This window comes from Sander lucioperca, chromosome 4 (genome assembly GCF_008315115.2).
Source record: "Sander lucioperca isolate FBNREF2018 chromosome 4, SLUC_FBN_1.2, whole genome shotgun sequence".
Lineage (NCBI taxonomy): Eukaryota > Metazoa > Chordata > Actinopteri > Perciformes > Percidae > Sander > Sander lucioperca.
The window spans coordinates 4,739,441-4,881,350 of NC_050176.1; the positions used below are offsets into that span (position 1 = coordinate 4,739,441).

General features: G+C 40.2%; 8 protein-coding genes across 25 annotated transcripts in view; 3 read left to right on the forward strand and 5 right to left on the reverse strand.

The window, feature by feature from the left end:
• Window positions 1-4,104: 4,104 nt before the first annotated feature.
• Window positions 4,105-28,890, reverse strand: ppp1r12c (protein phosphatase 1, regulatory subunit 12C). 2 transcript variants are annotated; one of them, XM_031284592.2, is made up of 20 exons: window positions 28,514-28,890; window positions 26,576-26,750; window positions 26,333-26,463; window positions 25,822-25,940; window positions 24,131-24,290; window positions 23,055-23,199; window positions 22,810-22,884; window positions 22,661-22,725; window positions 21,809-21,921; window positions 20,411-20,490; window positions 18,774-18,904; window positions 18,468-18,555; window positions 14,482-14,599; window positions 12,732-12,847; window positions 11,017-11,069; window positions 9,817-9,856; window positions 9,566-9,670; window positions 9,189-9,239; window positions 8,683-8,733; window positions 4,105-5,358 (listed from the first exon to the last, which is right to left on the reverse strand). In XM_031284592.2, exons 1-20 carry the CDS (start codon window positions 28,720-28,722, stop codon window positions 5,272-5,274), a joined length of 2,112 nt encoding a protein of 703 aa, XP_031140452.1. In that variant the 5' UTR covers window positions 28,723-28,890; the 3' UTR covers window positions 4,105-5,271. The 2 variants fall into 2 exon arrangements, with proteins under 2 accessions (XP_031140452.1, XP_031140454.1); XM_031284594.2 differs by having other exon boundaries at window positions 20,411-20,472; window positions 28,514-28,888.
• A 1,427-nt stretch (window positions 28,891-30,317) lies between these two features.
• LOC116039656 (nicotinate-nucleotide pyrophosphorylase [carboxylating]) lies at window positions 30,318-40,911 on the forward strand. Of its 4 annotated transcripts, none has more exons than XM_031284604.2 (5): window positions 30,318-30,436; window positions 33,436-33,746; window positions 34,594-34,904; window positions 39,844-39,975; window positions 40,052-40,911. In XM_031284604.2, the coding sequence occupies exons 1-5, from the start codon at window positions 30,333-30,335 to the stop codon at window positions 40,259-40,261; spliced, it is 1,068 nt and encodes a 355-aa protein (XP_031140464.1). In that variant the 5' UTR covers window positions 30,318-30,332; the 3' UTR covers window positions 40,262-40,911. The 4 variants fall into 4 exon arrangements, with proteins under 4 accessions (XP_031140464.1, XP_031140465.1, XP_031140466.1 ...); XM_031284605.2 differs by having other exon boundaries at window positions 33,451-33,746; XM_031284606.2 differs by having other exon boundaries at window positions 33,493-33,746.
• A 1,897-nt stretch (window positions 40,912-42,808) lies between these two features.
• On the forward strand, window positions 42,809-73,368 carry zmp:0000001082 (integrin alpha-D). 2 transcript variants are annotated; one of them, XM_031284407.2, is made up of 31 exons: window positions 42,809-43,007; window positions 45,457-45,574; window positions 46,853-46,944; window positions 48,033-48,100; window positions 48,210-48,324; window positions 48,465-48,595; window positions 48,675-48,817; window positions 49,026-49,176; window positions 49,440-49,578; window positions 49,695-49,768; window positions 52,302-52,419; window positions 53,031-53,173; window positions 54,906-55,052; window positions 55,157-55,354; window positions 55,811-55,941; window positions 56,196-56,353; window positions 56,449-56,615; window positions 57,597-57,713; window positions 62,318-62,388; window positions 62,468-62,609; window positions 64,523-64,618; window positions 64,797-64,876; window positions 65,005-65,085; window positions 65,248-65,323; window positions 67,864-67,971; window positions 68,075-68,116; window positions 68,208-68,333; window positions 68,425-68,535; window positions 68,651-68,683; window positions 68,791-68,901; window positions 71,889-73,368. In XM_031284407.2, exons 1-31 carry the CDS (start codon window positions 42,950-42,952, stop codon window positions 72,069-72,071), a joined length of 3,528 nt encoding a protein of 1,175 aa, XP_031140267.1. In that variant the 5' UTR covers window positions 42,809-42,949; the 3' UTR covers window positions 72,072-73,368. The 2 variants fall into 2 exon arrangements, with proteins under 2 accessions (XP_031140267.1, XP_035856564.1); XM_036000671.1 differs by having other exon boundaries at window positions 42,810-43,007; window positions 68,425-68,533; window positions 68,646-68,683.
• Window positions 73,369-79,535: 6,167 nt separating this feature from the next.
• Window positions 79,536-90,783, reverse strand: LOC116039547. Of its 5 annotated transcripts, none has more exons than XM_036000672.1 (10): window positions 90,333-90,782; window positions 90,152-90,230; window positions 88,989-89,348; window positions 87,574-87,687; window positions 87,274-87,386; window positions 87,036-87,147; window positions 86,783-86,940; window positions 82,979-84,780; window positions 82,787-82,891; window positions 79,536-80,085 (listed from the first exon to the last, which is right to left on the reverse strand). In XM_036000672.1, the coding sequence occupies exons 1-10, from the start codon at window positions 90,416-90,418 to the stop codon at window positions 79,979-79,981; spliced, it is 3,036 nt and encodes a 1,011-aa protein (XP_035856565.1). In that variant the 5' UTR covers window positions 90,419-90,782; the 3' UTR covers window positions 79,536-79,978. The 5 variants fall into 5 exon arrangements, with proteins under 5 accessions (XP_035856565.1, XP_031140269.1, XP_035856566.1 ...); XM_031284409.2 differs by having other exon boundaries at window positions 82,787-82,888; window positions 90,333-90,781; XM_036000673.1 differs by lacking the exon at window positions 79,536-80,085 and adding an exon at window positions 82,584-82,670 and having other exon boundaries at window positions 90,333-90,783.
• Window positions 90,784-92,673: 1,890 nt separating this feature from the next.
• Window positions 92,674-97,251, forward strand: LOC116039548 (group XIIB secretory phospholipase A2-like protein). The gene is made up of 4 exons (XM_031284412.2): window positions 92,674-93,033; window positions 94,225-94,313; window positions 95,350-95,515; window positions 96,700-97,251. The coding sequence occupies exons 1-4, from the start codon at window positions 92,766-92,768 to the stop codon at window positions 96,816-96,818; spliced, it is 642 nt and encodes a 213-aa protein (XP_031140272.1). The 5' UTR covers window positions 92,674-92,765; the 3' UTR covers window positions 96,819-97,251.
• A 5,788-nt stretch (window positions 97,252-103,039) lies between these two features.
• Window positions 103,040-111,979, reverse strand: LOC116039622 (zinc finger protein 318-like). Of its 3 annotated transcripts, none has more exons than XR_004897144.1 (7): window positions 111,735-111,979; window positions 110,778-111,318; window positions 109,685-109,828; window positions 106,634-108,151; window positions 105,464-105,539; window positions 104,003-104,192; window positions 103,040-103,058 (listed from the first exon to the last, which is right to left on the reverse strand). XR_004897144.1 is itself a non-coding variant. In XM_036000675.1 (5 exons), exons 1-4 carry the CDS (start codon window positions 111,270-111,272, stop codon window positions 105,465-105,467), a joined length of 2,232 nt encoding a protein of 743 aa, XP_035856568.1. In that variant the 5' UTR covers window positions 111,273-111,960; the 3' UTR covers window positions 103,985-104,192; window position 105,464. The 3 variants fall into 3 exon arrangements, 1 of the variants encoding a protein (XP_035856568.1); XR_004897143.1 differs by having other exon boundaries at window positions 111,458-111,960; XM_036000675.1 differs by lacking the exon at window positions 103,040-103,058 and having other exon boundaries at window positions 103,985-104,192; window positions 110,778-111,960.
• A 2,864-nt stretch (window positions 111,980-114,843) lies between these two features.
• On the reverse strand, window positions 114,844-121,994 carry LOC116039623 (cyclin-dependent kinase 12-like). 4 transcript variants are annotated; one of them, XM_036000676.1, is made up of 4 exons: window positions 121,887-121,994; window positions 120,190-120,859; window positions 119,987-120,088; window positions 114,844-116,541 (listed from the first exon to the last, which is right to left on the reverse strand). In XM_036000676.1, exons 2-4 carry the CDS (start codon window positions 120,820-120,822, stop codon window positions 115,315-115,317), a joined length of 1,962 nt encoding a protein of 653 aa, XP_035856569.1. In that variant the 5' UTR covers window positions 120,823-120,859; window positions 121,887-121,994; the 3' UTR covers window positions 114,844-115,314. The 4 variants fall into 4 exon arrangements, with proteins under 4 accessions (XP_035856569.1, XP_031140405.1, XP_031140406.1 ...); XM_031284545.2 differs by having other exon boundaries at window positions 121,756-121,988; XM_031284546.2 differs by lacking the exon at window positions 121,887-121,994 and adding an exon at window positions 121,643-121,718.
• A 3,607-nt stretch (window positions 121,995-125,601) lies between these two features.
• The window catches only part of scrn2 (secernin 2), a 16,541-nt gene continuing 232 nt past the window's right edge, over window positions 125,602-141,910 (reverse strand). The window contains exons 1-8 of one of the 4 annotated variants that reach the window (XM_031284549.2): window positions 140,681-140,842; window positions 135,211-135,392; window positions 133,356-133,555; window positions 131,690-131,905; window positions 130,818-130,983; window positions 129,625-129,805; window positions 127,358-127,514; window positions 125,602-126,004 (exon numbers count right to left, since the gene is read on the reverse strand). In XM_031284549.2, coding sequence (XP_031140409.1) covers window positions 127,362-127,514; window positions 129,625-129,805; window positions 130,818-130,983; window positions 131,690-131,905; window positions 133,356-133,555; window positions 135,211-135,392; window positions 140,681-140,842 — 1,260 coding nt within the window. In that variant the 3' untranslated portion in view covers window positions 125,602-126,004; window positions 127,358-127,361. Of the gene's footprint in view, window positions 126,005-127,357; window positions 127,515-129,595; window positions 129,806-130,817; window positions 130,984-131,689; window positions 131,906-133,355; window positions 133,556-135,210; window positions 135,393-140,680; window positions 140,847-141,910 lie in introns of those variants that run through there. The other 3 variants (XM_036000678.1, XM_036000679.1, XM_036000680.1) reach the window with 3 other exon arrangements.

The window sequence follows — 141,910 nt, forward strand, 5'->3', positions numbered from 1 at the left end:
TATCACTTTTTTCAACATACTATACTATGGCTTTTTATCACTTTTTTCAACATACTATACTATGGCTCTATCATTTTTTTCAACATACTATACTATTGCTTTTTGGCGACATACTATACTATGGTTTTTTCGACATACTATACTATGGCTTTTTATCACTTTTTTTGACATACTATACTATGGCTGTTTTCGACATACTATACTATTGCTTTTTAAAAAAAATTTTGAAATACTATACTATGGCTTTTTATCACTTTTTTCGACATACTATACTATCACTTTTTTGACATACTATACTATGGCTTTTTATAATTTTTTTTGACATACTACACTATGGCTTTTTTTTTATCATTTTTTTTCGACAAACTATACTATGGCTTTTTTCACGACATACTATACTGTGACTGTTTTTTGACATACTATACTATGACTATTTTATGACTTTTTATCAACATACTATATTATGACTACTTTAATCACTTTTTTCGACATACTATACTATGGCTTTTTTGGCGACATACTATACTATGACTTTTTATAATATTTTTCGACATACTATACTACAGCTTTTTTCGACATACTATACTATGGCTTTTTATAATTTTTTTGACATACTACACTATGGCTTTTTTATCATTTTTTTTCGACAAACTATACTATGGCTTTTTTCACGACATACTATACTGTGACTGTTTTTTGACATACTATACTATGGCTTTTTATCACTTTTTTCGACATACTATGACTTTTTATAATATTTTTTGACATACTATACTATGGCTTTTTTGGCAACATACTATACTATGGCTCTTTATCACTTTTTTCGACATAGTATACTATGGCTCTTTATCACTTTTTTCGACATACTATACTATGGCTTTTTTGGCGACATACTATACTATGGTTCTTTATCACTATGGTTTTTTTTTTTTTTTTTCGAAATACTATACTACGGCTTTTTATCACTTTTTTTGACATGCTATACTATGGCTTTTTTGGCGACATACTATACTATGGTTCTTTATCACTTTTTTCGACATACTATACTATGGCTTTTTGGAGACATACTATACTATTGCTTTTTATAATTTTTTTCGAAATACTATACTACGGCTTTTTATCCCTTTTTTCAACATACTATACTATCACTTTTTTGACATACTATACTTTGGCTTTTTTCGCGACATGCTATGCTATGGCTTTTTTCAACATACTATGCTATGGCTTTTTATAATATTTTTCGACATACTATACTATGGCTTTTTATCATTTTTTTTGACATACTATACTATGGCTTTTTTATCATTTTTTTTCAACATACTATACTATGGCTTTTTTCGCGACATACTATACTGTGACTGTTTTTTGACATACTATAATATGACTATTTTATGACTTTTTATCAACATACTTATACTATGACTACTTTAATCACTTCTTTCGACATTATACTATGGCTTTTTTAATCAATTTTTTTCAACATACTATACTATGGTTTTTTATATTTTTTTCGAAATACTATACTATGGCTTTTTATCACTTTTTTCAACATACTATACTATGGCTCTTTATCACTTTTTTCAACATACTATACTATGGTTTTTTATATTTTTTTCGAAATACTATACTATGGCTTTTTATCACTTTTTTCAACATACTATACTATGGCTCTTTATCACTTTTTTCGACATACTATACTATGGCTTTTTATAATATTTTTCAACATACTATACTACAGCTTTTTTCGACATATTATACTATGGCTTTTTATAATTGTTTTCGACATACTATACTATGGCTTTTTTATAATTTTTTTTGAACATACTATACTATGGCTTTTTTATAATTTTTTTTCAACATACTATACTATGGCTTTTTTCGCGACATACTATACTGTGACTGTTTTTTGACATACTATAGTATGACTATTTTATGACTTTTTATCAACATACTTATACTATGACTACTTTAATCACTTTTTTCGACATTATACTATGGCTTTTTCAACATACTATACTATGGCTTTTTTCGACATACTATACTATGGTTTTTTATATTTTTTTTTACATACTATACTATGGCTTTTTATCACTTTTTTTTTTACATACTATACTATGGCTTTTTATCACTTTTTTCAACATACTATACTATGGCTCTATCACTTTTTTCGACATACTATACTATGGCTTTTTTGGCGACATACTATACTATGACTTTTTATAATATTTTTCGACATACTATACTACAGCTTTTTTCGACATACTATACTATGGCTTTTTATAATATTTTTCGACATACTATACTACAGCTTTTTTCGACATATTATACTATGGCTTTTTATAATTTTTTTGACATACTACACTATGGCTTTTTTATCATTTGTTTTCGACAAACTATACTATGGCTTTTTTCACGACATACTATACTGTGACTGTTTTTTGACATACTATACTATGGCTTTTTATCACTTTTTTCGACATACTATACTATGACTTTTTATAATATTTTTTGACATACTATACTACAGCTTTTTTCGACATACTATACTATGGCTTTTTATAATTTTTTCGACATACTATACTATGGCTTTTTATAATTTTTTTGACATACTACACTATGGCTTTTTTATCTTTTGTTTTCGACAAACTATACTATGGCTTTTTTCACGACATACTATACTGTAACTTTTTTTTGACATACTATACTATGACTATTTTATGACTTTTTATCAACATACTTATACTATGACTACTTTAATCACTTTTTTCGACATACTATACTATGGCTTTTTTGGCGACATACTATACTATGGCTCTTCATCACTTTTTTCGACATACTATACTATGGCTTTTTATAATTTTTTTCAACATACTATACTATGGCTTTTTATAATTTTTTTCAACATACTATACTATGACTATTTTATCAACATACTTATACTATGACTACTTTAATCACTTTTTTCGACATTATACTTTTTAATCAATTTTTTTCAACACACTATACTACAGCTTTTTTCGACATACTATACTATGGCTTTTTATCACTTTTTTGTACGTTAATCTAAGGGCCAAAATGTATCTGAATGGAAGGCCAAGGGCCACAAATAAATGTTGATGTTGAAGAATACCATAATTCTTGTAATTCTTCGTAGATAAAACTTACGTATGTAATTTAATAGGGAAGCTCACATAGCCGTAAAACTCTATGTAAAAAAACTCGAAGTACTTTTTAGCTGCACAAAATGTACGTTTCGTAGTCATTATGGTTTTCAAATGCCATGGTGGGACAAAATAAAAGGGAGCACAGGCCAAATTTGGTATAGTATGTAGATAAAGTCAGAAAAAAGTCATAGTGTAGTAGAGCTAGGCGATATGGAAAAAATCATCAGTAACATGAATATAATGATTAAGTGGGTAAAGGCAAATAATCCAAATAATAGAACCACTAGAACAGCATGGTAAGTTCAGTGGGTAAAGAATTACATCACTTTACCCACTGCAGCCTGTAAAACCAGGAAAAGACTACATTTATGCCATATTACGATATCCAAAAATCTATATCTAATATTGTATCACAATATTGATTTAATATTGATAAATTGCCCAGCCATAGATGGGTGTCAACTAGAGGCTGACCAATACAGGAGTTTAATGCCAATATGTGTTTAACAGAAAGTTCTTGTAGCTAATATATATATATATATATATATATATATATATATATATATATATATATATATATATATATATATATATATATATATATATATATATATATATATATATAGATATGTGCAGAATGGGACACTTCCTTACTTGAAACAAACTTAGAGCTCTCTGGTGGACCAAACATGTAACGGCAACACTTTTTTTTAAATTACCATTTCAGTAATGCAATTTCTCATTACCTATCAACCTATATATCTGCAAGCAGATAATATCGGCAAATATATTGTCAGGGCTCTAGTGTCAACCCTTTAATATTTCTCATCTCCACACTCAAAGTTCTTTTCAAAGTTATACTGTTGCATCAACTTTTTTTTTTAAAGTCAAAGATATTGTACTTTGATTTGTAAAAACAAAAAACAGACACAACAGAGCCTTAATAATTTATGCCCATACTGTATTTTATACTTAACAGTGTACGTCTGCCAAAGCAAAATAGAAATATTACTTAGAAATGTATATCGAAAGGCACAGCATCAAAATACAATTTGACATGCAAGTTTTATCTTTAAAATTGGAGTAAACATTCAAACGTTGACCCATCTGGCCTGGTCTGTTGAATACTAACAGGCGTCTGTCACAGGGTGAATACTTAGCTTAGGGGTTGTTGCTTTCAGAAGCGTCCAGTCGAAATGGTTAAGTTAAATTACTACTGACTTACACTACTAAAGGACAGAGCATGCGTTCTCCTAAAGCTCTTGAAAGATCTGACGTTTGTAACAAACATTTTTCCGTAAAAATCTCTCTGAACGTGAGCTGCACCTGACTTCCATAATTAGCACCCGAAACTCACTACACCTTTACATCACTGTCAGGACAGATGGCCCCTGTACATAAATATACATATTAAATATACATTCAGAGGAGCAGGGAGAAATGAGCATGCAAATTTGGTCCACCTTTACAGCAGTCAGCCAAAACAGAAAGCATCGACCCAAGACTCATCCTGAGAAACAACACTGACCACTTGGGAGTTTTTCCCCAAAAGGACATGCAAAACTGGGGCTGGTTTTTGGCACGTTAACGGCAAGTCTTTTTTGTTTGTTTTTTGTCTTTTTCTAGTAACCACCCCTTAAACCTGACTGGTTTTTGTTTGTTTTTTTCTCTGCCCCTTCAGGAGGTCAAGAAAGCTATCTTAAACATTACCGTGAGTTCGCACTGTGCATGGCTTTAAGTCTCTTAATACAGATTTTTATAAAAAAGTATCAGAGGAGCAAAGCACATTAAAATAGTCCCGTTAAAAAAAACAAATACAACAATAAAGACTATATATAAAAGTGGATGTGAACAGGGATGTCCCGTCAGTCCACAGGAGGTGCAGTTCAGCTTGTTATACAGTAGATCTGCCAAAACATAAAAGGCCCAAACACAGGCGAAGAACCCTGAAATCTATACGTTGTTCCAGTTACTGTTGAATGTGCTGCACAGGCGTTTGATGCTGCCGTCTCCCTTCCCCGGTTTGTGTCTTCTGAGTTGGGCAAAAGAAGAATCTGTAATACTTTTTTATCTCCATGTAGGTTTTTTTTTTTTTGTTTTTTAAGGTTCATCTAGAGAGTTTGCTGATGACTCGAATGAGGGCGGCGTTCTCATCCTTGAGCCGCTGGTTGTCTGCTCTGAGGTCCACCAGAACCTACAGAAGAAAAACATCATGAAACATTGGTTTTAACACTACTTCAAATATAACAGTATCAGTGTGCTCTTGTGCTTCTGCTCTTTTACCATTAAATAAAACCTGCCCATCATCGTTTCATAAATGACTATTTTACATGTGGGGTTTTTTCCGACCCTTTTGACATTTTTTTCCAGTAAAAATGGACTTTGGGCAAATAGAATTTTTAACGTTGAGCGCTGTAAATTAATCTTTATGTTAGCAGTCTTTGTTTCAGGCAAGGTGGTCCACCTCTGCTTTAAAACACTGCAGGAAACCTTGGGTGATCTTACATTTAATCTACAGTGGGAAATGGTGTTGCAAAACATCAAAACATATTTTCTTGACTAAAAAATATAACTGACCACATGTCCTTGCTGCTGTACTGAACTGTACTGTGGTGGTTGCTATGACTGACCTCTTCAGTTTGCCAGATAATCAGTTGCTCAAAATGAACTGAGAAAAAGGCAACCGTCAAACGCAATTACACAATATTAAATTAGTTTCAAACATAATAAAGTTGCCTTTGCGGGATCATACATGGTAAAGATTTAAATATTTAGAAATCTGTCCCCGTACTGAATTGTGTGAACCCCTGTTAAAGCAGGTCTGCAGCAGGTTTAACTTCAACCTCTCATATGACGACATCTAGGGGCATTTTGGTGATTGCTATAGGACACGGGAAATGGGGTTTAGAATGAACCACAGGTGCATTTTAAACTGTAACTCCTGCGCACACAACATGGACTACGTTTACATGCACATAACATTACGTTTTTTGCCCTTATTCCGAAAAAGACGATATTCTGACTAAGCTGTTTACATGGCCAAGGAAAGTGAGTATTCCACTAATATTCCCGTTGACATGTAGCCGTGCAAAATAAGATTTTTACCAGCGGTGTGGACTTGTTGGACCGTGCGAACACAGCGTCCCTCTTTCATTCCTTCAACCAGCTTCTTGAAAAGGTCGGCGTAGCGATGTGTGCTCATATCCAAAAACCTGTTGGTATCCAAGTCTTTGATAATGTTTAAAAGTAGCTGTGTTTCTCCTTCTCATCGGGTCTCCAGCCTTGCAAACTGTTAGATGGTTGGTTTGTGTACAGCAACCATAGTAACGCACAGAGTGACCATAAGCCGTAAACAGGCAAGAGGCCGTAAACTGGGCGTGAACTGCAGTAAAAACCCATATAAGGCACATATTCTGAATGCGCTGTATACATGTCCAAAAAAATGCCTCTAAAACCAGAACAATACTGGATTATCCCACATTTCTTAATCCGAAAATAGCCCTTATTCGGAATATCCAACCGGAATATGCTGTTTACATGATCTGTATCAAATTCGGAATATTGTCATATTCAGAATAATAGTGGAATATTGGTGTGCATGTAAACGTACTCAATGAGGTTTGAGTACACGTGATTTTGCTCCAGACAACAGAGCTTTGAGTCCATCTTAAAACTGTAAACTGCAGCCAACTTTGGCCCCCAGTTTGTCTTATAATTTGCTTTAGAGCTAAATATTTATTTTCCACTTAATTTCCCAACTCGTCAAAAGATGGAGGACAGTGCTGCGAGTGAGTGACTGAGCACTTAGGACGTTTCATTGCTGAGCAAAAAATATGAACGCCCTGTAACAGACCTCCTGATGTTGTTCTTTTTGGAGGTTCCCTCTGAGGTTTCCATCTGAAAGGAGCATTGCTTGTGCAACTTTTATACTCACTATAATCATTTGGGAATAGAGCGTCAAATTATTACACTCACAGTGTTTCCTCTATGTTGATTTCATAGTGGCGGCCCACCATGACAAAATTTCTGCCACCACGGTATCAAAAATAGGGCTGTACAAATTTGTTTGCCGCGGTTGCCTTTTAGTAGAACTATTCAGAGGTTATTGGGCCTGTCCAGTTTAACTCCACATACTGTTGTGCTGATGTAGTTCATTGTCAAAACGTTCGCTTTCTTCTGAGTCGACTATTAAAAAAACAGCTCCACTAAAAACGTCACCGCGGTGGGTCCGTTCTAAGTGTAGACCTGTTGTAGATGTTATGTGCCCCTATAGTTCCTCAAAAAAATACAGTTCAATCACAACTGAAAATATGCCTCATTGTGTGTGAATTAGAGTTTAGATTTTCTGCCAGAGCCCGAACCAGACCCGACCCTCAGGCTGGGCCGGGCCGATATTTTCCGCCGCTATCCTCGGGCCAGGCCGGGCCGGGCCCTTGATCAAGCATTTGTGTTTTTTTAATCATTACTTTATTAGCCTTATTCGGTGGGGAGGAAGCTCTGCCTCTCCAGCTTCTCCCGTAGCTCTGGGTGTAGGTCCTGCACTGACTTGAGTGCGAGGTAAACTGTGCTACATCGTGTCTCCCCCCGTCTGCAGCACTGTTCACGGCCAGCGCGTCAGCATGCAGACCGTGGCGAAGGACAGTATTAATTAGGTGATCGAGACAAGAAAGTCTCCTATATGGTTCCAGGGCTTTGTTACCCACACTATTCGGCTGAGGGAGCTAGGGTCGAGTTTCTCATTCGGATCCATTCCATTCTGAATAAACAAACAGCGCAGAGTACATGCTTCGTCCTTGTTGCATTACCTGTATTTATTAAGATAATTCTAAACAGATTTCTGTTGTTCAAACAACTCGGAATTGTAGTTGAGAACGTCAGTTATAACGACCCACGTATTAAAAGATTGTCGGGTTTAAATCGGGCTCGGGCTCATAATTACAGTTGATGTGTCGGGCCGGGCCGGGCTCAGGTAGGGTCGGGCTTGATGTTTTGGGCCTGATCTAAGCTCTAGTGTGAAAAGAGGTGAATAAATATATTAGTTTGTGTTGCAGCAAAGTGGGGGGGGGGTTGTTGTTCGGACAGACCTGCCCCCACTGCTAAAAAAAAAAAATCATAAAGGAAACACTGCACTCAAGTTAATTCAGTAGAGTAAGACATAATCAACGATGGAGTAATGCAAGCCAAATGCTTGTAAGTGTTGATGTATCCACCTGTCCCGCTGTACTCAGGAATCTCATGTACAGATGTATGTGTAGACTAACTGAGTCATTCAACAGCATAATTGCAACACTAGTGAAACCTGCGATGAATGCGGGATTGTGGAACCATTGCCGTTTTAGTCTATATGCTAATATAATTTGAACGCTCTTTTTGTGTATTGTGGAACTCTTGACTGTTGTAGTCATTTCTTATTGTATGTGTTTTGTCTTTTGCTACGTTTCGTATTGTGCGATGGACCGTTGCTTTTGTGTCCTGAATAAAGAATATGATGAATCAGTGTTGAAGTGAACATCTGTACCTTCAGCTCATCCTCCAGTTCCACTGCTTTCCTCTGAAGGGCCAACTTCTCCTGTGAACAGTTTCAACATCACAAACTGACTGACAGGCCAACATTTCGCGTGGTTTGACTTGAGTGACTAAGTTCCTCTATTGTTTGACACGTCATGCTTCATGCTCTGCTGAACGTGTAGAGCTGTTTCAATGCATTCATTCTCTGGTCTTATAATTTATGTATTTTTGTATGTGTAGATGGTCTTGTTATGTTAATGCATTTACTGTATTCCTATTTCTATTCCTGCTTTGTTTTAATGTAAAGCACCTTGGGTTTATATGTAATGAAAGGTGCTATACAAATACAATGTTATGTTGCCATATACTGTATGTGCTATATATATATATATATATATATATATATATATATATATATATATATATATATATATTAGTATGTATTTAAACAGTATGGGAGGTATGTTACTAAAAGGATGGACGCGGTTAAAAAAAAATAATTAAATGCAGACTTACAAATCTTTCCAGTTCCAGCAGGGCCGGTCTGTCTGTGCTGCTGTCTTGATTCTGCCATGGAGAGAAGCAGTATTCATAAATTGGATTTTTTTAAAAAGAATATAACCTCATAAAAAAAGTTTCTGATTGATATAGCCAAACGAAGAGACTTTATACAGAGTGGATGGTTTATGCTTAGGGGTATGCTGGTTTAAAAACGAGAAACAATGAAACAAACAACTATTAAATTGTGATTTGTGCTGCTGTCCAAGTTCACACACTCTCCTTGTTATGGCTGACTCGGACAAACATACACATAGCATCCCTCTGTTCATAATGTCACACACACACACACACACGCTTTTAAAAGGTCAGACGTATCAGTAAACCTGCCGAACCTGTCGGAGTCTCTCCAGCTCCACTTTGTTTTGGCTGAGAAGCAGCTCCTTCTCCTGCAGCTTGTCCTTCAGAGCCAGGTTCTCCTGCAGTACCTTAAAGTACAACTAGAGGACACACACACACACACACACGAAAATAGCTGGGTTGATGCTACAGTACAGCGTTTGTCGACATCTCAGTCATAATTCACTTGCAGCCCTGTTTTTCAGGAATGTGCGAGCTTTTCTGTGAGAAGGAGTCAGACACGTACCGTTCTGTAGTCAGCCGACAAGTCTCCCAGTTGAGTCTCACTGCAGAGACACACAAAAGACTCTTAAAGCCCCATCAGACAGAGAATCCTCCACACAAATATAGGGCTATACATTTAGAAAACTAAGAATTTATCTTTGTGACCTGAAAATTATACATTTGTGTTACTACCTCACGGCAAACCAGCAGGTGTACATACAAATTCAGAGTACACCCAGTCAAACATTTTTTTTAACAGTCTTCCCCTGCGGCCCTCATATTAGACCTTCAACTCCACAACTTAAAAAAAAAGTAACACAAGTCATAACATGATCAAAATCCAGCTTTGTACTCCTTCCTTTTTTTTCAAGGGGAAAGAAATGTAGAACCAAAAGAAAAACGTTATACGTTAAAAAGTTACAGTTATCTTGGCTTGTCTTTCAATTGTGTGGAAAGGAAAGGAAAAAAAGTTAAAGGGATACTTTGCAGATTTGAATCCAGCTGTGTGTCATCTTTGTGTGGGCAGTGTGTTTAGATGAACGGTGTTTGGCTTTGCGGGGCCAGTGCACAGAGGAGCAGGGCAGCAGAGGTCCGAGATCCGCCCGGATGACATAAAACTTGACGTTTCAGATTTCTGCAGACCGCTGCTGATCTGCTCCGCGGGGAGCTCCCAGCACTCCCAGCAATCAGAATCAGAATTGACTTTATTGTCTTTGTAAGTCCATACAATGAAATTAAAAGTGCTATTCTATGGTGCAAACATAAAAACACACACATTAAACCAAGAACATAGAGCAGAGAATGTGAAGATAGTAAAAAGGATTAAAACTAGAGTAAATAGTAAAATAATTTACTTGTATTGCACATTATTACGTAAAGGGCAGGTGCGTAGCAGAGTAGATGAAAGTGCTTATTGTTTTTTTTCCTATTCAATGTGCAAATTGCTTATGGGAAAAAATCTGGAGGTGCGTGTTTTGGCCGACCTATAACGCATCCCAGAGGGCAACAGTTCAAAGAGATGATGGCCAGGGTGGGTGGAGTCTTTAATGATTTAACCAGCTGAGATAATGTGCAGTGGCAATATCCTCCAGAGAGGGCAGCGGGCAGCCAGCGATTTTCTCTGTAGTGTTTACTGCTCTCTGAAGCGCTTTTTTATCCGCCCGTAAAAGATCTTTTTAGGGGCTGTAACCAAATACACGAGAATCAAAACAGTAACACTCACCTGGAAGTACTGTTACTGTTTGTTTCGTCCAAATAAGAATCCTCGTCTTCATTCTGGAAGGAAAAAAAAGGTCCACATTGTCAGCTGCACAGCACTCCTGTTAGAACAGCACTTTACCTGCATGTCTCATCTGAAATAAGACATACAACAGGGCAGATCACTTCACATGACTCCCCTATGTGATATTTAAAGGCTGACATATGTGGTTTCTCAGGCACATTCTATTCATTGATCCATCCAACATTAGGTTTCCCCCATTTGTTTCCCAGCAACTTTAACATTGTTCAAATCATCTTATTCTACACTGTCAGACAGTATCATATATAATCTATATCAACTTCTTCTGGCATTTTAATAAAAGGTATATGATGTTCACACTGATGCTCAAATGTGGCTGCTCCATTCCATCAAACAGAAATAGTATACATGCCTTGAGCACCATTTCTAAAAAGAGTTCTAAAAAAGTCTGGCTGCACAGCTTGTAATGACTGATCTACTGAAAGGTCGGTTAGGGTTTAAGTATGGTGGCCGACGCCCTGCAACTTAATGAAATGCACGCAAATAGACAAAACACAAGCAAATTAAGAAAACATCTTCATTAATTTGAAGTCACACAACCCAAAAATAAGAAAGAAAAGCAAACAATCCCCGAAAACAAATGCAACAAAAAAAACACTGCATCCAGATTACGCAGCGGAAGTTCTCCAGACCTCTAGAGGGAGCGCTAAGGAGAACAGCTTGATTTTTGACCCCACTGAGAGAGAGAGAGAGCGAGAGAGAGAGAGAGAGAGAGAGAGCGAGAGAGCGAGAGAGAGAGAGTGCGAGAGAGCGAGAGCGAGAGAGAGAGCGCGAGCGAGCGAGAGAGAGCGAGCACGAGCGAGCGAGCCGGGGGACGTTCAATCTCAGAACGGTGTGCAACTGCTTTGAGATCATAGACTGTAAATATCTATGTTTGAGATATGTTTCCTCTCGTTTGGTGGGTGTGTCTCTAGTTTATTGGCTCAGGTCACAGGTGATACCCAATCAGCAGAGACGTGTCTGTAAACTCGTGGTAATAAAAAGGCAGAGCGCTCTCTCCCCGTAGGGTCGAAAATCAAGCTGTTCCACTTAGCGCTCCCCCTAGAGGCCTGGAGAACTTCCGTTGTGCAATATGCAGCATTTTTTTTTTTTTGTTGCATTTGTTTTCGGGGATTGTGTACTTTTCTTTTGCATCGTTTCTTTTTTTTTTTTTTTGGGTTGTGTGCTTTTCTTTTTGCGTCATTTCTGTATTTGCAGCGCATTGTGTTGTCTGTGCATGTGTTGTCAAATTTATGAAGATGTTTTCTTAATTTGCGTGTGTTTCATTAAGTTGCAGTGCATTTGCCCCTGTCGGCCACCATATTTAAGAGATCATATAGTATTACAATCTTGATGCATGTCAGTCAAAAACATTTCACTAAAAACACCCATCATTAAGTTCCCATTTTGTAAAAGACCCAGACGTGTGTCCATCAAATATTCAATTTCATCATGACAAAAGGGGAAGTTGTTTGGCTGTCCTTTCCCCGACTTTTAGTACTCACACATCACTGCAGAGATTAATAAATGTTTTGCTAAAACCCAATGCTAGCAGTACAGCAAACCTCTGCTTTGGCCTGTTTGACAAAAGTCTTGGACCTGGTTGGCGTTGAGCTCTCTGCCATGTTTGCAATGATGTAAGGTTGTTTCTCTCTTACCTCTCCGCCTGGCTGAACGATGCCAGTGGAGCGCCTTTCCCTCCTCCCTCTCCTCCTTTCCTTCACTCCCAGACGCTTCTCTCCCTCCGTCTCCCCCTGGCTCACCGGCTCTGTATCTGAAAACACATGGAGGTGGACAGAAAACACTCCTGAAAGGACTTTTCGGTTGAGTCAAAAATCTAAGAACCACATCTAGGGCTTCAAAATTCATCGGATGTCAAACCATTCTGAATTAAATATTGTGGTGCTGCAGAGACGTCCCAGCCTATAAATGGTATCCTACAGACTAAAGAAAAAAAATATTTGTTTGGTACAGATTCTCGCAAAAATCATAATAATAATTTATTTTATTTTAATATTTTTCAATAAAAGAAAAAGATGATTCAAAAATGATCATTCCCTCCAATATTGTGAATCATGTTGCAATTGCAATATTAGTCCAACTAACCGCAGTTAGGTATTTTTACTAATATCATGCAGCCCTAACCACATCCCATGCCACTGTAAGGACCTAAATAGATTATATTATTATTAATATTAGAATAAATAAATAAATAAATGATATATGACAAACACACCTAAAACACAAAAGGTGCTTAACAGACGTTGCTTTAGTGAAGCTAGAGCTCAGTTCAGGACGGATCTAAGCCAGTGGTTTGTAAACTTTTTCATGTCAAGGACCCCTAAATTGGCACAAATTAGACCATGGGCACCTACTGTATCTGGTAGGATTTTTAGACGTTTTTAGATGTTTTATTACAGATAGTGTATGAAAACCAATGTCCTAAATAATCATACATTCTGTCATTGTGTTACTTATGGATGGAATTATAGTGAAAATAAATAATGATTCCCCTTTCTGCCGGGGACGCCCTGGAACTTCCTAAAGCAGGGGTCTTCAACGTTTAAGCCAAGGACCCCTTAACTGAAAGAGAGATGGAGCAGGAAGCCCCTACTACATATATTGTATAAAATTAAACTGGGCCTACAATGAGGTGTGGGCGGCCTAAAGCCTTTATACATACCTTTGTAGTGCAAAAAATAATAAGCTATTAAAACAATAATTGTTGGCATGATTTTATAAATCATGTTTTAATGTTAAAAATACATGTGGAACAGTGAATCCTTAGGATGAACTGTATCTGTGGATGGCTACCTTAGTGACTACCTTACCTATAGGCCAGCAAGCCTATCATTAATGTTTTAATGTTTATATTTGCTAATAATATGTTGGGTTCATGTTGCTGTAAAACAGGAAGTTGTCTTATCTTTTACCTCAGTTTCTACTCCAGATCTCTGCGAGTCGAGGCTTGAGAGCAGCAAGCTCAGTTACAATGAAACTAAGTGCTGTGTTTGACTGCTGGGAGCTAATGTTCCAGCAGGTTAGCTTTCAGAACTGACCTCATGTGTTTATTGGCTAATTCATGTAAAGGTCAACATGGTGACAAGGTGTCAACAGACAAGATGAGGAAATGCTCACTTCCCCATCAAAAAAAAAAAAAAAAAAAAACATTGGTGGGAAGGGTGACAAAAACATGGTAAAGAGGAAGATGTACACAACTTTCGACAATCTGAGTATAAGGTAGCCACCCTGCCGCAGAAACCACAGCTAATGATCTACATCAGCAGCGGTAGCCCTTGAACCCCATGTGAGAAACCTCCTTTCCTTTCAAAAGTACCCAGAAGAGCACTCCACCCAAAAAATACATCATTTTTATATTTAGTAGTCATGCATTTCATCCTCACTCACCCCTTTCAGCAGGCGTGACAGTAACAATGGGGCTGACAGGCTGGATGTTGCGAGGCAGCGGATCCGCAGCTTTGACCACAGTCTTCTCTGCTTCTTTCAGGTCTGTCAGAGTCACACCCTGCCAGCACAGAGCAAAAACAAAGTTGTTGGACTCAGAACTCAACAGTCTCTGAAAATAAACTGTATATATGTATATATATTAATCTGTAACTCGGTGGGTGTGCAGCATGATGCTGCACTTAAGTCCTGCAATAATCAGGTTAACCACATCATTACTCAGTCAATGATTCACTCATTCCAAACTGTGTTCAGGCAGGTTAGCCGTTTCCTCAAATGTTTAAGTATCCACAGCATTTGCAGCTCCTACACACATTAGAGAGATTATTGCACCAAGTGAGCATCGGTCAATCAAAGTTTGGCTTGGTTTGGTTTTTAGCAGTCACTACTGTTGCTCCTGATACCCACAACAGCAGCTTGCAGCACTGAGAAAAGGCCGTGAAAGCTTAAAGTATGTGACTATACAGTGCAGAAAAACGATTTACAGCTACTAAATGATCTCAGGTCATTAAATAGAAAGACAGAAAATGGAGTAAAGTATGATTGAATGTAAAGATACACCGAGTTTAGACTCCAGAGCTGCCCCGACGCATAGGCAAACTAGCAGCTGCTGTGTCCCCGTGGCCACTAGAGGGCCCCCAAGAGTTCTTCGAATGTCCCACATGAGAGTTAATAACAGAGTGGGTCAGCACATACGCTCACTACGCAAGTTGAGTATGGCCCGGCAAATTAAGCAAGGGCCCGGCCTCCCTGTCGTGTGTCAATGTTTACAACTTCGATGAGGGAATTAGGCGGAACGGTCCGGTCTTGAAAAGAGATAAAACACACATAATGAAAACGGAATAAAGTATGTAAAATGCATGCCGTAAAATGCATAAACAGTTATTAGGTACACTTGTGTCCCCTCCTCTTCAAGTTTGATGTCAGCAAATAACAGTAATGTTAAGTTGATGTGCTAGCTTGCAGTGCATCTCTTTCTTTTTTTCAAAGATTTTTTTTTTGGGCATTTCTGCCTTTAATGAATAGGACAGCTAGACATGAAAGGGGAGAGAGAGGGGAAAAGACATGCAGGAAATTGTCACAGGTCGGACTCGAACCCTGGACCTTCTGCGTCGAGGCATACACCTCTACATGTGCGCCTGCTCTACCAGGCCTACCATCTGTGTGTGTGTGTGTGTGTGTGTGTGTGTGTGTGTGTGTGTGTGTGTGTGTGTGTGTGTGTCGCTTGCAGCTCCTTCCAGGGTTCTGTGACTCTGCCTGACTAAAGTGAAACATAACTAACGATATTTATTACGTTTGGAAAAGAGCAACTGTGTTTATAAACTGCAGCTCAGAAAAGACAACCGTGCTGCACGTGAACAGGTCATAGCGTACGCAGGAAATGAAACTCATGCTTTTCTCAAAGGCACACGTCATTTTAAAACAAGCCGATGATAATTCAGTCTCTCAGTCAAGGTTTAGTTACAACTCTCTAATGCAGGATGGAGAGCAACGGATTTACATTGACCATTTGCAGATGCACATCTCTCAGTAAATCATAACCATTAATTATTCAGCCAAGCCAGAGTATAAATAGGCTATTTTATTATAGCCTATTTCAGTCCTTCCAGAAAAATGCAGAGTTTTTTTGTTTTTTGTGAATCCTTGATTATGCGGCACGTTTTCTTAAAAAATGCGATGGAATATGCGGGATATTTATGCAATTTTATGCGATGAAATTGCGGGAACTTGCAAAAATTGCAGGAACTTGCAAAATTGAGTTTCATTTCCTGCGTGTCAACATAACCCATCCGGGACAACTAGTCATCATTGCATCTACCGCCCACCAGGTGCTCTGGGGGAGTTTTTGGAGGAGCTGGATGTCCAGTGTCTCAGTACGTGCTGAAAGATCAACTATACGGGCAGCGGAAAGGAGATGGCAGAAATCTAAACACCCAGATGATCTGCTTACCTATCAGTCTCTTCTTTCCTCCTTCGCTGCCTCTATTTCTGCAGCCAAAAGCTCTTTTTATCAAACAAAAATTGAATCCTCTTTCTCGAACCCCAAAAAACTTTTTTCCATCTTCTCTAATCTCCTAGATTCCCCCAGTCCACCTCCTCCCTCCTCCCTCCTACCAACCCACTTTGTCAACTATTTTGTAAAAAAGATAGATGAAATACGCTCTTCATTCTCCACCACACCTTCTGAAATCACCTTACCATCCATCACATCCAGTACTCTTTCCTCTTTCACCCCTTTATCTCCAAACCAAATTCTTACTTTGATTACCTCTGCCCGCCCAACCACCTGCCCCCTGGATCCTATCCCTTCTCACCTTCTCCAGTCCATTGCTCCTGACCTCCTTCCTTTCCTCACCCATCTCATTAACATCTCCTTGTCAACTGGCTGTTTCCCCGATGCCCTCAAAGAGGCAAGAGTGACCCCACTGCTCAAAAAACCAACACTCGACTCCTCTGATGTAAATAACTATAGACCCGTCTCCCTTCTTCCATTTCTATCCAAAACTCTTGAGCGTGCCATTTATAATCAACTCTCTACCTATCTCCACTAAGAATAACCTTCTTGATCCCCACCAGTCTGGCTTCAAGGCTGGTCACTCAACAGAAACTTCCCTCCTTGCTGTCACTGAGCAGCTTCACATCGCTAGAACAACCTCGCTCTCTTCCATCATCATCCTTCTGGATCTTTCTGCTGCCTTTAACACAGTGAACCACCAGATCCTCATTTCGAAACTCCGAAATCTGGGTGTCTCAGGCTCTGCGCTCTCATTGCTCACATCTTACCTTGCCAACCAAACCTACTGGGTAACTTGGAGAGGATCTAGCTCAGAACCTTGCCCACTCAAAACTGGTGTTCCTCAGGGATCAGTCCTGGGTCCCCTCCTCTTCCCTCTATACACCAACTCTCTCGGGTCTGTCATTTAGTCGCACGGCTTTTCTTATCACAGCTACGCAGATGACACCCAACTAATTCTCTCCTTTCCTGAGTCTGAAACTCAAGTAGCAGCAAGTATCTCGGCCTGTCTGACTGACATCTCTTCTTGGATGTCTACACACCATCTGAAACTCAACCTTGACAAGACTGAGCTCCTTTTCCTTCCAGGGAAGGGCTCTCCTACCCAAGACCTGACTATAACAATTGACAACTCTGTGGTAGTCCCCACCAAGACTGCTAGAAACCTGGGTGTAACACTTGACGACCAACTCTCCTTCACTGCTAACATTGCTGCAACCACCCGATCGTGTAGATACATGCTGCATAACATCAGAAGGATACGTCCCCTTCTAACGCAGAAGGCGGCTCAGGTTCTGGTTCAGGCTCTAGTCATCTCACGTCTAGACTACTGCAACTCCCTCCTGATTGGCCTGCCTGCATGTGCCATCCGACCCCTGCAGCTCATTCAGAACGCAGCAGCTCAGCTTGTCTTCAACCTCCCCAAGTTCTCTCACACTACACCGCTCCTCCGCTCTCTTCACTGGTTACCAATTGCGGCCCGTATCCGCTTCAAGACACTAGTACTTATGTACAGGGCCACAAACGGATCAGCACCCGCTTACAGCTCTGCATCAGCCAACCTGCTTGCTGCCCCCTCACAGCGAGGGAAAACTAATCACTCAACGAAATCCCAACTGTTCACTGATGCTGTGTATTTGAAAAAAATGCAGCCCCCGCATAAATATGCGGACTTTGGCTGATTATGCATTGAATTATGTGATCGCATAATCACGTTTTTCTGGAGGGACTGCTATTTATACTATACAATATTATAGACAGTATTGTCTATAAGAGATATAATTGAGTTTACAAAGTGCTTTTGTAAGCAATGCTGTTGCTGCTCTAGAAACAATATTTTGTAATACTGAAGAAATATTAATAAATTACCTGCGGGTTTTTTCAGCACAGTATTAAAACAAATAAGAAGCAGTACCTGTGTGGAGCGGCGAGACTGCCGCATCATTCGAGAGCGAGCTTTTCTCTGGGACTCAGACTCTTCATCTCTGACTGGAGCTTGAAACCTTAACACACCAACATCCACAAATTATATATTACATACACAGTATAATATACATTTCAACCATTATTATGCGCCATGCATCCATATGAAAATATAGGGGAAAAAACTCTTTCAATCGCAGAACCGTTTGGGTAGAGCATAAAGTAAAAATGAACTGGTATAGAACACAGAAATGTTTTGTGTTTCTGTTCCTGTTCAAACCACTGTGTTGTTTCTTACTTGCGCCTGTCAGCGTTGGGGGTGTTGGGGCTCTCAGCCGCGCCATCCCTCGTCTGAGGAGTTGGTTGGACTCTGGCAGTGCGGTTCGCCTTGTCCTGCTCCTTCTCCTCCTCAACTTTCTCCTCTGGTGTCTGAACAACATACGACACAAGGGAAAAAAAAAAGAGCCAGAAGCTGAACTGTAATCAACTGTCCCTAATGAAAGGGTAACTACTGGTTTTTTTTTTCTGCCCTATTTTCCTGTTTTTGTCCTTAAGTGACTAATAGGAACAACAATCTTCGACATTGGTCCAGTATTAAGCAAGATTGCTGTAGTCGGCAGTCAGTGAAACAAGCTACAATGTAAGTTAACAGGGCAAATGTCACAAAAATTGTTTTGCCACTGACAGGGAAGTGTCTGACAACATTATGGAAAGGATTTCTACGGAGGTCAACCTTTCTGTTAAAAGAGTAAGATCATTACATCATTACAACATAAAAACATCTGCGAAATTGCCTTCGCTAAAGCCACCAGACTCCATGTAAATAAACTGTAATTTTAGCAACCTAAAATACACTTCATTCAAAGTCAACAGAAACAAAATAAGATGGGTTATCTTTCCACTTTTCCAACAATCACAACTCTAGTTTTGGTTGAAATAAACACATCATTTACCGATTTACATGTGACTATATGTTGGCTCTATACACACTAAAAGTATTGTTTTTTGAAATTGTTCACATTTAATACTGGACCACTTTCAAAGATTGTTGCTCCTATCAGTCACTTACACATGAAAACATAGGAAAATGGGGTCCAGGTTGAAAAAAAAACTAAATTGCCCTTTAAGATTTGGATTCATGGCTTCCCCGGTGGGGAAATGTAATTAATGTCAGCATACTAATAAATCTCTTTTTAGTTGACCATCCAGACCAAAAGCCTTCCCATCTGAAGTTTCCACACGTCTTTATCAGGGGTGTGTTTAAAACCTCTGTTGAAATGCTTAATGCTGGGTGTGTAGGCCGTCACACTGAAGTTGAAGTATCGAATTACATGTACTTCCCCAATGGTAAAGATCTACTGTATCACTCCTGTTGGTTTTGAAATTGCAGGTACACCTCCACATTCTGTCTTTTCTTCAGATTTTCCATGTTCATAATATTGCTGTTGGTCAGTCTTTTTTGTCTTTATGTGGAGTTAAAGTATTGAATGAAAATGAAAAAAATTATTGCAAAATCCCAATCCAAAACAACAGCTATGTTCCCATCAAACTGCCATACAAACGTGGGGTTTTGCTTTTAGGAAATTTTACAAATTAGGGTTAGGGTTAGGTTTACTTCCTGTGAACACCTCAGGCGAGTATAAAACAGTTTGCAATATCAATGATTGATCACATTCTGTCTTTTCCTTCCAGCCGTTATTATATAGCCATATTGGACTGTCCACCGTGAATGCTAGCTGCGACCAGCAGCTCTATAGCTTGATCTGTCCGGTCTGTCACAGTTTTCACCCTAGGAGGCTGAAATTTGGCATTGAGGTCAAGTTATATGTGTGTGTTTGTGTTCATGCCAATTGGAAATCCAAAAGGGGTTGTGGCAATGGATGGATGTATGCATGGACGTCTTGGTCACAGCTATTGCGAATTCACGCTTTTTACCTTGTCAGCAGGGCTGACTGTGGATGTGGTCATACTCTCTGGACTGGACACGGTGGAGCTTTCTGGGAAAAGAGAACAAGCTTCTTTTGAAATCAGCACAAGCAAGCGCATTTATACGTATGGTATAGGTATGACCAAAAATTTGTTTCGCGGTATTTTTTAAGATTCTGGCGGTTGCACGGTATATCATGGTATTTTCTTTCTTTTGGCCCTTTATATAGGCTTATTCTACTGTCAGTAGTACATAGAATATCGCAAAAACACTTTAATGTCATCATGTTTACTAAAAGCTTTGATTACTAAAGGGTTTGCTTGGCTCCACAACATTATACAATAAGGTTATATGAAGGATAAAGGATAATGCATGAAACAGTTACAGAATCTAAACTATTTTTATTGTGCAAACTGCAAAGTAGTAAAATAAACTTAAATCGAATGAATACACATACAAACAATTTTAACATTGTTTCCCTTTCAAAACTAAATAGTTGTAAGATAGTTGTATAAACACTACCTTGGCCACAGGTAAGTTAGGTTGTTGTAGAAAAGTGGGCGACTGAACGCCTCCTTTGCTGTTTGAATAATGTTAGTAGGTTGGCAGACGTATTTCAGCGAGGCAAGACATCTTAAATCCAGTGTTTTAATCATTGCTCTGAACCCGTCTTTCTCAGCGGTCTGTAGCGGGACCGTAGGTGGATTGTTATTGCGTTCATAATGTTTCTCCGCTGCATGCTTGAAGTGACATGTCTTTAACGTTAGCACGGCCGAGTAACGTTAGCGCAACCAAGTAATGTTAGAGCGACGGGCAACAACAGTGGCTAAATTATGTCCGATTTTTTAGAAACAAAAAACTTCGGAACAAGAGACGGCTCTCTTGAGCATACGTTGCTTCTGGTGTATCTCCGGTCTTTCTTCATCCTCTAACTTTCTTCTCTGTTCTTGAATGTGCAGTAGCGACCGGAGCCGCTCCCAGCTTAACAGACTGTTATGCTACCTGGCTAGCTAGCAGCTATAATGTTACTCAAAATGCCGTCCGGCGGTGTAAATTTGTAAATGTAAAATTATTAGTGTTAGAAATTGTTTAAGTCACAAATTGTTGTGTGCTAAGGTGTTTTATCCTGTTACAGAGAGTTAGTTGTGGGTTATTAATTGTTGTGTTATAAAGTTACTACAATGAGTGAGAAAGGTACGCAGTTAACAGGGCTCCCGTTCTCAATTCACTCGCAGCTTACTTCGGCCGTAGCACTCTCTGCGGCAATGCACCGGTATTACAGTATATGAAAAAATCATTTCATATACGGGAAATTAATACCGGTATTCGGTATAAACCGGTATACCACCCAGCACTAGTATGTAGTACCACCACTGGTCAAACTGTCAACACAGCAGCTGGCTTACCAGGGCTGCTCTCTTTCTCCTCACTTAGCTCCAGGCCTCCTGAAACACCCCTCTCTTTAGACTGGTCCTGCACGTTCATCTTGTCTTTACTGCTCATCCTGCACACCGAGCTCCTGGAAGACATAACATGGGGACAGATGTTGGCATCTGAGGGACCTCATTGGCTGGCACTGCCCAAGGAGACATTTTTCAGGTCTCCTGCGTTGATTACATGGCAGTGTTTATTTTACCGTGTGTCTCACTGCAAGTAAGTAGTATCACAAACTTTGTTATTAGGCAATATATGGAGGAGTTACTGGGAGTAGGACATGTTCATTTGTTTTTAGTTTACCTGTCCTTGGTGTAGGGCTGCACGATATGAGGAAAATATGCCATATGCGTTAACTTTGTTGAATATCGTGATTACTATAAAACTTGCGATAAATTAAGATATTAAAGTGTACTCAGTTCTGCCTTTTTTGTTGCTTTCAGTATTCTCCTAAAATACAACAAATTGTTGAATTTGAAACAAATAAAGGGAAAGCATTTCTAACATACTTTATTGAACATTGAATTGAACATAAAAGGCACCACTAAAAAAAGAATAAGTTACATTTTAGTTACATAATTTGCAGTTTTCTACTGATATTTTCTTTCAACTAACGCAATAAATCTCGTAGTGTCTACGGCGATATGTTGCAGCCTTTCGCGATATGTATATTGCGCTAGTTGATATTGCAATGACAATAAAAAAAAAAAAACAATATATTGTGCAGCCCTACCTTGGTGTTCACAGGAAGGAACAATTCAATTTTTTTTTAAATTGGGAACAGATTTAATTCAGAATTTCCTTATTGTACAGATGGTACTAACCTCCGCCGTTTGTTTTGTGCGTTTGCAGCGGTGGAGCCTTGTTGGTTTTGCCAGTCCAATATGGACTGGGGAGAGAGAGGCAGCCGTCAGTGATCTTTCAGTACATAAAGTAAATGCATAAAATACTAGGTGAAGACAAACTCTCTCACATTTGCTTGTTTCTGTGACAACTCCTCCAGGAGCTCCTCAACGCTTTCATCAGCTACATCAAATGGTGTCTGACCCTACAAAGTAAAAAACAACATGACAAAAATGAAACATGGAACTTACAGATTTGCAGTATAAAGTTTGCCCTATAAATTACCTAAAAGTCATGGCAAATGTTTCTTCTGTAAATGGAAGAACAAGCTGGACAATGTAATAAGAAAAGGTTTTTAGAATTTTTTGTGCCTACCGCATTGCTGCGGGCCTCCATATTGCACAGTTGTTCAGCCAGAATGCGACAGGCCTCCCCCTGACCCCAGTGTGCTGCAGCATGGAGAGGCGTCCAGCCATCAAAGTCCATGGCTGACACGTCCAGCCCACACTGACACAGTATCCTGTACAGCAAGGTGACAACAGCAGAGCTGCATGAGACACTGTATGACAAAACAGATTTCCTCAAGAAGAAAATAACGTCTTTTTTTTTTTTTATTATAGATTTTCCATGACAGAGAGACATACAAGAAAAACAGTATGAAAAATAGAAGGTTATGACTAGTGTGACCATAGAAACACATGGATGCACGTTACATCAAAACATGCTTGCCAATAAATATAAATACACCTTTTTTCTTTACTTTTTAAAAAGAAAAAATTGACATTACTTTGCAGAAACAAATACGATGAGACCAGGACTGAATATTATGAATTCAGCAAAGACCTAGTTCTATTACAAAGAGGAGGACATGATGTTGTGAGTCAGTCCAGGAATGACCCTATTGTGACCCGTAAGGCATCCCTACCCAGATATGACGAGGATGATGCAGCTTCTTCCATACTTATAAGGTGCAGGTAATCGTCTAGCCATTTATTTAAGGTAAAACAATTGTCCTTTCAAACTTTTGGGTTTATAAGAATTAATCATTTTGTTGCATGCTAATGTGAACATGTTTTGTGCAAATTTACAATTGATGCATGTAGCTGGACATAAGAGTTCATGTTTAACATCTTTGAGAAATGCATCTCTAACTACATCCCAGAAGGCCACAACACCTGAACAGAACCAGAGCCAAACTGAACAGATTGCGTGATAAGAATCTGCGGCATGGCTTCACTTTTGTTCCAATTTATTTTGTATCCTGAAAATAGGCTAAATGATTTAATTGTCTCTAAAACCTTGGGTACAGAGGTAAGTGGATCAGATAGTGTTAATAGGATATCATCAGCATATAAATTAATCTTGAACTGATGTCCGCCCATTGAGAAAATAACATTTCTAAGTTCAAATGTCACATACATCCATTATGAAAAACGCCAGGAGATGCTTACTTGAGGGCCTCTAGGTAGCCTTTGGCAGCGGCCACATGCAGTGGGGTGGCCCCGGTCCTGGGGTGTCGTACATCAGCGGGTAGGCCCTCAGTCAGCCAGATCCGGGCGTCTGCCATGATCTGTTCCTCCTCCAGCCGCTTGGCTGCCTCCAAGTCCACACCTGGACACAAACAGAAAATGACAAATGTTTTTTTCTGTGTGCAAGTAACAGAGAATAAGCTCTCCATTAAAAAAATGAACACTGTTGTATAAAAACACAATTATAAAGACAGTACATAGTCACTGTACAACAACAGCAAAAACAACAGCAGCAGCATCATCATCAGCAACAACAAGATTTCCCAACACTGAGGGGGGCTTCCACACCTACCTCGTTTGGTCCGGACTTTCAGACTATTCAGTTTGATCCGAACCAAAATTAGTTTTGAAACCTCCCATGGACCACGGTCCGGACCAAACAGCCGAAATGTGGTCCGACAAAAAAGAGTAGTCTGTATTTGGTCTGAATCAAACTGAACCAAGGTTCCGGTTTGTTTCTAGTGTGAAAGCACTTTTTGGATGGTTCGGACTAAATACAGGAACTTCTGGCAAGATATTGTCGTGTTATAAGAGAAGCGTAGCTCTTTTAAGGAATATCTCAGTGCTTAGTGTGTAGCCTACATGAGAGAGAGCGACGGTGAATGCGCTTAGAGCAGACAGCTGCTTGCTTTCAGAGCAGAGGATATATCAGCAGTTTACTTGTTAAGTGGTGTGTACAGTGTATGTTTCAGTTTGTCTCTAAATAAATGCCACAGCCCCTCAAAACCCAATTAAAGTTCCCGTGTCTTGCTTCTCAAAAACGTAACAAAATAAAAAGAGCAGCGGTAGCACGGGGAGAGCAGCATTCAGAAAAAACCTCAAGACACCAGAGAAGATACGAGAAGACGGGGAAGCCCATCGACAAACCCAACAATTACAAGTATCAGGAGACGCAGCTCACGTATGTGATGATGACAGGACGTAGTCTTGTCATAACTGCAGTGTGGAACCAAAACTAACCGGATCAAATGTATACAATGTAACAAAAACATGAACCTTGGTCCAGACTTTCAGGTGTGAAAAGTCCCTAAGAGACACATCAAGTGTTTGCATTCAATAATGATAACCCCTGAAATCCCATATCAGTGCCTCTCTACTAATTATGCTTCCTATTCATCACATCAAGGCCCCCCATCATCAAAGATATTCCAAACTAGTGATAGACCGATTATCGGCCCGTTTTTTGGCAGTTTATCTGTATTGGCATTTTTGATTGCCTGATAACCGATAAAGTTAATGAATTAAAAAGTGCACTACTTTGGCTCTGCTACAGCTCTGTGTCTGTCCCTCTGCTTCAGTTTCACTCACCACTGAGTCTGACTTAATGTCCCGCCCACAACACTATCTGACTCTCTTTTACTGTGTGTTATGTTGAAAGTTTGTAATTGATTAAATAATTGCTTAAAGCATCTAAACTAAGTTTTGTGTTGGATTTTGAAATGGACTTTTCCATACCTTATCCTTGTTTCTATTGAGCTCGGAAACATATACAAAAACCTATGCTGTAAATTTAACAGGACGGTGAAAGAAACACAAACACATTTGCCACAGACAGGAATGAAAAAAACATACTTTTAAAAAGGGATGTGTAGTTGTCAAAGGAGAGCACTCACCCTGTCTCTGAGTGTAATCCTGAAGGAGGGCCTCAGTGGTCTCATCCAGAGCAATGTCCAGAGGAACATCACCATCACAGTTCACAGCAGAGAGAGACGCACCTTGCTGCAAAAGAAAACTGACAAAACAAACATGAACAGAGTGAGAATGCATTTAAGTGCAGAAACGTTTACAAAGTCTACACAAGGACAACCAGTTCTAAATAGACGCACCTAATCCTATCACATTATCTACAAAGCGCGACCAAAAGGCATTAGTCACAGAACAAGAATCTGTAGGAAAAAAAGGTGCACCGATTGTTAAATCGGTTGAGCTGTATGCATTTAGCTGACTTGTTGTGCTGCCAAACAGGACAACAATGTTAGTATTGTTGAATGCATAAATACTCTGGCACCCACACTGCTTTCAGACTTATTTAAAGTGGCAAAGAGTACTGTATTACACATAGCTGTTACGCTGCTCTATTCGGAAAACTGTATTCTGCTAACTATAGAGACATATACTACGCACTCTGCAATGTCGGGGTGGCCACAGGAGGCAGCAACATGCAGCGGTGTCCATCCCTCATTGTCAACCTGGTTCACGTTGGCACCATGATCCAAAAGAAAGGACACTATGTCCATGCTGCCATCAATGCAGGACTGTGTAGAAGAGAGGACAACAAAAAGACAAAATAATGCAACTGTAAATGTTTCTCATTCATCTCAGCATCAACTGATAATTTCAATTAAAGAAAAGGAGTAACTGCCTCACCTGGTGGAGAGCAGTGATTCCATCGGCATTGGAACAGTTGATAATTTCTGCCACATCCTCCCCATTGTTCCTTTTGGTTTCTTTGGCCTCCTTCAGCATCACCTGGGCCTCCTCCGTGTCCCCGCTGGCACAGGCAGCCAGGAACTCTGCAGCCCTGTCAAACCTCACACTTTTCCTAAAGACAGGGGATACAGGCAGCTAGATGACCTCATTGGTTAGCTGGTGTAGCTGGTTTGCCAATTTGAAGAGAGAAACATGCCTTGCAGCACCAGTGTGTTCCAAAAAGGGAATAGACAAAAAAAAAGACAACTTACAACTAGGGCTGCACAATATGAGGAAAATATCTAATTGCGATTACTTTGACTGATATTGCGATATGATTCACAATATTGGAGGGAATGATCATTTTTGTATCATTATTCTCATTTTCATTGAAAAATATTCACATAAAAAAAATGATTATAGTGCGATTTTTGGAAGGATCTGTACCAAACAAAGATGTTTTCTGTAGTCTGTATGATATGGTTTGTAGGCTGGGGCATCTCTGCAGCACCACAATACTTCATTCAGAATGGTTTAAGACATATTTTGCCTTTAACAAATATTACTCCCCTCCAGAGATTTGGATATTGCACTAGTCCATTTTGCGATATTGATAAAACTGCGATTAATTGTGCTGTCCTTCTTACAACATGCTGTAGCCCCGTGGGAAAAGGGGGTTACAAGATAAGCCTGGCAATATTCTATGGTTTTGTTCGTGTATACAAATATATAAAAAAACAACGAAGATTTGTCATCACTCGATATTTTTAGACATCCCTACCCTATCTGTGGATCTCAGCCCCAAAGCCATTTGTTCTTACAGAAGACTTAAATCTTTATAAATAAAAAGTCTAATTTATTAAAAAGGACTAAGATCAATACTCAAACAGGAGTAAATTATATATTTCTTGTGGACTATTGTCAACTGTGGATTTGGTGCGTTAGTGATCATTTAAGGCAGCAGGACAGTGTATGTGGAATCGACTCAAAATAAACCGCAGTGGCCTCGTTCATATTACTGAAGGAATATGTCACCCAGTGCAACAGTGTGGGTCACTGATGTGTTTTAACGATGGAAATCTATGGAAGGAAACATGCTAGACCAGCTTTGAATACACAGGCAGTACTTGCTGTAGGTTCAGTTCATTGGTTGTTTTGGTCTTCTCGTGGGATTGGTTGACAATAAGAAAAATATGAAAGATTACAACATAGTCATTTCTGAAGCCATAGTTTGTTGAGTGTTGTAACACAAATGTCCCTCTAAGTGTCTTTCAGTCAGTGTTGGTGAGGGTCTTCTTGTGACCACTCTTTGCTAATGCGGTTGATGTTATCATAAATATTGACTCTTCCTTACCATTACTCATACTGTTGCCGTTAAATTGAACACCAATTATCAGTGAGGTAGCTATGTGTCAGCTTAACAAGAGATAGTCACTGCCTGTATTGTACACAAGCACTGTAAAAGTATATGTTATGGCAGCCCCAAAAATCATGATATATGAAAAGGTGAAAAGTGAATTAGCAACATAGTAGACAAGCAGACCCTCACCAAGACTGACTGTATGACACTTTTCTTGTTAGCTAGCTAACGTTAGCTAACAAACATAACACTAGAAACGGTGGCCTCAGCAATGACCATTGGCCACCAACAGTTTCAACAAAAACAGAACATTATGACCTTAAATAAACGGCAAACGTTATTTAGCAGCAGGGGGCTATATGCGGTATAATGTAACGTTACTGTAAGACATTTAGGGTATGTTATTTTGTCCACCCCTTGTCCAAGCCCACGCACAAAATTCCTCCTTTAGCATTATCTTCAGATGTTAAGCTAAGCTAGCTGGGTGTTAGCCGGGCCGTTTTTGTAAAACGGTTTGGCAGGAGACGTTTCCTCACCGTCGTTTGAGGAGGGGGCTGATTTCATCTCTGCCTACACACACTGGCTGGTCTTTCGGCGGGTCGCTGAGCTCGGCCCCCGGCTCCCTTGCTCCGTTCTCGGCATCGCCCCGCCACCTCCGCCTGGGCACGGCCAGAGCTTTGTCGGTGCATGAGCCGGCCCAGCGCTTCAGCTGCTCCCGCCGCTTGGTCCTCGCCGAGTCCCCCATTATTTATCGGAGGAGGACCGTGTTTTTAAAAATAAAACATTCACTGGCAGAGAACGACACACCCTCCATGTGTATACTTTCACTTCCTGATTCTTCCTCTGGTGTAGGAAGCCTCGGCTCGTGTTCGTTGGCGTCGGGAGCGCGCAAAGTTGCTCAGGCTTGTCTGTCTGACGTCACCACCGCTGTTCTGTGTAGAGAGTAGACCGTCAAAAAAAACATGAGTAGAATATATAAGGATTATTTTATACAAAAATAAATCACTGTTTCGTCGCTCATGGTTTGACAATGGAATTATGTTAGTTGTTCAATTTATTGAGAGGAATAGTGTATTATGTCATATTTAGAATTTCTTTTAAATTCCACTAAATTCCCAATCCATCCACAAATCGAAATGGCCTGACTTCAAACCCTGTTTTCATCGATTTATTATATTTCAATATATAATAATAATGATAATATTTTAATAATGTTATTTAAAATGAACTTGTCTACATTTTCTTTGCACTTTAAAAGGACTTTAAATAAATGGTCTTTGGATTTGTGTGGCTTGTTCAAAGTTGTTATTTATTGTTTTTGTATGACAATTTTACATCTTTGTTATAAAAGACCCCAGAGGGGAAATGCGGAAATTGCTCCATGCCTGGGCATTGTGCATGATGCTGCACATAGCCTACAGTTAGCACTACACTTCCTGTCATTGTGCTTCTTTTGAGAAATATGCAAGCGTTTTCCTTAAGGCAGTAAGTGAGGTGCGAGTCCTCCTACTTCATCGGGCATGTCTTCATCTAGCACTGCTGTCTACAACGGCTGCTAGCCTGAGGCTGAGATAAGCAGCGTTCATAAAGTCACCAGGTGTTTAAAAAGAAGCAGTCCATCTTGTCTGCTGCAGGCTGAGTTGATTTTATTGCTTTTCAATGTGGTTGGTGTTGCAATAACTGCCCTGTACATAGTCAGCACACTGCTGCTGGCCACCACACTATTGGGGCACACATTGAGAGCAAGAGAGTGACCCAAAATGACCTGATTACTGGCATAGAGCCTGTTTTAGGAAACAGGCAGGTATAGGCTTGTATGCAAATGCTGAAGATGATTTTTCACAAATTCCAAATGCAAAAGATTTGCATATTGTAGTTGTTATGCACAGCCTGTGGGTTAGCGTGCCTACAGCAGGTTTTGCATGTATGTTGCTTATGCCGACCTTACACCAAACGACTTTTAAAGTGATTCCACTGTCGCAGACAAATTTCCAATATCGGAATGAAATCACAGGAGTCTTGCTAGAGTTGGACACGCTCCCATCGTTTCAATCGTTTGGTGTAAGGTGGTCATAAAACTTTTGTTTTAAGTTTTTAAGTTTTAAGTCTTGGTAGCAAAATCTTATAGTTTGTAACTAAAAACTCTGTGAGATTATGACAGATTGTCTTTAGATGTGAGAAGGTGTCTGACTTCCTCTTTTCAAAGTATTTTCAGAGTCTTCTAGTGTATGGTAGGCATTGACTCAAAATCTTGTATTTACCTCAATTCATTTATCCAAATATGCATTCTGGCCTGTGAATCAGCCTTGTTTAAACAATCAATGTTAAACCTAGAATGCTAACAAACATTCCAACATGGACACAGGGTCAAATTCCATATCACACTTTTCCTGTGGCTCTGTGTGCTCAGCATTACAACTCTACAGTCTGGGACCAACAGAAAATGGAGAGCCATTGATGTAAGTAAATTTGTCATTTGCATTCATTTGTGCTGTTCCAATCTGAGACTAGACAGCTATGAACTTGTCCAAGTGTGACAGAATATACTGTGGTTGTAATCAGCGGTGGAAGAAGTATTCAGATCTTCTACTTTAGATCTAAAAAAAGTACTAATACCACACAGTAAAAATACTCTGTTACATTGAAAATGTTACTTAATTGAAATTATGCAAGTATCTGGAAACGATCCAAACAGTTCTGTGTTTAATCCTCTAATCATTTCAGCTGGACTTGTAGGTCGCTATATTGTTGGGTAGTTTAGTTTATGATAAAACATCATATTTTATAAACTACATGTGTTTTGTGTGCAAATTTGTAAAGTAACTAGTAACTAAAGCTCTCAGGTTAATGTAGTGGAGTAAAAAGTACAATATCTCTCTCTGAAATGTAGCAGAGTAGAAGTAGAAAGTGGCATGAAAAGAAAATACTCAAGTAAAGTACAAGTACATCAAATTTGTACTTAAGTACAGCACTTAAGTAAATGTAGTTACATCCCCCCACTGGTTAATAAATCCTTGTATACTAGTTGTCTACATTGTTGTAGCTTATGATACAACACTAACTTCTTCAGTGGAAGCAGACACGTACACCCGTTTTTAAAATGTAGATTAGACTGAAAACAATGATCAAAGTGAAGCATGTACAGTTGATATGCAGCACATATGCACGACAAATTATAGGGAACACAAACATAAATTGTCCTGGTGGTGTGTTGGTTCACCACAAGCCTCCAGAACAGCTTCAATGCTCCTCGTCATAGATTGTACAAGTCTCTGAAACTCTACCGGAGGGATGAACAGCAGTCTTCCTAAAGATATCCCCTCGTTTGGTGTTTTGATGACGGTGGTGGAGAGCTGCAAAATCTCCCATGGGTGTTCAGTTGGCTTGACTGGTGACTGTGAAGGCCACAGCATATTATTCACAAATCATTTTCATATTCAAAAAAAACATTCAGTGAGCACTATGTGAGCACTTGTGCCCTGTATTATTTAGGTTTTTCCTTTAATTAGTCAATATAGTTTGACATAAAAGCGGAATTTGGGGGACAGGTTGCTGAGAAACTGTTGAATGTAGTCTCCATATATAGATATTTCTCTTTTTGTGGATTCTTGTTTTTTTAATCATGGTTATGAGGTTTTATAATAACACAAACTTAATAACTTTATAATAACAACTTCCTTGCTGTTTTTGTAGCTGCCACTCAGACAGGAAGTCTGTCACAGTGTAAGAACAGCTTTGGTGATAATTCTCTTCTGGAAACAGAGTGAGAGGAGCGATTGATTTCTATTATCATACTTTCCAATTGTATATCTACAGCAGTGACTCCCAACCAGGGTACCTGTACCCATGGGGGGTACTTCTGCAGTTGCCAGGGGGTACACAAAAGTACGGTGGTCGGGAAGTGCAAAGCAACATTACAAAGAATGAAACACTTTTACAAAGCTCGAGACAAATTTACATTTTGGAAAACATTTTTACCTACCATAAAACACGATTACATGGGCAAAACACTTTTACCAAGGACAAAACAAATTAACATTTTAGAAAACAAATTAACAAGACGCAAAACACTTTTACCAGTCCCGAAACAAATTTACAAATGACAGATTCTTCACGGAAAGGGAATGTACCACATACCGGAAGTGATGAGGTGTTGTTGGTGAGCGCGGTCAATTCGTGTTGTCATTGTGGAGTTTCAATATTTATGTGTGTGTATATATATCTGTGGTGAAGTATATGGCGTGATTCGCATGAATGAGGTTTATGGTGACCGAACATGGACTGCGTCCGAGGGATGTTTTGCCCGTTTTGTGGCAAACACATGAACAGCTTAACGCGGTTTTGCTTTACGTGTGGTCGGTGTTTGGAGTTTTTAAAGGACGCGGACCTGACGGAAACATTGGAAAAACAGGGGACGTCTCGACAGCCGCGGCCGGATAGAAGCTACAGCGGGGCAGCTGAGTCCGTCTGCAGCTGCAGGACCTGGAGCTCACTGCCCGTTCCTGGGAGCTAAAACCGACACCACGCAGCTGGAGGCCCAGGCCGTATTGCTGGGTCCGCTGGAGGGAAGGGAAGCCCGGGAGAACTAGAACCAGGACTGAGCGGAGCGGACTGTCACAGCCTGCTGAAGTTTAAATCACAGGTTTCCTAAAGGGAGTCTGGCGGGACTCGGACTGTGGACGACGAAACATGACTTTAAGTCTCGTTAAATAAATAAATACACACATAAATAAATGAATCAGTAGTGGAGGAATGAGCCTGGACATTTTAGTCTGTTTAAACTTCACTTTGAAGCAGAAACTCTTAGTTCAGAAGGGTGAAGTTTCCGTTTGTACTCATATCTGTGAACTGATTATAATAAATATCCTTTGTATTAACACATGAATTAGTCTCTTTGTCTTTTGTTTAAAATAACTAAAACATCGCATGAGATTTTGACGATTTATAGTGATTTTATTTCCGTTAGACCTTTGCCTACATTGACGCTGATGCATTAAAGAGGAGTGCCTCCCCTGTTCCAAGATGGCGGCTCTATTGACGCATTCGTTCCAATGAACTGCCGTAGTCAGAGTGATAGATAAACATAGATATGTAGATAAAGACATGGCTCTGGCCGTAGTCAGGGCGACATCGCAAATTGACCGCGCTCACCAACAACACCTCATCACTTTCGGTATGTGGTACATTCCCTTTCGTTGCCTGGGTGAAAGGTGCATACATACACAAACAAACATATTAAACATTAATAAGAATAAACAATAAATACAGAAACAAATATATACAAAATAGCTGTTTAAGTTATTGGGAATCAATGGAGGGGTACTCAACGTGAGTTCATTCATTCGGACCGATTCGGACAGAGCTATGGGGGTACCTCAGACCTGATTTCTGAATCACACTGTTATTGTGAGACCAGAAAGCAGTTTGAGAGTAATTTCACTTCATTGTCTGATTTCAGTTTCCCCTTGTTAAGTGGAGCAACAAGATACAAGTTGCCTCCATCACCAGGTTACAGAATGTCTCCACCCTCACACAAAGCAGCACACTCCATCCCACCTCACACTCTGACTCGGCTGGCACGGGAGTGGCTGGCAGAGGACACACCAAACTTTGACCCGGCAGGAGTGTGTGTGGGCTCGCTGGAGGTTGAGGCGAGGTTGCTGTGTAAAACACCACACAGCGTCCTGGCAGGGAGCCCCTTCTTCACAGCAGTGTTCACTGAGGTCGGCTGCACCGTGGACTGGATTTCCCAGGAGGGAGCTGAGATTGGTAGGCATTACGCACTGTCTTTCAAAGCACCAATACAGTATATCACATTAGAGAAGTTTATAAACCCTAGAGGGGGGACATTTTTGTTCGCCCACCCATGCACAGTGACAAAAAGATGCACCAGTCAGACAGCTTACAACAGACCACATATTAAAGATATACTGTCACTACAGTACTAACACAGGACCCTCAGCTGGATTTACACATTACTGTTAACTTGTCACTCAGTTAGGGGAGGGGTGCTTGCATATTTCCCTTACTGCTGAGTTGCATTGTGGTAATTCCACCAGTGTGTTGACTAAAAAGTATAGTTTACTGACATGCTTTTATTAAGAATAGTCAAATATATTTGACTGTATTACTTTTTATTGTCATTTTTCTTGCTTTTTCCACCACTTTTGATGCTTTTTTCGACTTTTGTTGCATATTTGTTGACATAAAGCTCTACAAAAGTCGGCAAAAAAGTCATCATAGAGTTTAGCAAATCAAGCAAAACAAAGATTACATTTTTAAAAGTAGGCTACCACACAGCCGACTCACAGCAACCTGTTTCTCAGCCTGAATATGAAAACTCACTGGTTCTGTGGGAGTTTCTGAGTGTCCACAAATCTGCCAAATTCTGCTTTGAGTGCCGCGTAATTGCAGTTTGAAAAACACTTTCCTGTCTTCTTGGGATTGGCGCACAACTAGATTACATTTATTGTGAACCTAAATTGATATGCAGGCCGGATTAAAACCTGAGAGGGGCCAGGTTCGGCCCGCGGGCCTTGAGTTTGACACATGTGCTCTAAACTCTCTCTTCTTTTGGAACTCTCTAAACTCTCTGAACTTTATCTCACCTCCACAGGTCCAGATGCCATCACACTGACTGCTGTGGTGAGAGGCCCAGCAAGATGCCTCCTCCTCGGGGAAAGGCCGGCTCTTAACTGCCTGGCCCGAGCCTCGGGGATTGCCACCCGCTGTTCTCAGCTCCAAGCAATGGCAACAGTAGGAGGATGGCATGGAGAAGTGGCTGGCACACGCAAGACCACCCCAGGCTTCCGTCTGGTGGAAAAGTATGCCATGCTGGTTGGCGGTGTGTCCATGCACAGACAAGACCTGAGTGGAATGGTGATGCTGAAGGACAACCATGTCTGGGCTTCAGGAAGTATCACACAGGTGGGCAGCTGCGACAGGTCCAGTTAAAATGGCTCACACAATGTATGTTCTTACAGCTCATTGGAAAGTAGGCTACAACACCACTAACCTCTCCAAGTTAAGAAGTTTAAGCAGTGTTAAAGAGAAAACAAAAAAAGCAACAAAAAGGCCATGATTTTTATTTTGAATTTAAAAAACAAAATACATAAATACAACATTTACTGAATACTATTTACTGACCTATTTAAATGAATGTAATGTTTCAATTCCCCACTTTTAAAGTGCAATTTCAAAAACTTGGTTTAGTAGTTAGGAAAAGTGTTGGTTTGAGGTTAATGCTAATGTCAACATGCTAACATGCTAACAATCACATTGCTAACATGCTGTTGTTTAGCAGATATAACATTATGCATGTTCACCATCTTAGTTTAGTATGTTAGCATGCTAAGATTTGGCAATTAGCATGAAGCTAAGGTTTATGGGGATGTCATTCGAAAGTTCTGGACAAACTGAAACTTTTGAACTAATGGTGCTGTCAAGGGCAAAGTCATTGGTTTCATCCTCTGGGGACCATGACAGTCTGTACCTACATTAAAATCCATCCCTCTCACTGACCCAAAGACATCAGACAGTGCCATACCTAAAGCCATGCCACTAGCATGGCTAATAAAAACTACATTCAAGTTGCTCACATTTAGTGGTCAAATGTGGATCTAAAATCTAAAAATTGTATTCAGAAGAGGTTCAATTCCCACAACAGGATATTCAGTTGCTCATAAAATGAAACCCTTTCTTTACTTCCATAGATTTTCAAATGTTAACTAAAACTAGATGCATAGTTTTAAAATATTTGACTTTGAAGACCATCTCTCTGAATGTACAGTATGTCATTTCAATTCCCCTCCTTTTAAAAGTTGTGCAATTTTAGGCTTCACAAATTCTGATTATAAACTTAAGTAAGGAAATTTGTGTTTGGTAGATTATTTCTCTGTGGTAACAATGCGTTTTGGCTATAAATCTTATACCGTTGAAAAGCCAAACAGCTTATTCTGCCATTGACTCGTTTGGTGTTTGGTGGATTGGATGATTGAAGTTTGAAGAAACAAGACATATTGGCAATTTAACAATTTATTGATTTCACAAACAGGAGCCTCAGTATCGTGTGGAAGAACCATACACAGCCACAACAACCTGGCACCTCCTCCTCATGCTGGCCTCTTTAAGTTTATGTCATGTATAATCTTGTGGGTTATGTGTTGCAATCTAGTTTTTTTAATGAAGTTTGGTTTCTGTAAATTTTGCAAACAGACAATGTCTGACAGGTGAGACTGACGTCTGTCATAGGTAGAGATTTTTTTCCGATACCAGTATCAGAAAAGCCTCCATGTTGCCTAAACTGCTGGTACCGATGTCGACAAGTATGCGAGTCAATGCACCAGTACGAAACCCCATAATTTAGCCCTGAAAGAAAATCTGTTTTTTCATTATGACTGACTGTCAAACTAGATAAAACATAAAACATAGTTATATGGCCTTTGTTCTATGAATGTACAGTATTTGTACATGTTTTACAAAGGGTTTAACCTGAGCCAGGCAATAGTCAACAATGATAGGAATCATATCACATCCATACAGTGTTGTGTTCAGGGGGAAATAGGTGGACCCAAATGCAGAGGCAAGGAACAAACTAACAGCAAACTAATGGGAACAAAGTGAGGACAAAGGGAAGAATCCAAACCTGGTAAACTATGTGCAAACACGCTGGGAACAAACACAAACTGACTGGAAAGAACACAAACACCAACAGTGATCTAACACAAGACAAGGGGCACACAAAGACTAAATACACAGGGTAACGAGGTAACACAAGACAGGTGACACAACGGCTGGGAAACAGGTGAAACACATTAGGGCTGGGCAGTACAATCAAAAAAGGCGGGAAAACACAAGACATAAAGTAAAACCAGACTAGACAAGACAGAAAACCAAACTATCAAAATAAAACAGGAAACTGAGCAAAATACAGAACAGAAACAGACTACCAAAATAAGATAAAACACACCAACCCATAACATACAGGGTTAGTAGAATAAAGCTGTTAAAATATATATACAGTGCTGCTCATAAGTATTCATACCCCTGCTAAAGTTGACTAAAAAAAGGAATAAAAAAATCATCTTTTGGAAATTGATCTTAATGCCTTAATTAAAAAAATGAGGAAAAATCCGACCTTTTAAGGACACCAATTTGTTTTGTGAATGAATAATGTATTGTAAATAAATAAATGTTCTTCCTTAAAATACAGGGGCCATAATTATACATACCCCTATGTTAAATTCCCATAGAGGAAGGCAGATTTTTATTTTTAAAGGCCAGTTGTTTAATGGATCCAGGATACTATGCATCCTGATAAAGTTCCCTTGGCCTTTGGAATTAAAATAGCCTCACATCATCACATACCCTTCACCATACCTAGAGATTGGCATGGTTTTATTTCAGTTAGCCTAATAGCTAACTGAGATATCAGAATCAGAATCAGAAATACTTTAATAATCCCAGGGGGAAATTATTTTTGTTACCACTCCAGGTATACAAACGACATATATTATCCAGACTTTTAACATATATAATAAAAACAAATATACAGTAATAATAAATAAAATATGAAATGTACAGTGTTATGTGCAAATAGTGCAATAAAAAGAGAAAATGATTGTCTATGTTGAGATGATTATAGTGCAATAAAAAAGAGAAGTGAATAGTCTATATTTGAGATGAGATGATTACAGAGAGGGGGTGTGTGACTCTCTGAGGGAGGTGTTGTAGAGTTTAATGACCACAGGCAGGAACGACTTCCTGTGGCGCTCTGTGGTGCATCTGGGTGAGAGGAGTCTTCTGCTGAAGGTGCTCCTCTGCTGGGCCAGTGTGTCGTAGAGAGGGTGTGAGACATTATCCAAGATGGACTGAAGCCTGGACAGCATCCTCCTCTCAGCCACGGTTGTCAGTGTGTCCAGCTCCTCCCCCACGACATCACCAGCCCTCCTGATCAGTTTGTTCAGTCTGTTGGTGTCTGCGACCTTCATCCCACTGCCCCAGCATGTGACAGCGAAGAAGATAGCACTGGCTACAACAGACTGATAGAACATCCTCAGCATCGTCCGGCAGATGTTAAAGGACCTCAGCCTCCTCAGGAAAAAGAGTCGACTTTGGCCCTTTTTGTAGACAGCCTCGGCGTGTCTAGTCCAGTCCAGTTTATTGTTTAAGTACACCCCCAGGTACTTGTACTCCTCAACAGTGTCCACCGGGATCCCCTGGATGGAAACAGGGGTCACAGGTGATTTCACCCTCCTCAGATCCACTACGAGCTCCTTCGTTTTTGTCACATTGAGCTGCAGATGGTTCAGCTCACTCCAAGTGACAAAGTTGCCCACAACAGTCCTGTATTCAGTCTCATCACCCTTTTCTATGCAGCCAACTATTGCTGAGTCATCAGAAAACTTCTGAAGATGGCAGGACTCAGTGCAATAGTTGAAGTCCGAGGTGAAGAGGATGAAGAGGAAGGGAGAGAGGACAGTCCCCTGTGGAGCCCCAGTGTTGCTGACCACCCTGTCAGACACACAGTTCTTTAGGCGTACATACTGTGGTCTGCCCGTCAGGTAATCAACAATCCAGGACACGATGGGGGCCTCCACCTGCATCGCAGTAGAGCCGGACGGATGGTGTTGAAAGCACTGGAGAAGTCAAAGAACATGACTCTCACAGTGCTCGCAGGCTTGTCCAGATGAGTGTAGACTCTGTTCAGCAGGTAGATGATGCTGTCCTCAACTCCCAGGATGGGCTGGTAGGCGAACTGTAGTGGATCAGTGAAGGGCCTGACCATAGGCCTTAGCTGCTCCAGGACGAGCCTCTCGAAGGTCTTCATGATGTGGGACGTCAGAGCCACCGGTCTGTAGTCCTGAGGGCTGCTGGGACACGGCGTCTTTGGCACAGGAACGAGGCAGGACGTCTTCCACAGCACAGGGACAGCTAAGATCCATATCAATGCAAATCAAACCAGGTATTAGGCTAACTGAAATAAAACCATGCCAATCTCTAGGTATGGTGAAGGGTATGTGATGATGTGGGGCTATTTTAATTCCAATGGCCAAGGGAACTTTATCAGGATGCATAGTATCCTGGATCCATGAAATAACTGGCCTTTAAAAATAAAAATCTGCCTTCCTCTATGGGAATTTAACATAGGGGTATGTATAATTATGGCCCCTGTATTTTAAGGAAGAACATTTATTTATTTACAATACATTATTAATTCACAAAAAAAATTGGTGTCCTTAAAAGGTCGGATTTTTCCTAATTTTTTTAATTAAGGCATTAAGATCAATTTCCAAAAGATGATTTTTTTATTCCTCTTTTTAGTCAACTTGAACATGGGTATGAATACTTATGAGCAGCACTGTGTGTATATATATATATATATATATATATATATATATATATATATATATATATATATATATATATACATATAGGACTGTCCCCTCTTAGTTGATTAGTCGGCTAATCGGTCGTTTTGGTCTTAGTCGACTAAGATTTCTTTAGTCTAGTGATTTTTTAATGGTTTTTCATCCTTATTTCCAAGAAACCTATGAGCACATCTATGGTAAACAAAAGATTTAAAGTGGTGCTTTTGCATGATTCTTTGTGGAGAAAGTCAGTTTTACAGATCTGTCGATTAAATCAACTAATCAATTAGTCGACAAAATCATATGAGTGTTAGTCGACTGAGAATTTCTTTAGTCGAGAACAGCCCTAATCTTTTTTTTTTACGCACTGGTATTGGGTGGGTACTCGGTACTCAGTATATATCAGCCAATTGGCAAGTTTAGGTATTGGAATAGGGAAGAAAAAAATGGTATTGGAATATGGAGAAAAAAAACCACAAACCCTGTTTTTTCCCTAGGCTGTGAAAGCTGCCCGGTCAGTGTGTGGCTTCAGCAGTAAGATTGAGGTGGAGTGCCACTCTGCAGAGGAGGGCAGAGAGGCAGCTGCCGCTGGAGCAGACATTGTTATGCTGGACAACTTTCAACCTCAGGTAAATAATCATTTTCAATGCCAGGTTTCCACTCACTCACTTAAATACATGAAATGATACACCTCTCTCACTATAGGAACTCCATGTTGCAGCTAATGCACTGAAGGAGGAGTTCCCAACACTACTGATCGAGGCCAGTGGAGGAGTGACTCTAGAGAACTTATCTATGTATCTCTCTCCACATGTAGACATCATTTCTCTGGGCTGCATAACACAGGGCTGCCCAGTGGTGGACTTTTCTCTCAAGGTTCAAAAGCCTGTTGTTTACTCAAGCCTCGAAGAATGATGATCTTTGTGTCTATATACCTGTCTTTATGTCATCTGTTGATGTATTAGTCTGTGTTTATGGCCATGTGCATAAAACAGACTGTGAAAACAAATTTCCCCCACTGTATATCTACTTTATCTATCTATCTATCTATCTATCTATCTATCTATCTATCTATCTATCAGAATCTGGTACAGAGTGCCGATTGAATGAGAAAATTATGTGAGATTTTGTTCTGATGAACAGAGGAGATTTTTAGTGTGCACTAAAAACTACACTACTTTATTGTACTGCAGTTACAATGGTCTACTGTTTCTAAAGATTGAGAAATAAGTGACATCCCGTTTGCTCACTGTGTCAACAGTCATTTGATAAAATAAAGAAGAAATGAAAAAGGAAACAAGACTGTACTTGCTTCTCTGCCAGAGCCATGTAGGCCCAGACAATTTCATATAGTTCTTGAAAAACAAATTATGCAAGGCTGCTTTGTCATAGAGGAACAGCAGTCACATGTTAAAAACTAATCAGTGGAGATATTGCAGACATACAGAATAAAAGGACAATTGACATTTTTCTTCTCAACTTAGCTCCCCCCAAAACGATTGTGATTGGTTTAGAGAAATGCAAAAAACCCAGAGCATTACGTTCCTCCTATCCTAGAATGTATCCGTGTTGTAGCCATGGGCTGTAAAAAATAATGGACAAAGGTTTCTGGCCTAAAAAAATGAAGCCAATGCGGAAGTGCCTGAAACCTGCATTCTATCTAATTTCCAGTAGTTTCAGCCCACTGAAGCATCTAGGCGGTACAGCAGGACCATCAATTGGTTGATAAAGTTCAAAATGGGTGCTTTAGTAGCGAAAAGCTCCACTATACTCAGTGTCCATTTTATTAGGCTGCTTGTACAATCTAATGCAGTCTAGTCTATATCGACGACGTTTCATTTCCGGTATTGTTCAGGTGCCGCCGGAAATTCCGCCGGATGTCCCTCATTTTCGGCCGGATGTCCGTCAACTCCTGCTTTCTTTGTGTTGTAATTCTAAACTCCGGTGGATTTATGAGGACTATGGTTAACTGCTCCTCAGATCTCTGCAGGGTAAATCCAGACAGCTAGTTAGACTATCTGTCTAATCTGAGTTTTCTCTCGCACGACTAAAACAACCTTTGAACGTACACGTTCCACCAAAACAATTTTCTTCCAGAGGCTATTTCGCAGCGGCACCATGGCTCCATCCGGCACTTAGCACTGCCCAAGATGATTGTGATTGGTTTAAAGAAATGCCAATAAACCAGAGTACATTTTTCTCCCATCCGGGAATGCTGTGTGGACTAGCCAGACCCTCCTCCACAGCGCTGTGGAGGAAGTTCTGGTAATGCGAGACTAAATGCAGTCCAATACATCAGGCGGGCCATAAAATTTACCTTTATGTTTATAGGTAGAAAGGTTGCCCCTCAACCACAAGATGGGTGGTTCGATCCCAGGCTCCTCCGGCCACATGTCAAAGTGTGCCTGAGACACGGATGCTGTATGTATAGCTGTCCACTGCTCCTAATGCTTAGGATGGGTTAAATGCAGTATGTGAGGAATTACGAATAAAGTTTTGTTTTCGTTGAGTTATTTTTCGTTTTCTTTATATGTCAATTATTTAGGTCATAGTTAGTGTTAGAGTTGTACGGGGCTGCATTATACTAATTGACCACACACTAGTTATATTACCCAGTATATAAAAAGGTTAAAATTAGCTCCACCATGACAACATTAAAATGCTACTCACACGATAATGCATCAGTAATATTCCAGTGATGAATGGGCCAATCCTGTGTAAGGATAGTTTTACTTTAACTACATTTAATTGCTAATACTGTACTTTGTACTTTTACTCAAGTATAAACCTGAAAGCAGGAATTTTACTTGTAGTGGAGTATTTTTACAGTGAGGTACTGCTACTTAAAGATCTCAATACTTCTTCCACTACTGGAATAAACCATTCTTATGTCACCACATTTATGAGATGGTATAATTATCAGAGCGCACTGGTCGCATGTTTCTCACTTTACTAACTACTGTTTCAAGGCACAACAAGTACAGTGGAGCAGTCACAGCAATACAATTCTTGTTCTCAGTAAATATTTATTATTATGGTGTAACATGTTGTGGGGGTTACCCAAAATGTGGTCCAGGCTAATGTTAACGTTAAATATGATACGAACAAACAATAAAGAAATGTAAGGGAAACTGTCCCAGTGAATTGAATCCTGCCACCAATTAGTTTGAATGTGCATAACATCTGTGTGTCTATAGCTTCCTCCCTTGTTTAGCATAATCTTTTGTTGACCCAGTAGACTGTCTAACCACAAAAACGTCTGCAGCTCTGTGTGTTTGCTTGTATGTTTGAGTTGCACTGAGACGCCTGTGCTAACAATAACTTTAACATCTTTAGAGGTGGTACTGTCTTTATTCTGCAGCATACTTTTTCCCCCTAAACCAAAGTATTTTCTAAAAAAGGTCAAAATGAAGGTTTTAGGAATAACCTAACAAAAGATTAAACATGAGGGCAGAGATGCATTCTTCTGAGAGAATTGCAGTGAGAACAGAAGTGTCACAACCACCTGTTACGGAAACGCCCTCATTTAAAAAGCACACAGGAAGTATTGCACAAGTTACACTGCGAAAAATACCAGCAGCACTGTTTGCTGCGAGGAGAGTGATGGGAAAGATGCATGGGCAGCGTCGCATCTTCCTGCTCACCTTCATGGTGGCTGCTGGTAAGATCTAAAAATTCTGCTACATGTAGAGTTATTTATGAGAAAATATCCATCTAAAAAAGGAAAGATATGAATGCTTTATGTGTGTGGGGAAAGATGTGAAAGTGATTTTGAGGCCAAAACCCTTACAAAATGTTTGATGTTGTGTGAGCTTTTTTTTTTAGGGTAAAAAAATAATTGCATTTTTTGTAAAGTTGTAAAACCCTATTAGGTGTGTTTTTACTTGAGTGTTCACTATACAGATTTGATCATATTGTATTTATTATAATCTATCTTTTAAATGTCAACCCTCAGTTTCATGTAAAGATACTGTGCTGTGTGCAAACGCTGAGGAAATCTATAGTGAGCCAGGGTAGACCACAAACTCATTCTAGGCAGAATGTGAATTGTTTATGCAGTTTCAGGTTTCATTACATTTACTCCAACAGTTTTAACTATAATTACTTTTTACAGAAGAAACGGTGGCAATAGAAACTGAAAGGTCCAGGGATTATTTAGAGGAACCAGAAACAAATTGCTTTTGAATTTTTTCAAGTGTCCGTTTTTAATTTCTCTGAGCAGCACACACTTTAATTTGCCTCAACTAGTAGGGTGGCAGAAAAAAAATCAGGGATATTTAAAATGGATATGGATATTTCAAAACTTCAGCACAACAAAACAAACTATCAATACAACTAGCATTAAAGGGGAATTGTTTTGGAGATTTAGGTGAACTGTCTCTCTAAATCCTGACAATATGTTGTAAAAAATACACAGAGAGAGCTGAACACAGAAACTTTTTTTTCACCATGAACTGATTTTTGGCCCTTTGGGGGCAGCATAACATTGAGAAAATATCACCATATAAAGCTTTTTATGGCAAACTTGTTGACACATCCACCAGATATGTAGCAAATGTAGTTCTGTCATGGTCTTTACCAACTCTTGAGGGAAATATGTGGCTCTTTAGATGCTAAAATGCTCCACTATGTTCACCAGCTAGTTGGTCGATTGATGCTGGGCAGGTACCGGGGAGATTTTAGCCCTCTTTAAGGGGTGCTGAAGCACCCTTAAATTTGATCCGGGAACCCCTAAAAAATAATTGCTAAAACAAAACAAAAAACTGTGTTAATCTATTGTGAGCTATGGAGTTCTGCTCTGGGGATACCCCAGAATTGTGAAACTAAACCCAGAATCTAGATGCTGAGATCATTCAGAAAAAATATTCTGAGCCATTTTACAGAAAATAGTGCTTGTCAGCCATTAGTCAAAATCGCATCAATCTCTAATTTTCAAAAGTTATTGATACTGCATTTTGGAAATGTCTGATTTTAAAACCCACCTCGCCTTTGTACTAATGGCCCTGTGGCTTAGCATCAAAGTTATTTTTTTTTAGAAGTTGGTGTCTTTCTAGTTACATAATTCAGTGTTTCCCCTACCATGATGGTCCAAAATGATGTTAAAATGCACAGTTAGCACAGAAGAATAACATTTAAAATAATAGTTTCAATAGGGTTTTAGCCACAGTCGACGCTCAGGCCCTTTTTTTTGTTCTTCAGTCAGTTCTCTTCTTTTTCTCTTTGTCTGGCTTTAGCCACAACCACAAAATATAAGATCAAAAATAAAATGTCCTAAAGAAAAATCTCCTCTTGCTTCTTTTTAACTGGCTAACATACAAACTTTGCCTGAGAAAATTCCGGTCTGTGTGCTGTGAATCATTTTGTCTGAGTGAATCAGACCCGGTGAGAAGCAATAAGAATAACTACAGAGAATAAGCCAATCATCTTGCTCATGGTTTTGTTTGCTTATGTAAGTCATATAGGCACGATTATCAATTGAGACGGTTTCATAACCAGTGAAAAAATCCTTCTAGCTGCTTTAATCTGTAAACCTTTGATGCTAATTTACAGCTAAAATCTCACAGTATCTTACTGTTTTAATGTTATACAGGATAATACTGTAAATGGCAATGCATTCTGGGAGAAAATAAAAATATTACAGCACTATCTGCGAATGTTACAGATTATAGGTATTTACTGTTAATACCAATGCATCTTGGGGAAAATAAAGAAAAAGGCAGGAATTACACTGCAGCCAGTATATTACTGTAAATTCAAATAATACAGTAAGAAACCGTATGTCTATTTACAGTAAAATGCCTTCAACTTTAAAAACAGTATGCATACTGTAAATAAACAGTAGTTTACTGGCGAAGCTGCTGCCATTATATTACAGTAAATTTACGGTGAAAAGTTTTACAGTGTTCATGAAGAACAACTGTAGTGATTAATACCTGGCAGTGCTAGATTATTAACCCATCTTTAAAACATGACATTATTTCTAAAACAGTAATGTTATTTATTTCTCAAATTCAGAGTATTTATTAGAAGTATACTGTATATAATTAGGTGCCACCTATTTAGATTAAGGCTTACAAAACTGAAATGTGTTCTTTTTTCACATATTGCAGCCATCCCGGTATCTTTGGCTTTCAACATTGATATGACAAATCCTGATGTCTATACTGGTGAACAAAATGATTTCTTTGGCTACAAAGTGCTTCAATTCATGTCTGGCACGAATAAAGGGTGAGTTTTCATTTGCAGCTTGGTGGTGCAGTTGATATTAATTGTTACTGTAGGCTAATTGTCAAAATTGTTAAAAGTTAAATTGATCAAATTTCTATTAGCCATTTCGCAATTAATCTAAGTGTCAATGGAAGATAATTCCGGTTTACTTTATCTCAAGCTTCTGTGAAAAGCAGCAACACTTTGTGGTTTATCACCTTGAATGATGTTGCATCCTGCAACTAATCTTTCTGATGCATCTTAAAGATCATTCTAACTCCCTGCTTACAATAGCAACAGTAGCCGCTTTCCGACCGGAGGGATTTTTGCAGTTCCTAGAACATAACGTTCCTAGAACCCTACCCAGTGTTCCGACTGGACCAATTTGGGGATTTTTAAGTTCCTCTGACCGTAGTTCCTGTAACTCTTTCAGCTCCTACTTCAGGGCAGGGTCTTTTCCCTTTTCCCTTTCCCACATGTGGTGGTTAGATGGCTGTGTTATAATAACAAAAGGTCAGTTCCTATGGCCACTTGGCCAGTGCGAATACAAATAGAAAAACAGTTTTGGGGGAGAGTAGTTAGTAGAACTGTTCAGAACTAGAAGTGGACTGTTCCTATAACTACGTTCCTGTAACTACTTGGTCAAAGAGGCTAGTGGGCCCTATTTTAACGATCTAAGGGCACGGCGTGAAGTGCCTGGCGCAGGTGCGTTTAGGGCGTGTCCAAATCTACTTTTGCTAGTTTGACGGCGGAAAAAAGGGTCCATGCGCCAGACGCATGGTTCAAAAGGGTTGTACTTAGTGTCTTCATTAATTCATAGGTGTGTTAAAGGCGTAACATGCAATAAACCAATCAGAGTGTCATCTCCCATTGCCTTTAAAAGCCAGGCACGTCTGTACCTTGGCGCGTTGCTATTATGATGGCGGATTTGCACCATAATATTTTTATTTGTAATCTTTTGCATGTTTGTGTGCTGCTGCGCTTCCCTGTGTGTGTGTAACAAGCATAGTGTGTCTGCGCTGTGCATAAGCCTAGGCGCATTTTACTAATTTGCTATTAAAATAACAGTGAAATGCTGCGCTATTGACTTTAGAACAGGTTTTTGTTGGTCAATGGCGCAATCACTTCACACAGGTGCATTTGCTATTTAAACGACGTGGTCGCGTCTTAAAATAGCAAAGACACTTGCACCGCGCTGCGCCGGGTGCAAGATAGGGCCCAGTATGTTTTCCTTCCGTTTAAAACTGTGCTGCTCATGTCAGCCTGCCTGGCCACTAAAACGGTTGACGTCATCCACAGAATAATCGTTACTGCACCGCTACAGCTAAATGGATCAGGGGGAATATGCAAACTGGACCAAATACAAACCACCAAGTGCTTCAACCCTGAAGGTATATAAACATGTTTTTTGAAAGGGTAATTTTGTTTGTTTTTTACAAACTGGACCCTATTTTCCTATGTTTTTGTGTGTAAGTGACTGATAGGAACAACAATCTGTGAAATTGGCCCAGTATTAGGCGTGAAAGCTGTAACCGGCAGCCACAGACTGGGCTGCAATGTAACCCTATGGGACAAATGTCCACCGTTAATGTGGTCCACTAAAATTGCTTTTTTGCCACTGAAAGGCTCAGATTATTATTCTTATTAAGTGTCCGACAACAACATGGAAAGAATCCCTACAGAGATAGGCCTTTTTAAAACATCTTTAAGACCTTTCTGTTTAACCAGAAACAGCGCTAAACCCACCAGAATCCATTTAAAATAACAATACTTTTAGCGCGTATAGAGCCAACATATTTTCACATGTAAATCTGTAAACTGTGTGTTTATTTCAACCGAAACTAGAGTTGTAATTGTTGGAAAAGTGGAAAGACGACCCCAAAACGGCTTTTCATAGTTTTATGTTGTTGCTGTCGACTTTGAATCAAGTGTAATTTGCGATGCTAAAATTACAGTTTATTTACATGGAGTCTGGTGGGTTTAGCAAACGCATTTTCGCAGATGTTTTTATGTTTAAAAAAAAAGGATCTTTAACAGAAAGTTCGACCTTCTTAGAAATCCTTTCCATAATGTTGTCAGACACACAGAATATTAATCTGAGTCTGTCAGTGGCAAACAAGCACTTCTGTGAACTTAAATACAAGCTGCACAATTGCCCAATAACTAGGGCTACATTGTAACTTGTTTTGCCGCTGCTGACTGCAGCGATCTTGCTTATTACTGAACCAATGTCAAAGATTGTTGTTCCCATCAGTCACTTAGACACAAAAACATAGGAAAATAGCACCCAGGTTAAAAAAAATGGTATAGTTACCCTTTAAGTCAATGTTATATGAATGAATCACACAATTAAAAACAGAAAAATGTACTGTTCCAAACCATGTAGAAATATGAAATGTGAAATGGGAACACTTAAAAAGCTTCATGTATTTTTTAGAGGAATAATCAAATGCCACTGTCACTGATATTTCTCCAACAGACACAAAAATACCAGTCAAGCATTTTGGCCTGTCAATAGCTGAGAACTCCAAACTCTCCCAATTCACTGTAAGAAAATCACAAAGCTCAATGAAATACACTTTCTCTGTGACTGTTCGGAGCAAAACAAACCAATATGATGAATGCCTTTTTTCCCCCATCATATGTCATGATCTAGGTTTGCAGTCCAAGTTTAATTCATGAATGTTATGGGAACTCCTATATGAACAGCTTGTGCTACAAGATCACAGATCATCTTGTGCCAATTTCCAATTTCACACCGGCTTTCCAAGGTAACAGACATTTAGAGAGTGTAAACTTTTCCCACTCTGTGATTATACTATATTGTCCTTTCTGAGTTAAAATATTATTCTCGATGTTTTAGTCCTGACTAAATATTCTTTACAAAGTTTAAATCTGCGATTTCCTTCAGAATGTGAAAAAAAGACAGTGGACCTCGTCTTTCTATTTGATGGATCAAGGAGTATGACCGAAGGAGAGTTCAACAAAAACAAAGATTTCATAGTGGATATTATCAACAGCCTTAAGAAGTCATCAATCAAGGTCACTGTGCTACTGCAACCTTTGTTAAATTATATACCCATAATATTTAATACTGATTTGAATTGTCTGTGTTTTTCAGTTTGCAGCAGTTCAGTTCTCCACAGATTACCGTAAAGTTTTTGATTTCAAAGAATATCTAAACGGGAACTATCTCAACAAACTTAAGGACGAACCCCATATGTGGAGTCTCACCAACACACACAAAGCCCTCAAATTTGTGTTGTAAGTTCAGTTATATTGCACAAACAGTTCTCAAACTCTAACAACTGAATAATGTTAGAATTACAGCAGGGGTAAAGCACGCAAGAACTTACTACATTACAGTAGTAGTACAACTATAAGATAATGCGTATCTTATTTGTTTAAGTAATAGGCATACATGTTCAATTACAGATTAAGCCTTTTTTAATACTTTAACATTTTTTCTCAGTGAACAAATCTTTGAGAACCCAGAGGCAGGTGCCTCTGCTGATGCAACTAAAGTTCTGGTACTAATCACAGATGGAGATCCCAGTGATTCAGACTATTTTAACATTGTCAAAAAATATGATGACAACAACATTATTCGCTTTGTCATTGGGGTAAGCTGTGTTTTGATATACCATGTTTCATTATTCTTTCTCTCTGATAAATATATTTATTTAGCTAAAACAGTAACATGCATATGATACACACTCATACATAAACAATAGTTTATGTATTTTTACCAGCCTGGGAAGAATGAACTGGAATTGATTTCAGTTTTGAGTCAAAGATTGTACAAACTGTATTCTTTATCTTGCTGACATCGGATTCTGAGGTAGTGTACCAAGGAATATAATTTCAAGCAACATTCTGGTTTCAGGTAGGGGGAAAGGCAAACCTGGATAAATTTAAGGGCATTGCTTCTGAACCGAGAGAAAAATATGCCTTCCAAATTGAGAACTATGACGGACTCAAAGGAATACTGGAAAACTTTCAAAAAAAGATCTTTACAGTGGAAGGTGATGTTGAAATGTTTTTTTTACTTCTTTGCACAATAATGTTACAAAAATCAATTTTATCTTCTTGCTGTACATCTGCCATAGCAACATTAACCTTTAATGTCTTTATATTTAAGGCTCCAAAGTCGCTCGGGCAGGAGAAATGACTAAAGAAATGTCTCAGAGTGGATTCAGTGCTGTCTTCTACAAAGTGAGTACAATCAAAAAGACAAAATCTGGACACATTCAAAATCTATGTTTTATCCATAACTATTCAACCATCACAGTGCTTGCTAACATTCATATGTACAGGTACAGATAAACAGTATCTCTAGACAGAAATATGTGTAACAACAGTTTCATAAAATATGAATTAAGTAATTTAAAAGGTGCAGTAAACGATGCTGCGCAAAGATTGTTGATATTTGAACTCAACTGCCAAACAAATACAACCCCCACCTTTAGAAAGCCTCCTATGAAGAGCCATCTGGGACATTATTCACAATTACCTCACACACATACATTTGAAATGCTCCCCAACACTCTACTAAGATGCTTTCATACACACTGGTGAAAAATTACACTCTCACATACTATGCTTAAACCTCACACACAAATTACTGAAATGCTAATAGTGAATAATGTTCCAGATGGCCCCTTATACATATCCGCCCCCCCAGATTCAAGGACTGGCCGGCCGACACATTTACATGCTGCTTCCCCCCTCACCCCCTACCATCAACTGTTGCCTCCTGTTGCCGATGGAACAGTGTTTTGTAGCTTGTGCACTCCTTTTTGTTTGTTTTGCATTTACACAGCCAGAGCTGTGTATTACCATCTGTTCTATTGTCAACGTCTAGTTTCTTTCGGTGAATAAAAATGTCTGACATTCCTTATAGCGTTAGTACGTTACATGGATGCAGAATTGAATAGGCCAAAAGAAACGTAGGCATCTTACAACTTTAGAGCCGTTTATGTGAAACTTATACGGTTTTACACATTTTGATGTAAGACAAAGGCATTGCATTAAAGTGCACCATCCAGGTAAAAGTATGGTATGTTTGATACAGAAAATAAAAAACAAAAAAACTTGTAGTAACACAAGTGAGTTCTGATCATACAGGTCTCAGATTTGTTATATGGCAACAAACATGCCCTGAGCAGCTACTCTGTCCGAAATGCAACAGTAGAACTTATGTATGGGGAAAAGGTAGCAATAAAAACTACTTCTATATAGAGAGATAGTTTGTGAATCCAAATACATTGCATGGCTCTTAAAGGTCCCATGGCATGACAATTTCACTTTATGAGGTTTTTTAACATTAATATGAGTTCCCCCAGCCTGCCTATGGTCCCCAGTGGCTAGAAATGGCGATAGGTGTAAACCGAGCCCTGGGTATCCTGCTCTGCCTTTGAGAAAATGAAAGCTCAGATGGGCCGATCTGGAATCTCCTCCTTATGAGGTCATAAGGAGGAAGGTTACCTCCCCTTTCTCTGCTTTGCCCGCCCAGAGAATTTGGCCTGTCCATGAGAAAGAGAGAGACATCATGGCTTTCAAACGAGCAAAATGGTAGTTGGTCAAGGCCACACCCCCACCCTCCACCTTGCCCCCTCCCCCCCCTTCTCCTCCTCAATAGCATTTAAAGCTACAGACACAGAAATGGCACATCCTAAGGAAAGCTCATTGTGGGACTGACTTAGTGGCTGTAATTCTGCACCAAGGCTGAATTTCGGGAAAGAGACTTCAAATACAGTATTAGGGGACCACTAAGGCCTATATAAAAGAGACTTCAGATACAGTATTAGGGGACCACTAAGGTCTATATAAAAGAGACTTCAGATACAGTATTAGGGGACCACTAAGGCCTATATAAAAGAGACTTCAGATACAGTATTAGGGGACCACTAAGGTCTATATAAAAGAGACTTCAGATACAGTATTAGGGGACCACTAAGGCCTATATAAAAGAGACTTCAAATACAGTATTAGGGGACCACTAAGGTCTATATAAAAGAGACTTCAAATACAGTATTAGGGGACCACTAAGGCCTATATAAAAGAGACTTCAGATACAGTATTAGGGGACCACTAAGGCCTATATAAAAGAGACTTCAGATACAGTATTAGGGGACCACTAAGGTCTATATAAAAGAGACTTCAGATACAGTATTAGGGGACCACTAAGGCCTATATAAAAGAGACTTCAGATACAGTATTAGGGGACCACTAAGGCCTATATAAAAGCATCCAAAGAGCACCATGTCATGGGACCTTTAACTATGCAACGGTTGTGCTTGCACATGAATGCTCAAATGCAGATGTCATGCAGATTTTTATGTTATAATATTTCCATTTATTTGTCTTAAAATAAAAATGTTTGATGTAAAATTTTTCACTTTTGAAGCAGGCAATTAAACAATTATACTATCCATAAATAGTGTGGTAACTAAAACATCCATTCTCTTTAATGGACAAAATACTTGCAAGCTTGTTGACAGAGGACTCCAATTTTTTTCTGGGTGGGGCCATTAAAGGGTTAATAATTGGATGTCAACAGGCTAATGCATTTAATATTTACATTTTATTTTACAATGGTGACAAAATGGTTTCTGCTTATTTGATCTCTGTTTCTGATCTTGATTTTTAGATGTCTGTTCACAGATTTCGTCTTTTGCAGTTGATCTGTCTGCTTCCAACATAACTACTGCTACTACTGACTAGACCTGAACATTTCTGTCCACAGGATACCTTGATTCTGGGTTCAGTGGGATCAAACAGCTGGCGTGGTTCTCTCCAAGAACGTCGTGAAGAAAATGAAACACAAATTGAAGATCCTGAAATGCCAATGGACTCCTACATGGGTAATGAAAACAAGCTATATCTTTCTTTTCAGATGATCTGCTTCTTTATTAAAAACAATATTTATTTTTGCTTGAGATGTTTTTATTTTTATTTTAGGTGATGCTTGGCGAAAAACATATGCCTCAATAAATGACCCATATCAGTTTCCAATCTCAAATATGTATTAAGATAAGATGAGATACGCCTTTATTGTCTCCTATAGGAGAAATTCGTCTTGGGCAGTCGAGAGAACAAAAATGGCGACACACAATGAACATACAGTAAACATAAGCATACAGTACATTATCTCATCCGAATACGTTCAATAAACATTCGATAAACCTCACACAAGACCCCCATACCTTCCCTCACACTCACAGAAGAAAGAGAACCCATTACATTGCTTTGTATTGTAAATGTAGCAAATAGATAGGATGGGATCATAAACTGAGTGAATGTGTATCTGCAACCCTTTTTACTAAGACACAAAAGTTTTTGGTTTCTTAAAATAGAAGTAATTTTATAAACTGAAATCATGTTTCACTGCATTTCAACTCCTATACTATTGTAACCTCTTTGACGGGAGTGAACTCCTAACATATTATATCCTATGTGCCTGACACTGTTGCAGGGTACTCGATTGCTGTTGGAGAGAAGAATAACGCTTCTTTATATTTCACGGGTGCACCGAGATTTGAGCACACAGGACAGGTCGTACTTTTCACACATGATGGCACAAACTGGACTACAACCCAAAGAATAAATGGGAAACAGGTTGGTTACTGTCTTGAGAAAGGTTTTTTTTTTTAACCCTGGGTTGTCTTCACGGGTCAAAATTGAAAATGAACACTTCATTTGTCGCTTTTTTCTGTGCTTTTGGCGCTTTTAAAAAAATGTCTTTGTCACTTCTTTTTTTTCGATGCTTTGTCTTTAGTACTACCAGTAGGCTATATACACCACTAACACCAACTTTTTACCACTAGTTTTACACTTCTTTCTGCAACTCATGGTCAACAAACCTCATTTGTATCGAATTATACCTCATCTTTTAGTTAAAAAAAAAAGCTGTTGAGTGGATCACAGACTGGTACATGTCAAAGTTTAGTCAGGATACTGTTTTGAAACCATTCAAAAATATGTAAAATTGACTAAAACAGCCAAAATTCATTAAAATGATCTGATCCTTCATTTTACTTGCTAAAAACGCTGTATAGAACCACCCATGTTATTTTTGGGCAACTTGGTTGAAAGAAACCCATATTTCTGAAATAAAAACTATTTTTAAAACGGGTTAAATTTGACCCGAGGACAACAGGTAGGTAAGGTAATCTTATTTATCATACATATTCCAAAACAAGAATTTTATTTTTTTTTATGCTTTATTGGTGCTGTGTTTAGCATGTTTAAACTTCAATCTGCCATTGCCTTTTTGTTATACCACCGATATTCTTAGTGTCTATCATTTTTAGGACATTTCTCATGAATTTACATCCATGAGGAAGTTTTATTTTTTAACCTTTGAGATAACGTTGCTCAGTAAAACCCAGAAACCCCTAACATTAACATGTGCTGTAAAAATACTTTAGTTGTGACTTTGCAAAGTGACTCAGAAAACTAAATTAACATGCTTCTTGGAAGAGGCTCCTTGGCCAAGACTGTATTTTTACCATAAAGAAACCATGCAGATTTATTTGATAAAATGCATTTAAATATGTTAAATGCTGTATGTAATGTAATGTTATGTAATTGTATTTAAACAGGGACAATGCACAATTAAACATTAACATTGTATAAGAATAAGGAGAGATGCATTGCACCAGCTTGTAGCACAATTGCTATTTTCCGCCCGTAGTTGTCACATTTATGTACAAAGGCACATTATTTCTGCGGGTGCAGAGAGGAAACCAGAGCACTTCCTTGCACTGGCTCCTAGTTTTGCTTTTAGAAAAACTGTGAGAAAATTAGTAAATGAAACGAGTTGTTTGAAGCACAATACACATTCCTCACTTACTTGTATACATATAGGCTTTTCAAAAAATGTTTGTCACTTTTTAACTTAACCCTTGTGATGTCTTCCCGTCCACCATGCAACTTTTTGTTTTTCTGGGTAAAAATTTTAAATGAAAACTTTTTTTTTCAACGTTTTGGTCGTCTTTTTTTGACACTTTTTCGATGTTTTTGTCAATTTGTTCTGCGCTTTTGACGTTTTTGTCCCACGTTTTTTTAAAGTGTTTTCCAAAATTCAGTCACTTTTTTCAAAGTTTTTTTATCAAACATTTTCAAATGCTATAAAATTGAATAACACACACAAATCCATTGATAGTAGTGAACTGATCATTTATTCTACCTGTGAAGAGTAATGGTTGTTTAGAACCATCCACGTTATTTTTTTTGACAGTTTGGTTGAAAGAAAACCCACATTTTTGATATAGAAACTTTTTGAAAATGGGTCAAATTTGACTCGAGGAAAACAGGAAGGTTAAATGATATAAACTTTGCTTTTCAGATCGGTTCCTACTTTGGCGCAGAGTTGTGCTCAGTAGATGTCAACTCAGACGGTAACACTGATTTCCTGCTGGTAGGAGCTCCACTGTTTTACCAGCCTCAGGAAATGAAAGAAGGCCAGATCTACATCTACACACTGACTGATAAGGTAGGCTTAGATAAAGACTCAGAAACAGTGTTTGAGTTTAAGTGAGGTTACTGTGAGCTAATTTATTTTCTTACTCAATGAACGTATGTTCTTCTTTCCCACAGTTGAAACTGGAAAGTGAACTGGCTGTGACTGCACCATCCATGGGGAGATTTGGCACCACCATATCCAGTCTTGCAGATCTGAATGGAGATGGACTCAAAGACGTTGCTGTTGGAGCCCCCCTTCAGGATGATAACAGGGGGGCAGTCTACATCTACCTTGGTGACAGACACAGAGGGATCCGCAGCACTTTCAGCCAGGTAAGACAGAGAAAACCTGACACATATCTTGTTCTAGTTTTGTTGTATTTTGGGGGGAATGAGAGAAAGTTGGCCGATGATGAGTGGTCACTATGCTGGGACCAGGCGTTTCGTCTCTACTGTCTGTCAAAGGATGTAAAATGTTACGTGAAATACATTTAAAAAAATTAATATCATGAGTGTTAGACAAATGTGTTTGTTTGTCAATAGATCAGACTTAAACTGGCTTTCAATCATGGCTTCTTATCATTATTTCGTAGAGGATAATATTAGCATCAGGGTATTTTTCAATGATTTTGATATTTAGTTTAACCTGTACAGTATCTGTCTCACCCTAGAAATTTACCAAAATAACTAAACACGCAGCATTTGACACCACTTCCTCTCTAATGACACACATTCAAATATGTCTGCAAATCATACACGGTTTCAAATGTGCAATTTCTGTTATTCCAGAGAATCATGGGACAGAAAATAATGCCTGGGCTGAGGTTCTTTGGACAGGCCATTGCTGGGGACATTGATCTTGGGCAAGACGGACTCCCAGATATTGTGGTCGGCTCACAAGGCACTGCTGTTGTCTTAAGGTATGAATACTGTGTACATTATGTATGCTGTTAAGTATGTACAACCAATGTGTTTTCAACCAATCAGGTGTAACGACTGTTATTATTGTCCGAGTGAAGGAGAATGTCACTCATCTCCTGTATAAGCTACTACAATTTAAAAAAAAATCTCAGACTGGGGTTCATGCATTAGTATACAATCGTCCTATAGAAAAGTTCTGTGCAAATCGTCTAATCATCAATCATTTTTTTCCATTTTGATGAATGTCTTTCAGGTCCAGGCCCATTTTTAATGTCAAGTCACGTCTCTCTTTTCAACCTAAAGAGTTAAAAACTGATTCAATTGACTGCACTGGTAACACTGATGGACATTTACCAATGGTTACCTTACAAGCCTGCTTTGAAATGGTAGAAACAACAAAGTGCAAAGCAGGTACGGACCTAGCCCAACAATGTGAATTATTAACAGCTGTGGATACTGCACACCCTATCAATGAGTTATTTGAATCCTGCTGTATGGCTTTGCAGCGGCAATGGACCTAGGACTGAACATCTCGTACACACTCACTGTGGATCCCAAGAGACAAACGTATCGAGGTTTCTTCAGTGAAACCGACAAGAAAGCAAGGAATATCACCTCTACCTACGAGCTGATTGATGCAAACACCTGCTTCAACTTCTCCATCTACATGCCAGTATGGATATTCATTCATTAATTGTCACATACTCTTTAACTATGAGAGGCTATCGTACCATCTGTACATCTATAAATATCATCCATGTCTTTATACCCCTATTAATGCACACAACCCACTTTAAATCCAAGAAAGTTTTACACAGCATGCCAAGTATATTGATTCACTTTTGTTGGTTAAAATAATTTAACAGTTATGGGCCATTACCCAAAATGTGGCATGTGTTCTAAACGCTCTTTATGCTATAGATCAGAGATCTTCAACAGGGGGTCCAGGACCCTTAGGGGGTCCTCAGAGTTACTGCAGGGGGGCCCCAAGTCATTGCTTAATCTTTATTTGTTTCAAAAGTTAATATGTATGAAAATATACATAAATGAGTCCAACATATTATTAGCAAAGATAAATTGGCCTATTTGTGATTTGTTTTAAATGTAAACAACATTGATGACAGGCTGGCCACTAAGGTAGCCATCCACAGATACAGTTAAGCTCACTGTGCTACATGTCTGTTTACATTAAAACATGATGTATAAATATATGTCAATAATTATTATTTTAACAGCTTAGTATTGTATGCACCATAAAAAAGGTAAGTACAAAGGCTTTAGGCAACCCTACACGTTATTGTAAGCTCAGTTTAATATTCAACTCGATTTAATACAATATGTGGTCGGGGGTCCCTGCTCCGTCTCTCTTTCTTAATGTAAAAAAAGTTAAAGACCCCTGTCATAGATTCTTCCTGTGTTCAATTGTCTTCAAAGACAATAACATTTTCTGATGATTTACATTCAAACTTTCATGCTTGTTATAATATAAAAATAAAAAATGCTTAAATCCTTCACCTGCCCATGTAGCAACACCTTTATCTGTCACATTATCAGAAATGTATCTTGTAAAACTAATCCTGACTTATTATTTAACTTCATTACCAAAATGCCTCGCTTCAACAATATGCAGATGACTCTTCTTTTTTTCTTGCAGAAATGTGTGAAAGACACATTATTGCCCATCATCATCAAACTAAACTTTTCCCAAGTTGACAGTGAGAGTGCAAGTGCTGTCCTGAACATGGACAGCGAAACGCAGGCTGTTGTTCAGGTATGTATAGTGACAGTCACATGAGTCACACTGATTTTCTGTTTACATGTGCCCAACTCAATGTATAAGACATCAGTGTACACATAAAGAAAAGGATTCTGCACACTAAACAGATGGCACATACACTAGGATGTAAAATGGCTTTCTGTTTTAAATATGTAATCTTCCCTTTTGTTAATTTGTCTTTTGTCCCACTTTTCCAAGTGGGGATTTACCTTTGATAGCAAAGACTGTCTTGAGGACATATTTGTGTCTATATCCTTGACGTTCCACTTCCGGGATTGCTCCGGTGCCGCAGGAAAATCTCCCGGATGCATGTATTTTCCCCGATTTCCGTTTCCTTCCGCTTTCTTTTTTGTTGGAATTTTAAACTCCGGTCGATTTGTGAGGACTATGGTTAACTGCTCCTCAGATCTCTGCAGGGTAAATCCAGACAGCTAGCTAGACTATCTGTCCAATCTGAGTTTTCGTCTCCGTCCGGCGCTTAGCACCGCCCATGATGATTGTGATTGGTTAAAAGAAATGCAAATAAACAATAGCAAGTTTTTCTCCCATCCCAGAGGGCTGTGTGGACTAGCCAGACCCTCCTCCGCTCTGCAGCGTGTAGATGGTCTGGCAAAGCAAGACTAACAAATTTGTGACTAATGATCTGAATGAACCAAAACAGTGACATTTTTACCATGCTAGCCAGAAACTTAAAATGTAAAGCACTAGTATTGTACGTTTTTTTGTCATCATGGAATTTGTTCCTACTGAAGATGCAAAATTTCCAGTCACAAACAAGAATAAGCTACTGCATATCAAGCTTTTGGCTACACTTCAGTACTACATGTACTACTTTTTAGTTGAGTCTGTAGCCAGGCTGATGTTTTGCAGATATTTGTTCATACACCAAAGTATTTTACAAACTGAAAACTGATGGCTGATGATGGTGCTAGATAAACATTTCATGGGATTATCAAAGTTCTTACAATTCATCTGTGGACAAAACTGAATGTCGCTAACACATTTCACAGCAATCCATCCAATGGTTCTTGAGACATTGCACTCTAAACCAAAAATATCAACCTGCTGGTGGCACTAGATGAATAGTCAGGAGAATGTCATTGAAATTACTTCTCTGGTTGTATTAAATATCTGCACAGAAATTCATGGCAATGCATCCAATAATTCAGTTGGGAGCAAAGTGGTGGAGCAGCACAATGACCAACTGACATTGCCAGCCATAGAGCCATACCACTGATATAGCTAACAACCAGCGCATTAATTGTGGTGGTGGATGGAAAGTACAAATTAGCTTGTCAGGTTATGTTATGTTATGTTTCAGTCAAATCATCATCACCACCATCTGGAACCAATAACTATATAACTGTAAAAATAGTGGGCATGGCAGCTGCGACGTCACCAATTGGTTTGTGGACTACTGTTTTAAAGCCTAGAGTTTGGTAATTTGGTCGTTGCCATCTTGTTTCTTTAAACCGGATATAACGATTTTTGGATGAGAGGGTGGAGCTGGGGAGGATGTCAGTATTGTTTATGGCTGCAATGGTGCTGTGCTAAGCTTAATGCTAAAGAGGGAAAGTTGACGTTTTTTAACCCTTCTGAAGCGAGTTATCCAGTGGAGATTTACTGGCAGGTAAACATGGACCTCCAGGGAACTGCAGCCATTACGCAGAAAACAGGCAAACTATTCCTTAAATTACCAGCTAACGCTAGCAGTAACGTTAGCTTGCTGGCTTGGTTGGCAGAACGCTGAACAAGACATTTGTAAGCAACCAACATGTTCTTATTAACTTTGATGAAGTGAAAATACACAGTTAGAGACTCAAAGTTTAAAACAAAAACACAGACAAAAACCCCAAAACAAGTTCACGCTGTTCAGCATTGCTATGCCTCTGTCCTGATTGACAGGTCGGTGTGTAGCCCGACCCCTAAAGGCCCTGACACACCAAGCCGACGGCCGACCGTCGGCAGAAAAGGCAGTCGGACTGATCAGTCTCCCAGAGTCAGGCGCGTGGGAACCTATTTTTGACCAGGGGTGCTGAATAACAAAATAATGGATGTCTGACAATTTCTCCCCCCAGGAAATGTTTCGGATTTTGACAGCTAAATACGTCATTTTAGTGTATGGGTGAGAGTGACAAGTTTTAGAAAAGTCCTGGGCAGCCACAAATTCCACTGTTCCACAATTATGTGACAGCACTCGCCACTCCGACTCCACTGCGCGCACCCTAACATCACAGAAGCGCACTTGACATAATTAGCATTAGTTTCAGTATAGCTAAGTAAATTACTTTTCTGATCGTCAAAACCACACCAGAGATGTTTGTCTTGAAAATATATGCTAATAATCAGGCTGCAATGACCTCGCCAACAATTTCCTGACTTGTGCCTTCTCCACAGCAAACATATTCCCGTATTTCAGGGTAATTACCAATTGTGCCCAGTAGATGGCACTCTAACAACAAATGACACAAGACAAGAAACGGCTTATCATTCATTATCATCTCAGCTGAAAAGACAGTTGAAAAGTTTCTGTCCCGCACCTCCTTCCAGGATAACTGAAGTTGCTTGGCTGACAGGGCTTTTTGAATCCTTCTGTAAAGTTATTGTTAGATGCTATGATGGTGCTGCTAACGTTAGCCAAGTTGCTTGCTAATGTTTTTTCAGACTCAGGGATTGCGCTGGTGCCGCAGGAAAATCCGGCGGATGCATGTATTTTCGTCTTTTTCCGTTTCCTTCCGCTCTCTTTTTTGTTGGAATTTTAAACTCTGGTGGATTTCTGAGGACTATGGTTAACTGCTCCTCAGATCTCTGCAGGGTAAATCCAGACAGCTAGCTAGACTATCTGTCCAATCTGAGTTTTCTGTTGCATGACTAAAACAACTTTTGAACATAAATGTTCTACCAAAACAAGTTCCTTCCCGAGGCTATTTTGCAGAGGCACAGTTGCTCCGTCCGGCGCTTAGCACCGCCCAAGACGATTGTGATTGGTTTATAAATAAACCAGAGCATGTTTTTCTCGCATCCCGGAATGCTGTGTGGACTAGCCAGACCCTCCGCAGCAGCACTGTGGAGGAAGGTCTGGCAATGCGAGACTATTTTCCCATAGACTTCTATGGAAACAGACCGCTTTTTGCAACCACGGGAGTCGCCCGCTGCTGGAAATATAAATATATAGAATACAGGTTTAAGGTGCTTCCACATTGGTTTCACTTTTCAGACCCGAAAGCTTTGTCCATTATTTTTACAGTCCATGATTTGTGTGGTCACCAGTGGGGGAATGTAACTAAGTGACTATTTACTCAAGTACTGTACTTAAGTACACATTTGAGGGTCTTCTACTTTCTACCCTCACTCCACTACATTTCAAAGAGAAATATTGTATTTTCACTACATTAATCTGACAGCTTTAGTTACAAGTTACCTTACAATACAATGTTTTATTATAAATTAAACTACCCAACAAAATATATATATATATATATATATATATATATATATATCTATACAGTCATGTGAAAAAATTAGGACACCCATGCTAAAGTTGACTAAAAAGATAAAAAAAATAAATAAATAAATAAAAAAGTCATCTTTTGGAAATTGATCTTAATGCCTTAATTAAAAAAATGAGGAAAAGTCCAATCTTAAAGGACACCAATTTTCTTTGTGAATGAATAATGTATCGTAAATAAATAAATGTTTTTCCTTAAAATACAGGGGGCATAAATAAGTACACCCCTATGTTAAATTCCCATAGAGGCAGGCTGATTTTTATTTTCAAAGGCCAGTTATTTCATGGATCCAGGATACTATGCATCCTGATAAAGTTCCCTTGGCCTTTGGAATTAAAATAGCCCCACATCATCACATCCCCTTCACCATACCTAGAGATTGGCATGGGGTACTTTCCATAAAATCATCTCTCAATGCAAATCAAACCAGCTGTTAGGCTAACTGAAATAAAACCATGCCAATCTCTAGGTATGGTGAACGGTATGTGATGATGTGGGGCTATTTTAATTCCAAAGGCCAAGGAAACTTTATCAGGATGCATAGTATTCTGGATCCATGCCTCTGCCTAGTTAAAAATAAAAATCTGCCTGCCTCTATGGGAATTTAACATAGGGGTGTACTGACTTATGCCCCGTATTTTAAGGAAAAACATTTATTTATTTACGATACATTATTCATTCACAAAGAAAATTGGTGTCCTCGAAGGTTGGATTTTTCCTAATTTTTTTAATTAAGGCATTAAGATCAATTTCCAAAAGATGATTTTTTTTATTCCTCTTTTTAGTCAACTTTAGCATGGGTGTCCTAATTTGTTCACGACTGTGTATATATATATATATATATATATATATATATATATATATATATATATTGTAACAGAGTATTTTTTACACTGTGGTATTAGTACTTTTACTTACAGTAAGTAAAGGATTGGAATACTTCTTCCACCACTGGTGGCCACAGGTCACAAAACCTATATTGTTTGTTTATTGTGTTTCAAAGGAATCCTGTGTTGTTAACACCATTTTCTTCTGACCTGCTCTAGATTTCCAAGCGTGACATGAACAAAAGTGTATTTTTATTAACAGGTTCCCTTTGAAAAGCACTGTAAAACAAATGACAGCTGTATTGCTGAACTTGAGGTGGATTTCGACTTCATGTAAGTATACATGACAAGCAAAACAACTGTAATATTAACATTATGTGACCAAATGTAACAAGTACTCTCTTTCTCTTAGGACCCCAACATTATTGGTGGCTGAAAATACGTACTTCAAAGTGTCTGTGACACTGTCCAATCGTGGAGATGACTCATACCACACCAGCCTAACAATGCACTATCCTCCAGGCCTCTCCTTCTCCAGGATGACTCTTGCAAACGTGACTTAAAAGTTTAACTTCTAAATCCTGTCCAACTCAGTGGCCACTTTACCCTGCACACCTGCTTTTTTTTAAGGGGAAGACCTCAAGTGAAAAAATCTGGGTGTGTGGAGTTAAAGGAGAATTCCGGTCGATTTCATGTGAAGTGATTCCTTCCGAGGGAACACAGCAAATTTGACTGGAATATTGGATTGTATGAGTTTGACAATCGACTAGTGTAGACTTGACCGGAAAACAGAAATAAACAGAGGTATGTGCACTGGCTGGATTAACACAACTTTAATGCCTTTCTGTCACATCTACTGCAGTCAGATTCGCTGTGTTCCCTCAGAAGGAATCACTGCACATGGGTAGGCACTTGTAATGACATTTCGAGCATGTTTAGAGGCTTAAAAAGGTTTAAGCCTGTTGGGTGCTACTGCCAGCACTCCAAATTTCCAAACAACAGAGCTACATGTTGAAATTGACCGGAATTCTCCTTTAAAAGGAAGTGAGCTTACCAGGCATCCTTATCCCTGCTTAAAGGGTAACTACCGTTTTTTTTGTCTAAGTGACTGATGGGAACAACAATCTTTGACATTGGTCCAGTATTAAGCAAGATCGCTGCAGTCGGCAGCGGCGAAACAAGCTACAATGTATAATAATAATCTGAGCCTTTCAGTGGCAAAATAAAGCACTTTTAGCGGACCAAATTGACCTTTGCACATTTGCCCCATAGGGTTACATTGCAGCCCGGTCTGTGGCTGCCGGTTACAGCGTTCATGCTTAATACTGGACCAATTTCAAAGATTGTTGTTCCTATCAGTCACTTCCACACAGAAACATAGGAAAATAGGGTCCAGGTAAAAAAAAAAAAAAAAAAAAGGAAATTACTCTTTAAGGCTAGCAGCTCGAGGCTACTTAGAAGCAACTAGTATAATACACCAGAATCACCGACTTAACGGTCAGCGGTGCAGTTGCATTGTGGGTGCTGTAGGCGTCAGTTTTTAACAAGGTAGAAGAATGAGTGGAATAAAAAAGGACAATATCTCTGGTGCTGCTGTGTCCATTTTGATCAGTGGAGTGCTCTTATACTTCCTGCTTTGCTCCTGTCATAATTACAATGGCCACTAAAGGGCGGAGCAGCCTTACAATAAAACGTAAATATGTACAAATTACTTGTAAAGTTGTTTTTCGGGAGAGGACAGTCTCCAACAGACATTTCGGGCCTGGGTCCTTTTTGTCAAAGCAGGACAATTGCACGCAAACCCCCGTCTTAATTTTATTAAATCTGGGTTTGACACTGATGTTTTTTGGTTTGCCTCTAATATGGCATGGTTACTGGAAGTGAAGACAAACATAACCCCAGTTCCTTCAATTTAAGATACACATGATGACCTTATCTGTGATTTGTCCAGTTATTTATCCTTCCAATCATTCCATCAGAGAAGAGTTGAAGAAAAGGCCTGATCATTCAGTCTTTGTTGAACTGCTTGTCAGAATAAATCACTTATTTACATACTGTACACAGTTATTAAATCTGACAGCAATTCCTAAAACACACTATCACATATCCGCACTCCTTTTATTTAAGCTGCATTAAAACAAATGAGATTATTCATATACGTCACAAATAACATTTGTCAGAAAAAACATTAAATGAACCTCCACTGATCAAGTGCATAACTACTGCAAAGCTGTCTTTCACACATTCTGTGCCCTACGCAGGATGTGCAGGTTGTCGGTTTTCTAATCACACATCTTACTTCGAGAAGTAATGCTGTTTGAAATCTCTCTCTTTAGACTTGCCTACTTATTAACAGTATATCAAAGTTCAGTCAGGTTCACACAAATGTCACAGCATATAATTCAAACTAAAATCTTTTATTCTAGAGGGTCTCAGTTCTCCCTTTTTTTTCTTCTTCTTAAAACAGTCAACGAGATCAACGCTCCACAGCTGTCAAGATCTACATGGAGTACGCAACAAAACTATATGTAATGTCAGCCCTCCTGTGTTTCGCAGATCATCTGTGAGTCATTCTGCACCCTGACACAAAAAACAGACAGAAGTGAAGTTTCATAAATGAAGAACTGTGACCAGCTGCCTGAACCGTTGACATTTACAAACTTGGCAACTTCTCTCATGTAGATATTATCGCTTTCTCTTTGACTCACATCTTACGCCGTTGTCTTTTTTTTCCTATGAAGGCAACATTTACAACTTATTTTCACATCTTGAAGGAATATGAGTGGGAAGACACATTGTTGATGACCATTACTGGAAAAAGGTAGAGGCCTTGTCATACAATCTGACACACAGAACAAAGCCAAACATGTTCTCTATATTATCAAGATATAATTTATTATCATTACATATTTTATTAATATTCACAAGATATTCTTTTTACATCCTCAGTGATAATGCAAACTCCAGCAGGACCAATTCCCGGACCAAAAACATCACAGTGCAATTTGATATTAAAATGGCAGTCACTATGTAAGTGCCACTTTTCACAAATTGTATTTTTGAAACTGTAGTTCTTCTATGCATGGTAAAATTTATTATTTTTATTTTTATTTTTTCTTTCCTTTTATCCAGTCGGTAGTTATATTATCCCACAGCTCTCTACATATTGTGATCATCCTGTATTGGTTTCAGGAAAGAAGACCCTATCACTTATCTGAACTTCACACCAGAGGATACTGGACCGAAAAGAATGGTTACTACATATCAGGTGAGGCCGGTAATAACTATGCAACAAGCAACCATCTTGTCTAAAAGCAAATTTCAACTTATCAATAAAGGTTTGGTAGGTAGCCTTTTATAAAAAATATATATTTTTGTCATATTTGCTGAAACTGTCCCTATATCCTGTCAGTACTACATGAGACAGATAATTTGTGAGAAAAAAAACATGTTCCTCTGCCTCCCCCTATAGTGCTCTAATGACATTTGCAAGTTTCCACAGCCCCCGAAGGAAAACAACCAATCAGAGCCGAGGAATCTCCAATGCAGTGTCAATGACTCAAAGTGTAAGACTAGGCAGGGCTGATTAAATATGATTGAGAAATCAGCCAAAACCCAGCACCACCTACCAGCCGATTGCCCGGAGCTAACTTTCTCATTTTATAGTTAAACAGTAGACTAAAATATGTTTCTGAAAACATTTGAGGAGAGCAATAGGCAATTAATTTTGGTCGCAGTTCACATGCAGTTAATAGGCTCGTTCGAGATGAACTGCGCCGCGCCTGTAAAGTGGACGAGAGCAGGCGGCAGCAACAGTGGGCAGCGACAAAAAGCCGCCGTCAAGTCGGACAGTTTACAGCAGCCTGCAGTCTGTACAGGAAGTCACAGAAACACTCACATCCTGTTAGGTCTGATTTATTAAAATTGTATCAGACCCATATATCAACTTGTTCACCGTCTCCAGTTGTATTTATCATGACAGAGTAGCTGTTAAAATGCTCTGCATGCGATCTGTTGCTGATTTTAATTAACAACACACTGTAGATGATCTGTAATCTTAACAGATTTAGTCTCTCTGACTTCTAAACGTCACACTCATGCCACACTACATGTGTTCTGTACAGAATAAGCCTTTCAATCAGACAAATGGCAATTAAAATCCCTCAGATTTAAAAACAATAAAAGGTTTATCTAAAACGTCATCATGTTGAGTCGATTCTGAATTAATCAGCTGAGAGCCAGGCGTTTCCCATCATGCCCTGGGTCTTGCAGTCGGTGGAAAGCAAATGCGCTGCCTGCCTCTCAAGACTGCGACCGCCTTGATCTCGTGAGGTTATCGTTGCCCACGCGTGCATGACGTCAGAGCAAGTCGGGATCAAGTCGGACACAAATCTATCGGGCATGCAACAGGTGTCGATCACCGGTGATCGATTCTGCGCAGGCCTGGCTACTCTCGAACGGGCCTAATGATACTGTTAGAGACTCCTCGGCTCTGATTGGTTGTTTTCTTTATGCCTCCAGGAGAAGGCAGAGGATTGGCATTGTTTCACATATTATCTGATTCATGAAGTACTGTCAGGATATAGTGACAGTTTCTGCAAATATGACAAAACATTTTTTTTTTTCATAAAAGTTACCAATTTTATACCTGCATTCATTTACCTGATTGTTTGGCTTCTTGGGGGGAGCTGAACAAACACCAACACCACACTGATACATTATCCTCTTATAAAGAGGTTATGGTGAACTTGTTACTGTAGTGACCAGTTACCCATTTACACATCCAGCAGACACAGAGCATCTTTAGGATTCATTTGGAATCGTGTTTCCGTTCCCCTGCAAATTGTAGTCCAATATTCATTTTCCTTTTAGCTCGGTTTTGGTCTTCCCCATTAGTTTCTAAATGCTCTGCCATGTTTACCAACTATTAGCTAACCTTGGCTCTCTGCTGTTTGGGCGGTGGGCAGGTAGTGTACAGTACGTGGGTTTGTACAGACTACAGAAGGGCCATAACATGCTACTTGAGCTTTAAAAGTGCTTGTAGGCATATTTTGCTACCTTACAGAGCCAGGCTAGCTGTTTCCCCCCATAGACTGTATATTAATGGACAGAGCATGTGTGACGTTACCCATTGGTTTGTGGAGATCTGCTATGAGTCGTCGAGTTTGCCGTTACGGGCGCAGCCATCCTGGTTGCGGATGTGACGATTTTAGACGAGAGGGAGGAGCGAGGGAGGAGCGAGGGAGGAGCGAGGGAGGAGCTGCTTACACTCTACGTTACGTTACACACTTTCACTGGCAATCACATCATAGCCACGCCCTAAAACACCCCCTGCTTTATCGGCGATTTTAAAATCAACGAGAAAAAATTTACATTATTCTGTATCGCAGAAGACTTAAAACTAGTGATTGAGATCATAAACTCATTATGAAAATGTTTACTGAGGTAATAAATCAAGTGAGAAGTGGGTCACTTTCTCATAGACTTCTACAGAAACCAAACTCCTTTTTGCAACCGCATGTGTCGCCTTCTGCTGGAATTCAGATAGAATGCAGGTTTAAGGCACTTCCGCATTTGCAGCACTTCGCCGAACCGGATGCTTTGTCCATTAATATTATACAGTCTATGTTTCCCCCGTTTAAAGTGTTTATGCTAAAGCTAAGCTAACCCGCTGCCGGCTTCATATTAACCATACAGAGTTGTATTCATCTTCTCATCTAACTCTCAGCAGAAAAGTGAATATGTGTATTTCCCAAAATGTTGAACTATTCTTTTAAAAATAGACCAACTGTCTCTCTATATTCGCAGATAGATAATCTTGGTTTCAAAGCCTTTCCTGTCAATGTGTCCGTGTTCTTCCCAACTAAACTGGGACATAACTTTGAAATGATGAACTATCAAGTCTATGTCCAGCAGGTAACTTGGCAACTGCCAGAACACTACACATATTTATTAATACTGCTGCTGTGTATAGAATTACAAAGCCTTAATGCTTACTACTTACTCTTTCTTTTTAAAGAACAAAACTCAATGCACAGGCGTTACCGACATGAAATCTGAAGTAAGTAAAACATTTTTACTATCAAAATTATTCAAACTGAACATATGAAATTACAGATCCCTTAATTAAATGAACTGTTGCTGTTTTACAGTACTGCTCGCCAGAAAAAAAATGCAAAGTCATAGTGTGTGACAGTTTCATCCTGGAGAGAGAATCACCCACTGAGATTACACTGTCAGGACACGTACACTTTAAGGATCTAAATCAGCATGCGGCGGTATGTAAGAACAGCACACAGAGAATGCACACCACATAAACCACATTGAAAGTGGGGAATATATCATTAATGACATGCTTTTACTTTGCAGAATATTGACTTTCTTAAACGATATACCGGAGACAGCGCAGAGGTTAAATTTAAAAGCTTTATACGTGTTGACTATGACAAGCAACGATATGTGCTGAATTCTAACAAACCGGTATGTTGACGTTTGACCACACCAATGCCATTTCAAAAGACATTGCTTTTATTGTTTTTCAGGATGCCTAATTTATCGTGTTTATTAACCACAAGATAATTATGGTTTCACACAGGAGATGTCTGGCAACATTCCAATCGGGACAATGGTACGATCAGTCTACACATGAACAGCATAAACTATTTTATCTACATGATATTTTAATTTTAGATCCTCATTCAAATAAGCCACTTTGAAAACCTTCTCTGCCAACAGACTGAAGTTCGTGTTGAGTTCATAATCCTCCCGGATAAAGTGCTGATCATTGCAACTGGAGCTGGAATGGGATTCTTACTTCTGCTCATAATCACAGTCATCATGTTTAAGGTGAGAGTCAATTTTCCAAATTGAAGTTGTTCATTCCGAACCACAATTCTAACACAAAATAAAAGTTAAGGGGACGGCAGTAGGTCAGTCTATATGGACTAGTCTCGCATTGCCAGACCTTCCTCGACAGCGCTGTGGAGGAAGGTCTGGCTAGTCCACACAGCATTCTAGGTTAGAGATCACAGGGGGTCCAGGACCCCTAGGGGGTCCTCAGAGTTAATGCCCCCTGCATTAACCACCAAATTATTGTTCATTTTTAAAGTTTTTTTCAAAATTAAAAAAAGTCTTAACATGAATCCAACATATTATTAGCAAATAAAAATCCCCACTGCTTACTGGCCTATAGGAAAGGTAGTCACTAAGGCCATCAACAGATACAGATAATCCTAAGGATTCACTGTGCCACATTTACTGTATGTTTAACAATAAACGATGATTTATAAAATCCTGCCAACAATGATTAGGCTATTTTAATAGCTTAGTATTCCATGCAAAAAAGGTATGTAGAAAGCCTTTAGGCCACCCTACATGTTATTGTAGGCCCAGTTTATTTTATACAATATATGTAGTAGGGGGTCTACTAAATCCTGTAAATGAAACGTTGTGAAAAGACTAGTATGGACCACGGTACTGAGTGTGGGTTATGATGAGTGTACATCAGAAGAAAAGAGGGTTATGATGAGTGTACATGATGACAAATTGGAAGAGCAACTGTGGCTGTAGTAATGTGCTCTGAATTAGTTCAGTTGAAAATTAACACAGAGGACACAAGGGGACGGGATGAACGAACAGGGGAGAGATGGGGTAGCTGGAGAGGTTCCAGTTCTGCAGAGGTGCCCTTGAGCAAGGTACCGAACCCCTCACTGCTTGGAGTGGCGACTATGTGTCAGCCCCCTTGCTGGGACATCTCCCCACAAATGCATGTCTATAGGGATTAATAAAGTTCTATTTCTTTTTAAAGACAAACTTATATCTTAATGTTAAGAGTTGTTGCATTGAATGTTAGTAACTGAAGAGACAGGAACGGAACATTTCAGACAGAGGGAGAATACAGGTATAGTTTCGCATTGTCAGACCTATCTTCACAGAACTATGGAGTAAGGTCTGGCTCTACCACAGATCCAGTCTGGGATAGGAGAAAAAACACTCTGGGTTGTTTGTATTTCTTTAAAGGTGCAATATGTAATATGTAGTGTTTAAAATAGTTACTGCAGTACAAATTCTAAATACTGGAGAGAGTCGTCTCCCCCGCCCCCTCTTCCCCAGACTCAAAGTTCACGGAGGTTGCCAGGCTGAGACCGGAGCATCCACAACAATGTTGCTAGACGTTTGTCTCACATAGTCAGACATTACTTCACAGCACAGCGGAGTAGCGTTAGCTAACGTTAGATGCTGGCTATATTGACAGTCATAAAAGCCCGTGCCCGTTTGCTGCTTCCATGGCTGTAACGTTACAGCTGTAGCGCGCTGGGTTTACATTTTTTTACAGGTATATCTGGCAACCCGGCCTGGCTGTCAAACTGGGAAGTTGATACCAACACACAGGCCAAAACACAAACAGACATTCTGTCATGGAACGGAAATTTCAAAAGGAGAAAATACTGGCATTAGCATTATTGTCAGAAAAGATAGTATTTCAACTTAGCATGTTTCCTTAATATCTGATGACGCATTGGGGTCATTTTTGGATTTATTACAGTAAATATATGACATATTGGACCTTTAAACCAATCACAGTGTTCTTGGGTGGCACTAAGCTCCAGACGCAGCGACAGTGCCTCTGCAAAATAGTCTCGGGAAGGAACTTGTTTTGGTGGAACATTTGCACGCCGGGACCCGCGGGACCCAACGCAAATCTCGCGGGAGCAGGCGGTTTTAACTTTGCTGCGGGCGGGAGCGGGCGGCTAAAAAAAACACTGCGGGATCGGGATGTAGCCTGGAACCCCCCAACGCCAGCAGAAACCATAGATATACATATATACTGACTGAGTATATACTGTATAGGCCATCTATGAGTAGACACCAGCGTGTCTGAGCTTCCCAGGACGGGGGAGCTCCGAGCCAAGGCTCATCCTCGGCTCCTTCCTCCCCCTCTCTCCCTCTCCTTCTGCTCCTTCCTCCCCGTCTAACAGCAGCAAGCACCTGCCTTCTTTGCCTTCATCTTTTCCCTATTAACCTATAAAATGACGTGTTTTCTCATGCGGGACGGGAGAAGACATAACATCAATGCATCTCTATTATTGTGCGGGCATAAATTCTCAGAGTTTTGCGGGTGCGGGCGGGAGTGGACGTACACATTGCGGGAGCGGGCGGGAGTGTAACACACACATTGCGGGTGCGGGCGGTAATGGTCAGAAATTCGCCGGGAGCGGGCAGGAGCGGGATGAAGAAAACAGTCCGGCGCAGGGCTCTAATGTGAGCTATTTAAATTAGCTGGATACATGGTTAAACGTCATTAGCTCTTACCAGTGTATCGGCGTGTGCACTTCGTCCACCCCAATCTCTGCTGATCTGTCCCGAAATGTTCCAGTTAGAGAGTAAATGCTGTAAACATATTCTTAGTAAATCTTTACAATCATTCACCAAAAGAATCAAGCAGACCTGCCTTGTTGCACAATCCAAATTGTCTTCAAAACTTGACATTTTCAGCGTGTAGCTTGCTAGCTCGAAGGTTGCTATTGTTTCCCGTAGCGAAGGGAGTTTGAGAACGGCAACAAACAGAGAATGGAAAGTGAACGCCGGATGTCAGGCTTTATTCTGGAAATATACTAATACAGCTATATTCAGACAGGCAGTATAAGGAAAAATTATGCTTTTTTAAACATTAAAGCATGTAAACATGTTCTAGTAAGAACGCAAAATACAAGTATGAACCTGAAAAAATATGCAAGACAGGTCTTGTTCAAATTTTCCTTCAAAACTTTTCTGCTGTGAAATAGGTCTCTGTGTAGTTTGGTCTAATTATTTTTTTTTGTCTCTCTCATAAGTTGGGTTGCTTTAAGAGGAAAACACCTGACTATTGTGAAGACCAGGAGGAAAAAACTGCTCTTCAGCCCCCCACTGACACCACCAACGGGATAGTCATCAAGTCAGAGACTGACTGCATATCTGACCATTCTTCAGAGGACAAAAATCTTGATGATGGTGAGGCCAAAGGCAGCACTCCGTAACCCACCCCAAATCTAATGGTTGTGTTTAAAACTTTTAAGCAGGGATGATGTGATTGTGTGATCAACATTTGTCATCATAATAGGACATTTTGTACATTCATCCAAGCTAATTTGAACTGAAGCTAAAATATTCCTTCAGATATAACACAAAGTATGAGTTTCCTAGTTTCACTTATTAATCAGACACAAATAGGCCTGCTGAGTTTGGATTTCCATTTCTACTATCTCACCAGTAAGGTTTTTCCCTCCTGTGGATTTGGAGGATCGTGTCAGATACATATTTTTTCTTTTAGACTGAGCTGAAACAGTTACTGGGTTGTGCACAACTAAATTAAAGGGACTATTGCTGCAGCAAAACTTAAAATGTAGTTTCTGGCCAGAACATTCTTTTGTTGGACATTTTCAATATTACTATTTTCTTGAAAAGTGTTAGTGTGTTTGTGTTTTCATTCTCTGTCTGAAGTCAATAATCATCTACAGCCAAAGACTAATTAGTTATTAAGTGCCAATGCATTGGATTTCTATCTTATCTTTATCCCTCAAACCAGGACATTACTAAAAGTATTGAAATAGTGATCACATACCATGAGGTGTTTTTGCAGGTAATGTTGAAGGCTGATTAGAACCTGGTTACAACTCCGTCAACTGATACAGAGGAGGACCTGGAATACATTTTGGCAAATATGCTCATTCACTTTCTTGCTGAGAGTTAGATGAGAAGATTGCTGCCACTCATGCCTGTCTGTTAAATATGAAGCTGGTGCAAGGGTATGTTAGCTTAGCTTACCATAAAGACTAAAAACAAAAAGTGTAAAAATAACAAGTTTTAGTTTTACAGGGTGTTATGTGTTAGTTTTTTAACCTTTGGACAGACTAGCTGTTTCCCTTCTTCTTTCATTCTTTATGCTAAGCTAAACCAACTGTCTCCTACTGTAGCTCCAGATTCCAAAAGATTCTCACTCCCATCATGTAAAATACGGACGCTTGGTCAGGTGCCTTTGGCGTTGTTATTGACGCTAAAAGTCTCCTTTAGCGTATATCTAAACGTGCTTTATCTACACGCGCTTGATCGGAACTATTGGCGTCACCTTTGACGCAGTTAGGTTAAGGAATAGGTCGTGGGTGGGCTTACGTTTCCATGACACGCGGGAAGAACGGACAGTTGGGTTTAGGAAAAGAAGAACGGGACGGTTTGTTTTAGGAAGAGAAGAACGGATGGTTGGGTTTAGGAAGAAAAGAAAGCAACGGTTGGGTTTAGTAATACAAGAAAGCGACGGTTGGGTTTAGTAATACAAGAAAGCGACGGTTGGGTTTAGTAATACAAGAAAGCGACGGTTGGGTTTAGTAATACAAGAAAGCGACGGTTGGGTTTAGGAAACGTGACACGCGGGACACAATCCCCGTTCTCCTGGGTGAAAGTCCTGTGTTGTTTGACCCACCCACCACCCCAACCAGCCTCCTTACGCAGACTTTCGGCCTTTCATACTACTCGCTACCGTATTTGCTCTTAGTGCTACGTCATCTTCAAACCCTGTGGAGCTGCTGCTCTCCCTGGTGCGTTCTACAAACACGCTAAAGGGCGCTTTTTGCGTCACTTCAGACGCTGACAGCCACTGTCCAAACGTCCATATTTTACAAACACAGCAGGAAGTAATGGTTTGGCAAAGAAAAATACTTAACCCAAGGTCCACTATTCAATTATTAGCTTTTTCTGGAGCTTTCAACTGCATCTCAGACACTTCCTCAGCGGGTAGTGTTTGCTCATTTATAATGGAAATGGCTAAGTATGGGACTTCGGTCACATGATAACTGGTGGCCAGGAATCAGGAGGGAGATCATAACCAGAAAGACAAGGTTCCGCCGGGAAAAAAGAGAAAAAAGAAATTGCATGGTTTACTGTGGGGAACACTACATCATCACATAAAAAACAAGGACCCTGGGGCCCGTTTCAGGAAGGAGTTCTAACAAACTCTGAGTCTAACCCTGATGTCTGAGTTGATTTACCCTGAGATGGGAAACTCTGAGTTTTTGGTTTCAGAACAGCTGATTTGAGTCGGTTCAATCAACTCAGACTAGGTTCACGCGCGTGCACCAACACAATTAAAAAAAAAAAAAAAAAAAAAAAATGAATGGAGCAATGATACTACGATTCACCATAGTAACAACCATAAACAAATGGGTCGGCAGAAATACTCGTGATATACAGCGAGTTTGAACATATATTTCATTAAAAAAGCAACCCAGCGGCTGCTGTAAAAGAGAGAATTTGCGTGGGAGAAAATTGCTGCTAGAGTAAATGCGTATATTCCAATATAATTTTTGATCATAAGTATAGCCTAATATTACTGGTGAAATGGTATTGAACCTATAAGGGACCGTTCGGTATTTATGGAATGGACCACCGGAGGAAAATAGGGGAGGGTCATGTCTTTTTATTCTTTGTTGACTGGATTAACACCAGAAATATGAGCTGTCTGTAAACGTGGTCACAGCCTCGACTGGGGGGAAAAAAAAGAGAAAAAACATTAAAGCTATACACATACACCATAGACTTTAAACAGAGAGAAGACATACAATCTCCCTCTCCATATACAACAACCTGTTATCATATGACTGACGTTCCATACCTACATTAGGTAGAGACACCTGAGCGAACTCTGCTAAGGAAGACAGCAACATCTGTGGAAAAAGCAGACTTACGTTTTTTTTTTTGGTCAAATCATAACATGGTGAAGTGTTTCTTTTTTATATTAAGTGAGCTTTTATATTAAATGTACATGCATGTTCAGGTTTTTAATGTAATGTTATGTGTTACAATGTACATTTAATGTAATGTAAGTTCACAAAGTATCCCAAAGGGCACTCAGGTGCAACATTCTCCCTCAACACTGGTTTAATTCCTGGTAGTGTTGCAGCCAGTTTTGTCATAACACACATCCTCTTCACTGCACAAGAATATCCTACTCTTATCCATTAGTATTATTAATACATGTATTATTTGCATTTTAATATCCAGTGACTGTACAGAAGCACGGTATTTATTAAGCGGACATGATTTGATCTTGTATTATAGCTGACTGCTTTTTAACTTTTTTATTATGATCATTTGAGTGGTACGTTTGATGCATTGTTTATGAATTAGTAATCCTGCAAAACGTTGTCTTTGTAAGCAGCAGTTGGGATAGTAACACAACACAGTGCACACAATTGTGAGTAGTTACTAAGGAACAATGGAGGAGGAAACCAGTGGTTGAATTTGTTAAGATTATTGTTATTTTTGGTCTTTTTATTTGATAGGACAGCTTAGGAGAGAGAGAGAGAGAGAGAGAGAGAGAGAGAGAGAGAGAGAGAGAGAGAGAGAGAGAGAGAGAGAGAGAGAGAGAGAGAGAGAGAGAGAGATGCAATAAAGGGTTGCAAGCAGGTTGGAATTGAACCCTGGGCAACTGTGGTATCAGTACGGGGCGCACAATCCCAAATTGTCACCTAATCATTGAACCACTGCCCTTATAATATTTTTGCTTCATTTAGTTTTTGTAGTCTTATTAGTCTGCTCTACTTGTGGCCACATGGCACATAATGTATATTTGTGTCAGTGTTACTATGGTTACACTTGATTAAGACATTCATATGCTTGATAGGTGGATTATTATATTAGTGACTAAACACAATTTTATATTTCAGACCAGAAGGAAAAAAAACAAGAACACATTTTTAAGTCGTACAGTTTGGCCAGAAACTACACACGTACACAGGAGATCTTATTTAAATCCAACTGTGCTAAACGGAAAGCTCAACACTCATACATTAACAATGGACCTTTTTCACAGCAGACATTTTGACTTGTCATAGTAGGAATAGCACAGCTGAAATTGATAACCTTATTGATGGCTCAATTCCATCAAGTGTCCCAGTAAGCTATTTCAGTGAGTCAGCATGCACCATACCAGGACCTCTCCTAAGTGGAATGCAGCCATCATTAGTTGTTTTGAATACACCTGTGCTTTTCCTACTATGACATGTCAACATGTCTGCCGTGAAAAAGATCTATAATGTATAAAATAATGTACCTGAGCAAGCTGGAGAAACTTGGAGGCATGGTGAATGGAAACAGAAAGGTAAATAACGTTTGAGAGTGTTGTTGGAGACTAACAATACATCTTTAATAAGGAAATGGCTGAAGAAAGACATACTGTTATATACTGTATACTGTTGATGAATGGACAGACCTGGTATATGGAGAGGATTACTTACTACCCCAGGAGGATCCATCTGTTGGACTGGAATTGCATATCTTTGAGATCAGCCTTTGTGGAAAAAATTTGCAGTATTATAAACAGACTTTCCACTTTAATGTTTGTGTGTATATATATATATATATATATATATATATATATATATATATATATATATATATATATATATATATATCAGGTTTTTTTGCTTTTAGATTGTCTTGTTGATGCAGTGTTGTTAATTTTGATACATGTTTTGTGCTCTATCAATTAAAAACACCTTGATCACATTGTCTGCTTGAGAGCTGAATTCTTTATCAAAGTATTATCTTTTTATATTAACCAGAGGGGTCTAATACAGCAGCAGTCAATGTGGTGCAATAAATACGTGGAATACATAGGAATTACATTGCTTTAATTTTCCTAGCTATATGTACAAATGGTTCATGAGAACAGCCTGATTCACTACTAAATCTAATGAGGCTTTGCAACCATTATAAATCACAATAATATATTAGTTTATAATATAATACAGTATGTATTTTTTTACTGTAACGATTCCATTTTTTTGCAACAGGGAAGTGGACCCTACACATGTAGGTAGATTAGATTAAGGCAATGGTCAAAAACAGCTCTGCAACTTGAAGTCAGTCCAAATTGGCAAACAAATCCAACAAGTCTAGGCACGTAGGCAGGTCAGAGGCAGGCAGCGGGTCTAAAAACTGGAAGAGACTACAGGCAGGATTTGTGGAGCAGAAACAGTACTGGATCAGGATCTAGACCGTAATGGCATCATTGCAACTTTGACAATCTGGCAGGAAAGAGAGAAAGTGTCTCCTATAAATGTGTTGAGGTTAAGGAACAATTAGTCTTGCATTGCCAGACCTTCCTCCGTAGCGCTGCTAGCTAGCTAAACTAAAACTGGCTTTAGAATAAAACTTGCAATCCTCTGTTGATATGACTGAGAGGACGATATGATTATCATCACGGGTGGCAATCTGGCAGTTATAAGTTAAACCTGTAGAAAACCTGAATGAACAAAAATAAACAAAAACAAAAATAGCTTGATGGTGTTTTAAGCCCCCAACCTTTCCTTCCAGGCAGCGCTGCGACCATTGACTTCAAGGCACCTAACCCTAACCTTAACCATAAAGGCCGTTTTATGGTTGTGCATAGAATCGACCGCGTACCCCCGCAGAGCCCCCTGTGTCTACGCCGGACCCTATGCCGTAGCCTGACGTGCACCTCTCGAAAAATGTAACTACACGTCGCTCGGCCGTGGCTTGGTAGCGTTGCATTTCCCCCGATTCATTTCTTGGTTCTCCTTCTCCATAAACATGAAATCAAGGAGAGGATTAACTTTTCCTGCTACAGATTTCCCACCATGGTCAGAAAACACAGGGGACAAACTTTGTTTCTCTCACTATGACTCTAGAGTCGCACAGTGTGTGTATTTCTCGCTTAAAATGTTTTCAGAAATACGTTTCGGTGAACTATTTTAGTACAATATGAGATCGTTTTCTGAACAAGCCGCCATGACAATCTGTCTTTGAATTTCTGGAGAAACAAGACCTACGTTGACGCGTTTGTCCAATCAGCTGCCGGTTTTCATTTTTGGGCGACAATACAGATTAGCGCCGCCTGCTGTTATGGAGACGTATTACGACTCGTCGCTTTGGTGTGTCCCGAAGCACTTTTTTTGACCAATTTGGGGAGACTGATCAGTCCAACTGCCTTTTCTGCCGACGTTTGGCCATCAGCTCTGTGTGTCTAGGCCTTTAGACATACTTATTACACCCAACCACACGCATCAGGGATGTTGGGTGTGGTCAGATGTAAAACAGGTTTTTAATTTCCAACCAGAGGGCAGCAAAACACTGCTCTTTAGCTTGGTGTTAAGTTACCATTTATTAACTGGACAGGGTCTTGCCTTTTTTTTAATAAAACGACACAAAATTCAGCTGCACCTCTCTACTCAAATCATTTACATACAGTTCCAAATGTGATTCCTATGTAAGAGTATAACAGCCAGGCATAAGGTGAAAAAACAACAGAGGAGCAAGATAAAAAATGAAGTCAAAATGTCTAGAATAAAGTCACACTTTCAGCATAAGTGCCAGACACAAGAGAAGAATAAATTTTAAGAGGAAGTTGTTTTTTTTGAGGATAAAAATCGAAATGTTGAGAATAAAGTCATTTTAATTAAGTTTTAAATGCAAATAAAATATATTTTTTCCACTTATGCCTGGCCCTAATACTAGGCTAGCTCCTTAGCTTAATTTACAGCTGCTGATGCTGCTCACCAGGGGTCCGTTTCAGAGAGCAGGTTTAGTGAAAACTCTGAGTTTGTTAACCCTGAGATGAGGTAAACTCTGCGTTTTCTGTTTCAGAAAGGGAGGTAACTTAACCTCAGAGTCAGTTACTATGGTAACTGAGCCTGTGAACCTAACCTGGTCGGAGCAGGTTTTCTCCTCCCTCTAACACAGCTCTCTTTCATTTCCTCATTCATTCAATTGGATTAATTCAATGGACCACGTGCATGAACATGTTTTTTTCGGACTTGCTTTCTGTTTTTTTTCAAGTGTTTTTTTACAGGTTCCTCTTCAAAAAGCAACATTAAGAAATTGACCCATATTGCTGAATTTGGAAGAATGAGTTGGAAGGACAAGAACTGAAATTACTTAGAATAAAAACCATAATTGTTTAAAAAATGAAGCGAAAATATTATATTGCTCTTCCCCAGTACTGATATGGGCAATAGTTTGTGCAATTACACTACACTGACTTCTTAAATGTAAGATCAATGCTAATGCTCATGCTATAACCCTCTGCAGTCACCCTGCAGCCCCCTCACATGTTCAGGCCAAACAGGTCAACAAATCTTTCAAATCATGTATAATCCAGTGTATATCACAACCATCCATATATACATATACAGCTTGTGGCGTTGATGAAATGTACTCATTTGTTGTTGTCCAAGACATAACTTCTCTACAATAACTGGCATCAAAAGGAAAACATTTTAAGTTGTAAGTCCTTTTTTAATCTGCTCAATAAACCAGCAGACATCCTGATTTAAACCTACAGTTCATAATTGTATTTGTTTTTTAATCAAAAGATGAAATGTCTGAAAAATTCTTAATAAACTAACATTACTGGACATTTAAAACAAAAAGGAGTACAAGAATTTGCCGTTGATTTGTGGTACAACAATTAGAAGATCATTCAGAAGGCAATTTTTGCATGAAGTTTATTCATGCAGCACGGCTGTAGAATGTTTTACTCTTATTTTCTAGGACACACAGATCAGTGTTTAAAATATGTTTAGCAGTAGAAGTAGTCAAATCTGCACAAAAGAAAATAAAAAATATAAAGAAGCCTGTAGATTTTAAATATTGAACATGGTTTAAATGTGTGCGCCGTCATAACATGATTTTCACATGACTGGCAAGATTAATCAAGATTATTAGTGTGATTTAACATAAATCAACTGAATCCAACTTTAATGTCTGAAGTGGAAAAACCGCGGGGTCTAAAGTCTTAAAAAGTCCTTAAGTGGTTTGGCCACCACGTCCCCATTTACCCACTATCCTTCCTCTGATGTCTTGGTCACGTGTGATGCTGCATCAGTAGCACCGCTGGTTTGCATGAAAAGTTATGTGTGCCAATGTTTCTTCACCTGTTGCATCCAAGGAGATTTGTGGAGTCTGAAGAGAGGGCTGGTGCTCTGTTGACTGTGCAACTTTTTTTGTCAGTGGACGGTTGGACTGTGAATCTTGAGTCTGAGGAGCAGATAACAGACAATAACAGGAAAACATGAGAAAGAGGCACGGAATGATGAGGGGCCACACTATCCAGAAAAAAGGTAGGATACAACACAACTTTGATCACACACACACATAGTGCGTCTCACTATCTTTGTGGGGACCCGTCATTGACATAATGCATTCCCTAGCCCCTTACCCTAACCATCACAACTAAATGCCTAACCTTAACCCTTACCCTCACCCTAACCATAACCTAATTCTAACCCTAAAACCAAGTCTTAACCCTCAAACAGCCCTTTAAAGTTGTGGGGTCCAGCATTTTGGCCCCACAAAGCTGTCCGGAACCCACAAGTATACTGTAATCCCGGTTTTTTGGACCCCACACACACACTTTTGGAAAAAGACTTTACGGAGGACCAAATCTTGTTTTAATAAAGACAATATTTGTATTTGGAAATAACAAAAACACATTGGAAACAGCAAGGAAGTCTGTTGTTTCTAACATTTAAATTAAACTAATATAAGTTAGCCTTTATAATGTATAAATAACCTTTAAACTTGTCCTCTGTCGCAAACAGTCCATTGCGCCACATCATTCTGGCTTTAAACTCTGTGGTGATTTCCAAGGCTTTCACTTGAATGGCGGCTCAAGTGACGGGCATTCCCTCATTTCGTTTTTTTCAAATCACATATTCACACACCCTCCGGTCAATCTCACTGAAGCGGCCGGTTTGGGGACTGCGGTACGCTTTTCTTCGGCTGTTGCCGTTTTTAAGACCGTCTTTTTGGGCTCGCCATCTCCGTACATTACAGGGTTTTCCCTGCCATTATAAGGTTTAGGTGCGGCACCCGCGCCATGTTGGGCAGCACCTAAGCCAAATTAATGTAAATAAAAGACTTTTCTAAGATCTAATGACTGTAGATGGACTTCTTCAGCAAGTTTTGTCTTGAAGGTTTTTGAGTGTTATTTATTTATTATCTGCTCTAGCTTTTCCAAAGTTTTAGACACAGGTATGGTGATAACAGTCCAAAATGATGTGAAAAAGAGACGCAAATCTACCACAAAAGGGACCCAAAACAACAAAACAAAAATGACCAAAAAGAGACACACAGGACTACAAAAAGATGCCAAATCCCACAAAGAGACTCAAAATGTATGGTCAAATTGCATTTATTTTATTGAAAAACTCAACATTTTTCCTGAGGAAGGACGCCTAAACGCCCCGCCAAATAAGCGCACCCGAGTTTTCCACAAAGCCAGGGAAAACACTGCGTTACATTCTGTGACACCATATTTCTTGGCTGCTTGGCAGTGGTTTGAAGACTCTGCTCAGTTATCACCATCCTCTTAAAGTTAGCATCACAGCTTCTTCTCATTCGTTTGTCAACTTGGCCTACTTTTGAGCCACTTTTTTTCCGAGACACTCGCCGTTTCTCTGCATCAAAAAGGTCAAGGTAGTCTTTATTATCCCCGAGGGATAATGTGATACAGCCAGCAACAATACAATAATAATACAATCGTTACAAAACAACAATACAGCAAAGATTAACCATTAAGTGCATGGCATGAGCGTGGCATTTCTGTTGCGTGTTAGCTGCGTGGCGCTTTCTATGTCTTTGCACACCAGAAATGTGTCAGAAATGTGCACACAGCGTTTGCTGCAATATGATACTAATGGAGAGGCGAAAGCGGTTCCTGTTGACGTTACACTTCCTCTGAGACAAGCAGGCACAACAGTGGTTTCTATGCCCTGATGACTGACTGAAAGGCTGAGGTTGTTAAGGCAAGGCAACTTTAATTCTACAGCACCTTTCAGCAACAAGGCAATTCAATTCCATTCCTTTGCACTTAAGTTAGTTCTCCATTAGTTCAATGTTGACAACAGGGCATTCACCAAGTTTATTGTTGAAGGTTTGTGTCATTATGCAGTTTGCACTAAAAAGTCTTTGTTCTTTACATTTTAGTTAGTTCAATATTAGCCTGTACACAATGTAATATGTTTATTTATTTATTATTTATAATATGTTCATGTTGTTAATTGTAAAAGTTCGGATTGATACCAATCCTGAGTATCTGACTGGCGCACCCCTATCCAAAAGCACAACCAGTTCTATTACTGTTACTGAGAGCAGTGTTACCAGATTTGTTTAATTTTGATAACTGTTTTGATTCACAATTAAGGTGGAAAGAAAGGTTTTGTGTACGTATTTTTGTTGATGTTGAAATGGATTTTAAAACATATGGTATCGAAAAAAGTAGCGTTAAGGAAAACTGAGGTATCGAAATTGGCACCGGATCGAAAGATTTTGAACGATGCCCAGCCCTACTCCCTCAACTGTTAAATGTAGTACAGAGTCTGCAGTCTATCGCACAAGACTGCGATAGACTGCGATAGACTGCAGATAGACCCCCCACACACACACACACACACCTCACCCTACCACCTTAACGAACACATTTTCAGCGGGAAACCCTGTAGGAGATACAGGTCCATGAAAACGAGAACAAACTACTATTCTATTCTATTCCTTTTTATTACTCTTCCGCTATTGCTTCACAAAAACACACCCTGTGCTGCTTTTGTTCTTCTTTTCTCTTTCTGAACTGCAAGAAAAACAATAAGAGAGATTATTGTTTAATTCCACCAGGATGGCCACATTTTGTTTATGGCCATTATTTACAGATTTCTTCAACAGGAATGAATAGGGCACATACCTGGAGGGACACTGTCCTGTCGCTCTCCATCCTGTTGGTACGGGCTCAGGCACAGAAAGAGAGTTTTCAGAACTGAATTTGAAGTGGCTGCTACTGCAGAGCCTACAACATGAGACATTAACGACATATTTCAGCAGTACAAATCAGCATTTCACACAAGTGTTTTGTAAGCAGCGCGTGGTATGCCCATACCTTTGTGGGATGAGATGTCGGGCAGCGGCTGATGAGTATGGGTCGTAGATGGACTGTTAGCAGGAGTTGGACTGGTAGACATCTCACTGTGGGAATCGGACACAAGGCTACAGACGGTATACACCAGCTGCTTTGTCGGTAGATTTATATTCCCCGTTGAACGGTCTTCATTTTCTATTTTAGGATTAGTAGAGAAATTGGGGGATCTTGAGGCATGAGGGATTTCTTTGACATCAGTTCTAACCTGGCATGGGAGAGGTATCTCTGAATTAGAAGCCCTTTGTTTGGAGTTTACTGAATGAGATGTATTATCAGCTGACTGGTCTGGCTGTTGAGAACAGGAGGAAGTCTTTGAATAGTTTGGCCGAGGCCGAATGAAAGGGAGAGGAGCAGTAAAAAGGCTGCGGAAGGACCTGGCAGAGGCTTTGTCTGGTTCAACCGCACTTTCAACACAATTACCTCTGCAATCTGTGGACTGAGGAGCAGGAGAGGAATATTGAATTAAGCCTTGAGTACAAGAGGAACTGGTTCCAGAACCGTCTATAGGCTGCAGCGTGTCAGTAATCAGGCTTGCAAAAAGGCTATGAAAGGGTCTTTTCAGGGTCTTTTTGCATCCAACTGCCAAATCATCACAATGGGCCATTTTGCTGCTGCCCTCTACTGGGATTTCGGCTGAATGACGCTGCGTGCCGGGTTTGAGGCCAGATGGTGTCTTTTTGGAGTGCAGGTGGATCTCAGTGGGTTGTTTTGCTGCAAAATAACAACTGGCAGAGTTTGCAGAATCGCTCGTCTTAGTCGAACAGGTGACAGGTTCAACAGGAGCCTTTAAACTCTGTTTAAACTCTGTGAAACCTGAGGAAGGACAGAAAGGCTTTGAGGCTTCGGAGTCAGATGTCAGAACAGAGAGATGTGGCCTCAACTGTGTAGGGTGTTTTGAAGTAGATGTCTGACTAGGGGGACTTAAAAAAATCCTTTTGCAATTAGTGCGTCCAATAGGAAGAACACCTTCACTTTTACAATTTAGAGAGCATGTAATATCCGTAGGCTGGTGCATGCTTCCTTTCATATGTCCTTTGTCTTTGTCTTGTCTTTGGTCTTTCTCTGACACGTTAACAGGAGAACGCAGCAACTCCGACTTGACTTTATGAGCAGCTCTTTGCAGTTTCAGGGATTCTGGCATATTGCCACCTTGTTTCATGTAATCCCTAGAGGCCAGAGTAGGACTAGGGCAGGTCTTTGAAAACAGGCCAGTGTGCACGTCATGGGATGACAGGCTCTTGAATATTTTCTCCTGGGATTTGTTCACTTCATTTCTGGTATTTAGCGAATGCAAGCCCCTCTCATTTGGGGTTTCTGAGCTTAGCAGAGGATCGGTGCTCTCTTCAAAGTCAGCGTGTGGGGTATAGGATACAGTTTGTGCAGTAGGAGTGGTAGGTGTGTGGCCAAATGTAGAACTTCCCACTGATTTACAGGACCTGAGAACAGCATCTACAGAGTAGGGAACATAGCTTTGGTTTGCAGAGCCTGAAGTGCAATCAGAAGAAGAGCGCGGCCCAGATTCTGGACGTCCTCGAGTTGTAAAGAAACTAGGAAAAGGTTTGGATAGTTGAGGCCCAAGCACTGCTGCAACTGAATAACAAACCGGCTCCTCGTGATTGAGGTTACTTGACGGGGGGACGTCAGGAGGTTGAGTGGCATCTGTTGGATGTGGTGGGACAGCTTCCTCCATAATGTCAGCCAGTTCTTCAGTCTGACAGGACAAGGTTTCCTTCTCAGCATTTGTGCTGTTGTAAAAGTTAGGCCTGAAAAATAAAAGCAACATCAGCACGCTAGTAGCTGAATGTTAATGACTACTATCAGTGTCGAAGTACTCGAGACCAGACTTTTTAAAGGTCTCTGTCTCATTTCAGAATCGACCACATATTTACTCAGCCTCGTCTTGGTCCCGGATGAAGAGGATTTTATTTTAAGACCACAACTGCAGGGATTTCACTAAATTGCCTGTGTATCGTCTGATTTATGTGTCAACATCATTACTGTGATTTGATGTAAAACTTCCTGCTTCAAATGCAACCAATAACTTGACTCATTTCCAGTTTAGAAATGTGTTTCTGTTAACCCCCGTTCCCCACCCCCCCAAAGTGAATGTACTGTATGTCACAAGACAGGAAGCTCTGGCTGTCTGGGAGGTTTCAGCCAAGTCATCGGTAATAACTTTATTTATTGCATTTCATTTAGGGCTGTCAGCATTAGCGCGTTAATAGCGATGTGTTTAAGGGCTGAGCATAACACTTTTCTTTTTTTTTATATATAAATATAATCGCATTAATTGCGTGCCGCCATTTATTAATTTATTTTACACTTCACTCGGCTTACCGTCGTGCCTAACAGGCTACTATTTTGACCCTTTGCCGCACCTTTACTTATCATCAAGCTGCCATACTTCCTCCTAACACATCCTGCTGCTGCAGGCTGCAGGCATGATGGAGAAGGACAGCAGAAAACACAATTCTGAATGGTGCTTTTTATTTTCCAAAACTCCTGGACAGCTCATTAGACAAGTCAAAAGCCACATGCACATTGTGTAAAGCCGAATTAAGATATCACTGAAGCACGTCAAAGTTGAGCTACCACCTACGAGCTAATTAACGTGACTCAGGTTGATGCTAGTGGGCTCAGGCAAAGCACTATTTCGGAGAGTGCTACTCGTCGACCTGTTGATGAAACCAAATCCAAAAAAATGACTACCGCTCTTGCGAAATGGGTGGCAACTAACTGCAGACCTGTCAGCATCGTAGAAGGCTCGGGTCTTAAAGACGTACTACGGTTGGCATGTTCTGACCTGTCTTATTGCCGTCGAGGAGGACAGTAGTCTCACCATACACAGCCTGTACGACACGGAGAAAGCAGCCCAACTGGAACAGCTGCAAGGTGCTGCAAACGCTGTCTCATTAACCGGTGATCACTGGACGTCAGTGAGTAATCAACATTATTTAGGAGTTACTAAACACTATATTGACTCTGGTAAGGATAGGGATTTTTAGATTTTTAGTTAGGTACTTGGAGGAATTGTGCAATAATGACAGATTCACACATTTTTCTTTTGTTTACAGTAAATAAATAATAACAAACACAAATCTTAAAGTCAAGTTCATAAAGTGACTCTTTGCATTCATTTGATTCCCAATCAAGATCCACTGGTAAGAATTTCTTTCCATTGTTAATATGTACTTAAAAACAGTTCTGAAATGCAAAATAGAATTTTAATCGCGATAAAACATGTGATTAATCGCTATTAACTATAGACATTCAGCGAATAATCGAGAAAAATTGAAATTAAAAAATGAATCGTTTGACAGCCCTAATTTTATTTATTATATATTTTTAAAGAGTTTATTTGCAAAACAAAATCTAAAAGAAAACACACAGCAGTGTGTAAATTCTGCAATGTAACGCTAACCGACACAGCTGGGACAACCTCAAATTTTATATGCAATAAGTAAGGAAGCATAAAGTAAGGTAAGTAAGTGTAAGTGACGCTAGCGAAGCTAGCTAGCTAAAGTAATCAAGCTGCCTCTGTACCAAAACTCTCCAGAAATCTCTTCACCCCTCACCCAAAGTGATTTAGCTAATATTAGCTATACATATTAGCTAGTTGTGTGTATACTGTATGTTTCAGTTGGTCTTGACACACATGGTGATGACTTGGTCGAGGTTTAGGTGGTCTTGACTACAACACTGACTCATATAATTACACTGACAGATTTACAAAATCACAGTGATGAGTTTAAGTTACATGCATACCTGATTGGTTGTAGGAGTGTGTCAGGGGTCCTATTTGCTTCTAGAATTTCTGACTCATTTGTGTTGTCTGGCTGTGCCAACGACTCCTGTTCAGCTTTTTGTGCAAGTTGTTGTTGTTGTTGTTGTTGTTCATAGAGCTCATTATCCCGTTTCAATGCCTGCAGTAAGAAGAAGATGTAATTGTCTTCAGCACACAGCAACGTATACAAAACATTTTAACAACATTTTCATGAGCCGACTTTTACATACACACCTCATTCAACAGTGGGTTAGTGACGTCATTTAGTGGCTCATGGGAAAACCTGCAATCTGCTCCTTGAGAACATTTTCCATTTCTGTGGAAGAACTTGCAAGGAAAGGACTGTGCAGCTTTAGTAAAGGAAATATTAGCTGTTCCACAGCCTCCAGTTACTGACAAATTGCAGTACAATACCAATCACTGCAATGAGATTATGACAGAGAAATTATCGCTGTTCAACCAAAGGATATTATGCATGTATGGGCAGCTCTCCGGTTTTATGCAGTGGCCTTGGACGTAGAATTTGCACACTTCTTTGATGAGATCGTTGTAACCCTGAATATGCTCCAGTTGGCAGTCGTCAGCCTGTGTGCAGTAAAGGGAAGAACGCAACGCTAGGACATTAAAGTGGGAGTTATAACATTCAATAAAAGGCCAGAATAATCAGACTTTTTTTTTTTCTATCCTACAAGTCACTTTGACACATCAATTTTGGTATAGTATCACTTTTTACAAATATTATACATTTATATACATAGTACACATAACCTGCCTTGATGCACCTTCCATAAAGGAAATGTCGACAAACTAACCGCCCATCCACCAACAAAGCATGCTGGTCCTTGAACTCCTGTGTCATGAACCTTGGACGTTTCACTTGGACGTCCTAAGAGGAAAAAGGAGTAAAACAATAAGATTCACATTTTGATTAATATGATTAATACATTTTCAAGGAAGCATTTGTTTGCTCCTGGAACTGTAGTGGCATTCTGAGCTTTTGTTAGGGGCAGTTACTTAAATTTGGTGGATTGATTAGCGTAAAGTAAGGGTGTCCTCACATCTGATGTTCATTTATATTTCCCTTAAGAGCAACCTTCACGGGGAGCAGGCTGGGCTATAACTTTTAATATCTAGTTAACATTGAGACATGCCTGTAGCTTTCACTGCACAACAATACCAAGAATTCTACTTTACAGTTACTGCTTCTGATGCAAAATGAAATGAAATTAAACAGACTTGAGGAGACAAAAAATGTGTTCACTTCAAATAGTTTGAGGGTGTTTTTATTTTTGTAACTAGTATTGGGCCCCTTATCTCTGTTGTGTTTTTAGGTTAATGTGACTTTGTCTGCCTAGAGGCTTTTGAATCATAAGGCCATTTGTTGCTACCTCAATGTCAAAACTGTGTCCTTAAGTATCAAAAGCATTTTAGCCCCATGCCTGTTTATCATCATCATTTTTTCCATCATTTTGACAGTATACAGTTGAGAGGCAGACAGGAAATGTGGGGAGAGAGTGCAACAAAGCTTAAGCTTGATTTATGGTTCTGCGGAGGCTCCACGCAGAGCTTTCGCCGTAGCCTACGTAAGTGGCCTGAAGTCTATACTTGTGCGTTGGTGTGTGCGTCGATCTCAGCAGAGCCGGTGTGTGTGTGTGTGTTGGTAGAGCGAGTGAGAGAGTGACAGCGATTAGCTTTGGAGCAAGTACCGACTCTAGAGTCATAGTGAGAGAAACAAAGTGTCTCCCCTGTTCTTTCTGACCACGGTGGGAAATCTGGAGCAGGAGAAGTTAACCCTCTCCTTGATTGCATGTTGTTTATTTAGAAGGAGAACCAGGAAATGAGTCGGGGGAAATGCAACGCTACCAAGCCAGGGCCGAGCAACGTGCGTCGCCGCGACGTGTAGTTAATTTTTCGAGAGGTGCACGTCAACATGTAAGGTCCGGCATAGCCACGGCATAGATTTTACGCAGAAGCATAAATCACGCTTTACAGGCCAGATTTAAACTGGGGACCATCACTCCAATTTCTGTCCCTATTTCCCTTAGAAATGCAAAATGACTGATCGGAATACCTATTCTACCACAAAAGCAGGTGGTCTTAATGCAAATGTACTTTCATTCAAACTGAAACAGGTTACAGACTGATGATGGATCATTTCTATCCTGATGGGCACAGCCTCTTGCTTACCTGCTTGTAATTTTTATTTTTACTGCCTCCTCCATGTTTTCTCCAAGTAGGTCTAGTCTGATGGTTTCCACCTCTATTGGCAGGTCTCCATCTATCCTTCTGTTGGTGCGGATATTTCTGCCCATCCGGATTCTTTTTCTGCTGTTGCTTGTTCACGTTATGGTTATTTTTAGTTTTGTAATTCTGACCTTTGTGACACATGTTATTGTAACCGTGGTTATGCATCACTTCTTTGGTGAAGCCAACACTTGAATGTCCGTTGTCAGTGTTATGCATATGGTAGTGTCTGGCCTTGGAGTCATCGTCTTTAAAGGATGCAGCATCACACCTTCTGGTTGTCTGGGCTTGGTAACTTTGCTTCTGTGAAAAGAAAATGCATAGAAATCAATGTCAAGGACATGTCTGTTCATATTGTAAGATTTATCTTTTCAAGTTTGGCAAGTCCACAATACAAATACATGCTGTGCGAGACAAGCAGCACAAACCCCATACAATTTAATTTTGATTTACACTGAGATATAAGTAGACCAATAAAACCAATGCTGTCAGAGATGGCTCATATTGCAGAAACAGCTAGCAGTGCTACATTATGATGTTGCATTAAAAAGTCTGATTGCTGCTGGAATGAAGGACCTGCGGTAGCGCTCCTTTTTGCACTGAGGGTGCAGCAGTCTGCTGCTGAAGGAGCTGCTCAGGGAACTCACAGTCTCATGTAGGGAGTGAGAGGTGTTGCCCATGATTGATGCCAGCCTGGCTAACATCCTCCTCTCGACTCCCCCACCTCCTCTGTGGTGTCCAGAGGGCAGACCAGAGGTAGTAGGCCACCCTGATAAGATATTTCCTACCTGACAGAGTGAGCTACCCTACTTTTACTTACATTTACAGATGGAGTAGGCCATCCTGGTGGATATTTACTGCCTGACAGAATGAGCTACCCTTCTTTTAAAATTCCATAGCTCTGACCAAACCAAATCTAACGGACATCACTATTGTTACCACAATAAAAACACAGATCAGTTCTTCTGATTCCGGTGTTTAGCCTGGCCACTCAATGTTTCCAAATGTAATCACCAAGGGAAAGGTGGAGAAGATGAACTTCAGCTAACAAGACCATATGTGATGCAAACTTTACGACGTAATAACATAGTTCAAGTTCATCTTACCTTTTTATAAGAGCCAGTCAGCTCATCATGGGCTTTCCTCTTTCTGGCATTGCCTCTTTTACCGGTCTCAGTCTCGTTCCTGTAAACAAAGTGAGTTTGTATTGCAGATGGAAGGCATTAAAATGACCTGCTCCCTCGATCACATCAAAGCTAACGGCTAACTATAGTTAAATAACGTTACCTGCGTGTAAAGGCTGGTTGACCTGCGGGGCTCTTCACACCTTCTTCGACAGCAGACAGTCTCGTGAACAGATTTGCGAAAGCCATTATATTTGTCCCGTCATTAGTTATTTGTGTGTTAATGTAGAAAGACTAGCACGGCACTCATAGCCGAGGATGTGACCACCCAGGCAGAAGATATGTAAGTAAAAACAGAAAACAACTTTTAAACAGCCACCTGGCAACGGGGATGCTAGTGATAATAAACGCTGTCAGTCTCGCGCTCAAAAAACTATCAATAAAACACAGCTGCTTTTTAGTCTTCCCTAGCTAAGTGTTACCTATCCTAGCCTGTTTTTCTGTTCAGGGATGAAGTGGCGAAACATATTCTAGTTTGAGTTGCGGTCCAGTTAATTGTTGTTCGCATTGCTCACTATCAGGTATAAACATGGACGTTTAATAAACGAGCTCACTCAATCGAATCGCTCGCCTCTTCTTCCGTGTTTGAGACAAACGTCACTGGACTCTACCAAATATAGACAGAGGGGGGGTGAAGACCATAGAAGAGACCATTGGAAGAGAACAAAGATCCCTCTCTGAAGAGACAAAGTCGCGGGACTCTACCAAATATGAAGACCACAGACTGCTGTATATAACATAGACAGTATGCGGTATATAAAGAGTAAAAACCCGGACACCTAGAGCCATCTAGCGGTAAAGTTTAGTATTATCTAGTATATTTGGTGACGTACATGATGTGTAAAGGCTGGGGTGGCCCTTAGAGGTTTGATAAAACAGTAGGCTAACGTCACTTCAAAAAGCTTTCACTTTCTCCATATTTTTTACCTCCATTATTTTTCCTAAAGTTAAAGAAAAATGACTTTATTACAAGAACATACCATGTTGCTGATTTTCATAACAAAATGTTGTTATGGACTTTTTTCACACTTCTTCTTGTGATGCAGCTCTGGTTTTGGTTGATGTAAGGACTTGATTATCTCTTATAATAGCTAATATTCCATAATAATAATAATAATGAATGTACTGATCAAATAAAAAAAAAAACTGTCTTGCCCAAATTTTACAGGCTTCAATAATGACTTTAAATTATATATTAAGTTTCTTTCAAAGTGTATTGATTAAACATTAAACGCTAAGAAACTAGGCCTACATTGTCTTATATCTCAATTACTATAACTTTGATGGGTATGTTAAATGTTATTTTATCAGTGCCTTTTGTTTTTGAAGACTTTGACTCTCTTTCTTGTCTTTGACTCTCCACCTATGTTAAGTGATAACTTTCTGTTTATTATTGTATTTCCCAATTTGAATAGTATTTACATGTTCTTTGTGAAAATCAATGGTTGTTGTGATGAGTGTCGTTTCGTAAAGTATTTGCCATCATGTCTCCCTTTGAAAATTCTGAAATTTAGCCCACAAAAGTGCCAAGTTTACTAAAAAGCCTTAGCTGGACTCGGAGGTCTGTCTTGTCACATTAGAATTATCTTCATTTGCTGTTGCCCTTTGATTAAAAAAAAAAAAAAAAAAAAAAAAAAAACCTTGACATTTGGGTACACACTTGCCATGATAAACTAATAAGCTGTGGTCTGGTAACACAACAGTCACAACAAAGTCACACATTCAAATACTTTAGCAAATGCAATAATGTATAGTTACAGAAAAAGATCAAATCAATGAAAAAGCCTACACTTTCAAGCATGCACAGTGCACCAGATAACCTCAGAGAATCCATATTTAGTCGTGCTTTTATGACAAACAAACGTCAGAAACCTGCTTTTGAACATACGCGCGCGCGCGTGCACGCACACACGCACACACGCACACACACACACACACACACACACACACACAACACACACACACTCAGTTCGCCTCAGTTTCCTTACAAAATCATTGTATCATATTGACCAAACACCTATGTGGTTGATACATGAAATGCTGTTATGAGCTAGTTTGGAGGTTTCAGTAGCAAGTGCTACCAGATGTGGGATGTATAATTAGGTGTTTTCATTAATTCTGTATAATGGCAGACACCTTGCACATGAATTTAACTGACTTGAGAAACAAGGAAGCAGGGCACAGAGGTGATGCTCTCTGATTTTACAGCAAATCCACTCTATCCCGTTTGCTATTCTATGTTAATGTCAAGAAAGATTAACTGTTAAATGAATGGGATTAAAATGTAATTGAATCCACTTGACTGAATGGTGAACAAGTACACTCTGCCTCTCTTTAATCAGCAAGAGTGATAAAAGCTCAGATATGTCAAAAAAAAGAGGAGATAGAGGCTGGACTTTGTTCTTCCACATATGAGGCCATCTCTTTGTATGGCTCAAAGTTCAGGGCACGCACACAGTTTCAGTATTGCCGCTGTGAGTGTGTTCCCTCAGTTTCTGAACTCTAACTGTTCGTGTGGAGCTGTCTGAGCTACAGAATGACCCGTTGGGCCCTTATTGCTCCCCTCCTGCTGGGCCTGTTCATCCACGGTGCAGTCAGTCAAGAGACTGAGGACCCAGCTGCAACACCACCAACACCACCAGCACCGGGCCAGGCCGCCGATGGCTCGCAGGCCGAGGACGAGAACGCAGAGTGGGGAATGAACTCCGTGCGGGGCGGCTTTGAGTCAGTCAGTGGATACTTTGACTCAATGCTAGAGTTCATGGGTGGACGTGATGGAGTGTGCCAATACCGCTGCCGATATGGTAAGTCACTTAAATGGATGAGTAAGCATTAACGCAGTATGGCTTAAGGTTAGAATAATAATGATATTCATCAGCCAGTGGGGTCCACCATTGGTATTTTAATTTTGGATGATTTTTTTTGTTTTGTTTTTTTTCAAAATATGTTACAATTTCATCTTAATTGAAAGGAGGAAATGTATTACAGTTTCCCTTTAGCATTGATAGCGGTGGAAAGGGTTAGGGTTAGACTAGGGCTGGGTGTCCTACGCCCCAGGTGATGCTGTTTTCACCCCATTAATGACACAGTTCTTGGGGAGAATGCAAAATACTTCCTTCTTTTTGGAATCAAAAATTGTCAAATTTATAAATATTGATTATTGGCAAAAAGTATTTTGCCTCTTCTAACTAAAAAATACATATACAGTACAGAACATATATGGGTCCAACCCAATCAAAGCCTTTTAATTGGCAGGCTTTTCACAATAAGAACACATTTTAGGTTAGACTCTCATCTGTTAACATTTGTTTTGCACTGTGGAGAAAGTAAAATCTTGCATCGGAATAGTGATTTTTGTAAATTTTGTCTTTAATATGAAATGAAGCAAATTCTCATTTAAATTAGATTTTTAAAATAAGTTGAAATATTCACATTATAAACTACTTCTACTTTGATTCATCCAAACATTTAGCATCATTATTACTATTAAACAGTTATCAGACAGTATTAACAGTGTATGCAATGCACAATCTATCTCTGCATAAATGCTCCTGTGTTGCTCTTCAATAAATTAGCATTAAGTATGGTTACTCACAGTATACTTATAGGATAATACATTCATATTACATCATAAACTAAGTGGTTATACGGTAGTCTGGACATTTCCTGTGTGTAACAAAAATGCAACGATGTAAACCCAATAAAAAAATACTCTGATACTTAACCCTTGGTAGAATTAACTTCTTATCATCTTTGTTATCATTTGGAAGAGGGCCTGGAAATGGACTGTGACCCCAACATTATAGGAGAGCTTTCATGTGGTGACTGGTGGTGAATGTGTCTAATAACTTGTGAAAAGATATGAACCAAATAAGTAACCTTTGTTTCTCTATGTGCATACATGGATCTACTTTTGAACCCACATGGTTATAAAACCAGCCAGCACTGGCCCGCTGTGACATACATCTGATATTTTGCTTTGCTTCCCCTCTCAGGTAAAGCTCCTCTTCCTCGTCCTGGCTACCAGATGCCAGAACCTGATGGATGTACCTCCTACTTCTTTGGTCTTCCTATACCAGACGGGGTATGCTTCTTCTGTCCATTCAGGGCAAATTCATATGGATTGATGGAACTTGGAAATTTAGTTGATGCGGGTATAAAAAAAAAATTAATCTACATTCCTAAGGGACTGTACAAAAATGATTTGGGTTGGGAAAAGGGACGAAACTTATGTTTGACTTTTTAAATAGCAAGACCCCACCCAGAGTTCTAAATATTTGCTTTGGACCCTCCCTTTGACTTAAGAAATTGCAACACCCTCTGCTCTATATCTAAACTTAGCCCCACTTGCAAGCTTATCATGTTAACGGAACAATGCTTCTTACACAATTAAAAATTGCCAGAATTATGGAAATCATAACAAATGTTTATTGAACATTCAAGCTTCTGTCTATTTTTGAACATTTGTGGTTATTACCACTCACATTAAGTGAACAGGGGCACAGAGATTCTTAGCATTGTACTATTTTTGCTTCACCAATTAGCAGAACAGAATGGGTTGTGCTGAACTAGCATTATATTTTAGTTAAAGCGACTCTTGGCTAGTTAAATAATGGCCAGCTCCTTAAAGATCTAAGATTAATGTCTACTGTTTCTTAAGACTGACAGTATGATTCTACCAGCTACTGTTTAATTGTGAAGTGAAAAAATAAAAGTCCCAATGCAAAGACATGACTGTTGTGTCTCTGCATTATGTCAAAACACAGCTTTATGGACCATGGGACAAACAAAAACATTTTTTAAAATATATTATTCTTTAAAAAAAAAATCTCGCTGGCAAAGGTGAAAAAAATATAAAACTCGGAGGAAAAAAGCAAATATTTTAACGCCCTGCCCCTAATAATTTTCATACAGTCCAGAAATATTCATAGAAGTCTACATTTGACCGAATGGAATCAGTGTTTAGTGTACAGCCAAAATAACCACCTGTAACCCCTCCCCCTCCCCACGCACGCACACGCACACGCACGCACACACACACACACACACACACACACACACACACACACACACACACACACACACATACTAACACATTAATCACCTCTGTTGTGTACCAGATGGACATGGGCATCCCTGCCATGACCAAGTGTTGCAATCAGCTGGACATGTGTTACGACACGTGCGGCTCCAACAAGTACCGCTGCGACTCCAAGTTCCGCTGGTGCCTCCACAGCATCTGCTCTGACCTCAAGAAGAGCCTTGGCTTTGTGTCAAAAGTTGAAGGTTAGTAATGTTTTTAACCTTTACTTCAAGGTGCAATAATGTATATATTCACAAGTAGTCTTTATATAATGTACAGTATGTCTCAAGTACAATATCATAACAATGTGTGTCTGTGTGCAATAACTGTGAAAAATCTCAGGTGCAATAATGTCTATATTCATGAGTAGTTTTGTCTTTATATTGTTCTCCTACTTTATATTTTAGTTTATATTTTTTATTTCTTATATTTTTGTAGAGCGGACTCGGTCTGGGGGCTGGTCTGTCGAAGAGACAGCAAGAAGTTTTGGCAATATGGCTGTCTAGTCTGACATAGTGACTGTCATGAAAGAAAAATTTGCGTAGTGTGATCCTGGCATAAGAGCATCACACAAAAATTTCAACGTACAGCCCTGCAAATAGCAATAAACATTGATTCTTTTCTATTCTATCCAGGGCAGGGTCACTGAGCCGATCCCCATTTTTCAGCACCATTCTCTCTCAACTTCACCTTTAACAATTCAACAACTGCGACTATGGGCATGGCCTGGGTTGACTTACATAAACCCATTATGTGACAGCTGAAAATGATGTCACGATGACCACTTGTGATACTTATCAGTAATCTTTAAAATGCCGTGCTTGAAATAAAAAAAACATGTGGTCTTGGAAAAGTTCACTGCTGGTCTGAGGACCTTTCAGAAGCCTACATCTCCATCATGTTTTCATTGTTATAAATGCGTGCTTAACGTAATGTATAAAACCCTTTTGAAGAGATCCAAACGTCCCGAAACCAATCGCCTATTTAAATGAAAATAATTCTTGTGATACCTATACAAATGATTACAATGCTCAAGTGCTTAAAACCTGTCAATAGGCCTACTGATAATTCAGTGTACTATGAAATTAACTGTATGCGGAGTAAATCTCAGAAAATGTCAAACAATACCTTCTTTTGTGCATACTCGGAACAGCATCGTGAAGGTCTGCTCCAAAATAACTGGAGTTCAGCAGAGAGAATTGTGTTTTATTTGGGAAAAGCATGTGGTCCAAAAAGCCACAGAAATTATTGACCAACAACGTCCATATCCTGTCCACACAGTTCATGTATGTGTAAATGTTATTTGGGGTCTGTAGACTGTTAAAAACTAAAGAACTACTGCTCTGTACTGACTGCCATTCCTGTTTTTGTCACTTTCTCTCCTCAGCATGTGAAACGGTAGCAGACACCTTGTTCAACACAGTGTGGACTCTGGGCTGCAGACCCTACATGAACGGCCAGAGAGCAGCATGCTTCTGTCAGGGAGAGGAGAAAGATGAACTTTAGATTCAAGCGCAAACCACTCTCCTATTTATAACAGTATCAACTACAGCAACACATCAGAAGATGTGAGTCATGGTGTTGCAAAGACTTGTGACTACTTCAGTAATTTATTTGAAAGTTATTGTTCTGGTTTTGTTCAAAGTCATTATTTTTACTTTGCAGCAAAATGTAGATGTTGTTGTTGAAAGTTCACTTGAGCTGCAAGCCCACATTGTATTTGTCTGATTATAGAGGTGCATCACTGTTGTCTGTTGTGTTGGTATTAGAACCAATACTGTTGGCAAAGGCATATGATTTTGGAAAAGCAAAAAATATCTGCGTGAACTCCACTTTGCAACCCATAGATAGCCTATTGTGCTTCATACTTTGGGTGTGTTATCATGTCCTACTTAGTATAGTCTACTGTATGAATAAATGTTATTGACACATACGTGAATGTGATTGTTTCATTTCATTGTATACTACTGACAGCATTCTTTACCCAGAAGTCGTCTGATCAGTATATTTCATTAGCCAATCAACTTAGAGTACTTAAAAAAATAATATTTATCCTACAAAAACAAAGTTGGAATGAATAATAAATGGAGAGAATACTATGCTAATATTACCAACAGTGGACATGTTAGTCATGTCCTTACTGTTTATTCTGAGAATTTGGGGGGAGTTTACATTCAACGTTATGATAAATTACTGTTGTAGTAACTGCAGCTATTGATTGTCAGGTGAATTGAATAGCTAATGAGGTATCCAAATAATATTATATACATTTTATGTACTGGGTCCAAATCTTAACTAAAGCTCTAAACGGGGAACAAAAATGGTGAAAAAAGGAAAGGCTGCATTGACTCTAATGGGTTTATTAAGTGCTCATCTTCTGTACACTGACAATTTTACAGCTAAATGTTTTCCGATTCATTGTCAAATGTGGCTCCATTCACATCTGTAAGCTCCATTTTGTCAGACGTAGCTTGTTTTTAGCTGTTCTTTGTTTGCCTAAGCCATAGACTGTAATTATAAGGTCTAAGCTCTAGTTTCAGCTAATGTTTACAGTGTTGACCTGGTCAGAATTAAAGAGTATACTCCACCAATTTAGCATGGTCCTACAACATTGTCGTACTCGCAATGGACAGTACACAGTGGTGGTGGCATGGTGGGCCAGGGGATAGCACTGTGCTCACTGCAAGAAGGTTCTGGGTTCAAATCCCGGCGTCCCAGGCCTTTCTGTGTGGAGTTTGCAAATACTCCCCTATGGAGCTAAATCAGGGCCAAATGTTTTGTTAATTTGAAAAATATATATATAGTTGAAAAACTAAAGCTTGAAATTGAAAATTTAAGTTTTGGTCTAAAACTTGAAAAATAAAATCATGTATTCAAACTAAAAATAAGTGTACCAATTTTTCTTTCAGTTTGAATCAAATTTAGATTAAATTCTGGAATTATTTTGAATAAATTATTAATTTTCAGTTTTCACTTTTATATTTGTTTTCAGTTCCACATTTTCATGTTTTCAGATTCAAAACTCATTTTTTTTACGGCTTCAAATCTTTTTTTTCAGTTTCAGACTTTTGGCCCTGATTTTGCGTAGGGGGTGTGGCTTCAACTCAGAGGGGCGTGGAATTATGAGTGACAGCCTAACAAAGAAGGCAGAAGACTCTCCTCAGTCATGTTGCCTTCAGTAAATCGTGTTACTGTGAGAACTATGACTGAATGCTTTCTATCCACCATATACATGTGATTTTTACTACATAAACTGATGCCAGTGACAAAGTTCCATTTAAAAAACAGTTTTGGACAACACGTGGTACCAATTACACTATAAGAGCAATAAACTGTGCCAGATTGTGCCGTTCAGCAGGAACAATGACTTCTCCCACTTCCATGTACGACTTTGAATGTATACACCACAGTATTCACTCGGCAGTCAGCATGGTGTCCGCTCCGCCAAGGCAACCCTGGCGCCAGCGCACAGGTAAGACATGTGAAAGATATTAGCATTTTTTAATAGATACTTGGGGACATTATCTCCGCAGTGGCATTTTTTTGTCATTAACACATAAAGGGAAAATAGGTGGACAGCTGGACAAAGCTGGAAATTAAGCATCTCAGCCACTGTCGAGTTATGGTCATTCTGACAAACAGAGGTTAACAAAGACACTACACGTTAAAGTCAAAAAACTTGAGCTGGACGCTGAAATTAGTGTAAAAACACCAGCTAGTGTGAAACTAACATTAGTGAATGCTATAACTTTAGTGCTAGCGATGCTTCATTTCCAGCTTTGTCCAGTTATATATATATATATATATGTATAGTGTAATTGGTACCACATGTTGTCCAAAACAGTTTTTTAAATGGAACTTTGTCACTGGCATCAGTTTATGTAGTAAAAATCACATGTATATAGTGGATAGAAAGCATTCAGTCATAGTTCTCGCAGTAACACAATTTCCTAAAGGCAACACAACTGAGAGTTTTCTGCCTTCTTTGTTAGGCTGTCACTCATAATTCCACGCCCCTCTGAGTTGAAGCCACGCCCCCTACGCAAAATCAGGGCCGACAGTCTAAAACTGAAAAAAACAGATCTGAAACTGAAAAAAAAGATTTGAAGCCGTAAAAAAAAAATAAGTTTTGAATCTGAAACCATGAAATGTGGAACTGAAAACAAATAAAATAGTGAAAAATGATAATTAATAATTTATTCAAAATAATTCCAGAATTTAATCTAAATTTTATTCAGACTGAAAGAAAAATTGGTACACTTATTTTTAGTTTGAATACATGGTTTTATTTTTCAAGTTTTAGACCAAAAGTTAAATTTTCAATGTCAAGCTTAAGTTTTTCAACTATATATATTCTTTTCAAATTAACAAAACATTTGGCCCTGATTTAGCTCCATACTCCCCGTGTGTGCGTGGGTTATGTAGATTAGGTTCTCCAGTTAGTGCCCTTCATCAAGGCACTGGCTCAGATCTGGAGTTGGTCCCCGGGCGCTGTAAACAGCTGCCCACTGCTCCCTCGAGGGATGGGTTAAAATGCAGAAAATGAATTTCGCTACATGTATGTGTATGTGAGTACCTTTAAAAACTGACATGTTGGTGGCAGTAGAACAAAAGTCAGGGGATCATTAGGATCCATCCACTAATGGGTAATTATTCTAAAATGAACAATACTAAATTCAAGCTATCTTTTGTCAAACATTGAGCATGATAAGGTAAAAGTGAGTGTTTGTGTCAACAGCATACATGTCCATTCTTTTAGGACTTTGCTCAGTATGGGTACATCCATTGGTGGGTAAATGCAAAATACGACTTGGCCATTTTCAGAAATAAACCAGAATTACCACCTCACATGTGTATTCTTCCGCCAGCAGTTTACATCCATGTCTGTCCAGCAGTGTTGTAGTTTAGGTAGTCAGAGACCACTCAAACCAAGACATCACCAAGACCAGAGTGTATCAAGACTGAGACAAGACCAAGACTTTGAGGGGTTGAGACGGAGTCAAGAACAAGACTTTGAGGGGTTGAGACTGAGACGAGACCCAGACTTTGGGGGGTTGAGACTGAGACGAGACCAAGACTTTGGGGGGTTGAGACGGAGTCAAGACCAAGACTTTGAGGGGTTGAGACGGAGTCAAGACAAAGACTTTGAGGAGTTGAGACCGAGTCAAGACCAAGACTTTGAGGGGTTGAGACCGAGACGAGACCAAGACTTTGAGGGATTGAGACTGAGACGAGACCAAGACTTTGAGGGGTTGAGACCGAGACGAGACCAAGACTTTGAGGGGTTGAGAACGAGACAAGACCAAGACTTTGAGGGATTGAGACCGAGATGAGACCAAGACTTTGGGGGGTTGAGATGGAGTCAAGACCAAGACTTTGAGGGGTTGAGACAGAGTCAAGACCAAGACTTTGAGGGGTTGAGACCGAGACAAGACTTCTCCTGTCTCCCTTTCTATTCACTTTCTCGGGAGTGCTTGGGGAGACAGTAACACATTTAAAATTAGAAATGAGTCGTTATTTAAGTCAGGTATTTAAAATTGTATGTATGGTATTTTTATGCATGTTGTGAATGTTTTATGTGGACCCCAGGAAGAGTAGCTGCTACACTGTTAGCAGCTAATGGGGATCCGAATAAAAGATTAAGAAGATAAAGTTATTGGTTGCAATTGAAGCAGGAAGTTTTACATCCAATCACAGTTATTATTAAACATAAATCAGACAATGCACAGGCAGTTAAGGGGTTTCCCTGCAGTTGTGGTCTTGTTCGGTCTTGATATAAAATCCAGTCCTCTTCATCTTTATCTAAAAATGTGGTCGGTTAAGAGACGAGACCTTCAAAAAGACCGATCTTAAGTTCAACACTAATGTCCAGACTCATATCGTAGTAGCCTATATGTAGTGAATTTAATAAAATGCATTAAGTGTTATTATTAATAATATTTAGTCAAAATATGCTTCCAGTGAATAATTTCCAGTGAGAAACATGCTGTTTACACACAGTATGGTGAAGCAGCTTTCTGTCATTATGCACCAAAGGTTTGGAACAAACTCCCATCACAATTAAGACAAGCAACATTTGCTGATAATGGTAAGAAACAGCTCAACACCTATATTTTAATGATTTTGCCTAAATTTAAATTTGCCTTGTCCTAACACCATTGCTTTTATTTAATATTTCTTTTATATTCTCAATTGCTGTATGGCTCTTTTTTTTATCTTAGAACTATTTTTTATCATTATAAACTTTTAGTATGATCCTATTTGGGGAGTTGTTTCCCATCAGTCGAGGGTCTGAAGATGGAGGATGCCGTTTGCTGTGCAGACAGTGAAGCCCCTTGAGACAAATTTTTGTGACTTGTGATATAGGGATACATTAATACAATTGATTTAGATGTATCTATGAGAACAATGCACATTAATCAACATTTCTTGCAAAATCAATTAAAAAATTGTTAAAAAAAAAAAAATCCTGTAAATGTGCCAGTGTTAGCCAGCTGGCTAATTTTCAATTGTTGTCCTAGTGACCTAGCATGCTTGTCTTTATGGTGGGAGGTTCTCTTAATACATCCATGGAGGAAACCCAGGCAAACAGGGGGAGAAAATGCAAACTCCACACAGAAAGGCCTGGACCAGGGATCGAACTCTGCAGGGCCTATTTGCTGTGAAGCAGCAGTGCTAACCACTGAGCCACCGTGCCGCGTTGACTTGACTTTGTTAAGCTCTGTTGTTGTTCTACGTTATTTCTATCAGTGCGTTAGTTCATTTGGAGGAACAAAAACAGATAAATTCCTTGTATGTGTTCACATGCTTGGCCACCAAAATCGAATCAGTTTATCCCTTAAGGTGTTCCTGAGGTATCATGTTCAGGAAAATGGAAAGAACCAGAAAACATAATGATATAAATATATATTACAAACTACGACAGAGCCTGCAAAACATATTTTGTTTAATCACATTCATACAGCACCAAGAGAAAAACAGCGGTATAGAAAGAGAGTTACAAAGTAGTGATATTCACAGAAATGTAGTGCTGAAATGGTTAAAACCTAACACAGACTGGCAATTAAAGTGACTATATGTAACTTTTAAAATGTAAATATGAAATTGTGTATTTTTCCATCCGATGATCATAAATGACCTGTAACAGGAAAAGAACGCTATTTTTATATAATTTTTCACAGATTTTGGAGTAACACTGGAAAAGCCTGCGTTAGTGAGTATCCAGCCATGTAAAAGGTCGCAGGAGATTTCTTTATATAAGCCTAATTTTATTCTAAATTTGTTTCAGAAGTTATCTACTGTAGTTATGGCTGATACTGGGGCAGGACCATCACAGAAAAGAAGGAAATTAAACAAAGAACAACTAGAAGCTAAAAGGGAAAGTGAAAGACAATGGGCGAAAGTCGGGCTTTCAACAGATGGAGACAATTACGGGATTGTAAATGATTCAAAAACGTCCCCAAATTGTCCCTCAGGTATGTAATATGTCTATTTCATTCATAAAATAACTTTACAATGTGCGATGTGATCTAGGCTAAGTATGCAACACTTGAAATGCAATGATGCATCTGTAACATATTCTCTCTCTTGTAAATGAATGGTTTTCTGACCTCCTGGTAATGCTAACTCAGTAATCTACTGTGGGCAATAAAGCACCATAAAGAAAAGCAGGGGTGGTAAAAACACTACCGCTGTTGTCCAAAGCAGCCGCTAGAATCAACACAAACTGAAAGTTACATATAGCCACTTTTAAAGTGATGGTTCGGAGTAATTTTACCCTAGGCTGCTTTGCACCTTGACCTCGAGCCAAACAACCCCCCCATTAGCTTTTTTCCCTTGTTATAACGTTGGTCGAGTTAGCGTTATCAGCTGGTTAGCTTAGTGCAGGCGCTAATGGATCCACGTTTGTATCTCGTAAATTACCCCACTAATAATGCCTGGAATGATACCAAACTTCTACAGTAGTACAAATAGTTTCTGTACTTATAAAACGAGGCATTAGAAAGTTTGTAACTACACAAGAAGTATATTTAAATAACACTTGCCTGATGGATACTCCTCTCGGCTGCTACTGTGCGATAGCAACCTATTGTACCTATTTGTACTACTGTAGAAGTTTGGTATCATTCCAGGCATTATTAGTGGGGTAATTTACGAGATACAAACGTGGATCCATTAGCGCCTGCACTAAGCTAACCAGCTGATAACGCTAACTCGACCAAAGTTATAACAAGGGAAAAAAGCTTGTGGGGGGTTGTTTGGCTCGAGGTCAAGGTCCAAAGCAGCCTAGGGTGAAATTACTCCGAACCATCACTTTAAAAGGTGCACTATGCGTTCCTGCATGACGTTACTTCTGTTGACGTGCCAAGTGAATTTCAAACAAAACGAGCAAGCTCGCCCCTCCCCCCATGTTTCCATAACTGTCATGACTAACTGACTAACTGTCACTAACCTCCACCCCCTCCCCCAACCATCTTGCCGGTGATTGGCTGGAGTGGTTTGTTGTATTTTGGTGCCTATCCTGTGCCTCTAGTGTTTGTTTGACGTTTACGCCCCCTGTGTTGTCTCCTGAGACCGGGCTTTTTCACAGTCTATTCAGGGGGCAGGAAGCTAGCGGATCAAGGAGAGCTGCCTACGATTTGAGATAAAAATGAAATTGCGCTGAAACCATGCAGGAACTCATAGTGCACCTTTAATGACACAAAAATATTATTTTAAGGAAGATATCATTTACTTCCAGTTCCAGTTCGATGATGATTCAGTACAAATCTGAAAATGTGACTCCAATACTAAATGGTTGAATGAATAAATGAATGTTGAACATGATAAGGTCCAAATGGTCTGTCGGGGCTCACGGCAGGTTCGCAACACTCCACAGATCTACGGAAAAAGGAGGAAAAAAATTATAACCACGCAAGACCAAACGACAGTTACTCAATGCTGCTGAACAAATTTCCATTTAAATCATCATGCAGCTTATGAAGACTTTAGGGCTGTACCGAATACTATTTTTTGAGCTTCGAAGCTTCAGTGCTTTTCAACAGTAATATTATTAATATATCCAAAGCTTAGGTGGCGCCAGCAGCGGCGGGGGAAACAAACCGCACCTGAAGGCAGCTTTATTTCACGGAAAATGAGAGAACAAAAAGAGACGAAGCGAGAGTTGAAGTGACTGCTTTGTTGTTGCAGGACACAAAATCCTGGCCAGTTCAGTGCATGTCTTTCGTATTTTAACCTCATAGTGTTTACATTTTTATTGCAGCTGCGACAGAGGCAGTGATGTTGGACAGCAATATGGACTGGTGAGTCTGATAGCCGCCGATTAACGGTATATGATTGTCCACAGCACTTTGATGTCGGGTTGCTTTTCTCCTAAAGTTAAACCGGACTCAACTTCCTGCCGCAGGCATTCAAAACAAAACGGAAAGACCTGCGTTTTATACACTGTCTGAAGACCGACGCAGTGTGTGTAAATGAATGCTTAGCCAGCCAGCGCCTCACTGTATTGGCATTATGCACGGCCATACCTATGTTTACCTTTATCAAATTGCCTGAAAACGACACCAGGCTGCTACAGTATAACCATACAGACCTCTACACACATCATACTGCTCGCTTCCAGCACACATTTACCCAGATTTTCCACTGGGCACGTCTGTGCTGCGTTCTGGCTGCGTCTTGCCTGCCTGACTCGCAGATTTTATTGTCTCTACTTTGTATTTTACAGAACAATCACGTGTTTCTGAAGCTAGTATCTACCTTCCACTCCACGCGCTCTTGTTATTAAACTCCATGTCTTCTCTTTTCTGGCGTCCTTATAAAAAAAAGATCGGTGATGTCTATTATGTTTTTCCACCTCCAAGATGAATTTCTCGTTCAAAACTTTAATTTGTTTAAAAAAGTAATGAATGAATAAATATTTTTAACTGAAAGAGACTTTTTATTGTTAATCGCAATTAATTGTACAGCAGAATTTGGAATTGTTAGAGCTCTAGCAATATGATTTCAGTAAGGAAGAGATAGATATTCTGGGATGTTTTGTGCGTTGGAATGTGTTTTACCCCTGAAATGGAGCATAATGTAACTAAACATATAATAATACATATCATCATATATGTACACACAGTATTCTCACACTTTAGTTTACTTACTTTAATCAATCTGAGGGGTCAGGAAGATGGCTGGCTGTGGCACTTTTTGCTTCACCTTCTGGTTAAATAATTCAAGCTTGAAATAAAAGAAATATAGAAATTCATAACACAAATGGTGATATACAATCACAGGATAAATGAGTACAAAAAAATTCTACTATGCAGGTCTGTACACCCCCTCCCCATAGGTACACCCATGAGGAAATATAAATGTTTAAAAAAAATCCCGTCTGAAAATGTTGAGAAATCCTAAAGATTCCTGGGCCTGTATTTATCAAGCATCTCAGAATCATTTAGAGTAAAGGAGTTATTTACTAAACGTCACTGACTTTCAGCAAGAAGACGTGTGACATCACTGTTGTACACTTTCAGAAGCAACGTTGAAAATATGATCATGTGCTACCGTCATTTTCTGACAGCTGCCATTTGAATTATTAGCGGAAATATCTGAAATGCAGAACTCTTTTGTGTATAGTAGGGCTGCAACCAAGGATGATTTTCATTATCTATTAATCTGCTGATTACTTTCTAGATTAATCATCTGTCTATAAAATGTCAGAAAGCAGTAAAGAAAAAGAAAATCCCAGTTTTGTCAAAGTCCGAGGTGATGTCTTTAAATGCCTTGTTTTGTCCAAAAGATATTCAGTTTTAATATGATATAAAACAGAAAAAAGGATATCTCCATATTTCAGAGGCTGAAAACAGCTTTTTCTGCCATTTCTGCATGAAAGATTACTTTAACGATTAATCAATCAACAGTTATTTAGGTTATGAATGCAATAATATGATGCCAACATTTTTAAATGGCTTACTGTAACTAATAGAAACCAAAAATACATATGCATGTAACACTGGCAACAGCCATTCACATGAATTTGACATAAATGTAAATATCTCTTAGTTTACAATTTTTTGTCTACGTTGATTGGGACCTGATCCACAAATGAACTGGATCACTTGGTGCTTGGCTCATGGCCCAACTTTTCAGCAAACTTAATTGAAATCCATCTTTTATTTATATATATATATATATATATATATATATTCATAATATATATATTTGATATATCCTGCTAACAATCGTACGGACTAATGGGACAAGACCTCGCTAACCTAACCTCCTAAAATGAGATGGATTAGGAAGCTGATAAAACCCAACACTCCACCAACCGTTTTCCTCAGGTTCGCCTTAATTTCCGTCTCTGTTGGCGGCTGTTTTTCCTCTTCCGACAGCTCGGCTTCCGAGTTATCTTCATCGAGCTGTAGAGCCTCCTCCACCGAATTTGCACTCTGTTTCTCTTGTTTTTCTGCAATTTTCTGTGCTTTTCGAAGCTGTTTTTTCCTTGCCCAGCGTTTACGTCTGCTCTTCAACTTCGACTCCGCGGTCCCCCTTCGCATTTTGCCTGATGTGAGTTGCTTTAAATTGCTCTCGGTGGTCTTAGTCTTGATGACCTGCAGGCAGCGAGGGCCAGAAACAGAACCGCTTTGGCCTTCGCTCTGAGACAGGTCTGGATTCACAAACCAGTTCATGTCTTCCAGAGATCGGCGATGAGGGTAAACCACGTTAGGTGCCACGACGGAGCCAGGAAAGGGACAGTAGGTGTTTAGTGGATAAGGACCCTCGCTGGGATAGAGGGAGGGAGGAATGGCATCCTGAGTATGTGTCCAGTAAGAGTCTGTAGCAGCGCTGTAAGTGCCGCTGTGGTAAGCAGTGTACTCCGAGTCCTGGGACAAACTGTAGGCTGAAAATTCAGAAAAAGCACTAGGGTGGGGCTGGGGATACGGTGGGTTTGGTGGATATGGATGTTGATAAGTAGAGATTTCTTCGAGGTATTTTCCGTCTCGGTCTTCGTCCTTGCACCTCTGTGCTTCTCTTCTGTCCCGGTTATGGTCTTGGTGTGTCGGTCCGTCACGGCTTTTTTCTCTCGAGTGGCTGCGTTCAGATCTTCGCTTGGAGTCTTTGCTGTGGGAGCACCGACGGCGAGAGGGGCTGGGACTAAAGTTTCTAGACCTAGTGGACCTGGAAGAGGAGGAAGAAGAGGAGGAGTGACTGTAATGCCTTTGGGAGCCCCTCTGCTGACTCTCCTGCTCCGCTCTGCGGTCAGCTCTTCTGTCGCCATGCTTCTTACCATACAGCCTCTCCTGAGTCCGGTCTGCTAGTTTGCTCATCTCTTCTACTTCCAGGCTCAGCCCCAGGGTTTTAAGAATGTTCTGGAGCTGTGCGCTCTGCTCATCCACCTTTGGTTTTTCTTCTTCGTTCTTCTTCTTGTTCTTCCCTGCCGAGGGAGACCTGGATCGACCATTTGCTTCTCCTCTGTCGTCCTTCTTTTCTCCATCATCAGGTAGGGTCTCATTGAGGGATCTCTCTTGACTGGGCGGGTCAGTCTTCCTCTCTCCGCTGTTGGTCCGACTGTGGCCTGGCAGCGACACTCCGCTATTCGATCGCTGGCTCTCGCTCCCGAAGGCTGGGTCGGACTTGTTCTCTGCAGCAGCGGGGTGAATGTTCAGGAGCTCCTCGCCTAAAGGAAGGTCCTCGCTGTCATTGGTGACGATCCTGCTGAGGAAGTCGAAATCCACGCCTTTGTTAAGCACGCTGAGGAAGAGCTGGAAACCCTCGTTGACGCCGTTCTCTTGCTTGGCTGGGGAAGTATTGCGTCGGATGGGAGGAGACGGTGGGGCGTCAGTGGCCTGGGAAAGGGGCAGATACACAGACACATTGCTTGTTGTTAAAACATTAATTTGTAATATCAAGAACTTATTGCAACCGGACAAGTTTTTTCATACTTGCTACTTTCTTTACTTGGGAGTACCAAAAGACAAAATTACTGTCAGGAAAAAGGCATCAACTCCTGAAAGCCTTTTTCTATCCACTTCACTTACATTCACTTCATTACTACTAGAGATGTTCCGATGCCGATACCAGTATCGGAAAAGCCTCCGATACCGCCTAAAATGCTGGTATTGGAAAGTACTGGAGTTTATGCAACCATCCGATACCACGTAATTTATTTATGTTCTTTTTCGGTTATGACTGACTGTCAAACTGGATAGTAAAAAAAAAGTTCTGTAGCATTTATTGTTTGCGTTTGTTCATGTTTCACAAAAAGTTTAACCTGAGCCAGACAATACAACAGTGACAGCAATCATATCCATACAGGGATAGTAGTACACTGCTGTTAAAACATAGTAAAATATATGTATTTTTTTTAAACACACTGGTATCAGATTTGGATTTTTGAGGCCAACACTGATATGAATACTTGAGAGTCTGATAATGATATCAGGGCTTTAAGTTAAGGGTGCCACGGGGACGGAAAATAAATCGATCAGAGACGATTAAAAATACATTTTGGGGTGAACCCCACACACACACACACACACACACACACACACACACACACACACACACACACACACACACACACACACACACACACACACACACACAACAAGGCCCTCCTTCTTGTATCAGGTTAGTGCAAAAATGCCAACTCATTTCATGGGTTTTTGGAGTCATTTCTGCAGCACTCTATTATCTCAACAGTATATGTTTAAAGTATAAAAACATGTAAAACGTTAAACCATGTCTGTCAAATCCCATCATTTTTCCTGGGTTTTACTTGAAAAAGATCCTGTAATTTCATGGGTGGATAGTAGTAACGGACCATAGTTGATCCGTGGTCCGTATGGATCAATTGTAAAGTTGAACCACAATACTGTTACATAAAGTAGGCTGATAAATCGCTATGGAGGGTTGCCGTGAAAAGAAACAGGCAAAGCAATTTTATGTTCACGTGAATGGCGCATGTTAAAATCTGGTACTAATATGGCACCGATGCCTAAACGACCGGTATCTACCGGACGGAATAGCAACGTGGATTTCGGTGCCACTTAAACACCTGCTCTGCTCTCTGATGCTCCGAAATAGACGTGTTTTTAGTGCTGATCTGAAAATGTATCTGATCCGTGACTTCAAACCGTGATCCAATCCGAACCGTGAGTTTGGTGATCCGTTGCAATCCTAGTGGATAGGTATTTGAGAAGACAGAATACTAATTTCATATGGGATTTTGTGTTTTCTCTTATTTACGTTTTTATTTATCCATTTTATAAATTTATTTTTAGTTGTATTTATGTGATTATTAATAATGAAAAATATTAATATAGTGTGAATGTGATGCCTATTTTCTACAAAGTAGGTGGCTCAAAAATATTACAAACCTCTCTGCTTGCTGGCAAAACACAGGGCTCACTACATCTGTGCTTCATGAGTGCCTTCACTCTGAGCTTCAGGGGATGGTCGTCCTGCAGCAGACCATCTCTGCTCAGCCTGGATGAGTTCATTCTCTCTCTGGGAGACCGCACCTGAAAAACAAGGAGGCAATGCAGTAAACACTAGGGCTGCACGATATGAGGATAATATCTAATTGCAATTATTTTAACTGCTTTTGCGATTGCGATATGATTCACGATATTGGAGGTCATGATCATTTTTGTATCATTATTTTTTTGTATCTCGCATTGCCAGACCTTCCTCCACGGCGCTGCGGAGTAGGGTCTGGCTAGTCCACACAGCATTCCGGGATGGGATAAAAACGTGCTCTGGTTTATTGGCATTTCTTTAAACTAATCACAATTGTCTTGGGCGGCGCTAAGCACCGGACACAATGATGGTGCCGCTGCAAAATAGCCTCGGGAAGGAACTTGTTATGGTGGAACATGTGTACGTTCAAAAGTTGTTTTAGTCGTGCAACAGAAAACTCAGATTGGACAGATAGTCTAGCTAGCTGTCTGGATTTACCCTGCAGAGATCTGAGGAGCAGTTAACCATAGTCCTCGTAAATCCACCAGAGTTAAGATTGCCAACACAAAGGCATTCCAAAGGACATCTGGCGAAATTTCCAGCGGCACCTGAACAATCCCAGAAGTGGAACGTCATCGATATAGACTACATTTACATTGATAAATATTTCAAAAATAATGTTTTTTAGCGAGGAACTGTAGTAAACAAAGATTTTTTTCTCTAGTCTGTAGGATACGATTTTTTTGGCTGGGACGTCTCTGCAGCACCACGATATTCAATTCAGAATGGTTTGACACATATTTGCCCTTTAACAAATCTTGCACCCCTCTGCGATTTGGATATTGCACTGGTCCGTATTGCGATTACAATAACATTGTGATTAATTGTGAAGCCCTAGTAAACAGTATATCTGGAAAGCAGTGGGCCTCTGCATGCTGCCTGCTGATTGGTTGATCAGATTTGTTAATCAATCAATCAATCAATCAATCAATCAATCTATCTATCACTCACCTTTGACAGGAAGCCGGCAGGATGTCGCTGCTGCAAAATGACATTCACCCTGTCTTTAAGAGTTGCTCCTTTGCATGCAGATGATTGTTCATTACAGGAAAAGTCTGAAGGTGTGGTCTTCTTCACAAGCGGTTCAACAGATTTCAGAGCAATAGCAGCTTTCTTAAGTAGTATCCGCTCCTCAATCTCTCTAAGCTCTTTTCGCTTTCTCGCCAGCTCTGGATCCTCTTCCTCCAGTTCAAGTGGCGCTCCATCTGGGTCCTCGACTTCTGACTCCTTTATGTGTAAGTTAAACGAGAGAGGAGGACTGACTCCCTCCCATCCCATGCTGCTTTGCCGAGCATCAAAAGTGTGCCTCGAGTATTCGCAGTAAGTGTCCCTCTCGTTATCAGTTCTTGGGGCATTCTCCATGCTGTTATTAACATAATTCTGGTGATTTGGGTCCAGATTTTTCTGGACTGTCCGAAGAATAGCGTCCCAGTCGACTGGATTCATCCTTCAGCCAGTCTCTCTCTATTACGGTTTATGCAGTCAGTACACTCTGTAAAGTAGAAACAATGTGGAGAAATTGCTAGATAGATTAGAACAGACCGGTATGCAGACTGTTACTTTACTGACAGCACAGTAACGTTAACCTTATTTAATAGATAATGTCCAACTGCCTTTTGGAGAAGTTCCACCTCGCGCGACTGTTGACATATTTTCAGTACCAAATACTTTAACTTGGCTCACATATTGACTTATTTTGAGGAAAGACTAAGCCTAGCATTTGATAACCTAACCACCCTTTTGGCACTGTAAGATGATGTCATGTTATTTGGCAAATTAAAGGTCAAACAAACAGCGAAGGCTAGCGTTAAATGCTGTTTTCAGATAGCTTAGCATGGCCGCTAACGTTAACAGACTGTTTACGTAGCTAGCTAGCTACGTTACTACAGCGGCTGAAACTAATGTTACCTCTTCCTCTGTCGCATCGTGGGACAACTGTTTATATGCGGTTATCTCGAAAATTAAGTTCTAGAACAGTGGAATGCCAAAACTGAGCTTTAATAAGCTTCAGCAAAAGACAAGGACAACCGTTGATGTTAGAAAAATAGCTTGAACTAAGGAATTTGGGCCAAGTATGCTCTCACTGCTTTGGTGGTGTTGAAAAGTGGATATTGACAGCGCCAGCTGCTGGACGGAGTACCAACACCTAAGTAATACTCAAATATTTCTCTCTGAAATGTAGTGGAGTAGAAGTAGAAAAGAAAAGACTGAAGTACTTTTTCTACTTGTACTGTATAAGCACCTCAAATTTGTACTTAAGTACAGTAGTTGCTGATCAGCATTAGTTAACACTGTTAATTCAGTTAACGTTACTTCATACATTCAATCAGTGGTGGAATGTAGCCTAAGTACATTCACTCAAGTACTGTACTTAAGTACAAATTTGAGGTACTTGTACTTTACTTTCTAGTCTGCTTTTATGCAAATTATATTTGACACTACTGCTTCTTAGTCCATCTCTGGCCAAAACCTTACCTATATTAAATGGTTTATAGGGTCAGACTTTCCATTTTGTTATTTTCCCCTATTAGCTCCTTTGCATAGTTTCCAAAAAAGCACACAAATCGCCAATATCATATTAAGTGATATAATCTTAAAACCTAAGGCGATTTCACTTCATTGTAATAAAAGCAACATGTTGCGTTGTCTTGAAAAAAACTGTTTTTAAGCTTTATCATTTCTAAAGAAAATCAACCCTGAGCCCATAAGCCATAGATATATACACCTGCAATTGCCTGCAGACAAAATCATTAGATTTAAAAAAATAAATAAAATAAATAACTAAGCTAAATCTTAAAAGGTCAAGTGTGGTTCTTTATTCATCGTCTCTGCAGCAGTGCCAGATTTAGCTTTGGTTCTTGAATGTCTAGCTTCTATGAGTATTGATTAATCTTCTCCTGTTGCACTGTAGTGCCATGTGAAATCTCAAACTGGTTGGAACTTGGCAGACCTTTACAGGAATTTTAGGAACTCTGCATTCACCTCTCTGAGCTTGTGTGAAGGTGTGACAGATCTGAAATGGAATTGATCCATTCCAAAATGTATTATAAAAATACATATAATCTATGTCAGCTCCTGTACCCCCCAAGTATACATACTAGGGGATCAGTTTGCAGCCGAGTGCGAAGCGGCTGTGATGAGGATCAGCACCTCTAAATCTGAGGCCATGGTTTTCAGCAGGAAACCGACGGAGTGCCTACTCCAGGTAGGGAATGAGTCCTTACCCCAAGTGATGGGGTTCAAGTACCTTGGGGTCTTCACGATTTGTGGGGACAATGGAGCAGGAGATTGGCAGGAGATTGGCAGGAGAATCGGCGCAGCGGGGGCGGTATTACATTCACTTTATCGCACTGTTGTGATGAGAGAGCAGAGCCAAAAGGCAAAGCTCTCGATCTACCGGTGAATTTTTGGTCCTACCCTCACCTATGGTCATGACTGAAAGAACGAGATCCCGGGTACAAGTGGCTGAAATGGGTTTCCTCAGGAGGGTGGCTGGCGTGTCCCTTTGACATAGGGTGAGAAGCTCAGTCATCCGTGAGGAACTCAGAGTAGAGCCGCTGCTCCTTCGCATCGAAAGGAGCCAGTTGAGGTGGTTCGGGCATCTGGTAAGGATGCCCCTTGGGCGCCTCCCTAGGGAGGTGTTCCAGGCACGTCCTGCTGGGAGGAGGCCTCGGGGAAGACCCAGGACTAGGTGGAGGGATTATATCTCCAACCTGGCCTGGGAACGCCTCTGGATCCCCCAGTCGGAGCTCGTTAATGTGGCTCGGGAAAGGGAAGTTTGGGGTCCCCTGCTGGAGCTGCTCCCCCCGTGACCCGACCCCGGATAAGCAGACGACGATGGGAAATGGGATTAACCTGCTTGGTATAGAAATGGATAAATGAAAATAACTGTTAACGTTCTCTAAACCACACTGTGTTGTATTCTAACATCCTGATTTGTCATATTCTGAGGCAGTAGGAGTTGCAAAGATTAATCAATACTCAATTAGTTGTCAACTATTAAATTAAATCGCCAACTATTTTGATAATCGATTAAGCAGTTTGTCATTTTTTTTATCAAAAAAAGTAAAAAATTCTGATTGCAGCTTCTTAAATGTGATTTTCTTTCTGGTTTCTTTACTCCTCTGTGATAGTAAACTTAATATCTTTAAGTTGTGGTGAAAAAAAACTAAATTACGTCGTTTTTCACCATTTCTTATCATCCCCTAATCGAGAAAATAATCGAAAGATGAATCGATAATGAAAATGATCGTTGGTTGCAGCCCTAGTTCTGTGCAGCCTGCCACTGAGGATCATTTCATGAGACATTTTGACTTTTTTGCACGACAGTCCCATCCAACGTCTTGCTTCTTCTGAGAATAGTTTTTTTTCTTCTTCACAATATATTCAAGAAAAGTTAGTGCAATAAAACGGTTCTTTGCCATGTACTTAGAATCACTGCCTTTAATATTAAGCGATTCAAATATTTACACAATCATGTTCTGTACGTGTACACAAAAGGACATGTCAACCTGACAAACGGAGGCTTAAGAGTAGAGCACATTTTGTTGTTGTGGGTCAGCCAAAATCCTCTGAAGACTGAACACTTGACCATGGTGCGGTTTCATTAGGATACAAGCTTGTATCCTACAAAAAAAAAAAAAACTGTGCGCAAATGTAATGAGCTGCAAAGATTAAACGATTAGTTGTCAACTATAAAATTCAGTCAAGTCATTTAATTTGTATTGCACAATTAAACGAACAACAGTTGACCCAAAGTGCTTTACAGGTAGAGCAGGGAAGGCAGAAACAGTATGCCTATAAAATTACTCGCAAACTAGTTTAGTAGTGATTTTTTTTATGAAAAAACAATGTAGAAATTCTCAGATTCCAGCTTCTTAAATGGGAATATTTTCTAGTTTCTTCTCTCCTCTGTGACAGTTAACTGAATGTCTTTGAGTTGTGGACAAAACGAGACATTTGAGGACGTCATCTTGGGCTTTGGGAAACACTGGTCCACATTTTTTTCTTCTTTTTCTTTACATTTTATAGACCAAACAACTAATCGATTAACCGAGAAAACAATCAATGAAAATAATCTGCAGCCCTAAATATAATTTTAACAATTATAATGTATCAAATCAAGGTGTTTAAACAAAATTTGAAAAACCTAAATCAATAAAACACTTTCTTTACACTGTGCATTTTTTATTAAGCATGTAATTGTGCTATGGGTATAAGAACAGAGCTCCAACACCCCCTGGAGCTTTGTCACTGTGGTCTGTTAATTACATTGTCTGTGTTGGCCTTGCTCTTTGTTTCTGCTAGACAGGTTTGCGTGTTGTTCATTTTCTGTGAGGGGATGTTCAAATGTGTTTTGTGGTTAAAACAGAACGCCATAAAAAGGCCCAACTGTTTATTTTATGGAGATATTTTACTATTCTCCAGAGACAAAACATAATTTTTCAACTATATCAGTCAGTCAGATATACACCCTATGCAACGCTCTTCATCCAGGTTGTTTGGTTTCAATAACCTGCAGACAGCGAGGCCTTGACAGAGTTTTGGATTTTTGTGTGGTGTTCATATACTGAGTCGGATTATTACCTGGCAGGTTCAAAAAGGGTGGATTGCTTGGATTGAGAAGGTGCCTCGTTTGAGCGAGTAGTGCGGGAAAGATGTTCAAAGGTGGGGCACGGGGGTAAGGGAAGAAGGGAGGCAGGCCAGGCATGAAAAACCTGGGTCCAAGGTGGGGCAAGTTAGGAGGGGGCAGAGCTGGGGGCAGAGCAGGGTATGGCAGCAGCGGTGAACAGACTGGGGAGTACTTCGGCATTACAGGTGTAGGGGATGACGTCGATAAAGTGTATGGGGAATTTTGAGAAAATGACTGACATGGAGCAGTACTTTCCTGGGAGTAAGTTTCACATTTCTGACTCTCCTGTAAAGTGCCACGGCTGCTATTCTGGCCATATCCGACAGCTTCATGCACCTGTACTTGTTGTACCTCGGTTTCATCCCTCTGAGCACTATACGAGTCTTTTGTCTGGTGATATTCCCGATTTACCAGGCTAAAACTAGATCTGCTCGATGACGATGATCTACTTTGCGGTCTCGGTGAAAACGCTGGCCTCGTGTCCCTTTCCCGGCTTCCTCTACGATGGCGCCCCCCGTCACAATCCTTCTTTCCATATAACCGCTCATGGATCCGATGTGACATTTGGCCCAGTTCTTCGGATCCTAAATCAATGCCAATGGCCTGTAGGACATCTTGCATTTGCCTGTGCTTGTGCTCCTCTTCAGGTGTCAGTGTTATCTTTCCCACCACTGAGGGAGACCGGGATCTACTGTTGGAGCTAAAGTAGCTTTGGTCTCCGTCAGCCCTTTGCAGAGACTTTTCATCAGACGGAGCGCGGCCCTCAGGGCTGACGGACCTGCAACGAGGCTTTGGAGACGCCAGTCTCTGGGACCTCTCGCACTCGCTCCAGTGGCTGGTATTTTGGTGGCTTCCCTGTTGCCCCCCAGCGTAACCAGGAGACCACGGACGATCGGTGTTCGTGAAAGAACGCGGCGAGCGTGGCCGATCACTCACTTCAGTGGCGGTCTGAGTCACTATCTTGTTGAGCATGGTGACATTCACACCCTTGTTGAGCACATCAAGGAAACGCTGAAAACCCATGGCCGACTTCTTCTGCTCAGGAACGGCAGCACTTTGGCCGGCGACGGCCCTCTCGAAAGACTGATGGGAAACACACACAAGCAAACGCAGTTTGTCAAACTACTATTAGCAGTCTTCGTTTGTCAAATCTATTTTTGTAGATGTGGAACCACCTGTTAGAAATTTGGAGCCATTAAATGTTAATTCTATAATCTTAAAAATTAAACAGCACTTTCTCTTATTTTATTTGATTAAAAGAAGCTTCTTTTAGAAGAATATTACGTCGTTATAGGCCAGGATGATTGGTTCACTTTTAAGCTGATGTCGGGAAGCTGTCTCTTAGCCTTTTACTAATTAGACCGTATCGAAAGAATGACTCACACTTTTCTTGTAACAAAAAAATTTAAATCAGTGTTAAGCGTGACTTATGCTTCTGCGGAGGCTCCACGCAGAGCTTTTGCTGTAGCCTACGCAAGTGGCAGGAAGTTTATACTTGTGCGTTGGTGTGTCGATCTCTTTAAGAGAACAGCAGGGCCGGCATGTGTGTGTGCACATGGGGTGTGGTAGAGGGAGTGACGGTGATTAGCTTCGGAGCGAGTATCGATTCTAGAGTCATAGTGGGAGAAACAAAGTGTCTCCCCTGTCCTTTCTGACGGTGGGAAATCTGTAGCAGGAAAAGTGAAGCCTCTAGTAGGGGGAAATGCAACGCTACCAAGCCAGGGCCGAGTGACGTGCGTTGTCCCGACATGTAGTTACATTTTTCGGGAGGTGAACGCTAGGGCTGGACCCGAATATTCGTTCGGTGGGTTGGTATTCGATTTGAAAATTTGACATTCGAATATTCGTTTTTTTTCTTTTTTTTTTGCACAACCTGGCATCCCCCTCCAAACGGTTCTCATTCGCGCTTGAATATGTTCGAAATACAATACATTTTTAAAAATGTAATCACATATCAGACAGTAATCAGACATTAGCGTCATGGACTCATGGCAGTGCGCTACCCCCCTGGCCCGTTTATGAACGCTAATCAGCACATCTGCGTTCATCAACCACCAGAACCGGACCGTGTGTGTGTGTGGGGGGAGAGAGAGAGAGAGAGAGAGAGAGAGAGAGAGAGAGAGAGAGAGAGAGAGAGAGAGAGAGAGAGAGAGAGAGAGAGAGAGAGAGAGAGAGAGAGAGAGAGAGAGAGAGAGAGAGAGAGAGAGAGAGAGAGAGAGAGAGAGAGAGAGAGAGAGAGAGAGAGAGAGATCGTTAACAAAATTAACATTTCAGCAGAGGTGTTCATTTTCATACAGGTTTAGTGGCTTGACGGTTAACGTGGAAGTAGGGGATTTGATTCGCGGGGTTATTTTGGCGACTTAATTAACCCGACCCAGGGTGAGTCTGATGAAAACTGATGTATCTGCCTGGTTCAGCTCTGAGATTTTCTCGCATTGCACCGCTATGTGAAGGAATAATCTCCAAGATTAGGCTACGTTATGTTCTGTCAGCTCACAGCAATTTAATACAATAGCAGGAAAAGAGTCCCCCCCGCTGTTCTAAAGCGTTCTGCATGTGGTGTCTGCTGATGTGCAGGTTACCTTCCCCCCAAACACGGACACATATATAAAGATACGTCTGGCTTTATTAGATAGATAGCCTGCCTATAAGTGGCATCACGCTCTGTCTGCACTTGTTGTGTGGTTGTGCTTTGCATGTGTGGGATTCTGATACGTCCTTAAATTCGGGAATTGTCGTTTGTTTATTCAAAGTCAAAGACAGTCCAAAGTAGTGCAACTTTGCCCATTTTTGTGGGTCTGAGGTGTATGCCACATTGTAGCTGCCAAAGCTCCGCTGCTCTCTTGTCTCTGGTCCTCAGGGTGAGAGGGGGAGTGGCCAGCGGCTAGAGCGGCAAAAGCCAATGTTTCTTTTAGCAATATATATTTAACGATATCTTTTGCATTTATAATCCAAACAACGTCAAACTTGGCACTGCACTTAGTCGTGCCCGTAGCAAGACACATGTCTAGTTTGAAATCCATTGGACTAACGGTTCGAGAGATATTCGCATACAACCCAGACAGACAGAAAGACGTTCCTGCAATTTATAGAGAGATAATAATATGTCCTCTCTCCGAAGCTTCGAATATTCGATGCTCATTACTACCGAAGCTTCGAAGCTCAAAAAATGGTATTCGGACAAGCCCTAGTGAACGCCAGGCAACAGCGTAGGGTCTGGTGTAGGCTCCGTACTAGAGGGCTGCATTGAGACCCAACGCAAATCTCGTGGGAGCGGGCGGTTTGAACTTTGCTGCAGGCGGGAACGGGCGGCTTAAAAAAAAAAAAAACACTGCGGGATCGGGATGTAGCCTAGCGACAGGATGGCGTCAATAAATGATGTGGAAAAGAACCTCAAACGAGGTCTTTATAACACAAAAACAAAGCAAGGAAAGTCTGACATTTGGAGAAGTTTCTCAATTGTTTGTGACAAAGATGGAAACAAACTGGACTTTGTTCGTTGTGACAAATGTGCAAAAATACTAGTCTACAACGGACACAAATCTGGCACCTCTGGGTTGAGGCGACACACCCGCTCTGTTCTCCCCGGTCAAAGTAAGCTGCTTTTCAAGGATAAACAACATCTCCCTACACACATTAAACAAGAAACTACTGAGAAATGTGTGGAAGTGTGCTGTCTAGACATACGGCCATATGACTTTGTCGCCGGGAAAGGCTCTGTTTACGTATTGCAACACTTTGTTAATGTCGCCGCTAAATATGGCAAATTTGACGTAAAAGATGTTTTACCTCATCCAACCACTGTATCCAGACATGTCGAGGGGCGAGCACAAGCACTGCAGGAGTCAGTGGCAGCGGAGATAAAGCCCATCATCGGAACATATGGATGTGCCATCACAACAGATATATGGACGGAGGATTACCATAAAACTTCATTCATATCCGGCACCATCCATTATACAAACAACAACTTGGACCTCGTTTCCAGGGTGTTATTCGCGGCTCCCTTCCCTATGGCTAATCATTTTAAAACTGCTGTTTTTCATGTGGTTTATCATGTTGTATTTTTTGCAAAGCAGTCTATTTTTAGGTGTCATGTGATGGTGCAAAGTTATTATTATTAATAACCTATAAAATGACGTGTTTTCTGATGCGGGACGGGAGAAGACACAAAATCAATGCATCTCTATTATTGTGCGGGCATAAATTCTCAGAGTTTTGCGGGAGCATAACACACACGTTGCGGGTGCGAGCGGTAATGGTCAGAAATTCGGCGGAACGGGATGAAGAAAACAGTCCCGCGCAGGGCTCTAGTCCGTGCCTCCACGTACTTACGTTAGTAGCCACGACATAGATTTAACGCAGTAGCATAAATCACGCTTAACTCAACCAAATGCATTCTGTGTGTGTGTGTGTATGTGTGTGTGTGTGTGTTTTGGAGAACACACCTTCCTCATAAAACATCAGCAAAAATGCAAAACAACTTTTTATGTTTTTTGTGCAATTGCCACATGTAAAATAAACCCACCTGCCCACTAGGTTCATTCAGGGGAAACCATGTTCTATTTTGACGATAATCCTTATGATCTGTGGAGGGGCCGTCTGTCCTCTCTCTGGGTTTGGCATAACTCTGTTTGATATGGAGAAAAGTTTAATTAAACTACAATAAAAAAAATAAACTGTCACAAACCTTCCACTGATGCTAACACAAAAATGTTAATTGTGACTTACCTTTGTAGAGCAATCTTGGGATCGTGTCCTCTCTTGTGAAACGTCTCGGCTCCTTTCGTGACCATCTCTGCCTTTGTAGTATCCAGACGATTGTCTGCAGTCATCAGGTTGTTGCCTATAGGTGAACTCCTCATGCCGATATCTGTGTTTGGAGTCTTGAGGTGTTTTCCTGTATTTGAAATCCTCTTCCTCTGGTAGTGTATGTTTAAAATCCTTGGTTACATGTGCACGTGAAAAACTGTCTGGCGATTGCCTTTTTGTTTCATCCTCAGGCTCACGCCTGTACATGTATTCATCCATATCATCTTCTGTACACCTTCTCCTTTTCTTCTCACAAGTACCCCAAACAGGGGAAGACACGCGTCTCCTCGCTGAGCTCTTTCTGCTCCAGTCTCTGTTCATTGCGTCTTTGCTGTACAGCATCTTAGGCGAGTCACTGTACTCTCTGCTTCTGCCTCTCCTCTCTGTGCTACTCTGTCCATCCCCGCCATATTTCTGATAGGAATCCTGCGCTATATCTCTGTGAGGTTCACGCCTTTCTTCCCATCCGTCATCATAGTCGTCCCACTGCCTTGAACTTTTGTCACTGTACTGCCGCCTGTGAGTGTACTCAGACCTGTTGGACTGCATCATCTCACAGCAACTCCAGCAGCAGAGTGGATGTCAAAGCCTGCAGCAAAAAAGAAAAGAAAATAAGCTTTAAAATCAGGGGGTAAAGATATCAGAATAATTGATAAGCCAAACCTAGGTCATATTAACAATATGTATCTCACATGGACTTATGAAAGAAAAACAGACCATGGAGGACCCACAGAATACATTTTAATCATACTAAAAGTAGATGGAAGTGATTACACTGTTGTGCACCCCTTCATTAGCTTTCAGTTGAAAACCTCCAGTCACTCTTGCACAGTATCAGAAATAAGCATTTAACATATTAGACCACATTAAAATATGATGTGAGTTTTAAAAGAGAGGAGTGTCTCTTCAAATGTGCTAAGCGGGACTAACGTAAATAGCTACATCGATAGCAGGAGTCTCAAACATAGTCATGAACTAACGTTAGCTAAATGTGTGGAGGTTTTCACTCCAAATTACAAAAACACATATTGCCTTCAACCGAAGACTTATTATTCCGTGTCACCTGCTGTAAAGTAAACGTTAGTGTTCGCACATAGCGTTAGCGACCACCGAGTTTGCTAGAGAGGTGGTGGTCTCAGTAGTTTTTGAGCTAGCTAACGTTAATGTTAACATTAGCTGGTTAGCTCTTCTGGCTGCTTGCTAGTAGGTCTGTTGCAAAGTAGCACAGGATATTTTGCTAGTTAGCTTTAGCGAGTACGAAAATACGAACCTCACAATTTATTAGCATCAAAAAGTGTTTCAATTATTTCCAGCTAAAAGCGACACATTTGCACTAACCCCCACGGCCTGGTGTTTAGAGACCTCAGCTTACGTGAAAGCTAAAGTGCAGCTTGGGGCCATTTTCTGGTTAAACTATTAACGTTAGCAATCATCAATTTAGCGCTGGGCAGCAACCTAGCTAGCGTTACATTAAAGTAACATTACCTTTTCCGTTGGACGACTCCACTTTCTTTAAGGGGAGGACCAGGGAAAATGCTGAAACTAGGTTTGGGAATTTAAACTGTCAAGCAAATAGCTAACATTTAGGGTTTTTTTACTGGCGCGTTGCGCCTCACCTCCACCGAGCTGTTCCTAGTCAGTAGCAAGAAATGTACATCACTGCCATCTCTTGGATGGAGTGTAAACAACCTAAGGGCCGTTGTACAGTCGCCGGAACCGAGCTCGCTTGTGCCCATTGACATACATAAAGGCTCGTGCCTTATTTTTTTTTATTATTTTTTATTTTTTTTAACTTCATTTCACAAAAGAAGCTCGTGCCTTATTAGAAATCCTGCCAAGTGCCAATGTGACGTCAAAATGACTTCGCCTTCTTCTTCTTGGGTTTTATTGGTGGCTGGCGAACTACCGTTTAATAGCGCCACATACTGGACTAGGTAATGTGTAATTGTAGGGATGTTTTTTTTTTATTATTTATTTTGCAGTAGATACTTTGACATGTCACAGTGGGAAAAGCACAAGTGTAAATAATACAATTATAAATGGCTGCTTCGGGTCCAGGGTCCTGGTATTGTGGTATTCTGTCACACTCACTGTCATGGGGCACTTGAATATAACTGAGCCATTGTTATTGTTATTGAGAATTTATTAATCAGGTAACATCTGCAAATTCAGAACGGTATGAAACACCCGAAACACGACAGAAATTGTAAGATAAACTTATACTCATTTTTAGTTCATTATGAAACAGGTTGGCCATCATGCTAGTGACCCTGTGAGGTAGCTCTGTGTTTGTCTATAAATAAATACAAGTTCATAGTAGTAGTTTAAGTTAGTATTAGTAGAAATATAACAGAGTACTGTAGAGTCCGTTTTTAAGAAAAAACTACCTGTTCTAGTTCAAGGCCACAGCAAAATCAAAAACGACTATTCAACATTCCATTCATCAAGTTTGCAATGTAATAGTGTTTGCGTGATTGCTCCGTCCTCAGAGTTCCTCCACATTTTTGAGTATCCTGCATCATCATGGCATGGGGTACTTTCCATAAAATCATCTCTCTATCATCTCTTTATCAGGATGCATAGTATCCAGGATACTATGCATCCTGATAAAGTTCCCTTGGTCTTTGGAATTAAAATAGCCCCACATCTTCACCATACCTAGAGATTGGCATTGTTTTATTTCAGTTAGCCTAATAGCTGGTTTGATTTGCATTGAGAGATGATCTTATGGAAAGTACCCCATGCCAATCTCTAGGTATGGTGAAGGGTATGTGATGATGGTGTAATTCCAAAGGCCAAGGGAACTTTATCAGGATGCATAGTATCCTGGATCCATTAAATAACTGGCCTTTAAAAATAAAAATCTGCCTGCCTCTATGGGAATTTAACATAGGGGTGTCTATACTTATGCCCCCTGTATTTTAAGGAAGAACATTTATTTATTTACGATACATTATTCATTCACAAAGAAAATTGGTGTTCTCAAAGGTTGGATTTTTCAATTTTTTTTCAAGTTTTTCAATTAAGGCATTAAGATCAATTTCCAAAAGATGATTTTTTTTATTCCTCTTCCCTTTAGTCAACTTTAGCAGGGGTTCCAATACTCATGAGCAGCACTGTATATACTACCGGTCAAAAGTTTGGGATCACTTAGAAATTTCCATTCCACTCCATTATAGACAGAATACCAGCTGAGACCACTACTTATGTCCAGAGGCTGCAGGTGACGGGACGTGTGGAGTGGAATTGTGAGCATAACATTGCCCTTTCTTTTTGCTAGATCTAATGCCCTCTGTGAAATGGGGGCCTTGTGGTTGTCAAAGATTAGCAGCATGGGATGATCAGAGGAGGAGTTGGTGTGCTGAGCCAGATGTTCCAGGAACTCCACAAAGGTGTCATTAATCCTGCCAGATCTGCTGGAGGCACAAATCGATCCTATAGGCACTCCTATAATGAAATGTTCTTTGTATCTGTCCCTTGGCAAGATAACCATGGGCGGGACTGCATTCCCCATAGCATTGACTGCACAGACCACAGTCACAAGCTCTCCTCCTTCAGCAGACTCTTGCTTCTCTCCTTTCAGTGCCACTACCTGGGTTGGTTTCGGCACTGTTATGACACCTGTTTGGTCAACGTTATAAATCATGTGTGGAGGGAATTTATACCTGTCAAAAGCGACAAGACACAAAAAGAGCCACGATGACAATCAGAATAGTTCAAACTTAAGAGTAATGCAAAAAGCAAGTGCAACTAACCAGCCCTAAATAGATATCCTTGTAAACGTAGCTGATGAATTGTTCTACAAAAGATGATTTAGTCGCACTAGGTGAGAAAGTACATACTGTACATGTATTAAATGGCTAGCAGCCTACCTGAGGAGGTGTGCCAGACTGTTGTAAATATGTCAAGAAGAGTTAATAATGTAGTCCATTGTATTCATTGTGTCACCTGTCCATCACTTCAGCCAGTTTGTCAAAGAACTTCCCGACTGTAGTTTTATCGAAGGCTGCGGCTCTTTCTAAAGATGTGGCTTCAGGCATACAGCGGGAGAGAGGTTGACGTGACATCTCGTCCTAAAAGAATGTGATGTGATTCCATCAAGATACTGTATTTATTTAACTACACAGGATAAGTTAGCCTTTGCGTACATACTGGATCATTTAATTCTATGCGCACTAGGGCTGGGTATCGTTCAAAAATGTTCGATACTGTTACCAAAACAGATACCGTGACTTTGATACCAGTTCCTAAACAATCCTTTTATCGATACCAATTTTATAAAATCCATTTTAACAAAAAGAGATGACAACATTATACATGACGGGCAACTTTTTTATTTAGATTTTACTACGTGAGTAGTGTGTAACGTAGAGTTTTTCCTGCTATCCTCTGCGACGTGTAACGTTTGACAGCCAATCAGCAGCATTATTTAGATCTTGGTAGAAGCACGCTGCGTGCTTATTGGCTCACTGACTCTGATGAGATTTACTCCCTAGGTATTGAATGAGGAGGCATTTTTCAATACTTGATACCATACAAGCAATTCGGGCAGTGCCTAAAAAGTATTGAACTCAGTACCCAGCCCTTATACACACGTAACTGCTAGACCTGTATCTTTCCGGTTGTTGGTGACAGGAATGTTGTTTCTTTCTGCCAATTCTATTCTAATGCCAATAGGGCTTTAAATGAATTTTTGAAATTTTTGATCAGCGGCCAACATGGCTGGTAGATTTTTAAAGTTACCAGCCTATCAGATTTTCCACTAGCCACATTTTTTCCAAGGAAAATAAACCAGATTATGAATGCCACTAAATACATTTAATCATCCATGTTTCTTTAAACTGTTTTATTTGGGTTGACGGTAGATTTATTCCCTCCTCTTCAAAAAAAAAGAAAAAAAAAAAGAAATATATATATATATATATATATATATATATATATATATATATATATATATATTGTTTAGGAGGTGTGACTGTATTTGTGAAAGATTTTTACTTGAATTGTCAAACATTGAGTTTGTCACTGGAATAATCTTTATTTTGTTTCTAAAAATAAATAAAAAGACCTACGGGGGACCTCCAGGGACATGGTAATTGAAATAGCGCATTTCTTTATTGAATATCTAATTGTACATTAAAAACAGGAATTAATAAATTGGTTTTCAAATCCATTCATTCCAAAATCCATTATTAAATATAGGTACTATAAAAAGATAAAAAAAAAACACATTTTAAAAATACATTATATATAAATTCCTTATGAAAGAGACGTCTGTAAATCGGTGGACACGTTTTTTTGAGCATCACAAAGCTCACAACACACACGACAGACTATTCACATTCTTTATTAGATCTTTCCCTACAGGTAGCCATCAAATGACAAACCCATACAGTTGCAACAAACAAAATGTTAAACAAATGCCATACTCACAGTACTTGTGCAACTTCACACACCTCTACATATAGGCGCCTGTGTAGTCTACATCATTATACTCACTAAGGAGGTGCATAGTGCACTCATTTCTCCCTGGGTGATACAGATGATACGTTTGCTCCAATCAGTGCAGTTTAGACATTTAGTCTGTGTTAATGATGGAATGGTGTCAGGGACGTGTGCTGTGTGAGTGAGGTCGAGCCCAATCAGACGAGGAACACAGAGGTTGTTTTTTTTTAACAGTCCCAGGGCCTTCTCCTGCAACTCTGCGAGCGTTAGGGATGTCCACCTGAGGGCGCTGTAACAGAACACAACAGTTAAACACAGCACACATTGAGCACTTAATGAGCTTTTCTGGGAACACAGTCCCAGCCACACTTCCACGCAGGGATATTTCTACCTTTGCATGCAAAGAATGAGTGAAGGCAGGAGTGTTGGAGCAGAACAGTGACTCTGATACCTTCTCACACCTGCTTGCTAATACACAAGATGTTGGTGTGATTAATGAGGAGTTAAAAATTAAATTAAATATTAAATTAATTAAATACCAACCATTCCTAAACACCATCTCAGAGCTAGGCTATAGGTGCTAACTATTTGTGTTCATATTTGGCAGCTTAGGACACACGCATAGGCTTGTCATAAAAGGGCTTCATTAGCTTGGGATGCCCAAAAAGAGGGCTAAACGGCTAGGCTCATAGGCAGCTGCCATATATGGCGAAGACGCTGTTACTTACACACATGAGAACGGAGGGAAATGCTTAATATTATGAAGACCTGTTGTATGCCAATGGCCCATGATTTTGTACATGTATTTTACTGCATCTATAATATGTATGGCCCTGTAAATTGTTCCTTTCAAGTGGACTTAAATAAATTGTTAAATGTGTGTGTGTGTGTGTGTGTGTGTGTGTGTGTGTGTGTGTGCTTGTTTTACTATATTCGTGGGGTCCAAAAACCGGGGAATACAGTATACTTGTGGGGTCTGCACAGCCTTGTGGGGCCCAAAATGCTGGACCCCACAAGGTTAAAGGGCTGTTTGAGGGTTAAGACTTGGTTTTAGGATTAGGGTTAGAATTAGGTTATGGTTAGGGTGAGGGTAAGGGTTAAGGTTAGGCATTTAGCTGTGATGGTTAAGGTTAGGTTAAGGGGCTAGGGAATGCATTATGTCAATGACGGGTCCCCACAAAGATAGTGAAACAACCTTGTGTGTGTGTGTGTGTGTGTGTGTGTGTGTGTGTGTGTGTGTGTGTGTGTGTGTGTGTGTGTGTGTGTGTGTTATTGTGCGACTGTTACACAGCGACACAGTTAAACCTCATTGACGGTCCATACAAAGAAGAAGAAATCTCGCATCTTATTTTTCGCCATTTCTCCTTTTCTCCGTAGTCTCTTCTGCAACTAAAAGCAACTACCATGGCAACCACAACCAAGCGGGCAATAGCCCAGTATATGCTAACGGTCATGTGATATGCCTTTTAGGCTGGTTAGTATAAACAGAGATTAGTTCTGCTACTGGAGCTAAAACCCTTGTGTGCACGGAGATTGTTTTTTTGGCTCAAAACGCCGCTTAAAAACCACTACGTAGTAGTGGAAATGTAGCCTAAAGGTTTCCACAACAGGAAGACAATCATGCACGACACAAGCCTCCCACCTCCTCACTGGTAGAACTTGATCTCGGTGTCGACGGAATCAAAAAACAAGTCCCCCAGTTCTTCTGCTGGTATCTCTCCATTCAGCATGGCTGAAATCTCGCTCAGACACTGCGACTCCAGGTCCCTCAGAATCTCGTAGACGGCTAAACCCTCGTCCTGACACGGAGAGAGAAAAGACAGAGAGATGTCAAAACGACAGTAACACCTGGGTCAGAAATAGTATTTGCATATTGTATGTTTAAAACTGCTTCAGCAGTGGAGTCGTTTGACTAAATCCTAAACCATGGCCAAGCCCCTTTATGTACTATCACGTTATTTACAGGAATCCAGATCCCACTCTTGGTCTTTTTTAAAAGTCCTGACTGTAAATCAAGCAGGCGTCTGTGGCGGGGGACGCAGACTTAATGACAGCAGTTTGCTCACCAGCTATCACACACCTCCATTTCCTCTGCAGGCTAATCTGCTGCATGATGTTGTCAGACACTTAAAATAATAATCTGAGCCTGTCAGTGGCAAAACAAGCACTTTTAGTGGACCAAACTGACGATGCACATTTGCCCCATAGGGTTACATTGCAGCCCGGTCTGTGGCTGCCGGTTACAGCGTTCGCGCTTAATACTGGACCAATTTCAAAGATGGTTGTTCCTATCAGTCACTTACACATGAAACCATAGGAAAATAGGGTCCAGTTTGGAAAAAAAACGGTAGTTACCCTTTAAGCATTTCACTTTTCCGTGTGAACGCACAACATACTCAAAACCTGCTTTGAATCAGTATGTAGTATGAAATTGGGAATTTGGTTACTACACCAGACTTTTGTGTGTCTGTAGTTTGTGTGTCTGTTCCTGTGACTGTCAGTTCACGTTATGCTACCGCAAGTATTAAATCATAAGCTCAATGTCGGTTAAAACATATTTGCTTATAATATTCAACACTGATTCAACAAACAAACAGGAGAGTCAAATGTCACTTTGTTTTGAATACCTCCCAGTAATCTCAGTTGGTTGCACAGTGTAGTCATGATTGAAACCCTGCTCTTTGGCTTTGTATGTGTACTTGTAGTGTGTTTATGTTTAGTCTACACTCATGCCATGTGTCTTGTCTGCACTAACTGTTAGGTCCTGTTGTGTTTTGCTCTGCACTGGGAGTCAGTCCTGTGCCTGCGACTCGTCTGTAATTTACCATCAACAACTGACCAAGTTCAACTCTCGATTAGCCTTGCCAGCTGAACTTAGCCCCGCCCACATTTGAGGTCGGGAAGTTCGGTCTGGACTTGATCCGTTGCGGAGCAACTATGCTCGAACCAGAGCTGTTCGGACCAATCAAATTGTCAGGGCGGGCTTTATACGATAATGGACAGATGATCAACAGTAACGTAATCAACCACGTCAACAAAGCGCTTGGGTTGAATTCGTTTACAACAAAGATGGCTGCCATCGCGTCTGTTATAGAAGATATCGACAGCGCATTCATTTTAAAAGAGGAACAGAGAACCGCGATCACGTATGTATACACATTGCCACTACCGCCTCTGCCTTTGCTCTGTCGAAGCCTGCCTTTGACTTGCAGCTTCTGTGACGTCTGTCTCCGTTGCTCTGATTGGTTGAAGGTCTATCCAATTGAGCGCAGAGGCATTTTCTTTCCTGGTTCGGTTGAAACACGCCCCATAATCACAGCCCAATGGAGCAGTATCAGACTCATATTCTGACTAGAATCTGAGTATGACGACGTCAGGCTAACTCTCGATAAAATTGATTCTGCTTTGGATGTGTATCTGAAATGAATGAGAGCTTTCAGCTCTGCCAGGATCTGTACAGGACTAGTCTTGCATTACCAGACCTTCCTCCACAGCACAGCGGAGGAGGGTCTGGCTAGTCCACACAGCATTCCGGGATGGGAGAAAAACGTGCTCTGGTTTATTGGCATTTCTTTAAACCAATCACAATCTTCTTGGGCGTCGCTAAGCACCAGACGGAGGTACGGTGCCGCTGCAAAATAGCCTCGTGTACGTTCAAAGGTTGTTTTAGTCATGCAACAGAAAACTCTGATTGGACAGATAGTCTAGCTAGCTGTCTGGAGCAGTTAACCATAGTCCTCAGAAATCCACTGGAGTTTAAAATGCCAACACAAAGAAAGCGGAAGGTGATGGACATCCAGCCTAAAAAGAGGGACATCCAGCGGAATTTGAACAATCCCGGAAGTGGAACGTCGTCGATATAGACTAGTACAGGACTAACATTGACCTAGGTCATCCATGAGTGCCCACCGGGTTGGTCTCCATGGTGTTGAGCGCCACCTGGTGGGCCTTGTACAGGTCATGTCTGCGGTCCACCTGGCTCTGAAAGCGAGGCTGCTTCCTGACAGGGTCGTCTGGGCCAAACTGTGGAGAAACCACTCTTGGCACTGGGATGGAAAAGTCTGAGAAGATGAAAGGCTTGAATATAGACCTACCAGGGTAAAGATGTGGGGGGGGGGGGAGACAGAAAAGAGAGAAAGATAGACTCAGAAACTCCCATTGACCCAAAGTGGAAACAAAATGCAGGAAAAGCAAAGAAAAGGAGGGAAGGAATATTTGCATCCCAGCACTTTCATAATTGAAATTAAAATGACATTGAATGAAATGAAATTTAATATGAATACATTTTGCTACAACTGATCAATCAGCATTTCAGCAAGTTTTGAGGTTTTTTTCTTGACCTTTCACTGTCTATTCATTGTAGCTATTGCTGCTTATGCTAACAGCTTCAATTCTGATGCCATGAAGGTAAAACACATCACTTCCATTGCAGTTTTTTCCCCTAAACAGAAATTACCACACACCAGGAATACATGCTATGAAAAGTGCAACTGAATTTAGGATATAATAAGAATGTTTGCTCCCTTTTGGTGGAGTGTCTGAGGCGAAACACCAAAGTAGCAGTGACATATTTAAAGAGATATTTTGCAGATTTAATTTCAACTCTGTGTCACGGCAGTGTGGGCAGTGTGTTTAGATGAATGGTGTTTGGCTTCCCCCCCATGACACCAACGCATGGAGCTTCAAGCAGCATAGGTCTGCCAAGATCTGCTGGATGACGTGAAAAGGATTTCAGCAGACATTCGTTGCTCGGAGGCGCCAGTACAAGGTCAAACACCGTTCATCTAAACACACTGCCCACACAAAGATGACACAGAGCTGGTTTAACATCGGCCAAGTATCCCTTCAAGCACAGCAGTAGTCTAAACAGCCACTGAGGCACCATGAAACACATTTTGTAACATTTAAAACATATAGACAATATTTTATTTTACAAAGCCATTAGTTTTCTAGTTTGCTTCTTTCAAGTAGAGAAAGAAGCATGGAAATGATTAGAAAATGATTAGGACTTTACACATGGGTACAAAATACATGGGTTATAATAGTCTTAACAGATTTTTATAATCTAGACTCAGGAGGTCTTGGTTCAGTTAGTGACCTACCTGGAGGGGTCTGGGGTGGCGGTGAAGAAGTGGATGCAGGGCAGGCTGGAGTCTCTGGGCAGGACAGACACCATGCTGCCTGTGGTGCAGAAACCTCCAGAGTCCATGCAGATGCCACTGGGCTTGTCCCTCAGAATGGACATCATCACCGCTGCCGTCACTGAGCCTGAGACCAGAGACAGCGCAGGAGAGACACAGTGGATGAATGTTACAGCACATTGACATTAAAAAGGAGAAAACTCATGCTGTAACTCATCCCAATCTCCACCTATTACTGAATGCTGCATGGGAAGGCATGTTCTAAGGCAGAGATCTTCAACAGGGGGTCCGGGACCCTTAGGGGGTCCTCAGAGTTACGGCAGGGGGGCAACAAGTCATTGTTTAATCATTTTAAAAAAGATTATTTTTTCAAAATTTTAAATATGTCTGAAAATATACATAAACATCCGTCAAAGATTTTATAGCAAAGATAAATCGGCCTATTTCTGATTTTTTATTTATACAACATTGATGACTTACTGGCCTGTATCTAAGTTAGCCATCCACAGATAAGTTACACTTAAGGATTCACTGTGCTACATGTATGTTTAACATTAAAACATGATGTATACATGAATATGTCAATGATTATTATTTCAATACGTTAATATTGTATGCACCATAAAAAGGTATGTGTAAAGGCTTTTGGCCGCCCTACATGTTATTGTAGGCCCAGTTTAAAATGCAACTCAATTTCATCCAACATGTAATGGAGGGGGTCCCTGCACTGTCTCTCTTTCATAGAGGCATTGGCCATAAAAATGTTGAAGACCCCTGTTCTAAGGGGAATGTCCACAGGCATTCTGGGACATGTAGGACGTGACCACGCTCACCGTCATGTTGCTGGAGTAGGTCGGTGCCTCCCTTGTAGCGCTTTTTGGCCAGCTCCATCCTGGCAGGAGGGTTCTCGGGGCTGAACACCCGAGAGAAATTGAACTCTCCCTCCCCGTCCCACCAGCCCTGAGCCTGGGCCACGCTCCGCAGCTCCGGGTGCTCTGCCGAGATCTCGGCACCGACGGTCAGCTGGTTGGAGATGTTCTTCACACCCTCTGAGAAGAGAGGAAGCGGTTATTAGCATGTCAAGATGCAAGTCTCCTGCTTACATTTGCAATATGTTTGAAGTGTTTGAGAGACTGAATGAGGGTCGGTCACTTCACCACAGTTTCAGGACTCCACACAGCTCCATAAGCTGTGGTCTCATGTTGAAGAATGAACAATAAGTGTATTTAGTATTAAAATATTTCATATATATTTCCAACACCGTTGTGTTGTTAAGTGTAATCGTTGCAGTGACAGACAGTGATGTTACTTGTTGATTTCCCGGTCGCGGCTTTTGCCTTTTGTCTGATGTCTGCTGTGTTCAGACTGCGCTACATTCAGGAAGTGTCTTTTTTAAGAGCAGATACAATAAAAATAGGAGTTTATATTTATCTGACTGCTTGTTTTGTTGAAAATCATGTGTAGCAATATACAGTATAATAATATCTAGGAGGTGATGCATCGGGATATCAAATCGATTCAAATCGTTGACAGGATAATCATAATCAAATCATGACACCAGTGAAGATTCACATCTCTACCGAGCACTCAATGCAGAACTTTAGTCAGGTCTAACATTAGTCCTGTAGATGCTTTTAACCATGCTAGCGGTGTGGCTGTAGGGATGGCAGAGGTGGTCTGCTAGTTGGTCCACAACTGAGGTCCAGACTGAAGTAACTCAACAACTACTGGAAGCATTGCCTGGAAGCATGGTGATCCCTGACTCCACCAGGTCAAAATGTTAAATTTCTCCCGGGCGCCTGGGTGGCTCACCTGGTAGAGCGTGCGCCCATATATAGAGGTTTACTCCTTTGACCTTCGGCCCTTTACTGCATGTCATTCCCCCTCTCTCTCCCCTTTCATGTCTTTAGCTGTCCTATAAAGGTAAAGGCCTAAAAATGGCCAAAAAATTATCTATAACAGGAGTAAAATCATGAATTCACTGGGAATATTTTCAGCCTTGGATTTATACATATTTGGTGCTAGTGAGTCCAGACACCGCGTTTTACGCACGCACACACACACACACACACACACACACACACACACACACACACACACACGGTGCAAGTTGTTAGTGCTCTGTCTGCTCTCTGCTCTGACAGTGAAAGGTCAATGAAAAAACTCTAAACTTCAATAAAAATGATGTTTTGTACTTATTCAAGTCAAACAGCTGGGTATTCTCATGAACAAACAGAAATATGTTAACAAATAACAGCTGACCTCCAATCTGTGCAAAATTGTGCGTGCCACGAAAAAAACAAAAACAGAAGGTTGTTCAGTTCCTTATGGGACGGACAGAAATCAGAGGTGTTAACACGTCATGCATTGAGCAACAGGCTTAAGTCACTATATTGTAAATACATATAGTTCTGCTCTCATTTATGGTTCGGCACCCATTGAGCCAGACTTTTCATATACCCTTCACTCCGAACCCTGAAGTTTTAACTCCATCCTTACCTGTAACCTTCTGCGCCACCCACAGCCTCCCAGCGGTTTCCAGGACCCAGGCCTGGTTGCGATCCACCAGGAGGAAGGTGTTGTGGTAGCTGAAGGGCTCGGGGTCCTCCCTGCACGGCCCCCCCTGGCCATGCTGCTCCAGGAGGCCCGTGATGACGGTCAGCGCCGCCCAGGCACTGTCACCACGCTCCAACCCCAGTCTGACCATCACAAGTCATGCAGGATTACTTTCTCTTTAGAATGCATCACTTATGGAGTTATAAATGTTAGTAAGTTATTTATTAATGATAACGATTCTTTTATTTTGCCGCTCGGTTATTAACTATGTGTTCTAGAGCTGCAAAGATGAATCGATTAGTTGTCAACTAACCGATTAATCAGTTTGAGTCATTTTTTTAATTATCAAAAAAGGTAAAAAATTCTCTGATTCCAGCTTCTTAAATGTGACTATTTTCTAGTTTCTTTACTCCTCTGTGACAGTTAATGGAATATCTTTGAGTTGTGGACAAAATAAGACATCTTGGGCTTTGGAAAACACATTTCAACATTTTCTGACACATTATAGACCAAACAACTAATCGATTAATTGAAAAAAAAATCGACAGATCAAGCAACAATGAAAAAAAATTATTACTTAAAGGGTCTATTTTAGCTATGACACTGCAGTGCCAATGTTATTTATTGGGTACTCTGCTGCACCTGGGTAACAGATATCATTCCTTCATGTCTTAACATGTTTGAATGACGACAAACTAATGTGAATCCTCGTGTATTTATCTGCTTTTCTACTACTTATCTATTTATTTATTTATCGTTTGATCAGTTAGTCTTATTATCTAACCATGAAGTCCAAATGACACGCTCCTGTGCCATTTGTTTGGGAGGAAATGCTACTGTATTTGAGAATCACTTGTTGACTTTCCTTACGGGTGTTTTAATACACAGAGATGAACAGATAAGTGCTACGCCTCAACAGCACTTACTACACCTGTCACAACATGCTGCAACAATCTACACAGCCTTCTGATCAAAGCCTGAGAGGATTAAGTTAATACTTTACTGAATATACAAGCTCCAAACTGTATTTAATTAGGATGCAGTCAATAGTGGCTACCATCAGCTCTGAAGTTAGTTTTTTTCTTCATTGCTAAAATTGGATAAGCTGTAGGGCTGCACAATCTATTGGTTTTTTTTATCGTCATCACGATATCAACTAGCGCAATATACACATCGCGAAAGGCTGCTGTGTTAGTTGAAAGGAAGTATGAGATGAGATAAGATAAGATAAGATAAGACAGATTTTATTGTCGCAAAGGAAATTTGTCTCGGACAAACAACAATATCTGCTGTTTAAAGAATTCAACCCAACATAGTGCATACATACATGCAGATTTAAGATTAAGTACACAAGACTGTTGCATTACTCTGCATGGACATGGTCATGTTGCATGCAGAGACTGCCACTAGCCAAAAAAATAAATAAAATATGAGCAGAAAACTGCCCTTTATAATGTAACTGTGATTTTGTTTTAGTGGTGCCTTTCATATTTAATTCAATGTTCAATGTGTTCAATAAAAGAATGTTGGAAATTATGTTGTTTTGATTTGTTTTTAATTTAACAAGCAATTTATTGTATTTGAGCAGAATACTGAAAGCAGCAGAAATGCAGAACTGAGTACACTTTAATATCTGTTTATTTATTGCAAGTCATATCGTTATCATGATATTCAACAACGGTATTGCATATGGCATATTTTCCTAGTATTGTGCAGCCCAAATAGCTGTTTATTATCCATAGTGTTTTTTTTTGTTTTTTTTTTACCAATACAGTATCAAAGGTTTTTCGGTGCTCACCTGACAAGGTCCATGCCCAGCAGAGACTCTCCGGGGGCCACAGGCTCTCGGGTCCAGACAGCCTCGTTCCCGATGCAGACTCCCTGGTCATTGGCTCCCATTTCAGCGCCCCACATCCAGGCAGGTTTGCTGAGGACAACAGCGTGGGTGTGCTCCACCTGAGGGATCTGGATGTATGTGCACTGCAGACAAAAAGACAAACTGAGGCTGCTATTTTTGGCTCCCGTTACATTGCGCAAACTATTTCAGCATAGTATGTCCCTTGTGCGTGTGGTATGCAAAGCTGAAACATGTATTGGCGGTGCGTGGTCACAGAAGGCTTGTATCATGTTGATGTGCCGACAGTTTTGTTGTCATTACTTAGAATTCCTCATGGGGGCGACAGAAACTACACACTATAGCTTTAATACACGTTTGCAGTAATACCATCAGATAAATATGGCCTTTCTAACATATTAATTGTGAATTTAGCTGCTGTTACCAGCTGTGCAAATTCAAAGAAACGACAGTTTGTTTTATGAAGAGAAAATAACGATGTCCTGAAGCAGCAGTGAGTGGTAATACAGTAGATCTCAGAGACCCAGGAAGATTATTCCAATCGGAAGGAGCTTTATATCTAAATGATCTGCGTCCGACTTCTTTTGAGAATTCAGGGGACAAAGAAAAAGGGATACTGCATATGTCTGAGTGGATATGAAGATCTATACGGAACCAAAACGTATGTTTTTAGTAGGAAGGACAGTGTAAATACATCCATTAAAAGATGATGCTGTCTCAACACGATGCTGAAAAACTAGTTAATGCATTTGTTACTTCCAGACTGGACTATTGTAAATCCTTACTATCAGGATGCTCAAATAAGTCCCTTAAGACTCTCCAGCTGATCCAGAATGCTGCAGCGCATGTTCTGACAAGAACTAAGAAAAGAGATCATATTTCTCCTGTATTAGCTTCTCTGCATTGGCTTCCTGTAAAATCCAGGATTGAATTTAAAATCCTTCTTCTGACCTATAAAGCTCTAAATGGTCAAGCACCATCATATCTTGAAGAGCTCATAGTACCTTATTGTTCCACTAGAGCACTGCGCTCCCAGAATGCAGAGCTACTTGTGGTTCCTAGAGTCTCTAAAAGTAGGATGGGAGTCTTCAGCTACCAGGCTCCTCTCCTGTGGAACCAGCTCCCAGTCTGGGTTCGGGGGGCAGACACCGTCACCACATTTAAGAGTAAATTTAAAACTCTCCTCTTTGATAAAGCTTATAGTTAGGGAGTGAGGAGTTGCAGCGTCTGCCTAGTCCGGCCCACCTGCTTCTCTTCATAGTCATTAGATTCATCTACCATATAATCAATAATATAATAAAAGTAGAGGGAGGCAGGCCAGTACAGCCTGATCCGGTTGGGGAGAGTTCTAGCCTGAGTTCTATAGTTTTAGACTGCTGGGGGACTTCCTTTGACACACTGAGCTTCTCTCTCCTCTCTTTTTCCAATTGTGTGCATCCATGTCGTTACTACCCTAGCTCTGGGGAGCTTATTCCCCGGAGTCCATATGTTGTTTTTTTTCGCCCAGTATGTTTCCTTGGATTAGGGTGGCACCAAAATGAAATTGAAAATGAGATGCTACATCTCAAGGGGTTATCCTGAAATAAATTCAATTCAAAATCATGGTTGCAGCTGTCGCCGTGGTCCTGCTGCACGTCCTGCACTATGCCCTGCAGTGCCCTGCTGCGTCCTGCTACACCCTGCTACGTCTTGCTACGCCCTGCTATGCTCTGCTGTGCCTTGCTACATCCTGTAATGCCCTGCAGTGCCCTGCTATGCCATTAACTATTACGACTACTATTTCTAGTCACTGTTCCACTGTTCATCACATCCCCAACCGGCACCGTCAGACACCGCCTACCAAGAGCCTGGGTCTGCCGAGGTTTCTTCCTAAAACAGAGTTTTTCCTCACCACTGTTGCTCTAAATGCCTGCTCTTGGGGGAATTACTGGAATTGTTGGGTCTTTGTAAATTATAGAGTGTGGTCTAGACCTACTCTATCTGTAAAGTGTCATGAGATAACTCTTGTTATGATTTGATACTATAAATAAAATTGAACTGAACTGAATTGAACTGTACCCAGTGAAATTGCCTTCTAGATTTAGGCTGTAGCTATTTAAGTGATTTAAACATAAAACAATGTTGAATCTTGTATGGACAGTTCAAAATAAATCTACATAGAGAATTAAAAACAACATTAAGGGGTCTAAGATTAGTGTCAGAGGTGTTCTGATCGATATATTAACGCATCCATCAGTTCCATTCAGAATTAACAGTCATAAGAGAAAGATGAACGCTGTTGTTTTTATGATTTTGATGTCATATTGCATTTTAAGAACAGATGTTTTCAAAGTTGTGTGCTGGTTGGATTTTTGAAATAGTACCCATTATTTATTTGTGGCAACAGGTGTTAAGTTTTAGCCTAGCTCCGCCCTCCTACGTACTTCCGCTCATTTTTCATTTTCCTTCAGTACTCCGTCTGGGTTTGCGGTATATTCGGCGGTTTTCTCCGGTCACATTTTTACCGGACCAATCAGCGAACAGAGGGAGTGGCTGAGAACGATGACGTTGAGGTTGTGCACTAGTTTGAGTTGTAGTTCCGTAATGGCGGCAGAGAAAGATGCGAGCGAAGCCATTCGGTCCGTTGTGGCAACACATATCCAGAAGTTAAAGCCCGAGCAAGAACAATCTTTGCTGAGTTTTGTTGGAGGCCATGATGTCGTGGCCCTCCTCCCCACGGAGTTCGGGAACAAGTTTGATTTTCCAGCTCGCTCCGATGGTGGTGAAGGAGTTAGCTAAGGCGAACGCTAGCGATGCTAAGCCAACGTCACGACCAAACGTTAGCGATTGGTTATGGCTGGTTTGCGTTCACACTGCACTTTTCAAACGCACCAAACACTGTAAACACACGTCACGCAATCAAGACGGTCGCTTGTTTATTGGACAGAATATCCGAAACTCGCCAACACTTCTGGTCTCAGAAATACTGGAGCAACACCAAATAGAGGTCTTGGGTTTTATGGTTCTGCTTTAGTGTCTCTAATATTTTAGAAGAAGGCGAACAATAAGCAGCTGACAGACAGCGAGTGAAGGAGAGAGATGATGATGTCACACAGACGACCAGCGATGTGTGCTCAGAACAGCTTATGGATCTGAAAGTTATCATCCCTTAAATCATATATAAGTCCGTAAATTGTGTGCAAGGTTGAAATTGTAGGCTAGTAAATGCTCTGTTGTTGGTTTACTTCCTGTATTTGGGTCGGATCGCGTTCTCACCTAAAGTGAACCGAACTCTAGTTCACTTGGAAGCGAACCGAGACCCCTGTTTTCAAGCGGACTAGAGTTTGTTTGTTTCTTTCACACCAGCCCAAACGAACCGGACTATCCGACCAAAGGCTCCAGGGTTCGGTTAAAACGGACCAAACGAGGTAAGTGTGACAGCAACCTAAGTTTATTATTCCTTTTTTAAAGTGGCCATATTATGCTCATTTTCAGGTTCATAATTGTAATTTGAGATTGTATCAGAATAGGTTTACCTGGTTTAATTTTCAAAAAACACCATATTTTTGTTGTACTGCACATTGCTGCAGATCCTCTTTTCACCCTGTGTCAGGTTTAGCTACAGAGTGAGACCTCGCAACTACTGTAACATCTTTGTTGTCAGTCGCACATGCGCAGTAGCTAGGTAAGGATTACATGAGCTAGCTAACTGTTTCTGCAACTTCGGCCTGTACAAGGCAGGATTAGCCGGGAGACTTCTTCTAAATGAGGGCACACTTCCAACTTTGTGTGGAATACCTGCAGAACAGGGACATGTAAGTAGTTCTATACAATTTATTTTGTAGATTAGGGTGAATCTGTGTGTGTTGTAGCAGTGTTTTGCCATTGAGAATGAGCTAGCATGCTAGCGCTAGCATGCTAACGGTTAGCCCCCTAGGCTCCTCGTCTCGGCTAGTGACGTTTGAACAGCTCACCTGGAGACTGAAGGCAGGACACATTCAGAAACCTGTATCTCACTCAAAACAGCATGGATGGTTTTTTTTCAAAGTTTGTATGCGTGTGGAAGTACCAGAGACAAAATAACACCCCAAATCCCAGAAAAAGTTATTTTTTTCATAATAAGGGCACTTTAATAATAATAATGATAATACCTACTTATCTTATTCCTTATTTATTGTAATACTATTTTATCTTGTTTTTTATCTTATCTTATATGTTTCCATATGTGTAATACCTCCTTATCTCTAATGTTGTTGTCTTGTAAGTTTTTGTAATGCATGACTGTGGCCTATTTTTTCTTCCTTGCTTTTATTTTGAAGCACATTGAGTTTACGCCAGTTGTATGAAACGTGTTATATAAATAAACTTGACCCAACATAATATCCTTCACCTCCACTGTATTCAACTGGAGACAGAAATCTCAGAGATATGTAAAAAAACAAAAAAAAACTGCATGACTAGAAAACACTAAGGATAGTAACTCTGATATGATTAGTGTCACTGTGTTCCAGAGATGTGGACTTGAGACTTGGTGACTTGGACTCGAGTTGACTCTAGTCACCGTTTTGATGATTTGCAACTTTACTTGACAAAAAAAAGACTTGAGAGTCGACTTGTAAGTTAATGACTCAAGACTTGACTTGAGGCATGATCTGTCTAACTATCAAGTATGCTAAGCAGCAGCAGCAGCACAAACTGTGAATCATTAATGGACGACTCAAAACGCTCCCCGGTATGTGATTGTTATGATTGGATGACTGGCTATACAATGGCTATACAACTGGCAATACATATTATCTGGAAGATGCCTCTTTATTCTGATTCCCACTTTATATTTGTTGGCATTCTAAACTCTGGTGGATTTGTGAGGACTATGGTTAACTGCTCCTCAGATAGCTAGCTAGATTTTCTGTCCAATCTGAGTTTTCTGTTGCACGACTAAAACAACTTTTGAACGTACACATGTTCCACCAAAACAAGTTCCTTCCCCAGGCTATTTTGCAGCGGCACCGTGCCTCCGTCCGGCACTTAGTGCCGCCCAAGACGATTGTGATTGGTTTAAAGAAATGCCAATAAACCAGAGCACGTTTTTCTCCCATCCCAGAATGCTGTGTGGACTCGCCAGACCCTCCTCCGCAGCGCTGTGGAGGAAGGTCTGGCAAAGCGAGACTGCTATAGATGTAACTGTGTTAAATGGAGTTATGATATCGTCTCATATCGATTGCAGGCCCCTGAATTTGAATCAGCAAATATCATATGGTTGTCCAAAGAATCAATACAATATTGTATCGTGATAAAACTTGTGATTTACACCCTGAGTCAGCATGTGTATTTCAGAGATGCATGATGCCTGTTGTCAGTGGGCTGCACTAGCAGCAGCAGCAGCAGTGGTGGTGGTGGTGGTGTTGGACTGTAGGAGTCATGGCTACTTTACCTCCAGCATGGAGCCTGGAGAGTGACATGCTGCAGGGTAGTGGGCCACCTCCTGCACCTCATCACGGGGACGGTCGGAGTTCTTCCCAAAAATCACATGGTCATCGCGAGAGCCAGGGGGCAAGGACACAAAACAGTCACATGACATGGGAGCCTCTGCCATCCTGCAATACAGAAACAGCACACAATACCAGTCAAGTGGGTGCAAACCTGTTAAAAGCAATGACTGTATACATGCATTCTTTTGATACAGTCTATGGTTAGAAGTCTGGATGGCTCGATCTGGGGGAGGAAATCAAAGTGATGAGATGTTACTGGATACTGGAAGAAATGGTCATTTTTATATCGTTAATTCTCATTTTCATTGAAAGATATTCAAATTTATAAAATGTAAATGATTATAGCATGATTTTTGTGAGGATCTGTAGCAAACTACGTTTTTTTCTTAATCTGTAGGATACAGTTAGTAGGTCGGCGTCTCTGCAGCACCACAATACTTCATTCAGAATGGTTTGACACATATTTTGCCTTTACAAATACTGATACTACAATACCCCCCCCCGTGAGTTGGATATTGGACTGTAGTCAATATTGCGATTTAAATAACATTGCAATTAAATGTGCAGCCCTAGACATAGGCACCGGCTCAACCATGTAAACAATCTGACTTAAGACTAATCATAAGAGTCTGACAATGCGTTTAACATCCAACACAAGTGAGCTACACCCTTTTGACCATGATGTGCACGTGTGGAGTCAAGAAGAAGAAGAAAAAGAGTCTTCCTCCATTCCCCACCCCAGTTTTTTTTGCAGAAAGTCAGGTCCAGCCGGTGCACTGCCCATCCCTTTCACACAGGGATTAGGCAGCAGTCTTGTGCAGAGTACTTTATTGACTGTAATCTTCACAAATCCGACCGCCACGTTGCTCTGTTATCGCTTGCCTCGCATTTAGCGACCATGAATCGCTTGCAATCCGGAAATAATGTCGCCTAAAGTGCTCTGGTCGCAGTCATAGCCTACGACGGAGCTCGGCTTGTGATTCTACAGATAATAAGGCCTGACAGAGCGGAGTGCTCACACTGTCACTCCCCGGCTCTTTCCGGAGCAGCGACGCGGCTGTCGCTTCGTGTCATTCCGCCGTTTTCTGACGGCTGAGTAAAACGGTGAAGTCCAGGGAAGCTAAATGCTCTGTAAACTAGAGCTAGTGTGTGAATGCGGCTATAGAAATGTT

What these genes read in the sequence shown, in the direction of transcription:
- zmp:0000001082 (XM_036000671.1), top strand. Translation starts at nt 42,950, where the DNA reads ATGGGAAAGATGCATGGGCAGCGTCGCATCTTCCTGCTCACCTTCATG. An exon ending in TTAAGAAGTCATCAATCAAG is followed by an intron (nt 48,596 to 48,674) that starts GTCACTGTGCTA and finishes TGTGTTTTTCAG; the next exon opens with TTTGCAGCAGTTCAGTTCTC. An exon ending in ATTAAAATGGCAGTCACTAT is followed by an intron (nt 65,086 to 65,247) that starts GTAAGTGCCACT and finishes TATTGGTTTCAG; the next exon opens with GAAAGAAGACCCTATCACTT.
- LOC116039623 (XM_036000676.1), bottom strand. Translation starts at nt 120,822, where the DNA reads ATGATGCAGTCCAACAGGTCTGAGTACACTCACAGGCGGCAGTACAGT. An exon ending in CCCAAGATTGCTCTACAAAG is followed by an intron (nt 120,089 to 120,189) that starts GTAAGTCACAAT and finishes CATATCAAACAG; the next exon opens with AGTTATGCCAAACCCAGAGA. An exon ending in TGAATGAACCTAGTGGGCAG is followed by an intron (nt 116,542 to 119,986) that starts GTGGGTTTATTT and finishes GTTTCCCATCAG; the next exon opens with TCTTTCGAGAGGGCCGTCGC.
- LOC116039548 (XM_031284412.2), top strand. Translation starts at nt 92,766, where the DNA reads ATGACCCGTTGGGCCCTTATTGCTCCCCTCCTGCTGGGCCTGTTCATC. An exon ending in GTCTTCCTATACCAGACGGG is followed by an intron (nt 94,314 to 95,349) that starts GTATGCTTCTTC and finishes GTTGTGTACCAG; the next exon opens with ATGGACATGGGCATCCCTGC. An exon ending in CTTTGTGTCAAAAGTTGAAG is followed by an intron (nt 95,516 to 96,699) that starts GTTAGTAATGTT and finishes TTCTCTCCTCAG; the next exon opens with CATGTGAAACGGTAGCAGAC.
- LOC116039622 (XM_036000675.1), bottom strand. Translation starts at nt 111,272, where the DNA reads ATGAATCCAGTCGACTGGGACGCTATTCTTCGGACAGTCCAGAAAAAT. An exon ending in CTGCCGGCTTCCTGTCAAAG is followed by an intron (nt 109,829 to 110,777) that starts GTGAGTGATAGA and finishes CTTGTTTTTCAG; the next exon opens with GTGCGGTCTCCCAGAGAGAG. An exon ending in AGGCGAACCTGAGGAAAACG is followed by an intron (nt 105,540 to 106,633) that starts GTTGGTGGAGTG and finishes TTTTATTTCAAG; the next exon opens with CTTGAATTATTTAACCAGAA.
- ppp1r12c (XM_031284592.2), bottom strand. Translation starts at nt 28,722, where the DNA reads ATGGGGGACTCGGCGAGGACCAAGCGGCGGGAGCAGCTGAAGCGCTGG. An exon ending in CAGTCAGCCCTGCTGACAAG is followed by an intron (nt 18,905 to 20,410) that starts GTAAAAAGCGTG and finishes TATGTTGTTCAG; the next exon opens with ACACCAGAGGAGAAAGTTGA. An exon ending in AGCTGGAGAGACTCCGACAG is followed by an intron (nt 9,240 to 9,565) that starts GTTCGGCAGGTT and finishes TCTCCATGGCAG; the next exon opens with AATCAAGACAGCAGCACAGA.
- LOC116039656 (XM_031284604.2), top strand. Translation starts at nt 30,333, where the DNA reads ATGGACACAGGGTCAAATTCCATATCACACTTTTCCTGTGGCTCTGTG. An exon ending in GAAAATGGAGAGCCATTGAT is followed by an intron (nt 30,437 to 33,435) that starts GTAAGTAAATTT and finishes GTCTGATTTCAG; the next exon opens with TTTCCCCTTGTTAAGTGGAG. An exon ending in CCAGGAGGGAGCTGAGATTG is followed by an intron (nt 33,747 to 34,593) that starts GTAGGCATTACG and finishes TCACCTCCACAG; the next exon opens with GTCCAGATGCCATCACACTG.
- LOC116039547 (XM_036000672.1), bottom strand. Translation starts at nt 90,418, where the DNA reads ATGGCTTTCGCAAATCTGTTCACGAGACTGTCTGCTGTCGAAGAAGGT. An exon ending in AAAATAAAAATTACAAGCAG is followed by an intron (nt 87,688 to 88,988) that starts GTAAGCAAGAGG and finishes TTTTCCTCTTAG; the next exon opens with GACGTCCAAGTGAAACGTCC. An exon ending in ACAGGACAGTGTCCCTCCAG is followed by an intron (nt 80,086 to 82,786) that starts GTATGTGCCCTA and finishes TCTGCTCCTCAG; the next exon opens with ACTCAAGATTCACAGTCCAA.